The sequence below is a fragment of the Pseudophryne corroboree genome, chromosome 5 (assembly GCF_028390025.1).
Source record: "Pseudophryne corroboree isolate aPseCor3 chromosome 5, aPseCor3.hap2, whole genome shotgun sequence".
Classification (NCBI taxonomy): domain Eukaryota; kingdom Metazoa; phylum Chordata; class Amphibia; order Anura; family Myobatrachidae; genus Pseudophryne; species Pseudophryne corroboree.
The window spans coordinates 249,959,033-250,103,211 of NC_086448.1; the positions used below are offsets into that span (position 1 = coordinate 249,959,033).

A 144,179-nucleotide genomic window follows, 5' to 3' on the forward strand; every position below is an offset into this window, starting at 1 on the left:
GCAGTGAGGTGGCACTCCAGGAGATGCTGGAGCACCTCAATGGCCTTGACTCTCCAATTAGATTTACCATGGAATATAGTGGGGGTGAGATCAATTTTCTTGATGTAACCGTCTATGCCACAGAGACTGGGTATGGACACAGACTGTTCAGGAAGTCCACAGATCGCAATGCCTTATTACATTTTGGTAGCCATCACCCAGGCTCGCTTAAACAGAATATGCCGATTTCACAATTTTTGCGAGTGCTCCGAAATAACTCAGAACCCGATACAGCCAAGATACAAATGGAAGAGATGAAATTAAAATTTTCCTCTAGGGGTTATAGTCAACAGACTATTGACAATTGTATACAAAAAGCTTTAAAGATTTTCTCAACAGGAAATGTCAGGAAACAATGTAGGCCGCAAAATCCCTTTGTGGTCTCAACAACATTTGACACTGCGGGTCCTGTGGTTCGACGAGCAGTTAAAAATCTCTGGCCGGTGGTTAAAAGTGATCCAGTCCTGTGCAAGCATTTACCAGCTAAGCCTCTCATCAGCTTTAGAAGAGGACGAAATCTAAAGGATATTCTCATGCAACCAGATAGACCATTAAGATCAGAATCTGATTCTTGGCTATCAGTACAAAAGAAGGGGTGTTATCGATGCGTGAATTGCACGACTTGCAGGAGCATGACCTCCGGAGAATATTTCCACCATCCACACACAGGACAAAAAATTAAGATCAGCCAGCGAGTGAGTTGTACCTCTGACTTTATCATCTATACACTTACGTGTCCATGTTCCCTGATGTATGTGGGCAAAACGGTGCGTCCATTCCGTGAAAGGATGGCGAATCACCGCTTGTCCATCAGAACAGCACTAAGTGAGGGACATTCGGATAAGCCTGTTGCTAGGCACTCTTTTGAGGCGAAACATACTCTGGCTTCATTGAAATGTATGATTATAGATCGTATAGCTCCTTTAAAGAGAGGTGGGGATAGAGCAAAATTATTGCTCCAACGCGAGGCTTCATGGATCTTTCGACTGGACACTATACGCCCCAAGGGCCTGAATGAGGGCATCCAATATGGCATCTTTCTGGAATGAATTTTCATGGACATATGGAATAAATATCTGCTTTTTCTTTTTTCTTTTTCATTTTTATTTTTATTATATTTTTAATTTTTTTTGCTTTCTGTGGCTCCTTTAAGTGGACGGTCTGTGTCCATGCCCAGGTTTACACTCATTTCATTTTGAGTTATTAATTATACTCTAGAGATTAGATTTTGCTAGAATTTACTATAGTTCACGTGCTGCTGACTTTGTGTGACCTTTCCGAATAGACACATGTAAGGTTCACTATTTTGCCTCTATCAATATCTCACAATTTGGCTACACCATATTAACAAACATTTTTAAGATGCTGCTCTGGTTACAAATCCTTCTGATTTGTTGTCACGTCTCCATGGAGACTGGATTATTGTGAGCCGGTATTCTATGTGAGATTTGAGTGATGATATTGAGCACTTCCGGTCAGGTGTCCAGAACTTGCGTTCCAGATACCGGAAGTCAAGTGCGCAGTGAAACGCACGCCGCAAGTTTACCGCTGAGTACAGCGGGTAGTAGTGAATCATGTGTCTATCCGGTAACTATGGATTCTATCTTTTATGTATATGTTGTGTTTGTCTATGTAGTGTCTTTACATGTAGATTTTAGATGTTTGATGTTGGTGGATTACTTGATAAACCATAATTACATTAATTAGGGGGAGGGTCACTTTAGGGTTTATAAGGGGACCACTTATTGTGCTCTATGATCTTGACAAAGGTTCCACTGGGAACCGAAACGTCGATTACACCCCTCTATTGATGTCTTGCTGCTAATAAAAATCAGAATATTATGAAGACTGGTGAGTGCTCCTACTTTATTGGATATATATATATATATATATATAGTCAGTGAGGCTGGATTGTGCCGCTGTCAGTGAGGCGTGGATTGTGCGACTGTCAATGAGGTAGGGATTGAGCTTATGTGACTGATGGAGTGATGTGCCGCTGTCAGTGAGGTGGGGATTGTGCTGCTGTCAGTGAGGTGTGGATTGTGTCGCTGTCAGTGAGGCGGGGATTGTGCTGCTGTCAGTGAGGTAGTGCTGCACACTGATACTATACAAGGGTCCATTATATACATACTGACACTATACAGGGGTCCATTATATACACACTGACACTATACAAGGGTCCGTTATATACACACTGACACTATGCACGGTTCAATTTACACACTGACACTATACGGGGGACCACTATATAAATACTGACCCTATATAAGGATCCATACACACGCTGACACTATACAGGGGTCCATACAAACACTGATAGTATACAGGGGTCCTTTATATGCGATTGTGGGGAGGGGGTGCTAGGGAGGGACATCTAATGTAATAAAGCAGGACTGTTGGGCTGTAGAGAAAGACTCTATTACCGGTATTAGCAGCAGGGCTTATGCAGCACCAATCCTTCTGATTCTCCTCCCACTCTACCTCTACTGCTGTTATCCCAGGCTGATAGGGGATGTGCGCAGGGCAGTCGAGAGCCAGGATGGGCCCAGGTACTTTTCAAGGAGCGTGACCTAATCACAGGAGGTGTGGTCATGTACCCTTAGAAAAAAATACTGAAAAGAATAGTATTTTAAGCATGGCCACACTGCAGCCCAGTACACAGCGGCGCGTGATGGGCTGAGAAAATGAGCTGCATCTGCTGCTGCTAGGTAAGGGGGAGGTGGTCTGGGCCCCTCCATCACACGTGGCCCCGGGTAATTTGTACCCTCTCCCCCCTCTCTCGGCACCATTTGATGTGTGTGTAACCCTTTTCCAATCACGCACTATCTTCCCTGTCTCCCCTGCCGCCCAAGTCACCCACTATTTCCCTGTCACCCTCTCCCAGTCACCATCTATCTCCCCGTTACTCCTGCCTCCCCATTTACCCACTATTTCCCTGTCACCCTCTCCCAGTCACCCACTTTCTCCACAAAGAAGTGGGGTGGGGACGAGACAGAATATTTCCTAGGGCATCAAAATAGCTAGGGCCCGCTCTGAGGACATACACGGTTTGTGCAGTGAGCAGGGACATAGGGGGTAATTCAGTGTTGATCGCAGCAGCAAAATTGTTAGCAGTTGGGCAAAACCATGGCCCTCATTCTGAGTTGATCACTCGCTAGCTACTTTTAGCAGCCGTGCAAATGCATAGTCGCCGCCCACGGGGGAGTGTATTTTCGCTTTGCAAGTGTGCGAAAGCCTTTGCAGCCGAGCTCTGCAAACACATTTTGTGCAGTTTCTGAGTAGGTCTGGACTTACTCAGCCCCTGCGATCACTTCAGCCTGTTCGTGTCTGGAATTGACGTCAGACACCCGCCCTGCAAACACTTGGACACGCCTGCGTTTTGCCAGACACTCCCAGAAAATGGTCAGTTGATACCCATAAACGCCTTCTTCCTGTCAATCTCCTTGCGATCAGCTGTGCGAATGGACTCTTCGTTAAATCCATCGCTCAGCAAGGAACCACTTTGTACCCGTACAACGTGCCGTTTTTTTACCTGATCGCTGCACTGTGAAAATCGTCAGCGAGCGATCAACTCGGAATGACCCCCAATGTGCACTGCATGTGTGGCAGATATAACATTTGCAGAGAGAGTTAGATTTGGGTGGGTTATATTGTTTCTGTGCAGGGTAAATACTGGCTGCTTTATTTTCACACTGCAATTTAGATTGCAGATTCACACCCCACCCAAATCTAACTCTCTCTGCACATGTTATATCTGCCCCCCCTGCAGTGCACATAGGGGGTCATTCCGAGTTGAGCGCTAGCTGCATTTGCTCGCAGCGCAGCGATCAGGCTAAAAAATGGCAGTTCTGCGCATGCGTATGTGGCACAATGCACACGCACGACGTACGGGCACAACAAATGATGTTGTTTTGCACAGGGTCTAGCGATGCATATCAGTCGCCCTGGTTGCCATAGAGTGATTGACATGAAGTTAGCATTTCTGGGTGGCAACTGACTGTTTTAAGGGAGTGTTTGGGAAAACGCAGGCGTGCCAGAAAAAACGCAAGCGTAGCTGGGCGAACGCTAGGCGGGTGTGTCATCAAATCCGGAACTGAATAGGCTGAAGTGATCACAAGTGCTGAGTAGGTTTTGAGCTACTCTGAAACTACACAAACATTTTTTGCATGCGCTCTGCGATACATTCGTTCGCACTTCTGCTGTGCTAAAATACACTCCCAGTGGGCGGTGGCATAGCGTTTGCACGGCTGCTAAAAACTGCTAGCGAGCGATCAACTCGGAATGACCCCCCCATGGTTTTGCCCAACTGCTAACAAATTTGCAGCAGCGATCAGGTCTGAATTACGCCCATAAACAGAACTGTTTTTGCTTGGGCAAGTTGTATTTGACAATGTGGAAAAGCAAATAAAGAACACAATTACAGCACATTAATTACAAATAAACATAATTATTTTTAACCTTAAAAACAAACAGAAATACATTGAATTCTCAAAATAATCTGTGTATAGTACATGTCATTTATGCACATTTTTCACTGGAAAACGTGTCTGATTCACAGGAGGATGCAATAGGACGCACAATCAACTTATGCTGATTAAAATGAAATGTGGCATGCCTATTGTCACTGACCTGGTTTGGGAGTGTTGTGGACTCGGGGCTTCTTCCGATGACCGGGAAGGGGAACCGCTACTGGGTCGCAGTAGAGATGGCCGGATGTAGGTCTTCCTCATGCAGGATTAAGACGGCAAGCAGGAAGCACAGAGGAATTCTTGAAGGTCTCCTGAAAGACAAGACTTGTAGAAATACTGAAGGCTGAGGTACTGAGATATTGAAGGCACTGTGGTGTTGGAGACACTGTGGTGTTGGAGGCACTGAGGTGCTGGGAGTACAGGGAGTGCTGGGAGGCACTCGGAGGCACGAGGGTGCTTGGAGGCACGAGGTGCTTGGAGGCACGGAGGTGCTTGGAGGCACGGAGGTGCTTTGAGGCACGGAGGTGTTTGGAGGCACGAGGTGTTTGGAGGCACGAGGTGTTTGGAGGCACGGAGGTGCTTAGAGGCACGGAGGTGCTTGGAGGCACGAGGTGCTTGGAGGCAGGGAGGTGCTTGGAGGCAGGGAGGTGCTTGGAGGCACGAGGTAATTGGAGGCACGGAGGTGCTTGGAGGCACGGAGGTGCTTGGAGGCACGGAGGTGTTTGGAGGCACGAGGTGTTTGGAGGCACGAGGTGTTTGGAGGCACGGAGGTGCTTAGAGGCACGGAGGTGCTTGGAGGCACGAGGTGCTTGGAGGCAGGGAGGTGCTTGGAGGCAGGGAGGTGCTTGGAGGCACGAGGTAATTGGAGGCACAGAGGTGCTTGGAGGCACAGAGGTGTTTGGAGGCACCAAGGTGTTTGGAGGCACGAGGTGCTTGGAGGTACGGAGGTACTTGGAGGCACGGTGGTACTTGGAGGCACGGAGGTACTTGGAGGCACAGAGGTACTTGGAGGCACGGGGTGCTTGGAGGCACGGAGGTACTTGGAGGCACGGGGTGCTTGGAGGCACGGGGTGCTTGGAGGCACGGAGGTACTTGGAGGCACGGGGTGCTTGGAGGCACGGAGGTACTTGGAGGCACGGGGTGCTTGGAGGCACGGGGTGCTTGGAGGCATGGAGGTACTTGGAGGCACAGAGGTACTTGGAGGTACAGGATGCTTGGAGGCACAGGATGCTTGGAGGAACAGGAGATCACAGGGACGAGGGAGCTCTGGAATCACAGCTTCCGCAGGAGAAACGAAGATACTCAGGCACCGGATCTCTGCCTGGTGTCTGGTTTTAAATCCCCCGCCCTAGCCTGATTGGCGGAGCAGGCAGGTGACGTCAGACCTGCTCCGCCTCCTTGCCCTCGCTCATGATGGCGGCGTCCTTGCTTCCGGGAAGCCGCCGGAGGGACGCGCCGACCCGCCGCCGAAGACCGCCAGGAGAAGAGAGGTGCCGGGCAGACCAGGCCACCCGCAGGGACAAGCGCGGTCGCCGCTGCCCGAGGTGCGTGACACCTATATTCTGTGTGTAATTGTGACTGTATAAGCATACCAAATTAGGTTCCACTGTTTGGCCGGAAAACTCTGTACTGTAGCCAGGGCCGGTTCTTGCCCTTGTGGCGCCCCGGGCAAAATGATAGGGGCGTGGCTTCATATGGGGGCGTGGTCAGTTACGCCCCCATTTGTGCTCCCTGTAGCGCCGCTGAAAGAGAAAAAAAAATGTATACTTACTATCCCCGCTCCTGATTCCAGACCGCTGCTGACCTCCGCCGGCGCCGCTCCTCTCCACGGATCAGCATAGACACTAGAGGTCAATTATGACCCCTAGCGCCTGTGCCACAATGCTGTGCGGTGCGCGATGACGTCATCGCGCACCGCACAGCAAAGGTCCCCTCCACGAAGGGAAACTAGACGCGTAGCGTCTGGTTCCCTTCACAGCGGGGGGCACAGCGGCGGGGGTTACAGGAGCGGATCTTGCCATGGTGCGTCGCCCTCCAGATGGTGCCGGCGTCCTCCGGAAGGCGGCGCCCCGGGCAAAAGTCCTGCTTGCCCGTGGCAAGATCCGCTACTAACTGTAGCATACAGTGCATCCGGAAAGTATTCACAGCGATTCACTTTTTCCACATTTTGTTATGTTACAGCCTTATTCCAAACTGGAATAAATAAATTTTTTCCCTCAAAATTCTGCACACAATACCCCATAATAACAACATGAAAAAAGTTTTTTTGAGATTTTTGCAAATTTATTAAAAATAAAAAACGAAGAAATCACATGTACATAAGTATTCACAGCCTTTGCTCAATACTTTGTTGATGCACCTTTGGCAGCAATTACAGCCTCAAGTCTTTTTGAATATGATGCCACAAGCTTGGCACACCTATCTTTGGGCAGTTTTGCCAATTCCTCTTTGCAGCACCTCTCAAGCTCTATCAGGTTGGATGGGAAGCGTCGGTGCACAGCCATTTTAAGATCTCAGCAGAGATGTTCAATCGGATTCAAGTCTGGGCTCTGGCTGGGCCACTCAAGGACATTCACAGAGTTGTCCTGAAGCCACTCCTTTGATACCTTGACACTGTGCTTAGGGTTGATAATGTTGAAATATCCTTAGGAAAGAAAGCTATACCTTAAACACACCTTAAATACACTTTACCATGGAGCCGCTGCGCCCGCTGTACTTAACACACACTCTGCGCACTTTGTACACTATTAGCGTACAAAGTCCCGTACTGCGTACGGACTTCGCGTACAAACGCCGCGCTGACGGTACAAAGTACTCACAGCGCGTACACACCCAGAGATACACCACAAATCCTGAACAGTTATGCAATGCAATGAAAATACGCTTTAAACCTTAGCAGGGCAATGAAGACACAACACCAATTGTGATTTTTCCGCTGGGTTCCGACACCACAGTGGATTATTGCTGACAGGGGGTTACAATACAATATAACAGAGTAAATGGCTACATTCAATGGTACATACGTGAGTGGACAAGCTTGCGCAACCCGGCCGGTCCTCGGTCATCTGATAGATAACTTTGTGAGTCTTGTGTCTGACCAGGCCTGCAACAGGCTCTCTTTATACAATTCTGCCAAAAGCAATACAATGGATACTGTAATCTCTTTGTCCATTAGATACAGGGATGCACATTTACAGTACAGGAGAGGTCATAGGTCGGTTTGAATAGGTAGGCGATGTCTTTCCCAACTGCTCTTGTGGGTGGTCTCCTCTGGATTCCCGCCGCATACATAATGTACAGTAAATACAGTTTATATCTATATTCTGCTCTTGCACATACCTATCTGCAGGAACATGCATCTTTCTCAAACCAACACTGGAATGTTACCCTTAAAATACCCTTCAGCTGGATACCAAGCACCACCTTATGACCTTGTTCTGTCCCCTCTTATTCTGTAAAGGTGAATCCCTTTGTTCTGAAACCATTCAAACTGTTGTTACTTTCTGATGTGGTGCAGGGATACTATGTGTACATTGTGTACTATTTGGATTAAATATGTAATGTGTTTTGATAGCTTTCCATGCATTCACAAACTCTACCGTAAATACCCATACCACGCGCTAATGCGCATGAACGTGGGAGCGACCATACGCAAATTGCGGATATGTGCACGCACAGCAGGGCAAGTACGCGAACGGAGGCCATCTGTTTGTGGTTTGTACTTGGTGTGTGTGTTGTAATATTTTTCGACTTTGACAGGGTCGTTGTCCTGCCAGAGCCCAGACTTGAATCCGATTGAACATCTCTGGAGAGATCTTAAAATGGCTGTGCACCGAAGCTTCCCATCCAACCTGTGAATACTTATTTACATGTGATTTCTTAGTTTCTCTAGCATCCATAAGGGATATTGGGGACAGATTAGTATGATGGGGTATAGACAGGTCCAAAGGAGCCAGTGCACTTTAAATTTCTACAACTGGGTATGCTTGCTCCTCCCCTCTATGCCTCCTCCTACAGGTCAGTTTAGAAAAAAGTGCCCTCAGGAGAAGATGCACACTCTGCAAGCTCCAGAGTTTTTCTTCAATTTCTTTTAAAATTTTATATCTTTCGGTATGCTGTTTGGAGCATAACAGCTGAGTAGTTATTAGTAGAGATGAGCGGGTTCGGTTCGTCGAGATCCGAACCCCACTGAACTTCACGTGTTTTACACAGGTCCGAGGCAGCCTCAGATCTTCCCGCCTTGCTCGGTTAACCCAAACGAGGCCGAACTTCATCATCCCGCTGTCGGATTCTCGCGAGATTTGTATTCCATATAAAGAACCGTGCGTCGCCGCCATTTTCACTCGTGCATTGTAGATTGAGCAGAGAGGATGTGGCTACGTTCTCTGCCTAAAAAGCTCAATATCTGTGCTCAGTGTGCTGCATTGTGGTGACCACCAGTATATTATAGTAGTACAGTACAGTAGGCCATTGCTGTTTCTTGTTGCTCTGTGTCACTTCTAGTATCCTGATCAGTGCTCAATATCTGCTGCATTGTTGTGACCAGTATATAGTAGTACAGTGCAGCATTGTGGTGACCACCAGTATATAGTATTATAGTACAGTAGGCCATTGCTGTATCTTGCAGCTCTGTGTCACTTCTAGTATCCATATCTGTGCTGCATTGTTGTGACCAGTATATAGTAGTACAGTGCAGCATTGTGGTGACCACCAGTATATAGTAGTACAGTACAGTACAACATTGCTGTATCTTGCACCTCTGTGTCACTTCTAGTATCCTGATCAGTGCTCAATATCGGCTGCATTGTTGTGAGCAGTATATAGTAGTACAGTGCAGCATTGTAGTGACCACCAGTATATAGTAGTACAGTACAGTACAGTAGGCCATTGCTGTATCTTGCAGCTCTGTGTCACTTCTATTATCCATATCTGTGCTGCATTGTTGTGACCAGTATATAGTAGTACAGTGCAGCATTGTGGGGACCACCAGTATATAATAGTACAGTACAGTAGGCCATTGCTGTATCTTGCAGCTCCGTGTCAGACTCAGTTCTAGTATCCTGATCAGTGCTTAATATCTGCTGCATTGTTGTGACCAGTATATAGTAGTACAGTGCAGCATTGTGGTGACCACCAGTATATAGTAGTACAGTACAGTAGGCCATTGCTGTTTCTTTCTGCTCTGTGTCACTTCTAGTATCCTGATCAGTACTCAATATCTGCTGCATTGTTGTGACCAGTATATAGTAGTACAGTGCAGCATTGTGGTGACCACCAGTATATAGTAGTACAGTACAGTAGGCCATTGCTGTATCTTGCAGCTCTGTGTCACTTCTAGTATCCATGTCTGTGCTGCATTGTGACCAGTATATAGTAATGCAGTGCAGCATTGTGGTGACCACCAGTATATAGTAGTACAGTACAGTAGGCCATCACTGTTTCTTGCTGCTCCGTGTCACTTCTAGTATGCTGATCAGTGCTCAATATCTGCTGCATTGTTGTGGCCAGTATATAGTAGTACAGTGCAGCATTGTGGTGACCACCAGTATATAGTAGTACAGTACAGTAGGCCATTTCTGTTTCTTGCTGCTCTGTGTCACTTCTAGTATCCTGATCAGTGCTCAATATCTGCTGCATTGTTGTGCCCAATATATAGTAGTACAGTGCTGCATTGTGGTGACCACCAGTATATAGTAGTACAGTACAGTAGGCCATTGCTGTATCTTGCAGCTCTGTGTCACTTCTAGTATCCATATATGTGCTGCATTGTTGTGAGCAGTATATAGTAGTACAGTGCAGCATTGTGGTGTCCACCAGTATATAGTAGTACAGTACAGTAGGCCATTGCTGTTTCTTGCTGCTCTGTGTCACTTCTAGTATCCTGATAAGTGCTCAATATCTGCTGCATTGTTGTGACCAGTATATAGTAGTACAGTGCAGCATTGTGGTGACCACCAGTATATAGTAGTACAGTAGGCCATTGCTATTGATATATTACTGGCATATAATTCCACACATTAAAAAATGGAGAACAAAAATGTGGAGGGTAAAATAGGGAAAGATCAAGATCCACTTCCACCTAGTGCTGAAGCTGCTGCCACTAGTCATGGCAGAGATGATTCAAAGCCATCAACATCGTCTGCCAAGGCCGATGCCCTATGTCATAGTAGAGAGCATGTAAAATCCAAAAAACAAAAGTTCAGTAAAATTACCAAAATATCTAAATTAAAAGCATCTGAGGAGAAGCGTAAACTTGCTCATATGCCATTTACAACACGGAGTGGCAAGGAATGGCTGAGGCCATGGCCTATGTTCATGGCTAGTGGTTCAGCTTCACATGAGGATGGAAGCACTCATCCTCCCGCTAGAAAAATGAAAAGAGTTAAGCTGGCAAAAGCACAGCAAAGAACTGTGCGTTCTTCTAAATCACAAATCCCCAAGGAGAGTCCAATTGTGTCGGTTGCGATGCCTGACCTTCCCAACACTGGACGGGAAGAGGTGGCTCCTTCCACCATTTGCATGCCCCCTGCAAGTGCTGGAAGGAGCACCCACAGTCCAGTTCCTGATATTCAAATTGAAGATGTCACTGTTGAAGTACACCAGGATGAGGATATGGGTGTTGCTGGTGCTGAGGAGGAAATTGACAAGGAGGAATCTGATGGAGAGGTGGTTTGTTTAAGTCAGGCACCCGGGGAGACACCTGTTGTCCGTGGGATGAATAAGGCCATTGACATGCCTGGTTAAAATACCCAAAAAATCACCTCTTCGGTGTGGAATTATTTCAGCAGAAATGCGGACAACTGGTGTCAAGCCGTGTGTTGCCTTTGTCAAGCTGTAATAAGTAGGGGTAAGGACGTTAACTACCTAGAAACATCCTCCCTTATACGTCACCTGGAGCGCATTCATCAGAAGTCATTGACAAGTTAAAAAACTTTGGGTGACAGCGGAAGCAGTCCACTGACAACTAAATCCCTTCTTCCTCTTGTACCCAAGCTCCTGCAAACCACACCACCAACTACCTCAGTGTCAATTTCCTCCTTAGACAGGAAAGCCAATAGTCCTGCAGGCCATGTCACTGGCAAGTCTGACTAGTCCTCTTCTGACTGGGATTCCTCCGATGGATCCTTGAGTGTAACGCCTACTGCTCCTGGCTCTGCTGTTGTTGCTGCTGGGAGTCGATCATCATCCCAGAGGGGAAGTCGGAAGACCACTTGTACTACTTCCAGTAAGCAATTGACTGTCCAACAGTCCTTTGCGAGGAAGATGAAATACCACAGCAGTCATCCTGTTGCAAAGCGGATAACTCAAGCCTTGGCAGCTGTGTTGGTGTTAGACGTGCTTCCGGTATCCGGCGTTAGTTCACAGGGACTTAGAATTTCTTGAGGTGGTGTGTCCCCGGTACCTAATGCCATCTAGGTTCCACTTCTCTAGGCAGGCGATACCGAGAATGTACACAGACGTCAGAAAAAGAGTCACCAGTGTCCTAAAAAATGCAGTTGTACCCAATGTCCACTTAACCACGGACATGTGGACAAGTGGAGCAGGGCAGACTCAGGACTATATGACTGTGACAACCCACTGGGTAGATGTATTGCCTCCCGCAGCAACAACAGCAGCAGCGGCACCAGTAGCAGCATCTCGCAAACGCCAACTCGTTCCTAGGCAGGCTACACTTTGTATCACCGCTTGGTATCACAGCTGACAACCTCTTACGGAAACTGAGGAACATCATTGAAGATTGGCTTACCCCAATTGGACTCTCCTGGGGATTTGTGACATTGGACAACGCCACCAATATTGTGTGTGAATTACATCAGGGCAAATTCCAGAACATCACATGTTTTGCACATACAATGAATTTGATGGTGCAGAATTAAAAAAAAAAACGACAGGGGCGTGCAAGAGATGCTGTCGGTGGCCTGAAGAATTGCGGGCCACTTTCGTAATTCAGCCACCGCGTGCCGAACACTGGAGCACCAGCAAACACTCCTGAACCTGCCCCGCCATCAGCTGAAGCAAGAGGTGGTAACGAGGTGGAATTCAACCCTCTATATGCTTCAGAGGATGGAGGAGCAGCAAAAGGCCATTCAAGCCTATACATCTGCCAACGATATAGGCAAAGGAGGGGGAATGCACCTGACTCAAGCGCAGTGGAGAATGATTTCAGCGTTGTGCAAGGTTCTGCAACCCTTTGAACTTGCCACACGTGAAGTCAGTTCAAACACTGCCAGCCTCATCAGGCTTTTGCAGAAGCAGCTGGAGAGATTGAAGGAGGAGCTAAAACAGAGCGATTCCGCTAGGCATGTGGGACTTGTGGATGAAGCCCTTAATTCGCTTAACCAGGATTCACGGGTGGTCAATCTGTTGAAATCAGAGCACTACATTTTGGTGCTCGATCCTAGGTTTAAAGCCTACGTTGTATCTCTCTTTCCGGCAGACACAAGTCTGCAGATGTTCAAAGACCTGCTGGTGAGACACTTGTCAAGTCAAGCGGAACGTGACCCGCCAACAGCTCCTCCTTCATTTTCGATGCCCGGAAAAAGATCAGATTTCCAAAACCACCCGCTGGCGGTGATGCAGGGCAGTCTGGAGCGAAAACTGACATCTGGTCCGGACTGAAGGACCTGCCAACGATTACTGATATGTCGTCTACTGTCACTGCATATGATTCTGTCACCATTGAAAGAATGGTGGAGGATTATATGAGTGACAGCATCCAAGTAGGCACGTCAGACAGTCCGTACGTATACTGGCAGGAAAAAGAGGCAATTTGGAGGCCCTTGCACAAACTGGCTTTATTTTACCTAAGTTGCCCCCCCCTCCAGTGTGTACTCCGAAAGAGTGTTTAGTGCAGCCGGTCACCTTGTCAGTAATCGGCGTACGAGGTTACTTCCACAGAATGTGGAGAAGATGATGTTCATCAAAATGAATTATAATCAATTCCTCCGTGGAGACATTTACCAGCAATTGCCTCCAGAAAGTACACAGGGACCTGTGATGGTGGATTCCAGTGGGGACGAATTAATACTCTGTGAGGAGGGGGATGTACACAGTGAAAGGGGTGAGGAATCGGAGGATGATGATGAGGTGGACATCTTGCCTCTGTAGAGCCAGTTTGTGCAAGGAGAGATTGATTGCTTCTTTTTTTGGTGGGGGCCCAAACCAACCAGTCATTTCAGCCACAGTCATGTGGCAGACCCTGTCGCTGAAATGATGGGTTTGTTAAAGTGTGCATGTCCTGTTTATACAACATTAGGGTGGGAGGGAGGGCCCAAGGACAATTCCATTTTGCCCCTCTTTTTTTATTTTTTTATCTTTGCATCATGTGATGTTTGTGGCCAATTTTTTTAAGTGCCATCCTGTCTGACACTGCAGTGCCACTCCTAGATGGGCCAGGTGTTTATGCCGCCCACTTGGGTCGCTTAGCTTAGTCATCCAGCGACCTCGGGGCAAATTTTAGGACTAAAAATAATATTGTAAGGTGTGAGGTGTTCAGAATAGACTGGAAATGAGTGGAAATTATGGTTATTGAGGTTAATAATACTAAAGGATCAAAATTACCCCCAAATTCTATGATTTAAGCTGTTTTTGAGGGGTTTTTGAAAAAAAACACCCGAATCCAAAACACACCCGAATCTGACAAAAAATTTTAAGGGAGTTTTTGCCAAAACGCGTCCGAATCCAAAACACGGCTGCGGAACCAAATCCAGAACCAAAACACAAAACCCGAAAAATTTCCGGTGCACATCTCTAGTTATTAGTATTTACTTGAAAGGAAACCCCGTCTTATATCCGTCAGAGGATCATCCACTTACTGCTGGATGCTCGGGGGTGCTACCAGAGACAAATAATGTTATAAAGAAAGAAGGAGAGAAAGAATGTCTCTTTGTTGGCGCACAACAAAGAGACATTCTTTCTCTCCTTCTTTCGGTATGCTTTTTGGGCAACAGCATACCTGCACTGTGGGAGTAAGTGGGGGATGGTCACCGGCCTCTTGAGGTGCACAGCTGCTTCCCCCCCTGAGGGGCTGTTTGTTCAGCGGGGCATGGCGCCTTGGCTGTCACAGCCGCAGCATGCCGCACACCCCTAACGCTGCCTGAAGGTGATCATTGGTGGTGAGTACTCGCCGGCGACCCCACTAGGGGGGTCCTCCGGTTCACTGTGTGGCTGAAGCATGGGTGAGGCGTATGGGTTCCGCTGTAGCCCTGCGTGAGACTGGCTAAAATACATTGTACCAAACATTTATGTGTGGCTACAAACATAGGGTGAAATGGCCAGTATAAATATAAAACAGTAGCTCCGGCGCCATGGTGGGAGGTGGAACTACATGAGAGCGGGCTCAGCTGCATTTTGGCGCCTTCCTCTGCATAGCAGCAGCAGCAGCCTCAAGAGCTCCTCCATAACAGTCCCTGGATCACTGGTACCGGGTGTAGAGGGGGAGAGCCGCTATAGTGTGCACAAGTAACATCCCTCTGAGGGATTTTTCACAATACAGTCTCACTGTTGTTTACATATATAAAACGCTGAAAGCCTAACTGGGGCTGTACAGTGTTGGGTGCGCTGGTATTCTCTCTCCTGTGTCTCCTCTCACATGCAATAGGGCAGGCTTGTATTGTATTTCAGGCTGTGTTGTATGTGTACTGAACCTGTTTTGCTTATTCAATATGGTAAAACAGAAGTTATGCAGTGTTTGTAATGCTAGATTCTCCCCTAGTTCATCTGGCTCAATGTTATGTGAGCAGTGTAGTCAGTCATCTCAGAATGCTGATAACAATGTGGGGGAGAGTCCAGAGCACTCCTGTTTGGGGGCTATTAAAACTATGATGTCTGATATGTCATCTGAGCTCACCACAAATGCAAATAAAACTCAGGAACTACAACAAACAGTGGCAAGTCTAACTGCTAAACATCCCCCCTGTCTGCTACAGGTGCACAAAAACGTGTCTACCTGCACTCCTATCAGATACTGATGATGATATACAGGATGATGGCGATGATGTGGACCCCATAAAGGATTCCACCCCTACCCAATGTATTGAACCCCTCATATTGGCTATTCGGGATGTGTTAAAGCTCCCCCTGGAGGATGCTAATACTCAGCAATTTTTCCTCCCACAAGACAAACTGACAGTCACATTTCTTGGAATTGGATGATTTATTTAAAATAGCCTGGAAAATACAGATAAAAAATATCAGGTGTCCAAATGGTTTCTGCATACATTCCCCTTTGCCCCTGAAGGCAGAAAATTCTGGGAGGAATCTCCAGCGGTAGACATCTCAGTCTCTCACCTTTCTAAAAAGGCGGTACTTCCTGCTCCAGGCTCCTTTATGGTAAACAACTCGGCAGATAGGAAAATTGAGGCCACTCTAAAATCTATCTACACTGCTGTAGGTGTAGCTATAAGACCAGTCATTGCTGGTTGCTGGATGACACATGCAATTCATTCCTGGGCTTCTCAAATTCAGGAAGGTCTTTCGGGTGATATGGCCTTAGTTACTACTGTAACTTTTCTAAAACACATTCAGGACATGGCAAGAGTCCTCTGTGACTCACCTTAAAGAGATTGGCAATATTAATGCGCAGAGCCATATGGTTGTGTCAGTGGATTGCTGATGCTGACTCCAAACGTAATGTGGAATCTCTTCCCTTTATTATTATTATTATTATCCTTTATTTATATGGCGCCACAAGGGTTCCGCAGCTCCCAATTACAGAGTACATAAATAATCAAACAGGAAAACAGCAACTTACAATTGATGACAGTATAGGACAAGTACAGGGTAAATAAACATAGTTACATCAGCAGATGACACTGGAATAAGTATAAGGTGGCAGAAGATTGCTGGATGTGGTACAGTGTAAGATTATTAAAGTAAGACAAAGGATAAGCACATGAGGGAAGAGGGCCCTGCTCGTGAGAGCTTACAATCTAAAGATGAATGGCTTTACAGGTGAATGGCTCTTTGGAGGTGAATTGGACGCATGGATCTCCAAAGCTGCTGCTGGGAAATCCACATTTCTCCCCTCGGAAGCTCCACCTGCTAGACATGTCTACCCGGGACCATCTACTCAGTCCTTTCGGTCCTCTACATTTTGATCAAGGGCCAGGGGGGCCTCCAACGCAGCTAGAGGCACCAGAGGTAAGCCTAAGAAACCAGCCATTGCCGGGTCTCAGGATCAGAGCACCAGTTCTGCTTCTGTAAAGACTTCAGCATGACTGTGCCCACCCACCCCGAGGGGATCTCATGGTGGTAGCTCGGTTACGTCACTACAGACACATCTGGGATGGTTCCTGCCAAGATGCTTGGGTTAGGGACCTTATCTCTCAGGGTTACAAGCTGTAGTTCGACAGTGCTCCTCCCCAATGATTTTTCAAATCAAGCGTACCAGCTTTGGAAAATTTGTGAGGTACGCTGCTACTGGTCATCAACAAGTTGGTCCAGTCCCAGGTCATTGTTCCAGTACCCCTACAACAATGTACCCCTACAACAATGAGGACAAGGTTACTGCTCCTGTCTGTTCGTAGTACTAAAACCAGACGGGTCTGTGAGACCCATTCTGAATCTGAAGTCCTTGAATCGATTCCTTACCTGAAGGTTTTCAAATTCAAGAAGGAATCTTTGAGAGCAGTGATCGCAGGACTGGAACAACAAGAATTCCTAGTGTCCCTGGATATCAAGGATGCTTACCTCCATATCCCAATTTGGCCTCCTCATCAGGCCTATCTGCGATTCACCCTACTGAACGATCACTACCAGTTTCAGGCGTTACCCTTCATCTTGTCTACAGCTCCGGGTGTGTTCATGATGGAAATGACGGAAATGGTGTTTCAGCTCAGGGTCCAGGAGGTCAACTTAATTCCATACCTCGGCAGTAGCCTACATCAATTGACAAGGAGGGACAAAAAGCAGGGCCTTCATGCAAGAAGTTCAAGACTACTCCTACAGACTACAGGCCTATGCGTCGGCAGCCTTACCTGTTCCACAGTCTCTGAAGGCCCACTCTACCAGATCAGTGGGCTCTTCCTGGGTGACTGGGTGATTCTCGGCCCTACAGCTATGCCGAGCTGCTATCTGGTCGGGGAAGAACACCTTTGTGAAGCTCTACAAGTTTGATACCCTGGCCAAAGAGGATACCCAGTTTGGGCAGGCGGTGCTGCAGATGTCTTTGCACATTCCCACCCATTCTGGAAGCTTTGGGGCATCCCCATCGTACTAATCTGTCCCCAATATCCCTTATGGATGCTAGAGAAAATAGGATTTTAAATACGTACCGGTAAATCCTTTTGTCGTAGTCTATAAGGGATATTGGGTGTCCACCTCTGTGCGGTGACTTTCTGCAGGTTCTCTGTTCTGTGTTTCCTGTTCAGCTGTTGCTGTGCGTTTCTGGCTAGGTTATATGTTGGTGTGCTGGTGTGTAAATCTCACCACACTTCTTCTTGTTGTGTTCCTTCTCTCAAGTATGTCATTCTCTTTCGGGCACTGTTTTACCTATAACTGACCTGTAGGAGGAGGCATAGAGGGGAGGAGCTAGCACACCCAGTTGAAGAAATTTAAAGAGCACTGGCTCCTTTGGACCCGTCTATACCCCGTTGTATTAATCTATCCCCAAAATCCCTTATAGACTACGAGAAAAGGATTCACCGGTAGGTATTTAAAATCCTTTTTTTTTATTTTTAATAAATTTGCAAAAATCTCAAAAAAAAAAAACTTTTCACGTTGTCATTATGGGGTATTGTGTGTAGAATTTTGAGGGAAAAAATTAATTTATTCCATTTTGGAATAAGGCTGTAACTTAACAAAATGTAGAAAAAGTGAAGCGCTGTTAATACTTTCCGGATGCACTGTATATACGTTATCTCATTGAGAAATAGTAATGAAAGACACTACAATGCTTCTAATTTCACATTTCCAATGTTCGCACAAATTCTTCCCCTCTTACACACACCTGCTCTAAGCTGATGCCTAACCAGTCATTTACACTTTCATCCCAATAACCGGCTACAGCACACCAAGATAACATTATATACCTGAAGTCTGTATGTACTCTCTGAATGTAACATAGTAACATAGTAACATAGTATCTGAGGTTGAAAAAAGACAATTGTCCATCGAGTTCAAACTATTTGTGGTCTCCTATGCATGATGATTTGACTAAAATTTCTGACTGATGCTGCTGTCAGCCGTTGCAAAATACATTTCAACAAAAGACTTACAGTACTCATTAATTTAAAGAGCAGTTGTTTTTTTATTTTTTTTAATGCTCTGGGTTGGAAGGGGGGGGGGGGGGGGGTTAGGTAGTAAATCCCCCCCCATGGGTGTGACCTGTATGTGCTGGTGTGGGTAGAACTGCTTCCTTAGATGTTATTATCCATGCGAGTCAGTGGGGGGTATGTGGTGAATTTGGTGTCTGAGGTCCATGGTGAGGTCAGCTGTGATCACGCGGTAATCCTCTGTTGGGTTACTAGGAGATCGAATAAGTGGGGCAGACTGGAGGAAGTGTAGGTACTTACCCTGGGTGTAGCTGTGGGGAGTTACCTGTTTTTCTAGGTTGCTCCCCACAGCTACACCTAGGGTAAGTACCTACACTTCCTCCAGTCTGCCGGCCTCTCCTAGAGGATTACCGCGTGATCACAGCTGACCTCACCATGGACCTCAGTGTAACTGCAACCCCCCACTGACTTGGATTAGGCAGCATTTGATGTTGTCACCCACACCAGCGCGGTCACACCCACACTAATCTCCCTGGCGGTGGTGTTTCATCTTGTTCCTGTAAAGAGAAGAAAAACCTTGTAAGTGACAAAGGTACAGGGATTCATGTACACAACGCAAACAGTGTAGACAGCCATAGATATGAACATTATGAGGGAAAGAGAATGGGAAAACGCTGTGGTTACCATAGCTGAGAAAAGGCGGGAGGGAGTATGTATGAGGATGAGGTTGGAGATATAGGGAGCTGAGCAGTGCAGTTGGAGGGGGCCTTGTATGTGAGGGTGAGAGATGGAGGAGTATTCTGTAAGTGAAGGAGAGCCAGCGTTAGGCAGGGGAGGCAGATGTGGATCGGCGAGACAAGTCTTGCTGCAGCGTTAAGTATGGATTGAAGGGAAGCAAGATATGAGTGAGGGAGGCCTGTAAGGAGATGGTTGCAGTAGTTGAGATGGGAAAGGATGAGTGAGTGGACAATAGTTTTATTGGCAGCTTTGAAAGTCACTTACTTATTTGATTGTCTTTTCTGTTTTGGGGGGTTACGAGATCTCTGTGGTACAGGGAAGAAAATACAATACATTTTAGGAGGATTATAGAGAGTAATCACCAATACAAGCTAGTTACTACTACCCCTTTTCCATCTCTTAAGCACGGGTCGCAGCCGGGAGCCTGACACGGGTGCTACTCGGCTGCAACCCGTGCTCAGCCCCCTTTCCCACTGCGCTCACCAACCCGGCATATTGCCGGGTTGGTGCCGCTGCTGGCGACGTGGCAGGGTGCAGTGCTGGGAGATCACATGATCTCCCAGCGCTGCCCTTCCATAGACTATGAACGGGAGCCATGTCGCATCGACACGGATTCCGTTTACACTGCACAGCTTACCGAGTTGAACTCGTGTTCAACCCGTAAGCTACCCGGGTAGTATTCCCAGATTACTTGATCCGGGTTGACCCTTTTCCACTAGCACAAAACATGGGTAAATGCGCGCCCCCGTGCATTTACCTGTGTTTTTTGCGCTAGTGGAAAAGGGGTACAAATGTTACAGGTTTATTCAATATCGTTCAGAAGATAACAAGATGGCCATAAAGGTTGCAGATAGCCATAAGCAAACTAGGGTAAGCAGAGGTGGGGGTGTCAGTGGTGGCTGATGTAACGGGAATCCAAACACTATTGTCATTATATATATACACTAGTATATTAGACACAGGGGCCGCTAAAGATGGGTACACACCTACGCGACCCTTGGCTGATCGAGTAAAACGCTCCCAATCAGGCAAGCTCTGTGTGTACTCAGCTGTGACCCCTATGACCTCCTGTGAGGCGGCGGTTGGGGGGTAGTAGCTCCTCTTTGGGGTTTGGGAGGTCGCATGTGCAGCACATAAGATGTGACCTCCTGGTCCTAGCTGTTGCAGGAGCGCTATAAGCCATTTATTGTCTAACACTCCTACATCCATACAGAGTACACACCTATACAATCAACGGCTGTTCACCTGATATCAGGAGAACAGGGCGACGATTGTATAGGTGTGTACTCAGCTTTATTCCCAGCTGCAGATTACCTCGGCCCCACATAGAGAATTTTGATAGACAATTAGAACCACTTGGCCCATCTAGCCTGCCCTAAATACATGTATATGCACACACTAGGGTTAATATTGATGGGAGCCAATTTACCAGATTGTGGGAGGAAACGGGAGTACCCGGAGGAAACTCACACAAGCACGGGAAGAATATACAAACTCAGGGCCATGGTGGGTACTGACCCACGACTTCAGTGCTGTGAGGCAGTAATGCTAACCACAGCGCCATACGTACTGCCCAACTGCTGTATGCCAGAGCCATATGGCTCAGTCTCCCTCACATTCCCTAGACTGACATATAGATGTTTTATTCACTCACCCTTATTGTCTCTAACACATCCACAAAGGACAAGATATTTCTTTCAATGGCTGTAAAGAAAATGTAAAACAACAGTCAGTGTCTTGGATTCTGCAGCTGCTCATTGATGGGCAATGTGACTTGTACAATATTTCTAATAGCCGCTGAATTCAACTTAAAATGGGTGGGCACAATTTTTTTTGCTAACTAATTAGATGCGCACATTTACCCACGTTTACTCTTCATAGGATTTAAGGTGCCCTTCTCTTCATAGCCCCTGAGCAAGTTTGTAAAGTTTGGGAAATCCCTATTTTAAGATAAAAATATCAGGTCTTGGTTCAGGACCCCTGGGGCACTCCCAGTCATGAATGATTAGGCACTTAGAAGTTTTAATTAGCTTAATTTGGCCAATCATGTTGTCATTTTTGGGAAGATATTCTGCAAGAATAATGGGATAACCGATGCTGGACAGGTATATGGGTGTTGTATTGAAAGGACCAGTGTTTTTAGGCTAGCAGGTGGGAGTTACAGGGGTTTTCAACACATTTTAGAAATTGGCAAAAATGATACAAAAAATCTATGTACCATGGAATTATGAGTTAAGTGTGAGCTCCACAGACGAGCTAAGTGACATTTCCCTGCAATATGTGCATCAATTCATTGCGCGGTAAACAAAATATTACAGCCTGCTAATTGAATCTGCCCCTTAGTGGGAAACAGTGTTTAGCATATAACAGCTATGTGGAGTTCTCTGTAACTGTAATATAAGTGCTGGCATCAGTATAAGACCCACAATGCCTGAGCGCAAGTGCCTTATACAAGGCTATGACTGACCCATCTTCCAATGCAGATACTCTCCCACTGCTACACTGATCATGGCTGTACAACTTATGGCCGATCTCCCAATGCAGATACTCTCCCACCGCTACACTGATCATGGCTGTACAACTTATGGCCGATCTCCCAATGCAGATACTCTCCCACTGCTACACTGATCATGGCTGCACAACTTATGGCCGATCTCCCAATGCAGATACTCTCCCACTGCTACACTGATCATGGCTGCACAACTTATGGCCGATCTCCCAATGCAGATACTCTCTTACTGCTACACTGATCATGGCTGCACAACTTATGGCTGGTGTGGGGCTCCAGGGCTGTAACTGACCCATCTCCCAATGCAGATACTCTCCCACTGCTACACTGATCATGGCTGCACAACTTATGGCTGATCTCCCAATGCAGATACTCTCCCACTGCTACACTGATCATGGCTGCACAACTTATGGCCGGTGTGGGGCTCCATGGCTGTAACTGACCGATCTCCCAATGCAGATACTCTCCCACTGCTACACTGATCATGGCTGCACAACTTATGGCCAGTGTGGGGCTCCACGGCTGAACACATTACTTATTACTCCCAAGTGCATGATTAGGAATTGACATGACTATGTGAAGTGATTAGTGTTACATGTACCTGCAGCTGCCGGGTGCATACAAGCGTAGTTTAATACACATCAGCACCAAGACGGGGCATTTGATTAGGTGCAGAGCTTTTGGGAGCAACCACCATACACTATGAGACAGGGGCGTCACTAGATATGTGTAGGCCCCATAGCAACTGTTTATAAGATCTCTTATATACCACCAAATGATACATAATCTATACAGCACAGGAACTATAACAGGGAAGATAGGTCACCTCAGGTGTGAGCTGCACCCCCATAGCCTATGGTAGTTCTGCCCTTGTTGATAAACAGTAATGAGCGCTTAGTAAAGTTATGTGGCACCTGTAAAAAAGTTTTTTTATTAGCATATGTTTACAGCTCTTTTTAGGAGCTTTGTTGCGGTATGGCACAGTCCATGAGAGATCTAACTATCCCTACCTCACTCCCAGTCCACGGGATTCCTCAGCTTGATGGTAAAAGTCGCTGTCCGTGGCTTAGATGTTCTTCTCCTCCACCGCTGCGTCCAGCGGAGAGGCGGAGTGTGGCGGGGTTTAGCGGGTGACGTCACTCGGCGGCGTCCGATCTCTCCGGCGGCAGAATGTCCTTGTAATACCGCTATCCACCAACGCGTTTCGTGCTGTACCTAGCACTTCTTCAACCTTGAAGAAGTGCTAGGTACAGCACGAAACGCGTTGGTGGATAGCGGTATTACAAGGACATTCTGCCGCCGGAGAGATCGGACGCCGCCGAGTGACGTCACCCGCTAAACCCCGCCACACTCCGCCTCTCCGCTGGACGCAGCGGTGGAGGAGAAGAACATCTAAGCCACGGACAGCGACTTTTACCATCAGGCTGAGGAATCCCGTGGACTGGGAGTGAGGTAGGGATAGTTAGATCTCTCATGGACTGTGCCATACCGCAACAAAGCTCCTAAAAAGAGCTGTAAACATATGCTAATAAAAAAACTTTTTTACAGGTGCCACATAACTTTTCTAAGCGCTCATTACTGTTTATCAATTTCCATTATTTTATTTGAGCAGCTTTAGTAACACAAAGCGCATGAAACATTATATTTACAGTTCTGCCCTTGTATTCAGTATCCTGACTGCATAATTCCCCAAAGGTGTATTACTATTAATTGTAATCAACAAGAGAATTCACATCATTTCACAGCTTTATCTACTTTACTTACTGGTGAGTCCTTCATCCGCGCGCATCGCGCATCCTAAAACAAAATCGATGATCGATGACATTCTTAGAGCTGTTGAGTGCAAATATAAAAAAATGAGTAATCTGTATAATATATATACATACTAATAAATCTGATGGAGAAATGTAACACAGTAACAAGGACAGGCGATGTGCGATTATTATCTAGGTGGTAATTTGAGAACCTGTATGGAATTGTCTAATGTGCTTACTTTCTATTATGGGCCTGATTCTGAGGTGACAGACAAGCTAGGTACACACTATACAATTATTGGGCCGATTTACCAATAATCAGGTTCTCAGGCAAATATTTTTTATAGTGTGTATGAAAGAGCGTTTCAGCATTTTGCCGATAATTCTGGAAAACCTCTCCCACGTACACATGAGCGATCGATTTTGCAATCTGTTGCCCCAAACCAAAAATCTTGGCCACAATCTCCTGATATCGAGCAGTATGTGTGTAATCTCAATAATCTGCCCATATTTCCTATGTTTTCCTGTCACTATGTCATCCTCCTTGCGGGCAGACATATGCAAATGCGGTGTGATATGGTAACTTTAAAAAGAAATCTGTTAGTGTGTAGCTCAGATATTAGTGCCTACAATGTCCCCAAAAATTGGTCGATTGATGGCCAACATAAAAAAAATCTGTCAGTGAGTACCCAGCTTTAAGCAAAGATCCAGTAACTGCACGTGGACAGACTATGCTGCCATGTAAGTGGGCAAGTACACTAGATTTTTTTTTGCCTGCAGGATAAATACTGGCTGCTTTTGCATGTAGCCCACAAATGCTGGACAGCTTTATTACACTGTAATTTAGATTTGAGTTTGGACACGCCTCTCTCACATCTAACGCTTATTTTACTTCTCCCTTCCACCTGCAGTGCAGCATCGTATGTCAGCCTCAGGCCTGCTACAGTATTATTCTGATAATTATTATACTGTTATTCATTTCTGCATAGATGTACTATAAATATAAAGCCAAGGAAATGTCACTGACAAGATAGGTCAGAGATAGCTCAGAGAGGCAGCCCGAGAGCAGTTGTAAGCAGGATGAATTACGACATCACAGTGGTCAGGCCATGGCATGTAAAGGATGTAAATGTGTTTCTATGACATCGCTCTCTAATACTTTCTCCATGATTTGTGCGTTAAATGACACTGGTTCAAAAAATAAACTATAATACAAGGGTAAAGCCGCCTTAATAGTGACCAAAAGACCGCTGAAGAGCCGCTATTACACCCGCGTTACCGAAATGTTATACTTTGTGACAGTTTTTATTTTCATTTTAAAATTTATATAAAATATTATCTGCTAGCAAATGTGTGTTTTAACCCTGGAAGCCCAACATCGATTAAAATATATTTAACATCGATCTAAAATCGAACAAAACCAAACAAAATCGACTTTTATTAAATTTACTCCCTTGTGACATTTCTGTAGAACATCGTGGGACACTTAAGATTTGGGGTGATGTTTAATAAACTCTTATCTGACATCTGCCCCACCTGCAGTGCAGCATCACATGTCAGATACTTTGTTGATGCTATTTATTATTGAATACAGGTTTATTCTGATAATTATTATACTGCTATTAGTTTCTGCATAGTTGTACTATAAATCTAAAGCCAAGGAAATCTCACTTACCAAGTAAGATATTGTCGCTCGACAGATCAGGGAGGCAATGACCTGTTGTAGCATGGGAGCAGTAGTAAGTACTATATGATGTATTATGACATCACAATTCACTAGTCACAGTGGCCAAGCCATGGCATGTAAAGGGTGTAACTGTGCTTCCATCACATCGCTCTCTAATATGTTTCTCCATGATTTGTGCATTAAATGATATTGGTTCAAAAAATAAACTACAATACGAGGGTAACACCTCCCTAATAGTGACCAAGAGCCCGCCGAAGAGCCGCTAATACACTCGCGTTACCGAAATGTTATAATTTGTAACGTTTTATTTTATTTTACATATAAACCAAACCTCCTGACATTTCTATAGGACAACGGAGGACACTTAAGATTTGGGGGGATGTTTAATTGACATAATTATCTCATAAATGCTGGAAAATGTGGTATTTATATTTCCTAGAGATGGAGATAAGTTTGTTTAACACAAACAGATAAATATCTCTTCTCAATGTTGGCTGCAGCACAATCCAAAATTCACATAGGGGGGAAACACCAACTGCCAGTGAGCCCGGACAGCGATGTGTGGCAGCAGTTCAGGTGGCAGTTGGGGCGGATCTTCTATTTGAATTTTGGACGGTGCTGCAGCCGCCACTGAGAATAAATATTTGCACTCTGTTCAAGAAGTTTATTTTCATGATAAAAGTGCGGAAACGAGTGTTTGCTATGCAGCAAAAGGGTTAACAGAGAACATAATGCAATTATCTCATCCATTCATTCACATCTCGCTGAATATCGCACAGTAGGGGTCATTCTATTGATCTCTATTGTGGTTTAATGTTCTACGCTATTCAGCCCAAAATTTCATGTTATTTTATGTCATTTCAGAATGACGCTATGTAAAGAAACTCCATAAATCTGATCAAAAATGCAGGGACAGAGGGAATTTTTCCATCAGTCCCTGCAGCATCTTGTAAGACCAGCTCCAGCCTCCCAAAAGCTTCTTTTGATTAAAATGTGTATTTAGGCTTTATATTAGTCTGTATACATTTATATGTATGTGGTTTATATATAAAATGTAAAACTGAGCCTGCACAGAACAAAAAAGATAAGGTTTTCTTTTTAGATTTCCAAAAACAAAGCCTTTTAGAACTTTGCAGTAACAGCGTGTTGCGGCAACCACTGTTCCTTTGAAGTTTACGGCTGAATAGCTGTAAGAATTTTTTTTTTACTGTGTCGATAATATTATTATTATCCTTTTTTTATTTATATGGCGCCACAAGGGTTCTGCAGCATATTGCCTGATAATGATGGGACAATATTGAGATTTTTCCTGAATAGAGCCCTTATCTCTATTGTTTAAAACAAACTTATTCAATCCCCATTTTCCAGCTTTTATGAGATAATTATGTTTATAAAACATCCCCCTTAGAGAGAGATTTATCAAAGCCTGGAGAGAGATACATTGGAGAGAGATAAAGTACCAACCAACCAGCTCCCAACTGTCAGGTTACGGCCTGTGTTTGAATCAGGCCCTTTGTGCGTAAATTATCCCAGTTGAAAACGGCGTACATAATTCCTTGCCATTGGCAGTTGAATGGATGGCGATAAAGTGGAAAATTTATCAAAGCTTGGAGAGAGATAAATTACCAGCCAATCAGCCTCATGCTGTGTTTGAAAAATGATAGGAGCTGATTGGTTGATACATTATCTTTCTCCATTTTATATCTCTCCAAGCTTTGATAAATCTCCCCTATAGATTTACAAACATACTAACTCTCGATGTTGTTGTTTGTACAGGGTAGTGCAGACTGCAGCCTGAAAGGACTCACATCCCACATACAGTCCCTCCAAACCTCCAGCCCTGGACCTATCTGCTAATTCCGTCCAGGGGGTATATTTACTAAGGTCCCGATTTTGACCGAGATGCCGTTTATTCTTCAAAGTGTCATTTCGGTAATTTACTAAGCAAAAATCTCGGCAGTGATGAGGGCATTCGTAATATTTTGGAAGTCCTAGGAAAAAATCACGAATCAATACACCATCGGTCAAATACGCCTGCAATTTGGTAGAAATCGGTAATTTACTAAAAAGTGCAAATCACAAACACTGCCGACAATGGGGGTCATTCTGAGTTGTTCGCTCGCAAGCTGCTTTTAGCAGCTTTGCACACGCTAAGCCGCCGCCTACTGGGAGTGAATCTTAGCTTATCAAAATTGCGAACGAAAGATTTGCAATATTGCGAAAAGACTTCTCTGTGCAGTTTCTGAGTAGCTCGAGACTTACTCTGCCAGTGCGATCAGTTCAGTGTTTGTCGTTCCTGGTTTGACGTCACAAACACACCCAGCGTTCGCCCAGACACTCCTCCGTTTCTCCAGCCACTCCCGCGTTTTTCCCAGAAACGGTAGCGTTTTTTCACACACTCCCATAAAACGGCCAGTTTCCGCCCAGAAACACCCACTACCGCCCAGAAACACCCACGGCCACTTTCCGCCCAGAAACACACACTCCCATAAAACGGCCAGTTTCCGCCCAGAAACACCCACTTCATGAGATCCGTGCATGTTTATCAGTGGGAAGGGGATGGGAAAGTGTTTATTTTTTGAAAAAAAATTGCGTGGGGTCCCCCCTCCTAAGCAAAACCAGCCTCGGGCTCTTTGAGCCGGTCCTGGTTGCAAAAATATGGGGGGGGAAATGATAGAGGTTCCCCCATATTTAAACAACCAGCACAGGGCTCTGCCCCTGGTCCTGGTTCCAAAAATACGGGGGACAAAAAGCGTAGGGGTCCCCCGTATTTCTGAAACCAGCACCAGGCTCCACTAGCCAGATACATAATGCCACAGCCGGGGGACACTTTTATATAGCTCCCGGCGGCCCTGGCATTACATAACCAACTAGTCACCCCTGGCCGGGGTACCCTGGAGGAGTGGGGACCCCTTCAATCAAGGGGTCCCCCCCCTCCAGCCACCCAAGGACCAGGGGTGAAGCCCGAGGCTGTCCCCCCCATCCAAGGGCTGCGGATGGGAGGCTGATAGCCGTTGTGTAGAAAAATGAATATTGTTTTTAGTAGCAGTACTACAAGTCCCACCAAGCCTCCCCCGCAAGCTGGTACTTGGAGAACCACAAGTACCAGCATGCGGAGGAAAACCGGGCCCGCTGGTACCTGTAGTACTACTACTAAAAAAATACCCCAATAAAAACATAAGACACACACCTTGAAAGTATAACTTTAATGCATACATACACACCTCCATATACACATACTTACCTATGTTCACACGAGGGTCGGTCCTCTTCTCCATGTAGAATCCATGGTGTACCTGTGGAAAAAATTATACTCACAAAATCCAGTGTAGAAGGCTCTTCTTCTTGTAATCCATTTGTAATCCAGGTACTTGTCAAAATAAAAAAACGGATACCCGACCTCGCACTGAAAGGGGCCCCATGTTTTCACATGGGACCCCTTTCCCCGAATGCCAGGAACCCCCTCTGACTTAAGTCTAAGAGGGTTCCATCAGCCAATCAGGGAGCGCCACATTGTGGCACCCTCCTGATTGGCTGTGTGCTCCTGTACTGTATGACAGGTGGCACACGGCAGTGTTACAATGTAGCGACTATGCGCTCCATTGTAACCAATGGTGGGAACTTTGTGCTCAGCGGTGAGGTTACTTTCGGTCAACCGCTGACCACAAAGTTCCCACCATTGGTTACAATGGAGCGCATAGGTGCTACATTGTAACACTGCCATGTGCCGCCTGTCATACAGTACAGGAGCACACAGCCAATCAGGAGGGTGCCACAATGTGGCGCTCCCTGATTGGCTGATGGAACCCTCTTAGACTTAAGTTAGAGGGGGTTCCTGGCATTCGGGGAAAGGGGTCCCATGTGAAAACATGGGGCCCCTTTCAGTGCGAGGTCGGGTGTTCGTTTTTTTATTTTGACAAGTACCTGGATTACAAATGGATTACAAGAAGAGCCTTCTACACTGGATTTTGTGAGTATAATTTTTTCCACAGGTACACCATGGATTCTACATGGAGAAGAGGACCGACCCTCGTGTGAACAAAGGTAAGTATGTGTATATGGAGGTGTGTATGTATGCATTAAAGTTATACTTTCAAGGTGTGTGTCTTATGTTTTTATTGGGGTATTTTTTTAGTAGTAGTAATAAAGGTACCAGCGGGCCCGGTTTTCCTCCGCATGCTGGTACTTGTGGTTCTCCAAGTACCAGCTTGCGGGGGAGGCTTGGTGGGACTTGTAGTACTGCTACTAAAAACAATATTCATTTTTTTACACAACGGCTATCAGCCTCCCATCCGCAGCCCTTGGATAGGGGGGACAGCCTCGGGCTTCACCCCTGGTCCTTGGGTGGCTGGAGGGGGGGACCCCTTGATTGAAGGGGTCCCCACTCCTCCAGGGTACCCCGGCCAGGGGTGACTAGTTGGTTATGTAATGCCAGGGCCGCCGGGAGCTATATAAAAGTGTCCCCCGGCTGTGGCATTATGTATCTGGCTAGTGGAGCCCGGTGCTGGTTTCAGAAATACGGGGGACCCCTACGCTTTTTGTCCCCCGTATTTTTGGAACCAGGACCAGGCGCAGAGCCCGGTGCTGGTTATTTAAATATGGGGGAACATCTATCATTTTTCCCCCCATATTTTTGCAACCAGGATCGGCTCAAAGAGCCCGAGGCTGGTTTGGCTTAGGAGGGGGGACCCCACGCAATTTTTTTTTTAATTTTAACCATGTTTTTTTTTTTTTACAAGGTGCACAATGAAGCCCAGCACGGATCTCTCAGATCCGGCCGAGATTCATTGTATTAAAGTCGGCAGTTTTTTACAAGTCACTCACGTAAAACACTGCCTAAAAAAACGAATGACATCGACATCGGTAAAACCGAAAATGCAGAATACGGCAGCTTAGTAAATTAGTCGTACTAAATTCAAAAAGTTGCATATTTACACTTTCGATGTCATTCGTGATTGAACTTTGACCTCAAACGGGAAAATACGATTTTTAGTAAATATACCCCAAAGTCTTACAACCGCTCCCTGGGAGATTTTCAGGTTTACTCCACCTCAACCTATCAGGTAACCCCCTGCACCGCTGGGAGAGAAATAATGTATCAACCAATCAGCCAATCAGCTTCAGTCTTCTTTCTTCTTTTTGCTATAAGGCTTAGCTATAGGTCCAGAGGTAATAGAGTGTGAGATTGGCAAGGTGCCAACGCCAACCAGTTTTTGCATTGTAAAGAAAATGCAGATTTAAATCTTCTGCTAAATGGGTGAAATCTGGGCCCTTAGTCAGTCTCACACTCTGGTCCATATGGGCCGTAGTGTTTGTAAGGAAAGGGACTGCTATGAGGCAGAGACAAGATTAAGGGGGCACTATAATATGGTTCATCGCTCTGTGGCTGTGTCGGCCTGATTTGCCGACTGATCTATTGATTGGTAATGTGTATGCATATATGCTATGTTGGCCAGAAAACCAGTTTGAAAACATATGCCTACTTGTGATGTCATATTCAATGGCTGCTGCGGCTGACCTATCAAGCTGTAAGTGGGTCGGCCATATGCCGCATACACACGGTGCGATATGCCGCATACACACAGTGCCATATGCCGCATACACATGGTGCCATATGCCGCATACACACGATGCCATATGCCGCATACACATGGTGCGATTTAAACTACGGTAGTAATCATCTGTATAGAGCTTGTGATGCTGACGCGTGCTTCCTCGGAATCGACATCGCAAGTACAAATAGACTGTGCAGGCAGGTCAGTTTTGATTAAAAAGTGTACAATCTAGTGAACTGTATAGTGAAAATTGACCATAGCAAAAATTGCACAGAGCCAAAATCTCACCGTGCATATAGACAGTATTGGTGTATTTTGGATCTATGGTGATCAAGGAAAATCACATAGTGTGAATCTGCCACTAGAATGGGTATGCCCCTATACACACAGCCAGATGTACTGATATACCTACATGATATACTGGCATCAGCTGCGGTACAGGGCGGACCTGATATGTCTTAATTACGTCATTTATGATTTGGCCACGCAGTATATGCAGTAGGCAGCTGCATTTAACACTGGTTTGGTGTGATTCTAATAACATCCAGACCAAGCAACAGGGGGGACAAAGGGGACACCTGTACAGGGTCCCAAGGTTCAGGGGGGCCCCAGGAATAAGGGACACAAAAAATGGGGCCACAGAGCCAACTTGGCTGGTGTTTGAGCCTTAGTGACAAGCCAGGAGGACGTTTGTTTTCAACAGATTAGGCTGCATCTGGCCGTCCTCACGGCCCGTTTCGGATTTCTCCTTTGTCAAGGGTCAGCCACCAAGGGCAAGGTAAGGCATATAGGGACTGGGGAGACAGGGCTTAGGGACAGAGGTGAGTGGTAGGGGCAGATGAGGGGGATGGTAGGGACAGATAAAGACAGGGGTAGAGATACATATATTTTTACAGTGTACTATAGTATTACATATAATTAATACTCCTTACCCACTGATAATATTGGGAGGCCAGGGGTTATAACTAGGGATGGCCATCGACTATCGATGATTCATAATCATCGATGGTTTATGGCTGATGCTGAATACTTTTGCCATTAATGGGAGAGAGCCAGATAGTTTCCCCCATTGATGGATTAGCATAAACAAATGTTTCTTTTTTATTTTGCAAGGTGCCAAGACAAAAAGCATAGCTCCGCCCCATCTCCTGCAAAGCTCCACCCCCAGGCTGTGATTTTTCCGTGGGCCCATGACTGAAAGAACAGGGATGAGCATCAGTGGGTGAAACCATCAATTGTCTCCCATGGTATAGTTGGCTACCACCGATGGCAACTCGCAGTTTCTCCATTGATGGTGAGCGCACAGATGGCCATCCCTACAGCCTGCCCTCTGCTGCTGCTGCTTAGCCCTGCCTGTCACTGGGGGAAGTGTCACTGCAGCAACATTACATGCAGCCTCCTGACCTGCTGCTGCTGCTGGGCTGTAATCTTTCTCCCTCCCAGTCTCTGCCCGGTGACAGCTGCCACAGAGACATCCCCGGACGGGGGGACGCACAGCAGTGACATGCGGTGAGGTGAGGCAGAGCCTTTCCTGTCATACGTATAAGCCAGAGTTTTGAATATAGAAATTATAAACTGCTGTACCTGTGTATAATGCCCACATGTATATACTGCTGTACCTGTGTATAATGCCCACATGTATATACTGCTGCACCTGTGTTTAATGACCACATGTAATACTGCTGTACCTGTGTATAATGCCCACATGTATATACTGATGCACCTGTGTATAATGACCACTTGTATATACTGCTGCACCTGTGTATAATGCCCACATGTATATACTGCTGCACCTGTGTCTAATGCCCACATGTATACACTGCTGCACCCGTGTATAATGCCCACATGTATATACTGCTGCACCTGTATATAATGCCCACATATATATACTGCTGCACCTGTGTATAATGCCCACATGTATATACAGCTGCACCTGTGTATAATGCCCACATGTATATACTACTGCACCTGTGTATAATGCCCACATGTATATACTGCTATACCTGTGTATAATGCACACATGTATATACAGCTGCACCTGTGTATAACGCCCATATGTATATACTACTGCACCTGTGTCTAATGCCCACATGTATATACTGCTGCACCTGTGTATAATGCCAACATGTATATACTGCTGCACCCGTGTATAATGCCCACATGTATATACTGCTGCACCCGTGTATAATGCCCACATGTATATACTGCTGTACCCGTGTATAATGCCCACATGTATATACTGCCGCACCTGTGTATATTGACCACATGTATATACTGCTGCACCTGTGTATAATGCCCACATGTATATACTGCTGCACCTGTATCTAATGCCCACATGTATATACTGCTGCATCCGTGTATAATGTCGACATGTATATACTGCTGCACCTGTGTATAATGCCCACATGTATATACTGCTGCACCCGTGTATAATGCCCACATGTATATACTGCTGCACCTGTGTATAATGCCCACATGTATATACTGATGCACCTGTGTATAATGACCACTTGTATATACTGATGCACCTGTGTATAATGCCCACATGTATATACTGCTGCACCTGTGTCTAATGCCCACATGTATACACTGCTGCACCCGTGTATAATGCCCACATGTATATAAAGCTGCACCTGTATATAATGCCCACATATATATACTGCTGCACCTGTGTATAATGCCCGCATGTATATACAGCTGCACCTGTGTATAATGCCCACATGTATATACTACTGCACCTGTGTATAATGCCCACATATATATACTGCTATACCTGTGTATAATGCACACATGTATATACAGCTGCACCTGTGTATAACGCCCATATGTATATACTACTGCACCTGTGTCTAATGCCCACATGTATATACTGCTGCACCTGTGTATAATGCCAACATGTATATACTGCTGCACCCGTGTATAATGCCCACATGTATATACTGCTGCACCCGTGTATAATGCCCACATGTATATACTGCTGTACCCGTGTATAATGCCCACATGTATATACTGCCGCACCTGTGTATATTGACCACATGTATATACTGCTGCACCTGTGTATAATGCCCACATGTATATACTGCTGCACCTGTATCTAATGCCCACATGTATATACTGCTGCATCCGTGTATAATGTCGACATGTATATACTGCTGCACCTGTGTATAATGCCCACATGTATATACTGCTGCACCCGTGTATAATGCCCACATGTATATACTGCTGCACCTGTGTATAATGCCCACATGTATATACTGATGCACCTGTGTATAATGACCACTTGTATATACTGATGCACCTGTGTATAATGCCCACATGTATATACTGCTGCACCTGTGTCTAATGCCCACATGTATACACTGCTGCACCCGTGTATAATGCCCACATGTATATAAAGCTGCACCTGTATATAATGCCCACATATATATACTGCTGCACCTGTGTATAATGCCCGCATGTATATACAGCTGCACCTGTGTATAATGCCCACATGTATATACTACTGCACCTGTGTATAATGCCCACATATATATACTGCTATACCTGTGTATAATGCACACATGTATATACAGCTGCACCTGTGTATAACGCCCATATGTATATACTACTGCACCTGTGTCTAATGCCCACATGTATATACTGCTGCACCTGTGTATAATGCCAACATGTATATACTGCTGCACCCGTGTATAATGCCCACATGTATATACTACTGCACCCGTGTATAATGCCCACATGTATATACTGCCGCACCTGTGTATATTGACCACATGTATATACTGCTGCACCTGTGTATAATGCCCACATGTATATACTGCTGCACCTGTATCTAATGCCCACATGTATATACTGCTGCATCCGTGTATAATGTCGACATGTATATACTGCTGCACCCGTGTATAATGCCCACATGTATATACTGCTGCACCCGTGTATAATGCCCACATGTATATACTGCTGCACCCATGTATAATGCCCACATGTATATACTGCAGCACCTGTGTATAATAATAATAATAATTAATAATAATTTTATTTATATAGCGCTCTTTCTCCAATAGGGCTCAAGGCGCTTAACAGATACATAGCATAATATAGTACAGAAAATAATGAAGTACAGAACAGCTTTTCATAAAATACAGAAGCATGTAGATACTAAAGGGACATTATGGGAATGTTTGAATAAACAGGAAAGTCTTGAGTCTACTTTTGAAGGACTCTATAGTTGGGGCCTCTCGCACAGTGCGGGGAACAGAGGTGGAACTACCGGCAGGGCAAACAGTGCGTTGCACTGGGGCCCGCCTCTGTCCAGGGGCCCAAGCATGTAATGAGTCAGACTCATTACATGCCGCTGTGCGCTGCGGGCAACCGCTGCCCGCAGCGCACAGCCGCCCACAGAGGAGAAGAGCAGCGGCACGGACGGGGGAAGGAGGAGGACGGAGGTGAAGGAGGGAGCCGCAGCAGCGCTTTGTTACTGGTGGAGGCGCTGCTGCTGCTGCCCCTCTGATTCACTATAGGCTGTCTTCCGAGAACAGCCTATAGTGAAGCAGGGAGGCAGCAGCAGCAGCGCCTCCACCAATAACACAGCGCTGCTGCGGCTCCCTCCTCCACCTCGTCTACTGCCCGGGAATCGTCAAGTTGCACGAGGAGCCTGAGCCAGCGGAGAGGGTAAGTATTAGAGATGTGCACTTGAAATTTTTCGGGTTTTGTGTTTTGGTTTTGGGTTCGGTTCCGCGGCCGTGTTTTGGGTTCGACCGCGTTTTGGCAAAACCTCACCGAATTTTTTTTGTCGGATTCGGGTGTGTTTTGGATTCGGGTGTTTTTTTCAAAAAACACTAAAAAACAGCTTAAATCATAGAATTTGGGGGTCATTTTGATCCCAAAGTATTATTAACCTCAAAAACCATAATTTCCACTCACTTTCAGTCTATTCTGAATACCTCACACCTCACAATATTATTTTTAGTCCTAAAATTTGCACCGAGGTCGCTGGATGACTAAGCTAAGCGACCCTAGTGGCCGACACAAACACCTGGCCCATCTAGGAGTGGCACTGCAGTGTCACGCAGGATGGCCCTTCCAAAAAACCCTCCCCAAACAGCACATGACGCAAAGAAAAAAAGAGGCGCAATGAGGTAGCTGTGTGAGTAAGATAAGCGACCCTAGTGGCCGACACAAACACCTGGCCCATCTAGGAGTGGCACTGCAGTGTCACGCAGGATGGCCCTTCCAAAAAACCCTCCCCAAACAGCACATGACGCAAAGAAAAAAAGAGGCGCAATGAGGTAGCTGTGTGAGTAAGATAAGCGACCCTAGTGGCCGACACAAACACCGGGCCCATCTAGGAGTGGCACTGCAGTGTCACGCAGGCTGTCCCTTCCAAAAAACTCTCCCCAAACAGCACATGACGCAAAGAAAAAAAGAGGCGCAATGAGGTAGCTGTGTGAGTAAGATAAGCGACCCTAGTGGCCGACACAAACACCGGGCCCATCTAGGAGTGGCACTGCAGTGTCACGCAGGATGTCCCTTCCAAAAAACCCTCCCCAAACAGCACATGACGCAAAGAAAAAAAGAGGCGCAATGAGGTAGCTGTGTGAGTAAGATAAGCGACCCTAGTGGCCGACACAAACACCGGGCCCATCTAGGAGTGGCACTGCAGTGTCACGCAGGATGTCCCTTCCAAAAAACCCTCCCCAAACAGCACATGACGCAAAGAAAAAAAGAGGCGCAATGAGGTAGCTGTGTGAGTAAGATAAGCGACCCTAGTGGCCGACACAAACACCGGGCCCATCTAGGAGTGGCACTGCAGTGTCACGCAGGATGGCCCTTCCAAAAAATACTTCCCAAACAGCACATGACGCAAAGAAAAATTAAAGAAAAAAGAGGTGCAAGATGGAATTGTCCTTGGGCCCTCCCACCCACCCTTATGTTGTATAAACAGGACATGCACACTTTAACCAACCCATCATTTCAGGGTCTGCCACACGACTGTGACTGAAATGACGGGTTGGTTTGGACCCCCACCAAAAAAGAAGCAATTAATCTCTCCTTGCACAAACTGGCTCTACAGAGGCAAGATGTCCACCTCATCATCATCCTCCGATATATCACCGTGTACATCCCCCTCCTCACAGATTATCAATTCGTCCCCACTGGAATCCACCATCTCAGCTCCCTGTGTACTTTGTGGAGGCAATTGCTGCTGGTCAATGTCTCCACGGAGGAATTGATTATAATTCATTTTAATGAACATCATCTTCTCCACATTTTCTGGATGTAACCTCGTACGCCGATTGCTGACAAGGTGAGCGGCGGCACTAAACACTCTTTCGGAGTACACACTTGTGGGAGGGCAACTTAGGTAGAATAAAGCCAGTTTGTGCAAGGGCCTCCAAATTGCCTCTTTTTCCTGCCAGTATAAGTACGGACTGTGTGACGTGCCTACTTGGATGCGGTCACTCATATAATCCTCCACCATTCTTTCAATGGTGAGAGAATCATATGCAGTGACAGTAGACGACATGTCCGTAATCGTTGTCAGGTCCTTCAGTCCGGACCAGATGTCAGCATCAGCAGTCGCTCCAGACTGCCCTGCATCACCGCCAGCGGGTGGGCTCGGAATTCTGAGCCTTTTCCTCGCACCCCCAGTTGCGGGAGAATGTGAAGGAGGAGATGTTGACAGGTCGCGTTCCGCTTGACTTGACAATTTTCTCACCAGCAGGTCTTTGAACCCCAGCAGACTTGTGTCTGCCGGAAAGAGAGATCCAAGGTAGGCTTTAAATCTAGGATCGAGCATGGTGGCCAAAATGTAGTGCTCTGATTTCAACAGATTGACCACCCGTGAATCCTTGTTAAGCGAATTAAGGGCTCCATCCACAAGTCCCACATGCCTAGCGGAATCGCTCTGTGTTAGCTCCTCCTTCAATGTCTCCAGCTTCTTCTGCAAAAGCCTGATGAGGGGAATGACCTGACTCAGGCTGGCAGTGTCTGAACTGACTTCACGTGTGGCAAGTTCAAAGGGCATCAGAACCTTGCACAATGTTGAAATCATTCTCCACTGCGCTTGAGACAGGTGCATTCCACCTCCTATATCGTGCTGAATTGTATAGGCTTGAATGGCCTTTTGCTGCTCCTCCAACCTCTGAAGCATATAGAGGGTTGAATTCCACCTCGTTACCACTTCTTGCTTCAGATGATGGCAGGGCAGGTTCAGTTGTTTTTGGTGGTGCTCCAGTCTTCTGTACGTGGTGCCTGTACGCCGAAAGTGTCCCGCAATTCTTCTGGCCACCGACAGCATCTCTTGCACACCCCTGTCGTTTTTTTAAAAATTCTGCACCACCAAATTCAAGGTATGTGCAAAACATGGGACGTGCTGGAATTTGCCCATATTTAATGCACACACAATATTGCTGGCGTTGTCCGATGCCACAAATCCACAGGAGAGTCCAATTGGGGTAAGCCATTCCGCGATGATCTTCCTCAGTTGCCGTAAGAGGTTTTCAGCTGTGTGCGTATTCTGGAAAGCGGTGATACAAAGCGTAGCCTGCCTAGGAAAGAGTTGGCGTTTGCGAGATGCTGCTACTGGTGCCGCCGCTGCTGTTCTTGCGGCGGGAGTCCATACATCTACCCAGTGGGCTGTCACAGTCATATAGTCCTGACCCTGCCCTGCTCCACTTGTCCACATGTCCGTGGTTAAGTGGACATTGGGTACAACTGCATTTTTTAGGACACTGGTGAGTCTTTTTCTGACGTCCGTGTACATTCTCGGTATCGCCTGCCTAGAGAAGTGGAACCTAGATGGTATTTGGTAACGGGGGCACACTACCTCAAGAAATTGTTTAGTTCCCTGTGAACTAACGGCGGATACCGGACGCACGTCTAACACCAACATAGTTGTCAAGGCCTCAGTTATCCGCTTTGCAGCAGGATGACTGCTGTGATATTTCATCTTCCTCGCAAAGGACTGTTGGACAGTCAATTGCTTACTGGAAGTAGTACAAGTGGGCTTACGACTTCCCCTCTGGGATGACGATCGACTCCCAGCAGCAACAACAGCAGCGCCAGCAGCAGTAGGCATTACACTCAAGGATGCATCGGAGGAATCCCAGGCAGGAGAGGACTCGTCAGAATTGCCAGTGACATGGCCTGCAGGACTATTGGCATTCCTGGGTAAGGAGGAAATTGACACTGAGGGAGTTGGTGGGGTGGTTTGCGTGAGCTTGGTTACAAGAGGAAGGGATTTACTGGTCAGTGGACTGCTTCCGCTGTCACCCAAAGTTTTTGAACTTGTCACTGACTTATTATGAATGCGCTGCAGGTGACGTATAAGGGAGGATGTTCTGAGGTGGTTAACGTCCTTACCCCTACTTATTACAGCTTGACAAAGGCAACACACGGCTTGACACCTGTTGTCCGCATTTCTGTTGAAATACTTCCACACCGAAGAGCTGATTTTTTTGGTATTTTCACCAGGCATGTCAATGGCCATATTCCTCCCACGGACAACAGGTGTCTCCCCGGGTGCCTGACTTAAACAAACCACCTCACCATCAGAATCCTCCTGGTCAATTTCCTCCCCAGCGCCAGCAACACCCATATCCTCCTCATCCTGGTGTACTTCAACACTGACATCTTCAATCTGACTATCAGGAACTGGACTGCGGGTGCTCCTTCCAGCACTTGCAGGGGGCGTGCAAATGGTGGAAGGCGCATGCTCTTCACGTCCAGTGTTGGGAAGGTCAGGCATCGCAACCGACACAATTGGACTCTCCTTGTGGATTTGGGATTTCGAAGAACGCACAGTTCTTTGCGGTGCTTTTGCCAGCTTGAGTCTTTTCATTTTTCTAGCGAGAGGCTGAGTGCTTCCATCCTCATGTGAAGCTGAACCACTAGCCATGAACATAGGCCAGGGCCTCAGCCGTTCCTTGCCACTCCGTGTGGTAAATGGCATATTGGCAAGTTTACGCTTCTCCTCCGACAATTTTATTTTAGGTTTTGGAGTCCTTTTTTTACTGATATTTGGTGTTTTGGATTTTACATGCTCTGTACTATGACATTGGGCATCGGCCTTGGCAGACGACGTTGCTGGCATTTCATCGTCTCGGCCATGACTAGTGGCAGCAGCTTCAGCACGAGGTGGAAGTGGATCTTGATCTTTCCCTAATTTTGGAACCTCAACATTTTTGTTCTCCATATTTTAATAGGCACAACTAAAAGGCACCTCAGGTAAACAATGGAGATGGATGGATACTAGTATAATTATGGATGGACTGCCGAGTGCCGACACAGAGGTAGCTACAGCCGTGGACTACCGTACTGTGTCTGCTGCTAATATAGACTGGATGATAATGAGATGAAATCAATATATATGTATATATAATATCACTAGTACTGCAGCCGGACAGGTATATATATTTATTATGTAATGACTGATGACGGACCTGCTGGACACTGTCAGCTCAGCAGCACCGCAGACTGCTACAGTAAGCTACTATAGTAGTATGTATAAAGAAGAAAAAAAAAAAAAAAACCACGGGTAGGTGGTATACAATTATGGATGGACTGCCGAGTGCCGACACAGAGGTAGCTACAGCCGTGGACTACCGTACTGTGTCTGCTGATAATATAGACTGGATGATAATGAGATGAAATCAATATATATGTATATATAATATCACTAGTACTGCAGCCGGACAGGTATATATTATATATTTATTATGTAATGACTGATGACGGACCTGCTGAACACTGTCAGCTCAGCAGCACCGCAGACTGCTACAGTAAGCTACTATAGTAGTATGTATAAAGAAGAAAGAAAAAAAAAAACCACGGGTAGGTGGTATACAATTATGGATGGACTGCCGAGTGCCGACACAGAGGTAGCTACAGCCGTGGACTACCGTACTGTGTCTGCTGATAATATAGACTGGATGATAATGAGATGAAATCAATATATATGTATATATAATATCACTAGTACTGCAGCCGGACAGGTATATATTATATATTTATTATGTAATGACTGATGACGGACCTGCTGGACACTGTCAGCTCAGCAGCACCGCAGACTGCTACAGTAAGCTACTATAGTAGTATGTATAAAGAAGAAAGAAAAAAAAAACAACCACGGGTAGGTGGTATACAATTATGGATGGACTGCCGAGTGCCGACACAGAGGTAGCTACAGCCGTGGACTAACGTACTGTGTCTGCTGATAATATAGACTGGATGATTGATAATGAGATGAAATCAATATATATATGTATGTATATATAATATCACTAGTACTGCAGCCGGACAGGTAGATAATATATTTATTAGGTAATGATGACTGATGACGGACCTGCTGGACACTGTCAGCTCAGCAGCACCGCAGACTGCTACAGTAAGCTACTATAGTAGTATGTATAAAGAAGAAAGAAAAAAACAACAACCACGGGTAGGTGGTATACAATTATGGATGGACTGCCGAGTGCCGACACAGAGGTAGCTACAGCCGTGGACTAACGTACTGTGTCTGCTGATAATATAGACTGGATGATAATGAGATGAAATCAATATATATGTATATATAATATCACTAGTACTGCAGCCGGACAGGTATATATTATATATTTATTATGTAATGACTGATGACGGACCTGCTGGACACTGTCAGCTCAGCAGCACCGCAGACTGCTACAGTAAGCTACTATAGTAGTATGTATAAAGAAGAAAGAAAAAAAACAACAACCACGGGTAGGTGGTATACAATTATGGATGGACTGCCGAGTGCCGACACAGAGGTAGCTACAGCCGTGGACTAACGTACTGTGTCTGCTGATAATATAGACTGGATGATAATGAGATGAAATCAATATATATGTATATATAATATCACTAGTACTGCAGCCGGACAGGTATATATATTTATTATGTAATGACTGATGACAGACCTGCTGGACACTGTCCGCTCAGCAGCACCGCAGACTGCTACAGTAAGCTACTATAGTAGTATGTATAAAGAAGAAAGAAAAAAAAAACACGGGTAGGTGCTAGGTGGTATACAATATTATATATATATTATATACAATTATATATATATATATATATATATATATATATTAAACTCATAAACTGGTGGTGATTATTAAACTGGTGGTCAGGTCACTGGTCACACTATCAGCAACTTGCAAGTAGTACTCCTGAGTCCTAAGCAGACAATCACAATATATATTATACTGGTGGTCAGTGTGGTCACAAACAATGGCAGTGTGGCTGGCACTCTGGCAGCAAAAGTGTGCACTGTACGTTATATGTACTCCTGAGTCCTGAGTCCTGCTCTCAGACTCTAACTGCTCCCCACTGTCAGTGTCTCCCCCACAAGTCAGATAATACAGTCACACTATCTCTATCACTTCAGCAAGTACTAGTAGTAGTAGTACTCCTCCTAATGCTCCCCAAAATTACTACTGTGTCTCTCTCTGTCTCACTCTCTTCTCGAATCTCTATAAACGTAGAGGACGCCAGCCACGTCCTCTCCCTATGAATCTCAATGCACGTGTGAAAATGGCGGCGACGCGCGGCTCCTTATATAGAATCCGAGTCTCGCGATAGAATCCGAGCCTCGCGAGAATCCGACAGCGTGATGATGACGTTCGGGCGCGCTCGGGTTAACCGAGCAAGGCGGGAAGATCCGAGTCGCTCGGACCCGTGTAAAAAAAACTGAAGTTCGGGCGGGTTCGGATTCCGAGGAACCGAACCCGCTCATCTCTAGTAAGTATGATTCTACTTTCTTTCTTTCTCTTTATTTCTTTCTTTCTGTCTCTTTCTTTCTTTCTTTCTTTCTTTCTTTCTTTCTTTCTTTCTTTCTTTCTTTCTTTCTTTCTTTCTTTCTTTCTTTCTTTCTTTCTGTCTCTTTCTTTATTTGTTGGGACTGCCTGCCGCTATGTGTAAAAATGGGGGACTGCCTACCGCAATGTGTAAAAAGGGTGGACTGCCTGCCGCTATGTGTAAAAATGGGGGACTGCCTGCCGCAATGTGTAAAAAGGGGGGACTGCCTGCCGCTATGTGTAAAAAGGGAGAATCTGCCTGCCGTAATGTGTAAAAATGGGGAATCTGCCTGCCGCAATGTGTAAAAACGGGGGACTGCCTGCCGCAACGTGTAAAAAGGGGGAATCTGCCTGCCGTAATGTGTAACAAGGGCACGCTGTCTGCCGTAATGTGTAACAAGGGCACGCTGTCTGCCGTAATGTGTAACAAGGGCACGCTGTCTGCCGTAATGTGTAACAAGGGCACGCTGTCTGCCGCTATGTGTAAAAAGTGTACGTTGTCTGCCGTTATGTGTAAAAAGTGTACGCTGTCTGCCGTAATGTGTAAAAGGGGACGCTGTCTTCCGTAATGTGTAAAAAGGGGGACGCTGTCTGCCGTTATGTGTAAAAAGTGTACGCTGTCTGCCGCTATGTTTAACAAGGGCACGCTGTCTGCTGTTATGTGTAAAAAGTGTACGCTGTCTGCCGTAATGTGTAAAAAGTGCACGCTGTCTGCCGCTATGTGTAACAAGGGCACGCTGTCTGCCGTTATGTGTAAAAAGGGGACGCTGTCTGCCGTAATGTATAAAAAGGGGGACGCTGTCTGCCGTAATGTGAAAAAAGGGGACGCTGTCTGCCGTAATGTGTAAAAAGAGGAATCTGTTCGCTGTAAGGTGTAAAAGGGTCTCTACCTGGTGTAGTGGTGCTACTGTGCGGCGTAATTTGAAGAATGAAGACTACTGTGCACCGTTTTAGAAATTGGTATTATTTTGTGGCCACACCCCTTCCCCGCGAAGCCACGCCACTATGTATTTTTGCGCGCGCCTACGGCGCGCACTGCCCCTGTTTTGCATGCAGGGGTGGGGCTCCGATGCCGTTTCTTGCACACAGTGCTAAAATGTCTAGTTACGGCACTGTTGCTAGGTATCCATTTCTCTGGCCCTGAGCAGGTCCCCCTCACCAGATCCTCTCAAGGGGTGAGGGGGTGGACTTGGATGGGATGGGGGGGGGGGGCCAAAGCATTTTGTCGCACCTGGGCCCATCACTTGCTAGTTCCGCCACTGGCGGGGAAGTGAGTTCCATAGAGTCAGAGCCGCATGACTAAAAGCTCGACCCCCAGATGAATTACGGGAGATTCTAGGTACTGCTAAAAGTCCTTCATCTACAGATCGCAGTAATCGAGTGGGGTAGTATGAGATCAGTAGTTGCTTAGGGTACCTTGGGCCCTGGTCATGTAGTGCTTTGAAACTCAGTAAGCCAATCTTGAAGATGATTCGCCATTTTACAGGCAGCCAGTGAAGGGAGTAGAATACAGGTGTTATGTGGCTAGAACGGGGCTGGTTGGTTAACAGCCTGGCAGCTGTGTTTTGCACCAGCTGTAAGCGGTGCAATTCTTTTGCTGGGAGACCAAGGTAGAGGGCATTACAGTAGTCTAATCGAGATGATACAAATGCATGGATGACTTTTGTCAGATCATCTGAGGGAATTAAGTGCTTGATTTTGGCTATGTTCCTCAGGTGAAAGAATGAGGATTTTATTGTAGCTGATATCTGATGTTTAAGTGTCAAGCCACCATCCAGGACAACGCCAAAATTCCGCACATGATCAGTGGTTTGTAATTCTGAATCCCTGAGTGTAAGTCTAATTGGTTGGATATGCTGCAGTCTTGTCCTTTGATGTTGCGGTCCTATCATAAGGACCTTTGTTTTATCCAGGTTCAGTCGCAGCCAACTATCACTCATCCACCCCTGGAGTTCAGCTAGACAGCCATTTAGGGTTGCTATTAGGTTATCAGTGCCCGGAGCAAAGGACAAGTACAGTTGTGTATCATCTGCATAGCAGTGGTATACTAGCCCATGGCGCCTGATTATTTCACCCAGCGGGAGCATGTATACTGCAAAAAGAATGGGGGATAGTATAGAACCTTGTGGGACACCACATGGCAATGGCACTGGTGGTGATGAGTATAATCCAGACGATATTCTCTGTGACCTGCCTGTGAGAAATGATTTGAATCAGCTTAGGACTGTGTCATCCAGTCCACAAAAATGTATCAGTCGCTCAATCAGAAGCCCATGGTCCACGGTATCAAATGCTGCAGAGAGATCCAGAAGGATTAATATTGAACAGTCATGTTACATCGGCCCCACCTGCAGGGTAACATGGTTTTGCCAAGTTGCAAGCTTCCTTGCATTAATTGCTTCGCTCCCAACTCACAATCAGTCCCACCTACAGGCTGGTAAGTGTATTGCACCTCATCATTCCATCATACTCTTTACATACTAACGGTATCTGGCCCTTTGTGATGGGCCTCTTAATGCATTTCATTTATTGGGCTGATATACTGCACTATGCTGAGGCACTAGCCCAGTCTCCTGTCTGTGTTGTCTTCTTATCTCTGGGGATCATAACTTTCTGTTTCTTCCTTCTGCAGGGAGAGGCGTTTGAGCTCATATGGCGATGAGCGCAGACCTGTCCCTCTGTAAGTAACGTATCTTCCGGTGAAGCCCCCTCCTAGTTTGTCAGTGTGCAGCTCTTGGTCATGTTGGGTCCACAAACACAACACAGATGTCTACATATGTCTGTGGTGAGAAGCACTTTGTCCTGCGTTGTTAGCACAGCTTGGCCTCCCGCCGGCAGAGTCATAGGTCACTGACCGCCGGTCATCTTTCAGAAACCTATTGCATATTTTAATTTTCTACATAAAAGCAAGACCTTCCTGTGTAAGCCACCGGGACACACATTATCTATAGGAGTTCCCCTCCACAGGCAGATGGAACCTGGGACAAAACGCCTTAGGGAGGCAACATGCAGCAAAGTTTTTCTGTCAGCCACTAGGGGACACTGGCACAACTTCAAGACCGTGATGTGATAATGGTGGCTTACAGGTAGCTGGCACTTTAATAAAATCTAAGAAGTGAAACAGGCTCCTCCCCCTCTATCCCCCATCATCCCTTAGTTTTTGAATTTGTGCCGAGGTAGCCGGTCACAGGTGACTGAGCTCCAGCTCAGTCTATATTTACTTTCATTTATTTAATTTATTTAGCTTTTTTATTCATAGGACTTAGGGGGTCATTCCGAGTTGATCGTAGCTGTGCTAAATTTAGCACAGCAACAATCATGAACTCAGACATGCGGGGAGAAGCCCAGCACAGGGCTAGTTCGCCCCGCATGTCAGTGCCGCCTACCCCCTGCAGAAGTGCAAAGGCATCGCACAGCCAAACGCCGCCGTTTCGCCCCCTCATGCCCATTGACCGCCTCTGTCTGTCAATCAGGCCATGCGCCGGCGCATGCGCATTTCTGACCCGATCGCACCGCTGCGAAAAACTGCAGCGTGCGATCGGGTCAGAATGATCCCCTTAGTTCCCTCAGCCTCAGGAACCCTTCGCCACTTATATGAGAGAAGTGGGGTCCAGGTTACACACTAGCAGCGTCAAGCTGCACAAGGATTGTGTTTTTGGTTTCCCGTTAATGTTTTATTACTGCAGCTGGTCTAGGATTTAATATTTTGTTTTCCTAGAGGTTTATATCAGTATCTTTAATGTGATTTACTATAAACTCAGATGTTATCTGAGATGTATAGGTGCTTTGCAGCGGCAGCTCCTACAGGAAGCCAGCTTGCTGCTTATCGCAGCCCGGTCTGGCAGTCCCAAAGAGAGGAAACACCTCCCAATGGGACTGCCTGTAGCGTCTGTGACTGACTGGTAAAACTTCAAATAGGGTTCACATACTTTGTCCACCCTGCACTGTGAATGTTTACATGGTGTGTTCAATAAAAACATATAATTGTTTGTGTGGTATTAATTTCAGCAGACTGTGTTTGTCTATTGTTGTGACTTAGATGAAGATTCAGAAAACATTTTATGACCAATTTATGCACAAATCCAGGAAATTCCAAAGGGTTCACATACTTTTTCTTGCAACTGTATTTGTGTGGTTCATTATAATTAGAGATGAGCGGGTTCGGTTCTCAGAGAATTGAACCCTACCGAACTTCACGTCCCGAGCTCGGATCCGAGCACGGCTCGGGTTTTCCCCGCCTGACTCGGAAACCAGAACGAGGCAAAACGTCAACATCCTGCTGTCGGATTCTCACGGGGTTTGGATACCATATAAGAAGCCGCGTGTCACCACCATTTTCACTCCAGTCCTGGAGAGTGTAGTGAGAGGACGTGTCTCCGTCCTCAGTGACTGTGCGGGCGGGAAAGTGGGGTGCTGCTGCTCAGTCCAGTGACCAGTCACAGTGGTGGTCCCCTCTGCTGCCATATGACCAGTGCTGCTGTATAAGTCCCTTGCAGACCAGTCGTAGTGTCCTGTGCATCAGTCAGTCCAGTGACCAGTCACAGTAGTGGTACCTCTGCTGCCATATGTCTAGTGCTGCTGTTTAATAAGTCCCTTGCAGTGTCGCTGTGTTGTCCTGCATCAGACCAGTGGTAGTGTCCTGTGCATCAGTCAGTCCAGTGACCATTCACAGTGGTGGTGTCATCTGCTGCCAACTGTCCAGTGCTGCTGTATAATAAGTCCCTTACAGTGTTGCTGTGTTGTCCTGTATCAGACCAGTGGTAGTGTCCTGTGCATCAGTCAGTCCAGTGACCAGTCACAGTGGTGGTGTCCTCTGCTGCCATATGTCCAGTGCTGCTGTATAATAAGTCCCTGACAGTGTCGCTGTGTTGTCCTGTATTAGACCAGTGGTAGTGTCCTGTGCTGTATATTATTTACTCCAAATAAAGGTGCTATTAACATTTAATCCAGAATTTTTACAGGGTTTGCCCTGTGTGGTGTAGGGGTATGCTTGCCTGTGCTGCAAATTATTATAATAGCTCCAAATAAAAGAGTTATTATTAGCCAAGTTAATTTTGCAGGCTTTGCCGTGTTTGCGTGGTTTAGGGGTACGATCTCTTGTGCCACCAATTTTGTGGGTGTATTACATCTGGGCAAATTACAGCACGTCCCATGTTGTTTGTGCCGCACACTTGTGTCACTTAGTTTAGTCATACAGCTCATTGCACCTCTTTTTCTTCTTTGCATGATGTGCTGTTTGGGGCCTGGTTTTTTTAAGTGCCATCCTGTCTGCAACTGCAGTGCCACTCCTGGATGGGCCAGGTGTTTGTGCCGCACACTTGTGTCGCTTAGCTTAGTCATACAGCTACCTCATTGCACCTCTTTTTCTTCTTTGCATGATGTGCGGTTTGGGGCCTAGTTTGTTTAAGTGCCATCCTGTCTGCAACTGCAGTGCCACTCCTAGATGGGCCAGATGTTTGTGCCGCACACTTGTGTCGCATAGCTTAGTCACTTAGACACTTGTGTCGCATACAGCTACCTCTGTGCAACCTTTTTGCCTAAAAACAATATTGTGAGGTGTTCAGAATAGACTTGAAATGAGTGGAAATTAATGTTATTGAGGTTAATAATACTGTAGGGTCAAAATTTCCCCCAAATTCTGTGATTTCAGCAGTTTTTATGTTTTTTTCAAATATCATCCAGATCCAAAACCAAAAAAATGAAAGGGTGGTTTTGGCAAAACCAATCCAGATCCAAAACACGAGGATGGAACCAGAACCAAAAAACAAAACATGAAAAGTGCCCGCCACACATCTCTAATTATAATGTTGATCCTGCTCATTATAACATTGATAAATTGCTGTCAGGTAATCCCTGCTTAATTTATTTATTACCACATATATATATATATATATAGATATATATATATCGCACACATATGCCTCTGTAGTAGCGCACAGATATGCCTCGGCGCTTTACAGAGAATCTATGGTTATTCACATCAGTCACTGTCTCAGTGGAGCTTACAGTCTATGGGAGTAATTCAGTTGTACACTAATCCAATTACAATTTTCTAGGCTACGCAAATGCTAATGTTAGCAAATGAAGCTGCCACCCAGAAATGAAATAGCCACCCACCAGAGCGAACTCAACTTATTTTCATTTTGAGTACACATACGCAGCCTATATGCAAGAACGTTCAATATCAACTGCTCAAGTAGGTCTGTGGCAACGCAGACTGGAGGTGGCAATAGTCACGCAGGCGCAATGTTTTTATTTGCAGGCGCTCGCAGCTGACATCACATACATGCCCCATAAACGGCATGACACGCCTACGTTTTTACAACCACTCCCCACTAACACTGTGTTATCTCCCCCAAGCAGTCTCTTCCTGTCAATCACTTTACGACTGAATCATCACTGTCAACGCAATTGCAAAGGCGCCTATTCGCATGCGCAGTGCGATCGCAGCGCGTACGCAGTCCGAAAACATTGTCATAAAGTGCAACTCTGAATTAGGCCCTATATTCCCCGCCACATACACACACACACACACACACACACACATACACACACACACACACACACACACACACACACACACACACACACACACACACACTATGTTCATAGTGCAGGGAGAGCATTGGGGGAGGGGGAGGGGGGGCAGCCAAGCATCTGTGAGTGTTGGGCACGCACCCAAATTTGTCAAATGGGGCGTGTCATGAGACCAAGGCCCATCCTGGGTCACCATGCCTCCTTTTCAGGCGTGCTCAGAAGTGCCCAGTTTTCTGGACGTCACCCTGCTCGCTGTTCACCGTAGAGTGAGCACTTGAAAGCCCACACAAGCATAGAGAGAGCATACAAACCCCACACAGCTAAGTAAGTGAACTTGGGGCCTAATTTGGAGATGTACACAAACCCAATGGTTGTGGTTGTGCACAGGATCTGTACTGTGCATGTGGAGATCTGTGTCGGAGGTCTCAGTGCCCTCTAATCTGCAGCATGATGTATATGCTGGGAAGGGGAGGCGACGACTAGCATTTCCGTAAACGGGGAGTGTCGGCCCAGTTTTCTGGGAGTGCTGAAGACAGTGGCTGCGTCCTTGGACACAGTTCCACTGTCTTCAGCAGCATGAATTCACGATCATCCTAAGTAACCCTCAGGTTACTCAGATGACTGTTGTTTGCACAGATCGTCCAGCGCTTTGTCCTCGGATTTAGCAGCGGATCAGAGAAACCGACAAGACGCCTCCTGCACAGTCTCAGTGAGACATTAATTGTATAATATGAATTCAGTGAGACATTCACGTTCTTGTATTCTACAATGTAGAAATGTTAATTTGATGGTATATTGTAACAGTGCTTTGCGGGATATGTCTGATATGTAGTTACATTACAGCAGACAATCAGTCCGTGTCTATTTAATTAAAAAGGTAACAGGTAATTGTGTATATAATAACAGTGTGCACCAAGTAATACTACCACACTCCTGAGTGAGCTGATTGTTACACAACCCACACATTGTGGGAGTCTCACACTTATCCTATAGATGTTCTCACAGACTTCCCATTCATACTTCTGTCCACTAGGTGGGGTATAACATTGCAGTGTGGGCTTGTGCAGATATACCAGAACAGTGGCCCTCATTCCGAGTTGATCGCTCGCTAGCTGCTTTTAGCAGCATTGCAAACGCTAAGCCGCCGCCCTCTGGGAGTGTATCTAAGCTTAGCAGAAGTGCGAGCGAAAGGTTAGCATAACAGTGCTAAAAAAATTCAAGCAGTTTCAGAGTGGCTGCAGACCTACTCCTTCCTTGCGATTGCTTCAGTCTATTTAGTTCCTGCTTTGACATCACAAACACGCCCTGCGTTCTGCCAGCCACTTCCCCGTTTCCCCAGGCACGCCTGCGTTTTTTTAGCACACTCCCTGAAAACGGCCAGTTACCACCCAGAAACACCCACTTCCTGTCAATCACTCACCGATCAACAGAGCGACGGAAAAGAGTCGCTCGACCTTGTGTAAAACTGCATAGTTTTTTGTGAAAGTACGTCGCGCGTGTGCACTGCGGCCCATACGCATGCGCAGAAATGCCGATTTTTAGCCTGATCGCTACGCTGCGAACAACTGCAGCTAGCGATCAACTCGGAATGACCACCAGTGTGCTGTGACAGGCCTGTCTGGCCATCATGTAGCAGTTGTATGTGGTGCCTATAAGTAACTGCCTGACCCATATGCTGATCGTACAGATTAATCGTTTTGTTAGTCTGCACTTGTAGGGCCTGATTGGATGCTGCAGTGTCTGTGTGTGTCGTCTGCTTCTGTGACTTGTGTGAGGACTGAGGCACACACTTCAGACGCTGGAATACCGCTTGGTGCGTCTTTATATGCCACCATCGGTAGCATCATGGAAAGTTACACCAGCCCTATGCTAGGTGCAGATTGTGCGTCAGGGTATGGCCTCCAATGTCGGCGATTTTGAGTTTGCAATCACTGAGTTAGCAACATCCCCATAAGATGTACAATCTCTGTGCTTCTGCTTTGCCGTCTCCCAGTCACTGCCAGGAACAACCATTACATTTTCCTGTCATGTCTGAGACCGTGCAGCTCAATCACAACTGCAACTCTTTGCACACGAACTCTGGACACATGCGCAGAGCGACTAGGACACGTGCGCTGTTCAATAAAATTGTTTGGCTGCGTGCGTCATCCACATTGCAGCTGATTCAGAATCAGGCCCATACTGTTATATTTCTGTGTGTATCATTCTGTATACTAACCAGTTGTTTTTTGTCTAGAAAGATTTATAGAAATTCTTTGTTTTTCTCTGTTATTGTTGCAGTTCCTATACACCAGGCATGTCCAAACTGCGGCTCTCCAGCTGTTGTAAAACTACATATCCCAGCATGCACTGACACAGTTTTGCTGTCAGAGAATGCTAAAGCTGTGTCAGGGCATGCTGGGATGTGTAGTTTCTCAACAGCTGGAGGGCCGCAGTTTGGACATGCCTGCTATACACATTGCTGCGGAAGGAGGTATACAAGTTTTATGTGGGTCAGTGGTCTGGATTGGAGCTTTATTTCACTACTTATTAATATCCAGGTCAGGTCACTGTAGCCCTCACAGATCAGTATGGAATAGTGCCTGTTCTATGTGGCACTATGTGCTCTGTATATGCAGACCAGGCCCGGCGCTACCCGCTCAGCGAAGGGATGCAGTGCAGGGAGGCGCTGGGACGGAGAGGCGCTCCTCCTGCTCTGCATCCCTTCCCTGCTGCGCCATCCTGTCTCCACTGCTGCTGCTGCCAGCTGCTGTGCCTGTCACTGTATGACAGGTAGCAGCGCTGGCAGCATGAAAAGCCTCCCCCCCTGCCCCCAATCACCTGTGACAGCGGCTGTGGTGTAGGATCAGAGGAGGGGGCGGAGCTACATGAGACAGAAGGGGCGGAGCTACATGGGACAGAAGGGACGGAGCTAAACGGACCAGGCTGCTGTAGAGAGAGGGACAGCCAGACTTAGGTAAGTGGAGGGTGAGAGAGAAATGTGTGTGTGTGTATATGGTGGAGGTGTATGTGTGTATATATGTGTGAATTGTGTGTGTGAGGTATGTCTGTGTGCGCACGCATTATGGACGCTACTACGGGGGGGCATTACGTATAAGTACACTACTACAACTGGGGGGGCATTACGTATAACGACGCTACTACTGGGGGGGCCTTACATATAAGTACGCTACTACAACTGGGGGGGATTACGTATAAGGGCGCTACTACTGGGGGAGGGGGCATTACTTATAAGGACGCTACTACTGGGGGGGCCATTACATGTAAGTACGCTGCTACTGCTGGGGGGGCATTACATATAAGGATGCTACTACTGCTGGGGGGGCATTACGTATAAAGAAGCTACTACTATTGGTGGGCATTACGTATAAGCACGCTACTACTGCTGGGGGGATTATGTATAAGGACGCTACTACTGCTGGGGGGGCATTACGTATAAAGAAGCTACTACTACTGGTGGTCATTACGTATAAGCACGCTACTAGTACTGGGGGGGCATTACGTATAAGGACACTACTATACTAGGGGGGAATTACTTATAAGGACGTTTCTGCTACTGGGGGTGCACTACGTATTAGGATGCTGCTGCTACTACTACTGGGGGCATTACGTATAAGGACGCTACTACTACTGGGGGGGCATTACGTATAAGGACGCTACTATTACTGGGGGAGCATTACGTATAAGGAAGCTACTACTACTGGGGGCATTACGTATAAGGACGCTACTATACTAGGTGGGAATTACTTATAAGGAGGCGTCTACTACTGTGGGTGCACTACGTATTAGGACACTGCTGCTACTACTACTGGGGGGGCATTACGTATAAGGACGCTTCTACTACTGTGGGTGCATCATGTATAAGGATGCTACTACTATGGGTGGGACATTACGTATAAGATGAATAAGATTGTGCTACTGTGTGGCGTAATTTAAAATGGGGGTACTATTGTGTGGCCATGCCCCTTACTTGTGAGACGACATCCCTTTTCCCGGCGTGCACCAAAGGCGCGCGCTGACCCTTTGTTGAATATGGGAGGGCGCAAATGTAGTGCAGGGTAGCGCCGAACACCCTAGCACCGGCCCTGTTTGTACTGTTCCACCTTCCAAGTAAAAGGGTCAAATCTTGTTGTGGGGACAAAATTAAGTCCCTTAGACAAGACTTGCAATTCAATGGGGTCGAGCTGGCGGTCTGAGAGATTAAAGATCATCTCCTTTTGGAGTAAGTTGTTTTCCTTCCTCGCCGTCCTCTGGCATTGCCCACCCCGCCTCGTGATCTTCCGTTTGGATCGGCAATTTGTGCCCGTGTGCGTACTCCTAAAGGGGGAAGGCTCATGTTGGAATATTGGCCCTCATTCCGAGTTGATCGGTCGCAAGGCGAATTTAGCAGAGTTACACACGCTAAGCCGCCGCCTACTGGGAGTGAATCTTAGCTTCTTAAAATTGCGACCGATGTATTCGCAATATTGCGATTACTAACTACTTAGCAGTTTCAGAGTAGCTTCAGACTTACTCTGCCTGTGCGATCAGTTCAGTGCTTGTCGTTCCTGTTTGACGTCACAAACACACCCAGCGTTCGCCCAGGCACTCCCACCGTTTCTCCGGCCACTCCTGCGTTTTTTCCGGAAACGGTAGCGTTTTCAGCCACACGCCCCTGAAACGCCGTGTTTCCGCCCAGTAACACCCATTTCCTGTCAATCACATTACGATCGCCGGAGCGATGAAAAAGCCGTGAGTAAAATTACTTTCTACATAGCAAAGTTACTTGGCGCAGTCGCAGTGCGAACATTGCGCATGCGTACTAAGCGGATTTTCATTGCGATGCGATGAAAAATACCGAGCGAACAACTCGGAATGAGGGCCATTGTGTATCAGTTTCACTTGCAGAAGCTGTGCCCTCTGTGGAAGTGTCGATGTCCAGCTGATGTACATTAAATCGGTTATAATACCGTCTTCTAGGAGGTCGGTTGGTTGTAGGTGTGCCAGAGACCCATGGGTACACTTGTCGTTTGGCATAATCGTTATTAACGGTAAACAAATTATTTCTATTGTATGCAATGAGATCTTTTTGGTATTTATCAAGTTGATTAGATAGTTTTTCATACCAATTTGTAGAAGTGTCAGACTGTAAAGACACTTTATGAGAGTTCTCAAAGGTCTCAATTTGGCTGCGGATGGTCTCAAGCTCCCGGGTGACCTCTTCAATAACCAGTAAAATTAGGTCGTATGAGCATTTGTTTAAAATGGACACCCATTTTTTACAAAATGCTACATTGAACCTCCCAATTGTGGGTATGTTTTTTATACGGAATCCCCGGGGTATTTTTCCTTGTCGGTGGTAATCTGATAAGGTGACGCCGTGATAATAAAAATCTTTCTCGCGTCTTTTAAGTTTGAACAATTCATGGAATAAGTTGATGTTGTCAGGTACTCCTTGAATCGGATGTTTGTAGCATCAATGTTGGAATAACTGAAGTTTCTCCTGGTGTTAAATCCACTGCAATGCATAGCTCTTCAATGTCGGTATCAGTATGTGTCGACATGATGGATTTTAAATGATTCTCAATATAGAAAAAAATAGGAACAAAGAATTGAGACAGACATTTACATCAAAAGCACTGATAGAAATAATCTTTTGCAGGCTTCCAGTCATCATCCTATATCGCTCCGTAAAGGTCTCCCTTATTCACAAATGCTTCGTTTAAAACGCATCATCAGCGACGAAGCTAATTTAGAGACAGCGGGGTATTTTTACTAAGGTCCCGATTTTGACCGAGATGCCGTTTTTTCATCAAAGTGTCATCTCGGTAATTTACTAAGCAATAATCACGGCAGTGATGAGGGCATTCGTAATTTTTTGGAAGGCCAAGAAAAAAATTACGAATGAATACACCATCGGTCAAAACGCGGCTGTTTAAGTATGAATCTCGGTAATTTACTAAGAAGTGCAAAGCAAAAAACAAACAAACACTGCCGTGAAAAATTACAACTCGTAAAAAAGTGCTAAAAAAAAACAGACCTGCTTTTTTAATCCGTGATTGTATAGGCATGCAGGGATCCATGAGATCCGTGCATGTATATCAGTGGGAAGGGGTGGGAAAGTGGTTATTTTCTTTAAAAAAATTGCGTGGGGTCCCCCCTCCTAAGCATAACCAGCCTCGGGCTCTTTGAGCCGATCCTGGTTGCAGAAATATGGGGAAAAAATTGACAGGGGTTCCCCCATATTTAAGCAACCAGCATCGGGCTCTGCGCCTGGTCCTGGTTCCAAAAATACGGGGGACAAAAAGAGTAGGGGTCCCCCGTATTTTTAAAACCAGCACCGGGCTCCACTAGCTGGACAGATAATGCCACAGCCGGGGGTCACTTTTATATAGTGCCCTGCGGCCGTGGTATCAAATATCCAACTAGTCACCCCTGGCCGGGGTACCCTGGGGGAGTGGGGACCCCTTCAATCAAGGGGTCCCCCCCCAGCCACCCAAGGGCCAGGGGTGAAGCCCGAGGCTGTCCCCCCCCATCCAATTGGCTGCGGATGGGGGGCTGATAGCCTTTTGTGAAAATGAAAAGATATTGTTTTTAGTAGCAGTACTAAAAGGCCCAGCAAGCCTCCCCCGCATGCTGGTACTTGGAGAACCACAAGTACCAGCATGCGGCGGAAAAACGGGCCCGCTGGTACCTGTAGTACTACTACTAAAAAAATACCCAAAAAAAGACAATACACACACACCTTGAAAGTAAAGTTTTATTACATGCATCCACACAAACATACATACATACTTACCTTATGTTCACACGAGGGTCGGTCCTCTTCTCCAGTAGAATCCATGGGGTAACTGTTGAATAAATTCTACTCACCAGATCCAGGGTCCCAGGCTCCTCGTAGCATCCATTTGTAATCCACGTACTTGAATAAAATAAAAAAACGGAGAGCCGAGCCACGCACTGAAAGGGGACCCATGTTTGCACATGGGCCCCCTTTCCCCAAATGCCAGAAACCCACTCTGACTGATGTCTAAGTGGGTTTCTTCAGCCAATCAGGGAGCGCTACGTTGTAGCACCCTCCTGATCGGCTGTGTGCTCCTGTACTGTCTGACAGGCGGCACACGGCAGTGTTACAATGTAGCGCCTATGCGCTCCATTGTAACCAATGGTGGGAACTTTGTAGTCAGCGGTGAGGTCACTTTCGGTCAACCGCTGACCACAAAGTTCCCACCATTGGTTACAATGGAGCGCATAGGCGCTACATTGTAACACTGCCGTGTGCCGCCTGTCAGACAGTACAGGAGCACACAGCCGATCAGGAGGGTGCTACAACGTAGCACTCCCTGATTGGCTGAAGAAACCCACTTAGACATCAGTCAGAGTGGGTTTCTGGCATTCGGGGAAAGGGGGCCCATGTGCAAACATGGGTCCCCTTTCAGTGCGTGGCTCGGCTCTCCGTTTTTTTATTTTATTCAAGTACGTGGATTACAAATGGATGCTACGAGGAGCCTGGGACCCTGGATCTGGTGAGTAGAATTTATTCAACAGGTACCCCATGGATTCTACTGGAGAAGAGGACCGACCCTCGTGTGAACATAAGGTAAGTATGTATGTATGTTTGTGTGGATGCATGTAATAAAACTTTACTTTCAAGGTGTGTGTGTATTGTCTTTTTTTGGGTATTTTTTTAGTAGTAGTACTACAGGTACCAGCGGGCCCGTTTTTCCGCCGCATGCTGGTACTTGTGGTTCTCCAAGTACCAGCATGCGGGGGAGGCTTGCTGGGCCTTGTAGTACTGCTACTAAAAACAATATCTTTTCATTTTCACAAAAGGCTATCAGCCCCCCATCCGCAGCCAATTGGATGGGGGGGACAGCCTCGGGCTTCACCCCTGGCCCTTGGGTGGCTGGGGGGGGACCCCTTGATTGAAGGGGTCCCCACTCCCCCAGGGTACCCTGGCCAGGGGTGACTAGTTGGATATTTGATGCCACGGCCGCAGGGCACTATATAAAAGTGACCCCCGGCTGTGGCATTATCTGTCCAGCTAGTGGAGCCCGGTGCTGGTTTTAAAAATACGGGGGACCCCTACTCTTTTTGTCCCCCGTATTTTTGGAACCAGGACCAGGCGCAGAGCCCGATGCTGGTTGCTTAAATATGGGGGAACCCCTGTCAATTTTCCCCCCATATTTCTGCAACCAGGATCGGCTCAAAGAGCCCGAGGCTGGTTATGCTTAAGAGGGGGGACCCCACGCAATTTTTTTAAAGAAAATAACCACTTTCCCACCCCTTCCCACTGATATACATGCACGGATCTCATGGATCCCTGCATGCCTATACAATCACGGATTAAAAAAGCAGGTCTGTTTTTTTTAGCACTTTTTTACGAGTTGTAATTTTTCACGGCAGTGTTTGTTTGTTTTTTGCTTTGCACTTCTTAGTAAATTACCGAGATTCATACTTAAACAGCCGCATTTTGACCGATGGTGTATTCATTCGTAATTTTTTTCTTGGACTTCCAAAAAATTACGAATGCCCTCATCACTGCCGTGATTATTGCTTAGTAAATTACCGAGATGACACTTTGATGAAAAAACGGCATCTCGGTCAAAATCGGGACCTTAGTAAATATACCCCATGGTTGTAAAAACTATGATTGAAGGCACCAAAAAAATACAAACCACCACGTTCCTCAAATCTTCTTGTCCAGGGTGTTTCAAATGTTTATGCTGCACTACGTGCAGCCATATGTTAACAGGGGACACTTTCTGCCATCCATTTACGGGAAAGAAATTCAAGATCTGACACCGTGTGACATGTACCACACGGTTTGTCGTTTATCTTCTCAGTTGTCCTTGTGGGCTTCATTATGTCGGCAAGACAGATTGCATGTTCAAAGAGCGTATGGCTGGACACCGTACATCCATCCGAGCCGCTTTGACTACAGGTCGGAGCGATCAACCTATAGCAAGACACTTTTTACAAGCTAAACATTCCATAGCAGTCTTGCGGCATCGCATAATTGACCACATTCCACCACTCAAAAGAGGGGGAGATCGTGGTGTCAAAGTCAGAAAAATATCTCTATGCACACTGCCATATTTGCACCTCACACTGGTCCGCGCTGCGCATGCGTGCGCTCTCCCGTGAAGGCGCATACCCGCAGTTGCGTGCACCCGCTGGTGCACGGTATGCGTATTTACGGTAAAGTTTGTGTAGTCGTAGCGTGCGACTCAATCGTTACATATTTTCAGTAATAATGTATTTTGTAGATCATGGTCCCTTTGATAGATTCTGAAAGTTTGGTTAATATAGAATGTTTATGAACAGAGGAATCCCTCTTTGTTTGATACGAAGGGTCAGATAGGAGTAATACAGTGGTGTTTAGTATCCATCGGAAGAATATTTAATTAGAAATATTCCGGTGTTGGTTTGAAGCAGATCAATCGCTCGTGCGAATAGTTATGGACATAAGAAGTTTATGAACATTTACTTTATTTGCACTTTATTACCCATGCGGCGGGAAACCCAGTTTCCCTCCCACCTGAGCAGTTGGAAATAGTCACAGCCCACCTGTATGAATCAACCTATGACCTTTTTGTTATAATGCGAAGCCGAATTCCTGTGTCCAATGAACAATGAGATTGTAGGGACCATTGAATTGTATTGTGTGTGGGGCATAAATAGCAGGCCGACCATATCCAACTTCACTCTCTCATCAACGGTTCTCATTGCTGATAACCGGGAGCTGGATATCGAGGCGCTTGCGATCGTTTCCCCTTGTGCGTAAGTTTTCTCCGTAATCATATTGTCTTACTGTGAGCCATTTCTCTCTCTCCCTCTCTTCTCTTTCTCTCGTATTTTCCCTTGATTAGACTTGAATTGTATTGTATTGTATTTCCTGTGTAGTTATCTGGTTAGTTGGTTTATGTTATATTGTAGTGTATGCTTTGTACTGTGATTCCTTTTGCAAGTATAATAGTCATAATACACATAATAGGTTTCGGACCCTAAGCCCAGGTATCTGTGTATCCTTTATAGTGTTAAGTATTCCCTGAGCATCGGTGACGCTCAAGCAGCTTTGTAGTTAATCAGGTTACACAAGGTTGCACTTACACTTTGTCTCTACATTAAGGTTTGCTGTGTATTTCATTGCCAAAGGTATAGATATAAAGGTTTAACGTTGTGAGCGTCTGCATCGCTGGTGATCTCCTCGTGGTCCCGAGCGCCGCTACGCTATAGCGAATCATTACGATAAGTCAACAGCCAATAGTCTGCCTGCCTGCGATCACTTGGCCGTGAGTGAACGTGACGCCTGAGTGTCTCGATCACGGCTAAGCGATCGATACGCAACTTGCGTACCCTTACGGTACTTCTTACGTAGATAGCGTACAGTGTTCTTAGACCTCATAAAGGGTTATATACACGATAAATATTTAGCTTTATCAATTGGGGGCCGTCCAGTCCTTCACATATCTGCACTAGGTAGAATCAGCAGACATTATCCATCAGCAAAGGGCGGGAGGTTGTATCCCTCGTAGTGCTGACGGGATAAGCGTCTGCTTCGCTTAGGTAAAGAGTGCTGAAGGAATCCGGGAACCGGAGGTAAGAACAAAACGCTAGTGTCTTTTAAAACTGTTTATTTTTCTGTCTTGCGTACACACGCACGCACACATATATATATCTGCATTTCTTTTTCATTTGTGTATTTTCGTATATCACCTTCCTGTTTGCTTTTTATAATTGATAAACGTGCTGAGAGAGATTTGCCGCTATTTCAATAGTTTGAGTAAAAGTAATATAGTTAAAATATAGACAAACACACAGCTTTGCCTGAAAGAAGGCGAAGTCAGTGTGGTGCGCGGTAGATGATCAAGGATCATCTACATTGATAAAAGTATAAATTGTGTTACGGTGGATCTTTGCTTTGCATACATGTGTCTCTAACAAAGACTTGCGTACACAATCCAAAGACCGACGCACGCTGCGTATATTACGCAACGGAGCGTCTGTGTACGCCCACGTAACTCAAACCACAAGTTGATTTTAACGCGATAAATAGCGCAACGCGATAAGTAGCGCAACGCGGTAAATAACGCAAGGCGATAAATAGCACAAATTGATTTCAGCTTTCCAAAACTTAGTTTAAATACCTTACTTTACTGTAACACCTCTGGGGAGAGCTATCAGACTACGGGAAATGATTTTTCTGATCAGAAAACTATAAGAATGATAGTGGGTTGAAAACGGTATGAGTGTATTGAATCCCGCTTTGTGGACTTTGTGATCTGTGTGATAAAACGGTATTGAACCCCGCTTTGTGGACTTTGTGAAGCTGTGTGATCTATGAGCACGGTCTGAAGTGAAAACGTGCAACAGAGTGTGATAAAGTTTTCGTTGTATTACGCTCTGGCTGTTTTGGAGCACAGTAGGGAGACTCCAATGATCCTACCATTTATGGGCAACAAGTGTCTATAAGTGGTACGATTGGACCGCACGGTTGTATGTGTGACCAATAATGCAATGTGATATGAGGTCGTATATCCATGCGTAAATCTTGCCCTCATACGTGTTGTAGGGAGCACATGCAAGCGTGATTTGTGTAAAAGAAAAAGGAAGGGAATTTTCTCAGGAAAATCTCTAAAAAATAGGGCCTGCAACGGCTACACGTGTCTGCTAGAAGGCGGAACGGAGATACCCGGAGCAGAAGAAGTTCAGTGGAAGAGCTTTAAGGATTTCCAACGAAGTTCTGTGTTTGGTGCATTTTAGGAAGTTTTTCTGTGTTAAAAAGGTCCACAATGGCAGCCAAGTGCACAACACAGAGACGGTCGGAGGTCAGGATTCAGACTCCAGAGGCTTGCAGACCCCGAGGGTCTGCTCGGTTAGTAATGTGGGGGAAATATGGTCCCCACACTGAGACCTTTTGTGATGAATGGACACGAATGACTGCGGGGGATAAGGTACCATTTCCCGGGATAGGTAGTTTTAACTCAGAGATGTTGCATAATTTAAGGCGAAGGATATGTCTCATTAAATCAGCAAAGAGACGAATCAAGCATTATGATTGTTTACAGATATGGCAACAGGAGAGTGAAATGCAGAGAAATGTAACTTACTCACCTAACTTTCATCTTGAGAGGAGAGACATGACAATGGAGGGGATTGTGGTTGCGGAGAAAAGCACAAGGGTGAACAATAAAAACGCTCTTAGCAACTGTAGTATAGATGATAAGAATAAGTGTAATAAATGTAACAAAGATAATTGTAATACTGTTGAATGTACAACTATTAACCCATGCAAGTCGCACCCCATGTTAAACTTTCCTCAGGAACACCAACAAGAAAGTGAGCCCAGAACGATGTCGGCACCATTTCCAGAAGCCATCACACAAGACATCCAGGTGGATGCGACCCAATCGGTAAAGACTGTAAACAAACCCCCTAATGGAGGGTCAGGTGAGGTCGTGTCCACAGGTACGTATGGTATTATACATCACGCACAAACAAATGTACCTCATATTGTAGAATTAACTCAGAATGACGTTACTGGACTTAATCCTGTTAGGGTAATCGCAGTACCAAATGGGAAAACTGACATTTCAGGATTCACTCCTGTCAGGAACATCGCCATGTACTGCCCTTTTCCCGAACAGAATTAAGAACAATTCTGTCTGAATTTCCTGATCCCAGGAAAGACTTAGTTGCTTGTCAAAGATACATTAGAGTGCTAGGACACACTGCAGAGCCAAATAACAAAGATTGGAGGACAGTTTTGAGGGCATGTTTACCCCCCGATGTTGATTCATTGAAATTTATCGCTGATTGTAAGCTAGATGAGGAAGTGCCACTAACAAACGAGTATAACCAAGATAATGTAAAAAGAATCAATCTACAGTTGAAAGAATATTTTCCTACAGTAGTAAAGTGGAATAAAATCTTTACAATAAAACAAAAAGAAGTTGAATCCGCAGAAGAGTATTTTCACCGGGCTCTGCAGGATATGGCTAGGTACACTGGTATAGATGACATTGAAACTAATGTACACCACAGAGAGGTAGCTGTGTCCGTATTAATGAACAACTTAAAAGACACACTAAAAATTAGGGTACAAACCTCAATACCTCATTGGAGAGGTATCTCGGTTGCGGCATTAAGAGAGTCCGCTATCGAGCATGACCGAAATATCCAAAGAACCAGGGAAGCGCAGGGAGAGCGGTTGATGACACTGAACATCCAAGCACTAGAGGATGCTTCAAGTCGACCAGAACCCCAGGCCCCTAGCACATGGAGAAAGCCAAGGATTTGTTACCATTGTAGAAAAGAAGGGCATTATGCCAGCAACTGTAATAACCCACATAAAGTCAGACCCCCTAGACCAAGAAATGAGCAAAATTATAACACACACAATTATAATCAGGGATCACATAGGCAGGGAAGGTGATCATTAAGACTGACGGTAAGCCTGAGGTAACGGTTAATAAATTGGGAGGTCATTCACTGAAGACACAGGAATGACCAGGTGAAACGTTGTAAATGTATTTGTGAAGAAAAATGTTTTTCTCTCTCTCTCTATCCCCATCTCTGACGATTATCGGTAAGAATTCACACTTTGCATATCCACTTGGTCCTTGCAGAAGCCTACCAAACCCCAGCAGGACCTATCCGCCACAATGTATTTCTGGCCAGATACAAACAGTGGAGTAATGCAGGTGCTGGTGGGGAGGGACTGTTCAAGGAGACCATTAGACACGTAGATATGACAGCTTGATAATGCTACCAATGTTTTCTTAATGTTGACAATGTTTAAAAATGCTTTGTTTCTCTTCTCTTATTGATGGTTATTGTCGAGTTATGTAATGTATATATGCACATGAATTGTTCTCTATCTCTTTTGTTTTTTTATTTTCTCTCTCTTCTCACTCATGTTTTCATGGTTTAAAGATGGTATGTCACCCCTCAGTTGGACCAATGGTAATGCCAGATTTTTGCTCCTTACAGAAAGATCGCTGATGGGGAAGGAATATTGCATCACCAGAATGTTCGTTTGGAAGACTGAGAGACAGCACCTTTGAGAGGACAGCAGAACAAGAAGAACAACAAGACGAGAGAACTTATTATCGTAACAAGTTCTCTCCCCCTCAAACTGTTTTCTTATACCCCCTTTACAAAATTCTTCTTTTCTCCTCCTGTAAGATGGACTTGCCCCAAGAGACTGTGATATGGATTTTCCCGTTAACCATGATGTTGACCAGAGCAGTCTGTTTCGGTGAGAGTACCAGTGAGGTCGAGAAAGGATCCAGAAAGGTCCTGATGACTGAGACGGAGGTGTAAATTTCCAATAGCAACCCAATCACCAAGCAAAGGCGAGTACCGGAAACGATCTAGCAGCCATGTTATTTGTAAACATTTTTCTTTTAAGGATTATTAGCTGAAGAAAACTGTATCTGTAGGCTCTGTAACAACGTAGTTGAAGATGGGTGCATTAAGAAATGCCAATCCAGTTTTAATATCCATACGGACCGGCATCCATTGAGTGACTATCACTCCTTAGTGGGTAGTGTGTAAAATAAAACAGATTGTTGGGTATGCTCTCAAGTACCTCAAGTTCATAGCAAATCAGGGCTAGTACCATTTCCTTTAACGGTAGGGGAGGTACTTGAGCTAAAGGGTGGGAGACCGGTGGACAGGAGGTTTAATATCTCCAGCCCTCCTAGTTTGAAGCTCCACCAATACCACGTGGATAGGTCCCTATTATGTTTTAACATCTCCAATCCCAGAAAGCCGGGAAATTGGGAAGTATCATGGAGTAACCACACCATGACCTTTTCACATAGAGCAGATAGAATGCCTACAGATACAGAGCTTGTACGCCACATAGCCAGTAGAGGAAAATCTTTTCGGTATAGGTACACCTTAGGAAATAGGATTACGAGAGTTGGAGAAGTATCACCAGGATACTGTGCACATATCGTACAACCTGATACGTGTACTAAGCAGATGGAAGAATTAGGGTCAGGAGATTTCACATGGAAGGTGTGTAATATGGTTATGTCCTACTCCGTCCCATATGTTCTCCCCGATGATGCATATTTCATATGCGGGAGAAAGGCGTACAAGTGGCTTGCCCCAAACTCTGAAGGATTGTGTTATATTGGAAAAGTATTGCCTGAAGTAATGACTGTAACACATGACAAAATGAAAGACATACACCGTGGTGCCCAAGCTCCTTATACTCACACTCATTACGAGCACCTCGTTAAAAGACAACTGTCAGAAAGGTTAGAGCATCCGGCCTCTGATCTGATCCATGAATCCACCGGGATTCAGGTTCTGGTGGCGTTAGATTTCACTCGCACCGCTCGAGGAGTGATGAATTATAGATACATTTCCGCACTCGCCAATTTGTTAGATAATATCACTGAAATGTATGATGACACGTTTAGATACACTGGAAGAGAACTTCAAGCTTATAAAAAAGAACTGGTACAGCATAGAATGGTTCTTAATTACCTCACAGCAGTGACAGGCGGATATTGTGTTACATTGGCAACACAGTACGGCGTGAAGTGTTGCACGTATATCACGAATAGCACCGAGGATCCGGTAGAGGTCATAGACCAAAAGATGGACGATATTCTCCAATTAAAGTGGGAATTTCGCCGAAAACACAATCTCACTCTTGCTGCTGTAGGTAATGAGCTGACTGGTTGGGTGTCATGGTTGAACCCGCGAAATTGGTTCTCCGGTTTGGGAGACTGGGCTCAAGGAGTCATAATGGATGTTGGGAAGTTTCTACTATGTATCTTAGGTGTTGTTATATCGATTGGATTGATATTTAGATGCGGGCAGGCTTTAATGAGGTGCAAACAAAGTACCAGAGTGATGAGTTTGAGGAGTGAGGAAACTGTAATTAACCTGGATTTGATTTACGACCCAACGATAGAAACAATGATGTGATGAAAATGCGATTTCTACGGTCCGTTTCTTTCACCTGTTTTTCTGGTTTTTCTCCAAGATAACAAGACCCCCTTGGACGAGGAAGTTGATGAGACGCTATACAGACAACGGATAGACCAAAGAAGAAGTTTTGACCACTTGAGATATGGACACTTGATGAACTTTGCCATGGATCCCCAGTTTCCCTAGAATTCTTAAAATTACGCTAGCCCAACATTTTTTTGTAAATCTAATGGCATTGACAAAGCTTATTGCTCACGCCTAATGAGCAAAACAGCGCAAAGAAGACGACTTTCAACTGATACCGAACAAAACTTCAACCGACAGATGTACATTAACCTGACATAGAATACCACCGCATTTACCGTAATTATGTCTTTTCTTCATTTCTACAACCCTCAGGTAATGACACACATAGTATAGGGAATACAGGCACAGATATCAGCAATCACATTTTCCCCCATTCATGTATCATCAACTAAAATGTGCTCCCCATTTTGTTCAAAATCCGAAAAGAGCTCGGTAAAGTTTGACAGCCCATCCACAGACCTGTACCACGGGATAAGAAGGAATTCAAATGTATACTTCGCAATACCTCGAAGCTTGATTTACAACACGTACGGCACGATGATACATGACCCCCCAAACATGGACTCATACACACATGCTTCTGCTATCTCACTAGGTCATACCCTCTTCACACCTTCTCCTCTCTCCTCCCTTACCCAACCATAGAAATGAATTAACCCCTGACATATATTTTTCTCCTTTTGAAATGTTTTAGAAGGTGGCAGTTATTATTGACTGCCAAAGGGTAGACTGTCAAAGTCAGAAAAATATCTCTGTGCACACTGCCATATTTGCACCTCACACTGGTCCGCGCTGCGCATGCGTGCGCTCTCCCGTGAAGGCGCATACCCGCAGTTGCGTGCTCCCGCTGGTGCACGGTATGCGTATTTATGGTAAAGTTTGTGTAGTCGTAGCGTGCGACTCAATCGTTACATATTTTCAGTAATAATGTATTTTGTAGATCATGGTCCCTTTGATAGATTCTGAAAGTTTGGTTAATATAGAATGTTTATGAACAGAGGAATCCCTCTTTGTTTGATACGAAGGGTCAGATAGGAGTAATACAGTGGTGTTTAGTATCCATCGGAAGAATATTTAATTAGAAATATTCCGGTGTTGGTTTGAAGCAGATCAATCGCTCGTGCGAATAGTTATGGACATAAGAAGTTTATGAACATTTACTTTATTTGCACTTTATTACCCATGCGGCGGGAAACCCAGTTTCCCTCCCACCTGACCAGTTGGAAATAGTCACAGCCCACCTGTATGAATCAACCTATGACCTTTTTGTTATAATGCGAAGCCGAATTCCTGTGTCCAATGAACAATGAGATTGTAGGGACCATTGAATTGTATTGTGTGTGGGGCATAAATAGCAGGCCGACCATATCCAACTTCACTCTCTCATCAACGGTTCTCATTGCTGATAACCGGGAGCTGGATATCGAGGCGCTTGCGATCGTTTCCTCTTGTGCGTAAGTTTTCTCCGTAATCATATTGTCTTACTGTGAGCCATTTCTCTCTCTCCCTCTCTTCTCTTTCTCTCGTATTTTCCCTTGATTAGACTTGAATTGTATTGTATTGTATTTCCTGTGTAGTTATCTGGTTAGTTGGTTTATGTTATATTGTAGTGTATGCTTTGTACTGTGATTCCTTTTGCAAGTATAATAGTCATAATACACATAATAGGTTTCGGACCCTAAGCCCAGGTATCTGTGTATCCTTTATAGTGTTAAGTATTCCCTGAGCATCGGTGACGCTCAAGCAGCTTTGTAGTTAATCAGGTTACACAAGGTTGCACTTACACTTTGTCTCTACATTAAGGTTTGCTGTGTATTTCATTGCCAAAGGTATAGATATAAAGGTTTAACGTTGTGAGCGTCTGCATCGCTGGTGATCTCCTCGTGGTCCCGAGCGCCGCTACGCTATAGCGAATCATTACGATAAGTCAACAGCCAATAGTCTGCCTGCCTGCGATCACTTGGCCGTGAGTGAACGTGACGCCTGAGCGTCTCGATCACGGCTAAGCGATCGATACGCAACTTGCGTACCCTTACGGTACTTCTTACGTAGATAGCGTACAGTGTTCTTAGACCTCATAAAGGGTTATATACACGATAAATATTTAGCTTTATCAGTGGCCAGCTTTTGTTGAAAGCAGAGGCTAGATGGATATTTCTGCTGGACACCTTGTCCCCCCGTGGGTTAAATGAACATGCATGTCTGTCAGCTTTCATTTAACTGATGCACTGCATAACAACCACTATATAGGTTTGCAACATTGTATATGCTCAATAGTATTGAGTCAATACTGATGTTACATATTAGTTTACTTGTGTATGTTTTGTACTAATCATTCTTTCACAGGCTGACTCTATTTTCATAGTTTTTGCTGCAACGTGATTTTTATTATTATTACATGTCTAACAATATGGGCTTTATCGGTATGTGTTACATCCAGCAGCGATACTCAGACAAATGGTGTAATCAACACCCAGAAGCACAGAACATTTAGTTCTCTGTCTTTTATTATTCAATATGTGGATTTCAATTACTACATTGTCTGCTGTACGACTGCTGTATAGACCAATAAGTTGAATGATTTATTTTTATCACTGTTTGGAGGTGTTCCGGTCCGGGTGCTCCATGACGCCGAAGCCGGCGCCTCAGCATGACGTCATTCAACGAGCGAGACGCGACGGCCCGTTGGCGCCATGGACCATCAGACGGAGGTATTTAGGTGAGTAGCACTGTTAAGTTTGTTTATCCTGACGAAAATGTTTATCTAACATTGAAACGTTGATACTGCATCCCAGACTTGTGTCTGTCGTTTTTTTTATGCCGTGAGTGCCGCCTGTTTGCTGGATGTATTATTGGACACAGCGTATGCTGTTACCATTGGAAGGCACCGGCTATACAGATTACTTCATCTCCAACTGAGGACTTAGTGAGTGCCGTGCAACAAAGCATTGATATATATATATATATATATATACATACATATACAGTATATGTATATAGAAATCACAGGGGCTCTGCACTCGCTAAATTATCTAACAATAATAAACTTTAGTTATGCTAGCTGGTCTAAAGCTCACAGCAACTTAGCTTTTATAGGTGAGATAAACCTATATAAGCAAAGTTGCTGTGAGCTTTAGACCAGCTAGCATACCTAAAGTTTAACACTAATGTGATAGTTATTTTTATAAGAATTATTTTGAGCAATAGAGTAGAACCTGCAGTATAGTGGGGTCCCTTGCCGGGGGCTGCAGTCTTAAATGCATTGATTAATACATGAACTAAAACTCCACTGTTTATTATTGTTAGTTAATTTAATGAGTGTAGAGTCCCTGTGATTTCTATTTAAACAATGTGGTCACAAACCGTGTTGCACCCCAAATCTAGGAATAGGTGAGTGCCATGGATTAGTGCCTTTTATACAGTATATATTTCAGATACTGTGATTCTTAAGCTAGGTACACACTGAGACAATGTGTACGGGATGATATGACAGCTGATGAGCTGACATATTGTTACCGCAGTACACATCAGAACGATCTAATGAAGGATGGAATGATTACTGTGCCATCCTTCATTATCATACACTATTTTGCTTGCATTATCACCTGGTTGGCTGTTCAGCTGACTAGACAAGGGGCGATCGGGCACCAGTCAAATTGATAGTGATGAGCACCGGAAATTTTTCGGGTTTTGTGTTTTGGTTTTGGGTTCGGTTCCGCGGCCGTGTTTTGGGTTCGAACGCGTTTTGGCAAAACCTCACCGAATTTTTTTTGTCGGATTCGGGTGTGTTTTGGATTCGGGTGTTTTTTTCAAAAAACCCTAAAAAACAGCTTAAATCATAGAATTTGGGGGTCATTTTGATCCCAAAGTATTATTCACCTCAATAACCATAATTTCCACTCATTTTCAGTCTATTCTGAACACCTCACACCTCACAATATTATTTTTAGTCCTAAAATTTGCACCGAGGTCGCTGGATGGCTAAGCTAAGCGACCCAAGTGGCCGACACAAACACCTGGCCCATCTAGGAGTGGCACTGCAGTGTCACGCAGGATGGCCCTTCCAAAAAACACTCCCCAAACAGCACATGACGCAAAGAAAAAAAGAGGCGCAAAGAGGTAGCTGTGTGAGTAAGCTAAGCGACCCTAGTGGCCGACACAAACACCTGGCCCATCTAGGAGTGTCACTGCAGTGTCACGCAGGATGGCCCTTCCAAAAAACACTCCCCAAACAGCACATGACGCAAAGAAAAAAAGAGGCGCAATGAGGTAGCTGTGTGAGTAAGATAAGCGACCCTAGTGGCCGACACAAACACCTGGCCCATCTATGAGTGGCACTGCAGTGTCACGCAGGATGGCCCTTCCAAAAAACACTCCCCAAACAGCACATGACGCAAAGAAAAAAAGAGGCGCAATGAGGTAGATGTGTGAGTAAGCTAAGCGACCCTAGTGGCCGACACAAACACCTGGCCCATCTAGGAGTGGCACTGCAGTGTCACGCAGGATGGCCCTTCCAAAAAACACCCCCCAAACAGCACATGACGCAAAGAAAAATGAAAGAAAAAAGAGGTGCAAGATGGAATTGTCCTTGGGCCCTCCCACCCACCCTTATGTTGTATAAACAGGACATGCACACTTTAACCAACCCATCATTTCAGTGACAGGGTCTGCCACACGACTGTGACTGAAATGACGGGTTGGTTTGGACCCCCACCGAAAAAGAAGCAATTAATCTCTCCTTGCACAAACTGGCTCTACAGAGGCAAGATGTCCACCTCATCATCATCCTCCGATATATCACCGTGTACATCCCGCTCCTCACAGATTATCAATTCGTCCCCACTGGAATCCACCATCTCAGCTCCCTGTGTACTTTGTGGAGGCAATTGCTGCTGGTCAATGTCTCCACGGAGGAATTGATTATAATTCATTTTAATGAACATCATCTTCTCCACATTTTCTGGATGTAACCTCGTACGCCGATTGCTGACAAGGTGAGCGGCGGCACTAAACACTCTTTCGGAGTACACACTTGTGGGAGGGCAACTTAGGTAGAATAAAGCCAGTTTGTGCAAGGGCCTCCAAATTGCCTCTTTTTCCTGCCAGTATAAGTACGGACTGTCTGACGTGCCTACTTGGATGCGGTCACTCATATAATCCTCCACCATTCTTTCAATAGGGAGAGAATCATATGCAGTGACAGTAGACGACATGTCCGTAATCGTTGGCAGGTCCTTCAGTCCGGACCAGATGTCAGCATCAGCAGTCGCTCCAGACTGCCCTGCATCACCGCCAGCGGGTGGGCTCGGAATTCTGAGCCTTTTCCTCGCACCCCCAGTTGCGGGAGAATGTGAAGGAGGAGATGTTGACAGGTCGCGTTCCGCTTGACTTGACAATTTTGTCACCAGCAGTTCTTTGAACCCCAGCAGACTTGTGTCTGCCGGAAAGAGAGATCCAAGGTAGGTTTTAAATCTAGGATCGAGCACGGTGGCCAAAATGTAGTGCTCTGATTTCAACAGATTGACCACCCGTGAATCCTTGTTAAGCGAATTAAGGGCTCCATCCACAAGTCCCACATGCCTAGCGGAATCGCTCTGTGTTAGCTCCTCCTTCAATTTCTCCAGCTTCTTCTGCAAAAGCCTGATGAGGGGAATGACCTGACTCAGGCTGGCAGTGTCTGAACTGACTTCACGTGTGGCAAGTTCAAAAGGTTGCAGAACCTTGCACAACGTTGAAATCATTCTCCACTGCGCTTGAGACAGGTGCATTCCACCTCCTATATCGTGCTCAGTTGTATAGGCTTGAATGGCCTTTTGCTGCTCCTCCAACCTCTGAAGCATATAGAGGGTTGAATTCCACCTCGTTACCACTTCTTGCTTCAGATGATGGCAGGGCAGGTTCTGGCGTTTTTGGTGGTGCTCCAGTCTTCTGTACGTGGTGCCTGTACGCCGAAAGTGTCCCGCAATTCTTCTGGCCACCGACAGCATCTCTTGCACGCCCCTCTCGTTTTTTAAATAATTCTGCACCACCAAATTCAAGGTATGTGCAAAACATGGGACGTGCTGGAATTTGCCCAGATTTAATGCACACACAATATTGCTGGCGTTGTCCGATGCCACAAATCCACAGGAGAGTCCAATTGGGGTAAGCCATTCTGCGATGATCTTCCTCAGTTGCCGTAAGAGGTTTTTAGCTGTGTGCGTATTCTGGAAAGCGGTGATACAAAGCGTAGCCTGCCTAGGAAAGAGTTGGCGTTTGCGAGATGCTGCTACTGGTGCCGCCGCTGCTGTTCTTGCGGCGGGAGTCCATACATCTACCCAGTGGGCTGTCACAGTCATATAGTCCTGAGTCTGCCCTGCTCCACTTGTCCACATGTCCATGGTTAAGTGGACATTGGGTACAACTGCATTTTTTAGGACACTGGTGAGTCTTTTTCTGAGGTCTGTGTACATTTTCGGTATCGCCTGCCTAGAGAAATGGAACCTAGATGGTATTTGGTACCGGGGACACAGTACCTCCAACAAGTCTCTAGTTGCCTCTGCAGTAATGATGGATACCGGAACCACGTTTCTCACCGCCAAGGCCTTAGTTATCCGCTTTGCAGCAGGATGACTGCTGTGATATTTCATCTTCCTCGCAAATGACTGTTGGACAGTCAATTGCTTGGTGGAAGTAGTAAAAGTGGTCTTACGAGTACGACTTCCCCTCTGGGATGACCATCGACTCCCAGCAGCAACAACAGCAGCGCCAGCAGCAGTAGGCGTTACACGCAATGATGCATCGGAGGAATCCCAGGCAGGAGAGGACTCGTCAGAATTGCCAGTGACATGGCCTGCAGGACTATTGGCATTCCTGGGGAAGGAGGAAATTGACACTGAGGGAGTTGGTGGGGTGGTTTGCGTGAGCTTGGTTACAAGAGGAAGGGATTTACTGGTCAGTGGACTGCTTCCGCTGTCGCCCAAAGTTTTTGAACTTGTCACTGACTTATGATGAATGCGCTGTAGGTGACGTATAAGGGAGGATGTTCCGAGGTGGTTAACGTCCTTACCCCTACTTATTACAGCTTGACAAAGGCAACACACGGCTTGACAAATGTTGTCCGCATTTCTGTTGAAATACTTCCACACCGAAGAGCTGATTTTTTTGGTATTTTCACCAGGCATGTCAATGGCCATATTCCTCCCACGGACAACAGGTGTCTCCCCGGGTGCCTGACTTAAACAAACCACCTCACCATCAGAATCCTCCTGGTCAATTTCCTCCCCAGCGCCAGCAACACCCATATCCTCCTCATCCTGGTGTACTTCAACACTGACATCTTCAATCTGACTATCAGGAACTGGACTGCGGGTGCTCCTTCCAGCACTTGCAGGGGGCGTGCAAATGGTGGAAGGCGCATGCTCTTCACGTCCAGTGTTGGGAAGGTCAGGCATCGCAAACGACACAATTGGACTCTCCTTGTGGATTTGTGATTTCGAAGAACGCACAGTTCTTTGCTGTGCTTTTGCCAGCTTGAGTCTTTTCATTTTTCTAGCGAGAGGCTGAGTGCTTCCATCCTCATGTGAAGCTGAACCACTAGCCATGAACATAGGCCAGGGCCTCAGCCATTCCTTGCCACTCCGTGTGGTAAATGGCATATTGGCAAGTTTACGCTTCTCCTCCGACAATTTTATTTTAGATTTTTGAGTCCTTTTTTTACTGATATTTGGTGTTTTGGATTTTACATGCTCTGTACTATGACATTGGGCATCGGCCTTGGCAGACGACGTTGCTGGCATTTCATCGTCTCGGCCATGACTAGTGGCAGCAGCTTCAGCACGAGGTGGAAGTCGATCTTGATCTTTCCCTATTTTTGGAACCTCAACATTTTTGTTCTCCATATTTTAATAGGCACAACTAAAAGGCACCTCAGGTAAACAATGGAGATGGATGGATACTAGTATACTTATGGATTGACGAGCGACTGCCGACACAGAGGTAGCTACAGCCGTGGACTACCGTACTGCGTCTGCTGCTAATATAGACTGGATGATAATGAGATATAAAATATATATATATATCACTACTGCAGCCGGACAGGTATATATTATATAATGACGGACCTGCTGGACACTGTCAGCTCAGCACTGCAGACTCCTAAAGTAAGCTACTAGTAGTATCAAGAAGATAGAAAAAAAAAAAAACACCACAGGTAGGTGGTATACAATTATGGATGGACTAGCGACTGCCGACACAGAGGTAGCTACAGCCGTGGACTACCGTACTGCGTCTGCTGCTAATATAGACTGGATGATAATGAGATATAAAATATATATATATATCACTACTGCAGCCGGACAGGTATATATTATATAATGACGGACCTGCTGGACACTGTCAGCTCAGCACTGCAGACTCCTAAAGTAAGCTACTAGTATCAAGAAGATAGAAAAAAAAAAAAACACCACGGGTAGGTGGTATACAATTATGGATGGACGAGCGACTGCCGACACAGAGGTAGCTACAGCCGTGGACTACCGTACTGCGTCTGCTCCTAATATAGACTGGATGATAATGATATAAAATATATATATATATATATATCACTACTGCAGCCGGACAGGTATATATTATATAATGACGGACCTGCTGGACACTGTCAGCTCAGCACTGCAGACTCCTAAAGTAAGCTACTAGTAGTATCAAGAAGATAGAAAAAAAAAAACACCACAGGTAGGTGGTATACAATTATGGATGGACTAGCGACTGCCGACACAGAGGTAGCTACAACCGTGGACTACCGTACTGCGTCTGCTGCTAATATAGACTGGATGATAATGAGATATAAAATATATATATATATCACTACTGCAGCCGGACAGGTATATATTATATAATGACGGACCTGCTGGACACTGTCAGCTCAGCACTGCAGACTCCTAAAGTAAGCTACTAGTAGTATCAAGAAGATAGAAAAAAAAAACACCACAGGTAGGTGGTATACAATTATGGATGGACTAGCGACTGCCGACACAGAGGTAGCTACAGCCGTGGACTACCGTACTGCGTCTGCTGCTAATATAGACTGGATGATAATGAGATATAAAATATATATATATATCACTACTGCAGCCGGACAGGTATATATTATATAATGACGGACCTGCTGGACACTGTCAGCTCAGCACTGCAGACTCCTAAAGTAAGCTACTAGTAGTATCAAGAAGATAGAAAAAAAAAAAAAACACCACAGGTAGGTGGTATACAATTATGGATGGACTAGCGACTGCCGACACAGAGGTAGCTACAGCTGTGGACTACCGTACTGCGTCTGCTGCTAATATAGACTGGATGATAATGAGATATAAAATATATATATATATCACTACTGCAGCCGGACAGGTATATATTATATAATGACGGACCTGCTGGACACTGTCAGCTCAGCACTGCAGACTCCTAAAGTAAGCTACTAGTAACAAGAAGATAGAAAAAAAAAAAACACCATGGGTAGGTGGTATACAATTATGGATGGACGAGCGACTGCCGACACAGAGGTAGCTACAGCCGTGGACTACCGTACTGCGTCTGCTGCTAATATAGACTGGATGATAATGATATAAAAAATATATATATATATCACTACTGCAGCCGGACAGGTATATATTATATAATGACGGACCTGCTGGACACTGTCAGCTCAGCACTGCAGACTCCTAAAGTAAGCTACTAGTAGTATCAAGAAGATAGAAAAAAAAAACACCACAGGTAGGTGGTATACAATTATGGATGACTAGCGACTGCCGACACAGAGGTAGCTACAGCCGTGGACTACCGTACTGCGTCTGCTGCTAATATAGACTGGATGATAATGATATAAAAAAAATATATATATATACCACTACTGCAGCCAGACAGGTATATATTATATAATGACGGACCTGCTGGACACTGTCAGCTAAGCACTGCAGACTCCAAAAGTAAGCTACTAGTAGTATCAAGAAGATAGAAAAAAAAACACACCACAGGTAGGTGGTATACAATTATGGATGGACGAGCGACTGCCGACACTGAGGTAGCTACAGCCGTGGACTACCGTACTGCGTCTGCTGCTAATATAGACTGGATGATAATGAGATATAAAATATATATATATATATCACTACTGCAGCCGGACAGGTATATATTATATAATGACGGACCTGCTGGACACTGTCAGCTCAGCACTGCAGACTCCTAAAGTAAGCTACTAGTAGTATCAAGAAGATAGAAAAAAAAAAAAACACCACAGGTAGGTGGTATACAATTATGGATGGACTAGCGACTGCCGACACAGAGGTAGCTACAGCCGTGGACTACCGTACTGCGTCTGCTGCTAATATAGACTGGATGATAATGAGATATAAAATATATATATATATCTCTACTGCAGCCGGACAGGTATATATTATATAATGACGGACCTGCTGGACACTGTCAGCTCAGCACTGCAGACTCCTAAAGTAAGCTACTAGTAGTATCAAGAAGATAGAAAAAAAAAACACCACAGGTAGGTGGTATACAATTATGGATGGACTAGCGACTGCCGACACAGAGGTAGCTACAGCCGTGGACTACCGTACTGCGTCTGCTGCTAATATAGACTGGATGATAATGAGATATAAAATATATATATATATCACTACTGCAGCCGGACAGGTATATATTATATAATGACGGACCTGCTGGACACTGTCAGCTCAGCACTGCAGACTCCTAAAGTAAGCTACTAGTAGTATCAAGAAGATAGAAAGAAAAAAAAACACCACGGGTAGGTGGTATACAATTATGGAGGGACGAGCGACTGCCGACACAGAGGTAGCTACAGCCGTGGACTACCGTACTGCGTCTGCTGCAGTGCTAATATAGACTGGATGATAATGATATAAAAAATATATATATATCACTACTGCAGCCGGACAGGTATATATTATATAATGACGGACCTGCTGGACACTGTCAGCAGAATGCGTTTATAGAATAAAAACACCACACGACGAGTGTTTAACTTTTTCAGGCAGACAATCACAATATACTGGTGGTCAGTGGTCACTGGTCAGTCACACTGGCACTGGCAGTGGCACTCTGGCAGCAAAAGTGTGCACTGTTAAAATATGTACTCCTGCTATAACTGCTCCCCAGTCTCCCCCACAATTAAGCTGTGTGAGCAGTGAGCACTCAGCACAGTCAGATATACAGTATTACATAGATGATGCAGCACACTGAGGGCACACTGAGGCTGAGCACAGATATGGTATGTGACTGTGTCACACTGTGTATCGTTTTTTTTTCAGGCAGAGAACGGATTAATTAAACTGGTGGTCACTGGTCACACTATCAGCAAGTAGTACTCCGTCCTAATATGCTCCCCAAAATTAGTAAATCAAGTGTCTCTACTCTCTACTACTCTCTAGTCTACTCTAAACGGAGAGGACGCCAGCCACGTCCTCTCCCTATCAATCTCAATGCACGTGTGAAAATGGCGGCGACGCGCGGCTCCTTATATAGAATCTGAGTCTCGCGATAGAATACGAACCTCGCGAGAATCCGACAGCGGGATGATGACGTTCGGGCGCGCTCGGGTTAGCCGAGCAAGGCGGGAAGATCCGAGTCTGCCTCGGACCCGTGTAAAAAGCGTGAAGTTCGGGGGGGTTCGGTTTCCGAGAAACCGAACCCGCTCATCACTACAAATTTATACAGTATAGATACGAGAAAACCAAAATCGGACACATAGACACTCCAAAATTGGAAAGAAAAGAAAAAAAACACCTGTTTTTTTACTTAAATGGATGATATTGTCCTAGTTGGTGGTGCGCCCAGAGCCAGAGAGTACATGTACTGAAAGAGGGAGAGAGAGAGAAGGCTCTTGTGTGGGTGCACTCTTTAGAAAAAAAAGGAAAATTCCTATGACATATGAAGAGAAATACTTAAAACATAATTTTTAATGTTGACATTTAAAACAAAGTTACCCATGTAACTGATCCATATAAAATAAGGATATTGTAATTAATATTTAAAATGTTCTGGTCTGTTTATTCACAATGTGTGATTGGAATGGTTGTAGACATTTGATCGTCTTACCCCCATTTCCTCTGACCAGTACAGAATATCTGTATTGATGGGACCGAGGAGTGGTCATAAGAGATTCATTGATAAGTACATCCCAATAGGGCTACTTAAATTCAAGAGTTAATGGTCACCTGCATTCATAAGGACCTGACTTTCTGACGTAAGCCACAGTGATCGGTCGTAAGCCTCAAAATGTGAAGGAATATCGTAGAAATGAGAATTAGTGGTGACACTGCTGTTGGCGTCACAGCTCACATAGTAAGGGAAATATTCCCTGCTCTACAACACCAGGTATTCGCGGGAAGTCTCCTCTCCCGGTACTAACTCGGCCCAACGCTGTTTGGCTTCCAAGATCGGACGAGATCGGGCATTGGCAGCGTGGTATGGTTGTAGAGAATTTATATGACAGTACACCAATGAGAGTGCACCTATATACGTAATAGGATAAAGAGAAAAAGTGTGGAGACAGTTTACAAAGTCGAAAAGGGATGAATAAGTAAAGTAAATATACGTGGATCTACTTTCTACGTTAAGCACGGCTCATCAAATCCCACAACTGTGGTATTGTGCTCCGTGGGTCGCAGATGAGAGTCCACGTAAAGATAGTAAGACATAGGCAAAAGATACAAGATCTATGAGTTTGGTTAAATTGTCTGACAAAAGACAGTACAAAACACCGATAAGAAATTAGGTTTAGAAATCAGATAAATAATACGTTAATTGTCTGTGTCTCCTGAGAGATTAGCCAAGGGTAGTAGGCGCTGGTATTAGCGCATAGGGAAAAAAGGAAAAGAAAGAATTGCTTCCCAATATTTGAATTAATAGCATGTTACTCAGACTAGGCAGGCAATACAAACATGGTATTTCAGCATCAATTTGAAAAATCTCATTGATAATCATAATTAGAGATGTGCACTTGAAATTTTTCAGGATTTGTGTTTTGGTTTTGGGTTCGGTTCCGCGGCCGTGTTTTGGGTTCGACCGTGTTTTGGCAAAACCTCACCGAATTTTTTTTGTCGGATTCGGGTGTGTTTTGGATTCGGGTGTTTTTTTCAAAAAACCCTAAAAAACAGCTTAAATCATAGAATTTGGGGGTCATTTTGATCCCAAAGTATTATTAACCTCAAAAACCATAATTTCCACTCATTTTCAGTCTATTCTGAATACCTCACACCTCACAATATTATTTTTAGTCCTAAAATTTGCACCGAGGTCGCTGGATGACTAAGCTAAGCGACCCTAGTGGCCGACACAAACACCTGGCCCATCTAGGAGTGGCACTGCAGTGTCACGCAGGATGGCCCTTCCAAAAAACACTCCCCAAACAGCACATGACGCAAAGAAAAAAAGAGGCGCAATGAGGTAGCTGTGTGAGTAAGCTAAGCGACCCTAGTGGCCGACACAAACACCTGGCCCATCTAGGAGTGGCACTGCAGTGTCAAGCAGGATGGCCCTTCCAAAAAACACTCCCCAAACAGCACATGACGCAAAGAAAAAAAGAGGCGCAATGAGGTAGCTGTGTGAGTAAGCTAAGCGACCCTAGTGGCCGACACAAACACCTGGCCCATCTAGGAGTGGCACTGCAGTGTCACGCAGGATGGCCCTTCCAAAAAACACTCCCCAAACAGCACATGACGCAAAGAAGAAAAAAAGAGGCGCAATGAGGTAGCTGTGTGAGTAAGATAAGCGACCCTAGTGGCCAACACAAACACCTGGCCCATCTAGGAGTGGCACTGCAGTGTCACGCAGGATGGCCCTTCCAAAAAACACTCCCCAAACAGCACATGACGCAAAGAAGAAAAAAAGAGGCGCAATGAGGTAGCTGTGTGAGTAAGATAAGCGACCCTAGTGGCCGACACAAACACCTGGCCCATCTAGGAGTGGCACTGCAGTGTCACGCAGGATGGCCCTTCCAAAAAACACTCCCCAAACAGCACATGACGCAAAGAAAAATGAAAGAAAAAAGAGGTGCAAGATGGAATTGTCCTTGGGCCCTCCCACCCACCCTTATGTTGTATAAACAGGACATGCACACTTTAACCAACCCATCATTTCAGTGACAGGGTCTGCCACACGACTGTGACTGAAATGACGGGTTGGTTTGGACCCCCACCGAAAAAGAAGCAATTAATCTCTCCTTGCACAAACTGGCTCTACAGAGGCAAGATGTCCACCTCATCATCATCCTCCGATATATCACCGTGTACATCCCGCTCCTCACAGATTATCAATTCGTCCCCACTGGAATCCACCATCTCAGCTCCCTGTGTACTTTGTGGAGGCAATTGCTGCTGGTCAATGTCTCCACGGAGGAATTGATTATAATTCATTTTAATGAACATCATCTTCTCCACATTTTCTGGAAGTAACCTCGTACGCCGATTGCTGACAAGGTGAGCGGCGGCACTAAACACTCTTTCGGAGTAAACACTTGTGGGAGGGCAACTTAGGTAGAATAAAGCCAGTTTGTGCAAGGGCCTCCAAATTGCCTCTTTTTCCTGCCAGTATAAGTACGGACTGTCTGACGTGCCTACTTGGATGCGGTCACTCATATAATCCTCCACCATTCTTTCAATGGTGAGAGAATCATATGCAGTGACAGTAGACGACATGTCCGTAATCGTTGTCAGGTCCTTCAGTCCGGACCAGATGTCAGCATCAGCAGTCGCTCCAGACTGCCCTGCATCACCGCCAGCGGGTGGGCTCGGAATTCTGAGCCTTTTCCTCGCACCCCCAGTTGCGGGAGAATGTGAAGGAGGAGATGTTGACAGGTCGCGTTCCGCTTGACTTGACAATTTTGTCACCAGCAGGTCTTTGAACCCCAGCAGACTTGTGTCTGCCGGAAAGAGAGATCCAAGGTAGGTTTTAAATCTAGGATCGAGCACGGTGGCCAAAATGTAGTGCTCTGATTTCAACAGATTGACCACCCGTGAATCCTTGTTAAGCGAATTAAGGGCTCCATCCACAAGTCCCACATGCCTAGCGGAATCGCTCCCTTTTAGCTCCTCCTTCAATGCCTCCAGCTTCTTCTGCAAAAGCCTGATGAGGGGAATGACCTGACTCAGGCTGGCAGTGTCTGAACTGACTTCACGTGTGGCAAGTTCAAAAGGTTGCAGAACCTTGCACAACGTTGAAATCATTCTCCACTGCGCTTGAGACAGGTACATTCCACCTCCTATATCGTGCTCAATTGTATAGGCTTGAATGGCCTTTTGCTGCTCCTCCAACCTCTGAAGCATATAGAGGGTTGAATTCCACCTCGTTACCACTTCTTGCTTCAGATGATGGCAGGGCAGGTTCAGGAGTTTTTGGTGGTGCTCCAGTCTTCTGTACGTGGTGCCTGTACGCCGAAAGTGTCCCGCAATTCTTCTGGCCACCGACAGCATCTCTTGCACGCCCCTGTCGTTTTTAAAAAAATTCTGCACCACCAAATTCAAGGTATGTGCAAAACATGGGACGTGCTGGAATTTGCCCATATTTAATGCACACACAATATTGCTGGCGTTGTCCGATGCCACAAATCCACAGGAGAGTCCAATTGGGGTAAGCCATTCCGCGATGATCTTCCTCAGTTGCCGTAAGAGGTTTTCAGCTGTGTGCGTATTCTGGAAAGCGGTGATACAAAGCGTAGCCTGCCTAGGAAAGAGTTGGCGTTTGCGAGATGCTGCTACTGGTGCCGCCGCTGCTGTTCTTGTGGCGGGAGTCCATACATCTACCCAGTGGGCTGTCACAGTCATATAGTCCTGACCCTGCCCTGCTCCACTTGTCCACATGTCCGTGGTTAAGTGGACATTGGGTACAACTGCATTTTTTAGGACACTGGTGAGTCTTTTTCTGACGTCCGTGTACATTCTCGGTATCGCCTGCCTAGAGAAGTGGAACCTAGATGGTATTTGGTAACGGGGGCACACTACCTCTAGAAATTGTCTAGTTCCCTGTGAACTAACGGCGGATACCGGACGCACGTCTAACACCAACATAGTTGTCAAGGCCTCAGTTATCCGCTTTGCAACAGGATGACTGCTGTGATATTTCATCTTCCTCGCAAAGGACTGTTGGACAGTCAATTGCTTGGTGGAAGTAGTAAAAGTGGGCTTACGACTTCCCCTCTGGGATGACCATCGACTCCCAGCAGCAACAACAGCAGCGCCAGCAGCAGTAGGCGTTACACGCAAGGATGCATCAGAGGAATCCCAGGCAGGAGAGGACTCGTCAGAATTGCCAGTGACATGGCCTGCAGGACTATTGGCATTCCTGGGGAAGGAGGAAATTGACACTGAGGGAGTTGGTGGGGTGGTTTGCGTGAGCTTGGTTACAAGAGGAAGGGATTTACTGGTCAGTGGACTGCTTCCGCTGTCGCCCAAAGTTTTTGAACTTGTCACTGACTTATTATGAATGCGCTGCAGGTGACGTATAAGGGAGGATGTTCCGAGGTGGTTAACGTCCTTACCCCTACTTATTACAGCTTGACAAAGGCAACACACGGCTTGACAAATGTTGTCCGCATTTCTGGTGAAATACTTCCACACCGAAGAGCTGATTTTTTTGGTATTTTCACCAGGCATGTCAACGGCCCTATTCCTCCCACGGACAACAGGTGTCTCCCCGGGTGCCTGACTTAAACAAACCACCTCACCATCAGAATCCTCCTTGTCAATTTCCTCCCCAGCGCCAGCAACACCCATATCCTCCTCATCCTGGTGTTCTTCAACACTGACATCTTCAATCTGACTATCAGGAACTGGACTGCGGGTGCTCCTTCCAGCACTTGCAGGGGGCGTGCAAATGGTGGAAGGCGCATGCTCTTCACGTCCAGTGTTGGGAAGGTCAGGCATCGCAACCGACACAATTGGACTCTCCTTGTGGATTTGGGATTTCGAAGAACGCACAGTTCTTTGCGGTGCTTTTGCCAGCTTGAGTCTTTTCAGTTTTCTAGCGAGAGGCTGAGTGCTTCCATCCTCATGTGAAGCTGAACCACTAGCCATGAACATAGGCCAGGGCCTCAGCCGTTCCTTGCCACTCCGTGTGGTAAATGGCATATTGGCAAGTTTACGCTTCTCCTCCGACAATTTTATTTTAGATTTTTGAGTCCTTTTTTTACTGATATTTGGTGTTTTGGATTACATGCTCTGTACTATGACATTGGGCATCGGCCTTGGCAGACGACGTTGCTGGCATTTCATCGTCTCGGCCATGACTAGTGGCAGCAGCTTCAGCACGAGGTGGAAGTGGATCTTGATCTTTCCCTAATTTTGGAACCTCAACATTTTTGTTCTCCATATTTTAATAGGCACAACTAAAAGACACAGAGGTAGCTACAGCCGTGGACTACCGTACTGTGTCTGCTGCTAATATAGACTGGATGATAATGAGATGAAATCAATATATATTATATCACACTAGTACTGCAGCCGGACAGGTAGATATATTTATTATGTAATGACTGATGACGGACCTGCTGGACACTGTCAGCTCAGCAGCACCGCAGACTGCTACAGTAAGCTACTATAGTAGTATGTATAAAGAATAAAGAAAAAGAAAAAAACCACGGGTAGGTGGTATACAATTATGGATGGACGAGCGACTGCCGACACAGAGGTAGCTACAGCCGTGGACTACCGTACTGTGTCTGCTGCTAATATAGACTGGATGATAATGAGATGAAATCAATATATATTATATCACACTAGTACTGCAGCCGGACAGGTAGATATATTTATTATGTAATGACTGATGACGGACCTGCTGGACACTGTCAGCTCAGCAGCACCGCAGACTGCTACAGTAAGCTACTATAGTAGTATGTATAAAGAAGAAAGAAAAAAAAAAAACCACGGGTAGGTGGTAGGTATACAATTATGGATGGACGAGCGACTGCCGACACAGAGGTAGCTACAGCCGTGGACTACCGTACTGTGTCTGCTGCTAATATAGACTGGATGATAATGAGATGAAATCAATATATATTATATCACACTAGTACTGCAGCCGGACAGGTAGATATATTTATTATGTAATGACTGATGACGGACCTGCTGGACACTGTCAGCTCAGCAGCACCGCAGACTGCTACAGTAAGCTACTATAGTAGTATGTATAAAGAAGAAAGAAAAAAAAAAACCACGGGTAGGTGGTATACAATTATGGATGGACGAGCGACTGCCGACACAGAGGTAGCTACAGCCGTGGACTACCGTACTGTGTCTGCTGCTAATATAGACTGGATGATAATGAGATGAAATCAATATATATATATATAATATCACTAGTACTGCAGCCGGACAGGTATATATATTTATTATGTAATGACTGATGACGGACCTGCTGGACACTGTCAGCTCAGCAGCACCGCAGACTGCTACAGTAAGCTACTATAGTAGTATGTATAAAGAAGAAAGAAAAAAAAAACACGGGTAGGTGGTATACAATTATGGATGGACGAGCGACTGCCGACACAGAGGTAGCTACAGCCGTGGACTACCGTACTGTGTCTGCTGCTAATATAGACTGGATGATAATGAGATGAAATCAATATATATATATATATAATATCACTAGTACTGCAGCCGGACAGGTATATATATTTATTATGTAATGACTGATGACGGACCTGCTGGACACTGTCAGCTCAGCAGCACCGCAGACTGCTACAGTAAGCTACTATAGTAGTATGTATAAAGAAGAAAGGAAAAAAAAAAAACCACGGGTAGGTGGTATACAATTATGGATGGACGAGCGACTGCCGACACAGAGGTAGCTACAGCCGTGGACTACCGTACTGTGTCTGCTGCTAATATAGACTGGATGATAATGAGATGAAATCAATATATATATATATATATAATATCACTAGTACTGCAGCCGGACAGGTATATATATTTATTATGTAATGACTGATGACGGACCTGCTGGACACTGTCAGCTCAGCAGCACCGCAGACTGCTACAGTAAGCTACTATAGTAGTATGTATAAAGAAGAAAGAAAAAAAAAAAACACGGGTAGGTGGTATACAATTATGGATGGACGAGCGACTGCCGACACAGAGGTAGCTACAGCCGTGGACTACCGTACTGTGTCTGCTGCTAATATAGACTGGATGATAATGAGATGAAATCAATATATATATATATATAATATCACTAGTACTGCAGCCGGACAGGTATATATATTTATTATGTAATGACTGATGACGGACCTGCTGGACACTGTCAGCTCAGCAGCACCGCAGACTGCTACAGTAAGCTACTATAGTAGTATGTATAAAGAAGAAAGAAAAAAAAAAAAACCACGGGTAGGTGGTATACAATTATGGATGGACGAGCGACTGCCGACACAGAGGTAGCTACAGCCGTGGACTACCGTACTGTGTCTGCTGCTAATATAGACTGGATGATAATGAGATGAAATCAATATATATATATATATAATATCACTAGTACTGCAGCCGGACAGGTATATATATTTATTATGTAATGACTGATGACGGACCTGCTGGACACTGTCAGCTCAGCAGCACCGCAGACTGCTACAGTAAGCTACTATAGTAGTATGTATAAAGAAGAAAGAAAAAAAAAAAACACGGGTAGGTGGTATACAATTATGGATGGACGAGCGACTGCCGACACAGAGGTAGCTACAGCCGTGGACTACCGTACTGTGTCTGCTGCTAATATAGACTGGATGATAATGAGATGAAATCAATATATATATATATATAATATCACTAGTACTGCAGCCGGACAGGTATATATATTTATTATGTAATGACTGATGACGAACCTGCTGGACACTGTCAGCTCAGCAGCACCGCAGACTGCTACAGTAAGCTACTATAGTAGTATGTATAAAGAAGAAAGAAAAAAAAAAAACCACGGGTAGGTGGTATACAATATTATATATATATTATATACAATTATATATATATATATATATATATATATTAAACTCACTGGTGGTGATTATTAAACTGGTGGTCAGGTCACTGGTCACACTATCAGCAACTTGCAAGTAGTACTCCTAAGCAGACAATCACAATATATATTATACTGGTGGTCAGTGTGGTCACAATGGCAGTGTGGCACTCTGGCAGCAAAAGTGTGCACTGTACGTTATATGTACTCCTGAGTCCTGCTCTCAGACTCTAACTGCTCCCCACTGTCAGTATCTCCCCCACAAGTCAGATAATACAGTCACACTATCTATCACTTCAGCAAGTAACTACTAGTACTCCTCCTAATGCTCCCCAAAATTACTACTGTGTCTCTCTCTACTGTCTCACTCTCTTCTCTATAAACGGAGAGGACGCCAGCCACGTCCTCTCCCTATGAATCTCAATGCACGTGTGAAAATGGCGGCGACGCGCGGCTCCTTATATAGAATCCGAGTCTCGCGATAGAATCCGAGCCTCGCGAGAATCCGACAGCGGGATGATGACGTTCGGGCGCGCTCGGGTTAACCGAGCAAGGCGGGAAGATCTGAGTCGCTCGGACCCGTGTAAAAAAACCTGAAGTTCGGGCGGGTTCGGATTCCGAGGAACCGAACCCGCTCATCTCTAATCATAATACATCCTGAACTGAGTGTGGGAAATCATCTAGATTTGGAAAATCAAGTATAGTAAATACCACAGATTAGGCCAGAAAAATAATGGTATTGTCAGTACCAAAGAGAGCCACTGAGGATCACAGTGAATGAAAGAAATCCTATTTCAATGTACTGGCCTCTGCTGGTAAAAACTCAGGCAAATGGTGTAAGATGTCTAGCTGATATGAAAAAAATATTGTTGTATATGTGTGTGTGCAGCTGCTGTTAGGAAATAGAGCTTGTAGCAGCAATGTGTCTATATACTACACAGATTTACTAGGATATATGGTGACATACAGCATATTATTAAACATACATATACTGTTGCTGTCTGTGTATATTGTACACAAGACAGCAGAGGGCTTACGATCACCAGGATTGAAAAGATCAGAATGGGCAGGTCAGGGCATCGTCAGGTACCAGTGCAGGAGCCAAGGGTTCACTCCATATGCGGTCACCCCCGTGGAAGACGCGTTTCGCCCTGGCGGGCTTGTTCACTTCCGGGTTTGGAGGGGTGAGTGGGGAACGGGGTTTTAAAGCAGCTCATATGTCAATACTGACCAATTACCTGTTGATTCGGGAGCGGTGGGCCGGAGCTAACAGCTGCCGCTACGGAGTGCCGGTCAGCTGTGAGTGTGACGGAGCATGACGAGGGAGGCGGGAGTTGTGAGGTCTGCGGCGCCATGTTGTAGACTGGCCATTCACACACGTATGGTGGGAATGGTCAGGTGGCCCCGAAGAGCCGCGAGATTGCGGGCGCCATCTTGGTGGAGGGCAAAGTATATATTAGAAGAACAGAGAGGCCCTAGGCGCCATCTTGGTAGATGGCAGATGTATGCTACAAGAAAAAGGAAAAAGGGGGACGGTAATAAATACAAACAAAATTGGGGGAACAGTATAATAGGGAAGAGATCCAGGTGGAGAATATGGTGATGATATAGGATTAACGTTGATCAGAGAATTAATCAAATTGGCGTTTGAAAATATCATTTGTAAAAAGATCTATTTGGTAAATAAAGGTGAAAATGGTCATGTCAGTGGTGATAAATGTGAAACACCAATGAGTGTGAATTGAGCCTACAGTAATAGATGTGGTCCCGGGATCAGTGTCTGGATATGAGTGCGGGTAAGGGATAAGGTGAGGTAGAGGGAGGGAAGGTTTGGGTATACAGGTGGCCATGTTGGGTGTTATTGGGGGGGGACAGTGTGAGGGTGACATCCTGTGGGTAAGGGGTGGGAGGGGAAGGAGACATTGACACCCACTGGAGGGTGAGAGGTGCGGGGTATGTAATGGATGGGAAGGGGTGAAAGGATTGAAAAAGATGGGAAAGGAGAAGGGATGTGCGTTGGGATTAAGTGAAAAAAGTGCAAATTGTCCAGTGTAAGGGTACATATGAGTGTTATACTAATGAAGGGATATACAGGATATAAAAAAACGGTTGGACAAATGAGAAAGTGAGAATTAAGATTATTGGGAGAAAGAAAACGTAGGAGGCAAAAATGTTAATAAGAACAGTATAAATCTGTTGGGGGCTGTGTAGATCGGGTGGGAAGATGAGCTGGACAGGGAGGGTAGACAGGGAGGGGAAGAAAAAGGAGAGAGAGGGGGGGGAAGATAGGGGGGGTTTAGGAAGGAAAAGGGAAAGAAGAATAAAAATTGTTTGAAATTAAAAGGTTAAGGAATAGGAGTTGATTGCATTTCTATAAGGATTGTTCAAAGGAAAACAGCATAATTGATGTTTTCATTCAGGCCGAAGGGCCTGAGGCTGTTAAGACGAAAAATCCATTCGCTCTCTTTCTTGTAGAGTTCCTTAGTAATGTCCCCACCTCGTATGCCCAAGTGGACACGATCTAGGCCAAAGGCTTTGAATTCGTTGATGGATCCCTTGTGGTAAAAGTGGAAATGCCTAGCAACGGAGGTGAGTTGTTTCATACGGGCAAGGTCTTTTAAAGCGTTACGGATGTTGCCCAGATGTTCCAGGACTCTCTCTTTGAGTTTTCGTGTAGTCATGCCAACATATTTAAGATTACATCCGCAGGTTATTGTTATGCACACCAGTGCCTGCAGGAATGTACTGGTGTCAGAACTGTTATGCACTCCAGTGCCTGCAGGAATGTACTGGTGTTTGAACTGTTATGCACACCAGTGCCTGCAGGAATGTACTGGTGTCTGAACGGATAGGTATGCAAAGCAAATGAACTCACAGATAGACACAGAAGGTGATAGGGTAACAAAATATACACAAAGTGAACAGAGAAGCCCAGAGGCTAAGGAACTGGGTGTCTCTCTAGTATTAGTAATGCTCAGATGGGAAAAGCAAGATGTTGTGTTTTAATACGTAGAGAACCCGAAATGCTGTTGCTAAGGGCAACAGCAAAACCCTAAAGGGTTACCAACGGGTGTGGCAGTAAACTCCTTGGTCAGAGATGGAATGATAGACACAAGGAGAGTCTCCACAATCCTAATTCTCACTTGCAGTGCACAGGTTCAGCTTACTGCCACTAAACTGACACCTGACACCTTGCACAGTGAGACAGGATTTAGGCAGGCAAGTCTAAGAATACAGCCGCAAACTTGCTAAGTTCACAGAGTAGTAAAAGAACCCCAGCAAGCTAAACGACTGACTCCAGTCTTACTGCTAGGTCTGGATTGGCAGAGTGTAGTACCAAATCCCCAGGCCTATTTGCAGTAAGCAACAACAAATACAAAGCTACACAGTACTGGCTAACTTTCAGGAACTGACTAACCAACAAAGATTCAGCAGCATCTGCTTAACCTGAGAAGAGGCCTTATAAAGCAGGTGCTGTCCACGCCCCACTCAGACCTCACAGACTGTGGGCACAAAAACCAGCACCGGATCCCCTGCCGTGCACAGAGCCTGTAACCACTGCACAGCAAAAGACCCGAACCGGAGTATCAGCTGCGCTCAGGTTACTCCGCTAGCACTTGTCTCCCGGTTGCCATGACGACGTGGCAGCACAGGGCAGGAGACCCTAACAGTACCCCCCCTCTGACGAGGGGTCAAAGAACCCCTACCACCGGGTTTATCGGGGAACTGCGAGAAGAAAGAGCGTATCAGTCTGGGGGCATGAAGATCACAACTGCGCACCCACGACCGCTCCTCCGGGCCATACCCCTTCCAGTGCACCAAAAATGACAGCCGACCCCGAACCATCTTGGAGTCAAGAATCCTTTCAACAACAAACTCCCTCTGGCCACGTATCAGAAGAGGGGAAGGTCTTCCACTGGAAGAAGGATTACTAATCGCCCGTTTTAAAAGGGAACAATGAAATGTTTTATTGATACCCAAAGAACGGGGCAGATCTAACTGAAATGCCACCGGATTGATAACCCTGGTGATCTTATAAGGGCCGATGAACCGGGGGCCTAACTTATGAGATGGCTGTCTCAACTTCAAATTCTTGGTAGACAACCAGACGAAGTCTCCTAATTTGAAGCTGCAGGGTCTTTTCCGCTTATCAATAACCCTTTTGGTCACTAATGACACAGACACAAGGGCTTTCTTCACTTTCCGCCAAATACCTCTAAGGACCGAAACCACAGAGGAACCACCAGGCGTGGAGTCCAGGGGGTCAAAAGAATTGGCCTTAGGATGATGCCCATACACACAAAGGAAGGGAGAGATCCCTGTAGCAGAGTGAGCAGCGTTGTTATAGGCAAACTCCGCCATGGACAGATGAGCAACCCAGTCAGTCTGACACTTGGAGACATAACACCTGAGGAACTGCTCCAAGGACTGGTTCACCCTTTCAGTCTGCCCATTAGACTGCGGATGGTAGCCTGACGACAAGCTGACAGAAATCTGGAGATCGGAACAAAATGCCCTCCAGAATTTGGCCACAAACTGGGATCCGCGGTCAGAGACCACATCAAGTGGCAACCTGTGGAGACGCACAACATGCAGCATAAATAATTCAGACAGGCGTCTGGCCGATGGCAGCCCAACCAGTGGAACGAAGTGCGCCATCTTCGAAAACCTGTCAACGACAACCCAGATGGCTGTCATCCCCGAGGATTTGGGCAAGTCCACCACAAAATCCATTGAAATGTGGGTCCATGGCTTAGATGGGATAGAGAGTGAATGTAATGGGCCAACAGGAACCCCTCTAGGAGTCTTATTTCGGGCACAGATGTCACATGCCCGAACCCACTGATCCACATCCTTAGCCACCGAGGGCCACCACACCGCCCTAGATAGCAACTCCCGAGTTCTGGCAATACCCGGGTGACCTGCCGACTTCTTGGCATGGAATTCCAGGAACACTCGCTGTCTTAACCTAGGAGGCACAAACAAAAGACCTACCGGAAGGTCTGGAGGAGCCTGCTCCTGTGCTCTAAGGACTAATGATAAGAGGTCCTGGGTAATGCCCACTTTAATACATGATGGGGACACAATGGGTAACGGCTCCTCTGTGGTCTCCTGGATTCGAGCAAAACTCCGCGAGAGCGCATCAGCCTTGATGTTTTTTGACCCAGGGCGATATGTTATCAAAAAATTAAAGCGAGCAAAAAACAAAGCCCATCGTGCCTGCCTGGCATTGAGACGCTTCGCTGACTCTAAATATGCCAGATTCTTATGGTCGGTGAGAATTGAGACCACAAACTTAGCCCCCTCAAGCCAGTGTCTCCACTCCTCGAGTGCATCCTTAATAGCCAACAATTCCCGGTTACCCACGTCATAATTCATCTCGGCAGGCGAAAATTTACGGGAAAAGTAAGCACAGGGATGAAGGCGATTATCAGACACTCCCATCTGAGAAAGCACTGCCCCAATACCCATCTCAGAGGCATCCACCTCCACCACAAAAGGACGCTCTGGATCTGGGTGTCGCAGCACCTTGGCCGATACAAATGCCCTTTTGAGACGGGCAAAAGCCGCTTTAGCCTCACAAGACCAGTGAGCAACATCCGCCCCTTTCTTAGTGAGTGCCACCAAAGGCGCCACTATAGACGAAAATCCAGCGATAAATCGTCTATAAAAATTCGCAAAGCCCAGGAAACGCTGAAGCGCCTTCAAACTAGTGGGCTGCACCCAATCCAGAACTGCCTGTACCTTGGAACCCTCCATTTGGAAACCTTCTGGGGAGATAATATATCCTAGAAATGCGATTTGCTGAACTTCAAATTCGCACTTCTCCAGCTTCGCCCCAAGCCGGTGGTCTCTGAGTTTCTGGAGGACTAAGCGTACATGCTTCCGATGTTCCTCCAGGGAATGGGAGAAGATTAGGATGTCATCTAAGTATACAACTAAGAATCTATCCAAATATTCCCTGAGCACATAATTCATGAAATCCTGGAAGACTGCCGGGGCATTACAGAGCCCAAAAGGCATCACCAAATATTCATAATGCCCTGAGTGGGTATTAAAGGCAGTCTTCCATTCATCCCCCTCTCTTATTCGGATTAGATTGTACGCACCGCGTAGGTCAATCTTAGAAAAAATGGTGGCAGTACGAAGCTGGTCAAACAAGACCGAAATGAGAGGCAGTGGGTATGAGTTTTTAATCGTGATACGGTTCAATTCCCTGAAGTCGATGCAGGGTCGCAACGAACCGTCCTTTTTACCCACGAAGAAGAACCCCGACCCAACTGGAGACTGTGAAGGTCTGATAAATCCCTTAGCCAAGTTCTCCTGAATGTACTCTGCCATAGCCTGAGTCTCAGGACGTGACAGGGAGTACAACCTGCTCTTGGGAAGCTTAGCATTTGGCAACAAATTAATGGCACAGTCATAGGGGCGATGGGGAGGTAGTACCTCTGCAACTTTTTTGGAGAACACGTTCGCAAAATCTGCATAACACCCTGGCAATCCTGGCAAACTTAGCTGCGAGAGCCTGACTGGAAGGCTCAAGCAACTCCTGAAACAATCAGTACCCCAACTAAGAATCTCCCCAGAGACCCAGTCAAATTGAGGATTGTGGGCCCTTAACCAGGGTAACCCCAACACCAATGGGGCAAAAGTACAGACAGTCACATAAAAGGACAATTTTTCAGAGTGTGTGGCTCCAATAAACAAAGAAATCTGGCTAGTGCAAGAGGTAATTTTACCTTGGGATAATGGTTCCCCGTTTAACCCACAAATCTTAATTTCCGATGCCAAGGGTACTAAGGGAACAGAGTGTTTCAGGGCGAATTGGCGGTCCATAAAAACCCCGTCGGCCCCACTGTCCACAAAGGCCTCAGTCTTGACAGTTTGACCGAGGATCTTCAAGGTCACCGGAATGATAAAAGTCTTCTTGGGAAATTCTGACTTCTGGCCTGACAGGATATTTCCCATCACCCTCAGGCCCTGAAGTTTTCCGGCTTTTCTGGGCATGATACTACCACATGACCTTTATTCCCACAGTACAAACACAACCCCTGCTGTCTCCTCCGCGTCTTCTCACGCGAGGAGAGGCGGGTAGCCCCAATCTGCATAGGCTCCTTGGAAAATTCCTCAGAGTCTGAGGTTCCCTTGGGAAAGAAGGAAACCTCAGTCTCCCTTTCAAGCCTACGCTCTCTCAGCCATCTATCCACCCGGATGGATAACTGCATGAGCTGATCCAAGCTATCAGGCAAGGGATATTGTACCAGTTGGTCCTTTATCTGGTTAGAAAGACCTCTTCGGTACTGGTGTCTCAGGGCTGGGTCATTCCACTGGGTATCATGGGCCAACCTCCGAAACTCCGTACAGTAAACCTCAACTGGCCTTCGCCCTTGCTTAAGGATCGAAATCTGAGCCTCGGCTGAGGCCGTCTTGTCAGGGTCATCATACAACATGCCCAGTGCCGTAAAAAAAGCATCAACACTTTTAAGCGACGGACAGTCAGGCTGCAACCCATATGCCCAGACCTGTGGGTCTCCTTGTAGCAAGGAAATCACTATGCCCACCCGCTGAATCTCCGACCCAGAAGACTGAGGCCTAAGCCGGAAGTATAGCTTGCAGCTCTCCTTGAAACAAAAGAACTGCGAGCGATCTCCAGAAAAACGATCCGGGAGATTTACTTTCGGCTCCTTAACCCCTGAAGGTGCTGCTGCTGCGGGAGCTCCGCCAGCGGCCTGGGAGGTGTGCATTTTAATGGACAAATCATTAAATTGTCGAGTCAGGACCTGCACCTGATCGACCACCTGTTGCAACGTATTTTGAGGGGTATGCTCCATATTCCCACAAAATTTCAACAGGAGTATTAGGCTGCTGAATATGTTGTGCACACCAGTGCCTGCAGGAATGTACTGGTGTCAGAACTGTTATGCACTCCAGTGCCTGCAGGAATGTACTGGTGTTTGAACTGTTATGCACACCAGTGCCTGCAGGAATGTACTGGTGTCTGAACGGATAGGTATGCAAAGCAAATGAACTCACAGACAGACACAGAAGGTGATAGGGTAACAAAATACACACAAAGTGAACAGAGAAGCCCAGAGGCTAAGGAACTGGGTGTCTCCCTAGTATTAGTAATGCTCAGATGGGAAAAGCAAGATGTTGTGTTTTAATACGTAGAGAACCCGAAATGCTGTTGCTAAGGGCAACAGCAAAACCCTAAAGGGTTACCAACGGGTGTGGCAGTAAACTCCTTGGTCAGAGATGGAATGATAGACACAAGGAGAGTCTCCACAATCCTAATTCTCACTTGCAGTGCACAGGTTCAGCTTACTGCCACTAAACTGACACCTGACACCTTGCACAGTGAGACAGGATTTAGGCAGGCAAGTCTTAGAATACAGCCGCAAACTTGCTAAGTTCACAGAGTAGTAAAAGAACCCCAGCAAGCTAAACGACTGACTCCAGTCTTACTGCTAGGTCTGGATTGGCAGAGTGTAGTACCAAATCCCCAGGCCTATTTGCAGTAAGCAACAACAAATACAAAGCTACACAGTACTGGCTAACTTTCAGGAACTGACTAACCAACAAAGATTCAGCAGCATCTGCTTAACCTGAGAAGAGGCCTTATAAAGCAGGTGCTGTCCACGCCCCACTCAGACCTCACAGACTGTGGGCACAAAAACCAGCACCGGATCCCCTGCCGTGCACAGAGCCTGTAACCACTGCACAGCAAAAGACCCGAACCGGAGTATCAGCTGCGCTCAGGTTACTCCGCTAGCACTTGTCTCCTGGTTGCCATGACGACGTGGCAGCACAGGGCAGGAGACCCTAACAGTTATGCAGTAGATAAACCGCTTGAGTATCACAATTGAAGAAATGTTGTAGCCTTACTGTATGGCCATACCTGTCCGTGACAGTATTGGTTTTTGATATTTGTGGGCATGATTTACATCTGCCACAGGGAAAAGAACCTGTGACGGTGGGTTTCTTGAGTGTGGATGTTACGAGGTGGCTCCGAACTAGCTGATCTTTAATGTTCTTGGATCTGCGCCAGCTCATCTGTAAAGGAGATTTCAGCAAGGGGCCAAGATCAGGGTCCAACTGTAGTATGGAAAGATGTTTTGTTATGGCGTTCTTGAGCATTCTCCATTCAGGGCAGAAAGTTCCTATAAATCTGATAACATTGTCCTGTTCCAGGACCTCTTTCTTCTGCCTGAAGATCAGGCTTTCTCTCTTTACCATTGAAGTACCGACTCAGAGACCAAAATGCAGACCTAAATCCTCCTTTTTCCCAGAGATTAAGGTTTTCTTGAATAGAGTGTCAAAAGAGTTTGATGACATCTATGTACAAACCAAAAGAGGCCTTCACCAATTTCCCAACAACCTCAAATTTAAGGAGAGAAAAGCCCTCCAGGAATTAAGAACATGGCATGACATCATTATAAAACCTTCAGACAAAGGTGGCAACATCGTCCTTTGGCCCCAAGAAATGTATATCACTGAGGCTCATAGACAGCTACATAATCCCGCATGTTACAAAAAACTTCTCAGCAATCCCACCACCAGATTCCTGAATGCCTACAATAATCTAATACAGGAAGCTGCAGCCCAAGGCACAATCACAAAGCAGGAACTACAATACCTTACAGCCCAAAATCCGAAGACACCCACACTCTATCTCTTGCCTAAAATACATAAAAATGCCCTCAATCCACCAGGGAGCCCTATTATGTCTGGCAACGGCGGACTTCTGGAACAACCTAGTAGGTTCTTGGACCTGCACCTCCGTGAATTTGTTCTCTCCTTACCATCTTATCTACAAGATACTTCCGATCTACTACGCAAGATCCATGATATACACTTTGAAACCAACTTTCTCCTGGTGACCCTAGATGTAGAAGCACTCTACACTAGTATTAATCATCATCAAGGTCTCTCAGCTGTCAAATACTATCTGGATCAAGGGGGTGAGCAAGATTTTACAAATTCCTTCAAAGATTGCTTGATTTTGTCCTCTCCAAGAATTATTTTGTCTTTCAGGACCAATTTTTCTTGCAAATAAGGGGTACAGCAATGGGCGCAGCCTGCGCACAACGTACGCAAACTTGTTTTTGGATGGTGGGAGCATGTTTTTGTCTTTAACACCGCTAATGAGAAATACACCGCTCACGTGATATTATGGCTAAGATATATTGATGACATATTCATCATTTGGAATGGAGAGAGGGATCTCCTGATGGATTTCATAAAACTTCTCAACACCAATGATCTGAATATCACATTGACATACACCATCAGTGCTGAGACAGGCCCGTTCCTGGACCTGAACATTTACAAATCCACAACAGGCTTCCTAGAAACCGAGTTATATCGAAAAGAGACTGCAGCGAACAGTCTTCTTTTCCAGACCAGCTCACACTTCCCTCCCACGGTTGAAAACATCCCCAAAGGGGAGTACCTCAGGCTGAGGTGTAATTGCTCAGAGGATCATACCTTTAAAATCAAGAGCAGAGAACTTACTAATCGCCTCCTAACCAGGGGTTATAGTAGACGCTCACTCAAACGGGCATACTCAGCCACAGCAATGGTAAAGAGAGAAAGCCTGATCTTCAGGCAGAAGAAAGAGGTCCCGGAACACGACAATGTTATCAGATTTATTGGAACTTTCTGCCCTGAATGGAGAATGCTCAAGAACGCCATAACAAAACATCTTTCCATACTACAGTTGGACCCTGATCTTGGCCCCTTGCTGAAATCTCCCTTACAGATGAGCTGGCGCAGATCCAAGAACATTAAAGATTAGCTAGTTCGGAGCCACCTCGTAACATCTACACTCAAGAAACCCACCTTCACAGGTTCTTTTCCCTGTGGCAGATGTAAATCATGCCCACAAATATCAATAACCAATACTGTCACGGACAGGTATGGCCATACAGTAAGGCTACAACATTTCTTCAATTGTGATACTCAAGCGGTTATCTACTGCATAACCTGTGGATGTAATCTTAAATATGTTGGCATGACTACACAAAAACTCAAAGAGAGAGTCCTGGAACATCTGGGCAACATCCGTAACGCTGTAAAAGACCTTGCCCGTATGAAACAACTCACCTCCGTTGCTAGGCATTTCCACTTTTACCACAAGGGATCCATCAAGGAATTCAAAGCCTTTGGCCTAGATCGTGTCCACTTGGGCATACGAGGTGGGGACATTACTAAGGAACTCTACAAGAAAGAGAGCGAATGGATTTTTCGTCTTAACAGCCTCAGGCCCTTCGGCCTGAATGAAAACATCAATTATGCTGTTTTCCTTTGAACAATCCTTATAGAAATGCAATCAGCTCCTATTCCTTAACCTTTTAATTTCAAACAATTTTTATTCTTCTTTCCCTTTTCCTTCCTAAACCCCCCCTATCTTTCCCCCCTTCTCTCTCCTTTTTCTTCCCCTCCCTGTCTAACCTCCCTGTCCAGCTCATCTTCCCACCCGATCCACACAGCCCCCAACAGATTTATACTGTTCTTATTAACATTTTTGCCTCTCACGTTTTCTTTCTCCCAATAATCTCAATTCTCACTTTCTCATTTGTCCAACCGTTTTTTCATATCCTGTATATCCCTTCATTAGTATAACACTCATATATACCCTTACACTGGACAATTTGCACTTTTTTCACTTAATCCCAACGCACATCCCTTCTCCTTTCCCATCTTTTTCAATCCTTTCACCCCTTCCCATCAATTACATACCCCGCACCTCTCACCCTCCAGTGGGTGTCAATGTCTCCTTCCCCTCCTACCCCTTACCCACAGGATGTCACCCTCACACTGTCCCCCCCCCCAATAACACCCAACACGGCCATCTGTATACCCTAACCATCCCTCCCTCTACCTCACCTTATCCCTTACCAACACTCATATCCAGACACTGATCCCGGGACCACATCTATTACTGTAGGCTCAATTCACACTCATTGGTGTTTCACATTTATCACCACTGACATGACCATTTTCACCTTTATTTACCAAATAGATCTTTTTACAAATGATATTTTCAGACGCCAATTTGATTAATTCTCTGATCAACGTTAATCCTATATCATCACCATATTCTCCACCTGGATCTCTTCCCTATTATACTGTTCCCCCAATTTTGTTTGTATTTATTACCGTCCCCCTTTTTTCTTTTTCTTGTAGCATACATCTGCCATCTACCAAGATGGCGCCTAGGGCCTCTCTGTTCTTCTAATATATTCTTTGCCCTCCACCAAGATGGCGCCAGCAATCTCGCGGCTCTTCGGGGCCACCTGACCATTCCCACCATACGTGTGTGAATGGCCAGTCTACAACATGGCGCCGTAGGCCTCACAACTCCCACCTCCCGCATCATGCTCCATCACACTCACAGCTGACCGGCACTCCGTAGCGGCAGCTGTTAGCTCCGGCCCACCGCTCCCGAATCAACAGGTAATTGGTCAGTATTGACATATGAGCTGCTTTAAAACCCCGTTCCCCACTCACCCCTCCAAACCCGGAAGTGAACAAGCCCGCCAGGGCGAAACGCGTCTTCCACGGGGGTGACCGCATATGGAGTGAACCCTTGGCTCCTGCACTGGTACCTGACGATGCCCTGACCTGCCCATTCTGATCTTTTCAATCCTGGTGATCGTAAGCCCTCTGCTGTCTTGTGTACAATATACACAGACAGCAACAGTATATGTGTGTTTAATAATATGCTGTATGTCACCATATATCCTAGTAAATCTGTGTAGCATTGCTGCTACAAGCTCTATTTCCTAACAGCAGCTGCACACACATATACAACAATATTTTTTTCATATCCGCTAGACATCTTACACCATTTGCCTGAGTTTTTACCAGCAGAGGCCAGTACATTGAAATAGGATTTCTTTCATTCACTGTGATCCTCAGTGGCTCTCTTTGGTACTGACAATACCATTATTTTTCTGGCCTAATCTGTGGTATTTACTATACTTGATTTTCCAAATCTAGATGATTTCCCACACTCAGTTCAGGATGTATTATGATTATCAATGAGATTTTTCAAATTGATGCTGAAATACCATGTTTGTATTGCCTGCCTAGTCTGAGTAACATGCTATTAATTCAAATATTGGGAAGCAATTCTTTCTTTTCCTTTTTTCCCTATGCGCTAATACCAGCGACTACTACCCATGGCTAATCTCTCAGGAGACACAGACAATTAACGTATTATTTATCTGGTTTCTAAACCTAATTTCTTATCGGTGTTTTGTACTGTCTTTTGTCAGACAATTTAACCAAACTCATAGATCTTGTATCTTTTGCCTATGTCTTACTATCTTTCCGTGGACTCTCATCTGCGACCCACGGAGCACAATACCACAGTTGTGGGATTTGATGAGCCGTGCTTAACGTAGAAAGTAGATCCACATATATTTACTTTACTTATTCATCCCTTTTCGACTTTGTAAACTGTCTCCACACTTTTTCTCTTTATCCTATTTCGTATATAGGTGCACTCTCATTGGTGTACTGTCATATAAATTCTCTACAACCATACCACGCTGCCAATGCCCGATCTCATCCGATCTTGGAAGCCAAACAGCGTTGGGCCGAGTTAGTACCGGGAGAGGAGACTTCCCGCGAATACCTGGTGTTGTAGAGCAGGGAATATTTCCCTTACTATGTGAGCTGTGACGCCAACAGCAGTATCACCACTAATTCTCATTTCTACGATATTCCTTCACATTTTGAGGCTTACGACCGATCACTGTGGCTTACGTCAGAAAGTCAGGTCCTTATGAATGCAGGTGACCATTAACTCTTGAATTTAAGTAGCCCTATTGGGATGTACTTATCAATGAATCTCTTATGACCACTCCTCGGTCCCATCAATACAGATATTCTGTACTGGTCAGAGGAAATGGGGGTAAGACGATCAAATGTCTACAACCATTCCAATCACACATTGTGAATAAACAGACCAGAACATTTTAAATATTAATTACAATATCCTTATTTTATATGGATCAGTTACATGGGTAACTTTGTTTTAAATGTCAACATTAAAAATTATGTTTTAAGTATTTCTCTTCATATGTCATAGGAATTTTCCTTTTTTTTCTAAAGAGTGCACCCACACAAGAGCCTTCTCTCTCTCCCTCTTTCTGGCTGTTCAGCTGGGCAGACTGGGAGACGTTGCTAGCGACCACGGGACCCCACATATCAGGCATACACACTGAGTGATATGTCATTCCGATTTGGCTTGAAGTGACATATCTGGCTGTTATCATCTCAGTGTGTACCCAGCTTAAAACTGGGTACAAACCTAAAGATTTATCTATCCAATCTGTCTGGCGAGAACAAAACTGGTAAGTATGCGAGCAAATGACAATCAACCATTTGCTCCCAAATGCTGGAAAATGGACAAAAATGATTTTTCGGATAAATTTGTTAAATCAAAAGGATTTAACCAATATGTCTGAATGACCATTGTCTGATTTCCAGCGTTTTGGAGAATATGGTTGATTGTAATTTGCTTCCATACTGTATATTACCATATTTTTGTTCCCAACAGATTGGACAGATGAATCTTTAGGTACCCAGGGTTAGGTTTATATAGGTCACTCACACACTTACTAATTTTTACAAAATGTTGAAGACATTGTTTTAACCTTTGGCTTTCAATACAAAAAAATAGCATCTCTAAAATTGAAAACTGCTATTACTTCATCATTGCTTCCGATTAACGTTACCAATTTACTGTAGCAACAGTGTTGCTTGCAAAAGCCATGAAATATTTCAGGAGGCAGAAAGCATTCTTTTATTTGCAGTAAGGTTGTATTTTTTTATAACTATACTCTGGCACATCATTTAAAGATGTACATTTGACCTGCGTTATATTACATAGAAATATACTAAGACAATAGTGATCGGTGAGCAACACAGCTACACAAGGTGCTAACAAGTTTTTCCTGGAAATATAGAGTATATGTTTTCTAAAGTATGTATAAAGAAACTAAAACATTTTTTTCACTCACTGTTGTCGCAGACTTTGGGACAATATTTGCTGTGACAGATCTGAACACTTCTGAACACAGTTCTTGTGCTGCTTTGTTTAAAATAATTGCCTGTGACCTCTGTCTGAACAATAGTCCTCGGTGTACATGTTGTCTGTTGTTAAATATCCTTTTCATCACTTGTTTCATTCTGTGGATGCTTGCTGTGATAGCAGTGTTTATCCCACTGTCAAATATGGTTATACTTCAGGAAGGTCATGAAAAGCCATATTGAATACTATAGTTCCTGGCTTGCTGTTATGTACTCAGTTACAATTGTACTAAATGTAATCCCAGGAACATTAAACTGCAATAACTTGCTCACTAAAGAGAATTTGTGTAATCATTATGGCAGTTTACAAACATTTCGACATGTCCTTGAATCCAGCAAAACCATTACTACAAACATTTCCAAATTAAAATGAAAATGATGCTAATTTGATTATCACATGGTTGCCTGAGTTTCTCTGCAATTTCTTATTTATGTACTAATAAATAAAACAAAAAAGTGTATAATTTTATTTTAATACTTAAATGCCTTGTATGGGTAAAAATAAGAGAATAAGATGCACTTAGTTGAATATTTGGCTTAGTGATAGAGAAATGTGTTTACCATAATAAGGTCAAGTCTATCACAAATGTCTTTAAGCAAATGGAAACTCAATGAAAAATTATATGGTTTTCCAAACATTAAGGATGCTGCTAACAGGGGAGCTGACATGAGTAGTTTCTGAGCACATTCTCTCTCTCTCTCTCTCTCTCTCTCTCTCTCTCTCTATATATATATATATATATATGTATATAAAACAGAGAATGTTACAGTACATTGTTATTGTTACATGATATGGTATTATTGTGAAATTATTATTATAAGTGTAGCCCTAGTCCTGGCCTGTCATATACCTCAGCATATCTGCAGTGGAGACTAGAATGCTTTCATACATACAACTGGAAGGCCAGTAAATGAGTGGATATTGCATAAAGAGGAACCTGGCCTCATGAAGGTGCAGTGACTCAAGAGACTGTAACCATGGAATACAAGTTGTAAGCAAAAACACAATACAGTAGTACAAAATAGCATAACACTAACAATATTGTATAAAATTTAATAATGGCATGATAGAAGAATCAGTAATAGCTTTAATGACAATCGTATGAGATACGTAACAAGTAATAATGATATCCAAGGTTCATCGTATCACTGCGTTTCTGTTTATAGCACCATGTTAAATGTCTCATAGAATGTAACCCATTCAACTTGGGAATAGACTTAGTACAGACAGTATTCACATTTATATTTACAGGTACATTTACACCAAAAGGCCTACACACTAAACTGGGTAATGTCATGTAAGTAGCACCATAAAATGAAAACATTTTGACCAGAGGATTAAAACTCTTGGTATGAACCTGCGCAGTGAGTTAGAAATAGATGAGCTAGCAGCATATACAGCTGATTACTATTATAACTATTGCAAAACAAAGACAATGACTTATACTGAGTCCCTTTAGAATGAGATTTGGCACAGACCTGATTCGAAGATACTCCAATCTCTAACTGCTGTCTGTAATTTGGCCAAGGTCAGCTCTCACTTTATCTGTGAGATGTGTCTGACACAGAGTTCATAAAAATACAACCACCTGGTTTGTCTACAGAAATGATTATACTCTCCAGCATCTTTACCTCTTACTATTCATTCTCAGGTTCTGCACCACTTACGGTTCATTCAGGAGCTACTTATTGCAAATAGGAAGCATTAAGCACATCCTTCAACTATAGTTAATTCATAGTAATTAATACCCAAATAAATACCTGAAGTACTATGTAGTATGGATTAGCTGAATCCACATACAAAATGGATCCGATTAGACTCACAGAAAGTAATCTTACTAAATGAAAATTAATATGAGAAAGATACAATTAGTAAGAATAACATACAGAGATAGTCTTGGGTAAATAATTTACTTAAAAACAAAACAGAAAAAAATGAACACTCTAACTTACATTAATCTGTTTTCAGAGAGTGTCAAGAAAATGGAGCAATTTCCAATGTCAGATTGGCTGTCAAGGGTTAGTCAATGTTCTACATAGTATTTTATGCCTATTAATGAAGAATTGTATATGTCTCTCTCTGTCTCTCGGTCTCTTGCTATTCACTCTCAAAGATGATTTGGTGAGTAGTCCAAATCACTATAAGAACTATTAATATGAAGATGAAAGTAGTAGTCCAAACAACTGTGATGGACATAAATAGGCGGGAATGTGAGTGGAGAGGTCATCCTGATTATGTTAGGTAGTTTCATGACCAACCCTCTAACTTGGACAGGCAGCAAAATTGGTGCTTAACACAATGATAGGTCTGATGCAGTGTGTAATAACACTTGACATGATAGTGACCAATTCTGAAGGTACAGTATGATAGGCTCTTAAATTATAGATAAAAGGTCTGGGTTGGTCCCCAATGCCTCTCCGTGATAGGACACAAGGTACAACTAGTAGCAAATGCTGGTACCTGGAACATTTGTACCAACCTGTAAAATCTGAAGCAACCCAAGCTAACTCTGGAAACTTGAAAAGGATCTGGACTCAATGAGCCTCTGGTTTGGATCTACACTCTGGATCTGATTCAGAGGTACCAGAAAACTGTACACAATGCTGATGCTCACATTGTGCGATTATTTGCTACTGTGCATGAATGTAAAAGCCAGAAAACCCAGTCAGCGCATGTGTTATCCCATGTGTATGCACAAAGGAACCATTGCAGTTGGTGAAGACATTGGCAGAAAGGCAGCAAAAAAAGTGATGGCCATTCTTGGGTGGTTACTTGGAGGTAGCTTGAAGCGAATGCCAAAAAATATATCTATTGGGCATGCTATGGGAGTGTTGCAGGCATGCAATTGAAAGCATATGCATTCTCAGAGGTAGAGCTGCTTCCACAGAGTCTATGTTTAGACAGTAACACTGCACCTGCCATAAGGAAGGTGCAAGTTTTGATAGTGCAAGAGATGGTGCTTCAATGATGGAGTGTCTAGAACCACCAGCAGTGTTAATGCGTGCAGTGGTGCAAAAAGTGTTTGTCTCAGACACAGACATGTATAGTACATTATGGAAATGCTGAAAGTAGCATCTGCAAGTGCAGATAAAGCAGCACCACCTCTTTATCAGGCTTTCTGTCTGGAACTCTGGATTGGAACTCGAACTGCTGCACTTTTGGCAGCTTGCCCTCTGTGTCTGGCAGCTTACTCTCAGATTACCTAAACAGAATGAGAAGAAAATGGTACTCCTTAACCACTTAACTGATGATTTTTTGCCGGCAAAACCGGTCAGAAATTGTCGTTTTTTTAATGTAATATAGTTTAAAAAGCATTTTTAAAGCTATATTTAATTGTATTTTTTTAAAAATATGCTTAAGGAGTGTCTTGCACCACCCCGCATCCAATTAGCCCCCATAATAAAATCCCTTGCCATTCCCTTTATTTTGTTTGCTCCCCCTCCTCTTGTGGCCAGTGTATTTTTTTTATTATTTTAGCCCCCTCCCCTCAGCGTCATATTACTATTTCGCCCCACACCACCTCCATAGGCATTACTCCCCCCCCCAATATGCAGAGGCAGAGCGAAGCGGAGCGTGTTACCAGCAGCTACTGCTCTCTGCAGCCACCATGTTCATTCAGCCGAGCACTGCTGACTTCTCGGCGGCTGCTGCTCTCAGTAGCCGCCGGGTGGGAGGGGGTGATGCCAGTTGAAACAGTGATCCGGACACACTAGGGAAGGAGCCATAGCTCCATAGGGGCCAGGAGGTCCCTCTTACATTGGCAGCTATGGGAAGAATCTCTTCCCACAGCAGCCCAACGAGCGTTTCTGACTGGTCTCATCAGATGCGACCATGTCAGGGAAAACCCAGCCTGGTGTGGTCGCATCTGATGAGACCATGCCAGTTAAGTGGTTAATATGGCAAACTTCCAAAAATAAGATAAAAATTAACTTTAATAAACGAGTCATAAAAAAGTGGACTAGCACTCTAACATTATTAAAACTAGAGATGTGCGGTGGGCACTTTTAGTGTTTTGTCTTTTGGTTTTGAATCTGGATCCTCGCTCGTGTTTTGGATCTGGATTTGTTTTGCCAAAACCACCCTTTCGGGTTTTGGTTTTGGATCTGGATGCTTTTTTAAATAAACACAAAAACAGCTAAAATCACAGAATTTGGGGGTCATTTTGATCCTACAGTATAATTAACCTCAATAACATTCATTTCCACCAATTCTGAACACCTCACAATATTATTTTTAGGCCAAAAGGTTGCACTGTTGTCACTGTATGACTAAGCTAAGCGACACAAGTGCGCGGCACAAATACCTGGCCCATCTAGGAGTGGCACTGCAGTGTCAGACAGGATGGCAGTTTTGAAAACTAGGCCCCAAAGAGCACATAATACAAAGAAAACAAAGAGGTGCACCGAGGTCGCTGTGTGACTAAGCTAAGCGACACAAATGTGCGGCACAAACACCTGGCCCATCTTAGGAGTGGCACTGCAGTGGCAGACAGGATGGTACTTTTAAAAAGTAGGCCCTAAACAGCACATCATGCAAAGAAAAAATTTAGAGGTGCAAGATGGAATTGTCCTTGGGCTCTCCCATACCACCCTTATGTTGTATAAACAGGACATGTACACTTTAACAAACCAATAATTTCAGCAACAGGGTCTGCCACACGACTGTGGCTGAAATGATTGGTTTGTTTTGGCCCCCACAAAAAAGAATCAATTAATCCTCCCACCAAAAAAGAAGCAATTCATCTCTCCTTGCACAAACTGGCTCTACAGAGGCAAGATGTCATCCTCATCCTCCTATTCCTCACCCCTTTCAGTATGTACCTCCTCCTCCTCACAGAGTATTAATTTGTCCCCACTCGAATCCACCACCACAGGTCCCTGTGTACTTTCTGGAGGCAATTGCTGGTAAATGTCTTCCTGGAGGAATTTATCATTCATTTTGATGAACATCATCTTCGCCACATTTTGTGGAAGTATCCTCCTATGCCGATCACTGACAAGGTTACCAGCTGCAATAAACACTCTTTCGGAGTACACACTGGAGGGGGGGCAACTTAGGTAAAATAAAGCCAGTTTGTGCAAGGGCCTCCAAATTGCCTCTTTATCCTGCCAGTGTGAGGGTGGCGGTGCAGTGTAGTGCCTGCTGCCGTGCAGGTATAGATTCACTACTTACCAGGCGCCGCCCCATCTCCTTCAGGTCGCAGAACCTTCAACGGACCAGGAAACTGCCCTTGGACCCGGGCACGGTAATCCCCTTCCAGGAGCCGACGACGGACAAGCTAGGAAGAAAAGTGAACCAATTAACTCTTCTTTCACCGGAAAAGAGGATACCCAAGGGGTGGCGGTGGCCTTCACTGGTTGGGTAAAGGGTCATCACAGGCACAAAGCCTCAGCCACCCAATTTTCACCTACCTGCGCTCTCACGCTGAGGTGTACCCTAGACCTCGCACGGCCGTGCAAGGTCCACTGAACCGGTGCTCAGGGGATAGAGGGACAGACGGACACAGATGATGCTCACCATTGCCAATCTTGTACTGCGATCTTCCTCTTCTTCACTTACATGTCCCTGTAAGGAGACAAGAACCACACTACCGTGCAGGGCCTAACTCTATCCTAGTGTAACACCACTACCCTAACTACAACAGCAGAGCCCTCAAACTAACTCTGTATGTGTGGTGCAACAAAACTAAACACAAGCTATAAGCAAACTTGGCCCTGCACAGAAACAACAGTCCAATAACACAGTACAGTACAAATATCTACAACAGTGCTGTCCCTTTAAGTTTCTATCTGCTTTAGATTACCGGCAAATGGACGCCATACAGCCTACCCACCTCCCATACACTTACTTACCAGGGGCTCAGGCCCTGTGAGCCTGCCTGCATGTACACGTTGGAGTGGCCTGGACCTAGTGCCCAGTACCACCATTATTCACCTGGGGAGCACTCCTTTTACACTGGGCCTAGTGCCCCCTAACTATCCTCCCAGGCCTGAGGCCAGCAATTACCCACTGGCATAGTACCCGCCGAACATGTGGCCGGTTGGGTGACCTGGGCCTAATGCCCAGGGTCACCTTATATATCTGACGGGGGCCACACATTAACTAGGGCCTAATGCCCTCTAACGTGGGCACAGGACTAATGCCTGGTTAGGGCCACAAGCCTAGTGCCCAGCTAATGGGGGCCACGGGCCTGGACAGTCCGACTATATGTTCCCAGGCTGAGAGGGCCTGACTGTATGCCCACAGGCCGAGAGGGCCTGACTGTGCCTATGGGCCTAATGCCCGATCCATGATGGTCTAGGAAGGAAGATGTAGGTAGCAGGGGGCACCTTAAAATGGCCTACCTGACTCAGTGGTAGAGGCACCAGGGAGGAGCTTCATCAGCTCTTTTCTTCCCACCACTGCCTCTCCTGCCTGTGTCTCAGTCTTCTGCTGCTGGCCCGTCCTGGCCAGTGGCGCCGCCGCCGCTTCTCCACGTCCAGCTACCGCTAGACATCTTCTCTGGTGCCACCTGGGTCTTCAGACCTCTTCTGCGGCCTCAGGAACTCCCTCCGTGGGGTCCTCTTCTCTCTGGGCCTGCCTGACTCTTCTGCGCTCTTCCGTGCGGTCTCCTTCTCCTGCGTCCCGGCGGCGTCTTACGTCAGAAGCCGGGGGCAGGACCTAAGATGCGTCAAGTGCTAATTGGCTCGCCACGGCCACCCGTGATTGGCCGGTGCTCCGGCAATCACAGCTCGCAGCAGGCACCGGATTTGTCACCAAGTTTGATGCGCTGCTTCTACAGCACTGCTCATCGCTCCCGTAAGTCTGGTGCAGGGGAACACCAGGTCCCTGCACCGGACACCCACCACTGATGCTCACTGAGACAGGCACTGGAGACACACTGTTCCAGCACCGTCTGACATGTTGCCCCGCAGGGGACACAGTTCCCCTGCATGCTGCTGCTGGGATGTGCTTTGTGGTACAGCGCTTATCTTCACACTAGTATTCATACGGACTGTTTGACATGCCTACTTGGATGCTGTCACCGATATAATCCTCCACCATTCTTTCAATGGTAACAGCATCATATGCAGTGACAGTAGACATGTCAGTAATCGTTGGCAGGTCCTTTAGTCCGCCCCAGATGTCAGCACTTGCTCCTGACTGCCCTGCATCACCGCCAGTGGGTGGGCTAGTAAATTTTATCCTTTTCCTCGCAGCCCTAGTTGCAGGAGAAAATGAAGGAGGAGCTGTTGATGGGTCACGTTCTGCTTGAGTTGACAATTTTCTCACCAGCAGGTCTTTGAACCTCTGCAGACTTGTGTCTGCTGGAAAGAGAGATACAACGTAGGCTTTAAACCTAGGATCGAGTACGGTGGCCAAAATGTAGAGCTCTGACTTCAACAGGTTGACCACCCATGAATCCTGGCAAAGCAAATGAAGGGCTCCATCCACAAGTCTCACATACTTAGCGGAATCACTCCGTATTAGTTACTTCTTCAATTTCTCCAGCTGCTTCTGCAAAAAGCCAGATGAGGGGAATGACCTGACTCAAGCTGGCAGTGTCTGAACTAACTTCACGTGTGGCAAGTTCGAAGGGTTGGAGAACCTTGCACAAGATGGAAATCATTCTCTACTGCGCTTGAGTCAGGTGCATTCCCCATCCTTTGCCTATATCGTAGGTGGATGTATAGGCTTGAATGGCCTTTTGCTCCCCCTCCATCCTCTGAAGCATATAGAGTGTTGAATTCCACCTCGTTACAACCTATTGCTTCAGGTGATGGCAGGGCAGGTTCTGGAGTGTTTGCTGGTGCTCCGGTCTTCGGCACGCAGTGGATGAATGCTAAAAGTAGCACGGAATGTTTTGAACCAGCTCCTGCATGCCCCTGTCATTTTAAAAAAAAATTCTGCACCACCAAATTAATTGTTTGTGCAAAACATGGGACGTGCTGGAATTTGCCCAGATGTAATGCACAAACAATATTGGTGGCGTTGTCCAATATCACAAATCCCCTGGAGAGTCTAATTGGGGTAAGCCAGTGTGCTTTTTATTGAAACTGGTGATACACAGCGTAGCCTGCCTAGGAACGAGCTGGCATTTGTGAGATGCTGCTACTGGTGCCGCTGCTGTTATTGCTTCGGGAGGCAATGCATCTACCCAGTGGGCTGTCACAGTCATGTAGACCTTAGTTTGCCCTGCTCCACATGTCTGTGGTTAAGTGGACACTGGGTACAACCGCATTTTTTAGGACACTGAGGACACTTTTGTTAATGTCCCTGTACAGTCCGGGAATCGCTTTCCTAGTGAAGTGGAATCTAGATGGGATTTGGTACCGAAGACACACTACCTCCATCAATTTCTAAATCCCACTGCAATAATGGTGGGTACCGGATGTACATCTAACACCAACATAGCTATCAAGGCCTCAGTTATCTGCTTTGCAACAGGATGACTGCTGTCATATTTCATCTTCCTCGCAAAGGACTTTTGGACAGTCAATTGCTTAGTTGAAGTAGTACAAATGGTCTTTCGATTTTCCCTCTGGGATGATGATCGACTCCCAGCAACAACAACAGCAGCAGCAGCAGCAGCAACAGCAGTGGGCGTACCACTCAAGGATCCTCCAGAGGAATCCCGGTTAGGAGAGGACCTGTCAGTCATGCCAGTGACATGGCCTGCAGGACTACTAATGTTTCTGACTGAGGAGGAAATTGACATTGAAGGAGTTGGTGGTGTGGCTTGCAGGAGCTTGGGTACAAGAGGAAGAAGGGATTTAGGTGTCAGTGGACTGCTTACGTTCTTACCCAAAGTTTCTGAACTTGACAATGACTTCTGATGAATGCGCTGCAGGTGAAGTACAGTATAAGGGAGGATGTTCCTAGGTGGTTAATGTCCTTACCCCTACTTATTACAGATTGACAAAGGCAACAGTGATGTCTTCAATTTGAATATCAGAAACTGGACTGTGGGGGCTCCTTCCAGCACTTGCAGAGGGAGTGCAAATGGTGGATGGAGCCACCTCTTCCCGTCCAGTGTTGGGAAGGTCAAGCCTAGACAGGTCCGGCAACAGAAATCTTGTGGCACAGCCCATTAATATCTTTACGACCCCTCAAATTTTATGTATATAAGAAACTGTTAATAAATATATACAGTGGATCCGGAAACTATTCACAGTGCTTCACTTTTTCCACATTCTGTTATTTTACAGTCTTATTCCAAAATGGAATAAATTAATTTTTCCCTCAAAATTCTAAAAACAATACCCCATAATGACAATGTGAATTTTTTTTTTTAGATTTTTGAAAATTTATTAAAAATAAAAAAACTAAGAAATCGCATGTACATAAGTATTCAGAGCCTGTGCCATGAAGCTAAAAATTGAGCTCAGGTGCATCCTGTTTCCACTGATTTCTTGGAGTCCACCTGTGGTAAATGCAGTTAAAAAGACATGATTTGGAAAGGCACACACCTGTTTATATTAGGTCCCACACTTGACAGTGCATGTCTGAGCACAAACCAAGCATGAAGTCAAAGGAATTTTCTGTAGACCTCCGAGACAGGTTTGTCTCGAGGCACAAATCTGGGGAAGGGTACAGAAAAATATCTGCTGCTTTGAAGGTCCCAATGAGCACAGTGACCTACAACATCCATAAATGGAAGAAGTTTGGAACCACCAGGACTCTTCCTAGAGCTATCGGGGGAGAAGAGCCCTAGTCAGGGAGGTGACCAAGAACCTGATAGTCACTCTGTCAGAGCTACAGAATTCCTCTGTGGAGAGAGGAGAACCTTCCAGAAGGATAACCATCTCTGCAGCAATCCACCAATCAGGCCTGTAAGGTCCAGCCAGAAGCCACTTCTTAGTAAAAATCACATGGCAGCCCGCCTGGAGTTTGCCAAAATGCACCTGAAGGACTCTCAGACCATGAGAAACAAAATTCTCTGGTCTGTTGAGGCAAAGATTGAACTCTTTGGCGTGAATGCCAGACGTCATGTTTGGAGGAAACCAGGCACCGCTCATCACCAGGTCAATAGCATCCCTACAATGAAGCATGGTGGTGGCAGCATCATGTTGTGGGAATGTTTTTCAGCAACAGGAACTGGGAGACTAGTTAGGATAGAGGGACAGATGAATGCAGCAATAAAAAGAGACATCCTGGATGAAAACCTGCTCCAGAGCGATCTTGACCTCCAACTGGGGTGACGGTTCATCTTTTTAGTAGGACAATGACCCTAAGCACACAGCCAAGATATCAAATGAGTGGCTTCAGGACAACTCTGTGAATGTCCTTGAGTGGCCAAGCCAGAGCCCAGACTTGAATCCAATTGAACATCTCTGGAGAGAGCTGAAAATGGTTGTGCACCAACGCTTCCCATCTAACCTGATGGAGCTTGAGAGGTGCTGCAAAGAGGAATGGGCAAAACTGCCCAAAGATAGGTGTGCCAAGCTTGTAGCATCATATTCAAAAAGACTTGAGGATGTAATTGCTGCTAAAGGTGCATCAGCAAAGCATTGAGCAAAGGCTGTGAATACTTATGTACCTGTGATTTCTTAGTTTTTTATTTTTAATAAATTTGCAAAAAATATAAAAAAAAATGTTTTCATGTCGTCACTATTTATTTATGTATTAACAGTTTCTTATATAGTGCAGCAAATTCCATAGTGCATTACAATTGTAAACTATGGGGTATTTAGTGTGGAATTTTTTTTGAGGGGAAAAATTAATTTATTCCATTTTTGAATAAGGCTGTAACATAACAAAATGTGGAAAAAGTGAAGCGCTGTGAATACTTTCCGGATGCACTGTATATACTATATATTTATCATTTCTCCTTCCTCCCCCACACACACCCCACAGTCTTTCTCTCCCTAATGACTCCATGCTGCATTCCCAGCTTCCCCACACCATCCCAAATCCCCTCACCAATCCACTCTTACCCCGGAGATTCAGCTGCACTGCACTCCCCAGTATCCAGACCCGAACAACGCACAGCAGGTACCATGTGGCCCTTACACCCCACCAGGAGAGACACGGGAATCCTGGGCATCGGAGCTTCTGCCATGTCCTGTAACTGCCTGCAACAGAAATGAGCCTTCAAAAGCGCGTGTGTCATTCACACCACACAGTCACTGTGTGTGAGAGGCTGCTGTCACTCTGAGGCTGCGCCCACACTGCCTACAGCTTGCTGTCCTATTTGAAGAGGACAGCTCACATCTCTGACGGGCACCAAGTGGCTTATCCTTGGGGCCCCTCTAATCCTTGGGGCCTGGTAAAGGTGTCCCCTTTGACCCCCGCCTCTGTCGCCAGCCCTGGGCTACTCATTGCAACCGCGGACACACTTGGACTCTCCTTGGGGATTTGTGATATCTCTGAACGCACAGTTATTTTTTTCCTGTGCTTTACCAAGCTTAATTTTTTTTATTTTTCGAGAGGGAGGAGGGCTTCCATCCCCATGAGAGAAGCTGAGCCACCAGTCATGAACATAGGCAAAGGCCTTAGCCTTTCCTTGCCACTCGTGAATGGCATATTGCTAATTTTACGTTTCTCATCAGATTTCTTTTTTTTCTGATTATTAATTTTTGCTTCTTGGATTTTACACGCCCTCTATGACATTGGGCATCGGCCTTAGCAAACGACGTTGATGGAATTGCATCTTCAATGCCATGACTGGTGGCAGCAGCTCCAGCACTTGTACTAGGAAGTGGTTTCTGATCTTCCACTATTTTTTCCTCCAAATTGTTGTTTTCCATTTCACAGGACAGCACAGAGAACAGTGCCCCTTTATTTTCACAGCGCCCCTGTATTCTTAGAGCATACAGGAGCAGTGTGCTTTTAATTTTTAACTGCACACAAACTTTTATACCATACAGGGCCAGTGTAATGTTATTAAGACATCAGCACCCCTATTTTTCACAGCATACAGGAACAGTGTGCTTTTTTAACTGCACCCAAACTTTTATAGAAGACAGGGCCAGTGTAATGTTATTAAAACATCAGCACCCCCTATATTTCACAGCATACAGGAACAGTGTGCTTTTAATTTTTAACTGCACCCAAACTATTATAGCAGACAGGGCCAGTGTAATGTTATTAAGACATCAGCACCCCTATATTTCACAGTGCCCCTGCCACATGTGCAGGGCCGGTGCTAGGGTGTTCGGCGCCCCCCTGCAAACTATAAATTTGCGCCCTCCCACACTTTACAAAGGGACAGCGCACGTCGAAAAAGGGATGTGGTCTCGCAAGGAAGGGGCATCGCTACACAATTGTACCCCCATTTAAAACGCCCCGAGTAGTGGCGCTGCTTACAAATAACACCGCAGTTGTAGCACAGCTTACACATAACGCCACAGTAGTAGCGCCGCTTACACATAACAACCCCAGTAGTAGCACATCTTACACATAACGCCCCCAGTAGTAGCGCCACCTACACGTAATGCCCCAGTAATAGCGCAGCTTACACATAATGACCCCAGTAGTAGCGCCGCTCACACATAATAAACCCAGTAATAGCGCAGCTTACACATAACGCCCCCAGTAGTAGCGCCACTTACACGTAATGCCCCAGTAGTAGCGCAGCTTACACGTAACACCCCAGTAGTAGCGCAGCTTACATGTAACACCCCAGTAGTAGCGCAGCTTACATGTAATGCCCCAGTAGTAACGCCCCAGTAGTAGCACAGTTTACATGAAATGCCCCAGTAGTAACGCCCCAGTAGTAGTGCAGCTTACATGTAACGCCCCCACAGAAGTGCAGTTTATTCACACACACCCCCTCCCCATGCACACATACACATACATAAATACACATACATATATACGTACATATACACACACACACACACACACACACACACACACACATACAGACTTTCTCACTTACTCTCCCTGGCTGGTAGGATCTGGAGCAGCATGTCCTCCTCTGTGGCACTGCAGCCTGATGGTCCGTGTAGCCCCGCCCACTCTGCCATTTGGCTCCGCCCCTCCATCTGTGTAGCTCCGCCCCTTCATCCGATCTGTCACAGGAGGGGAGGGGGAGAGGAGGCTTTCAGCTGCTGGCGCCGCTGCCTGTCATGCAGTGACAGGCACAGCGTCCAGCAGCAGCAGGGGGCCCAGGTGCAGCAGCGGGGATGCAGAGCAGGTACAGCGCCTCTCCTGCCTGGCACCTACCTGCACTGCATCCCTTTGCTGAGTGGATAGCGCCGGGCCTGCACATGTGCAACACAGTGACAGCTAGGACAGCAACACACATGTACAGCTGCAGCACCAGGAAGTAACATAAGTGACAGCCAGGACAGCAGGGACAGTCAGGACAGCACTCCTAACACAGCACAGATAAACCACAGTGACTGCAGTAGCACCCCAACAGACCACACACTAACCCCACGCCATCACCCACAGAGAGACAGAGGTCTGTCTCCCTCACTCCCCAAGTCTGGGGTGAAAATGGCGGTGACGTGCGGCTTTTTATATGGGATCCAAAGCCCGCGAAAATCCAACAGCGGGATGATGACATTTTGCCTCGTTCTGGTTTCCGAATCTGACGGGAAGACCCGAGCCGGGGTTGGATCTGGGCTCAGGACGTGAAGTTCGGGGGGTTTCGGTTCTCAGGGAACTGAACCCGCTCATCCCTAATTAAAACATGCTAGAGCCAAAACAAGGTATCATATCTCTATGTGATAAAATTTTGTATCACTATGCAGGAATATTTACAGAAGGGCATTGCAAAAATATCCCTTACTAATTATAGTAAGATTTAAAAATAAATAAAAGAGCGTATACAGAAAAACAAGTTGGCGTAAAGAAATTACCCCTTTCTGATTGTGTAAAGTGAATGTGGGCAAAAATACATGTAAAAATAGAAGTGCAACACAATATAATACACAAACTGTAAAAGCAACACCGCAAACTCTTTAACTTTCTAAAATGTGTCAACTGTTGGTTATATGCAAATGATGCATCCCTCAGTAATGTCTTGGGAACACTGAAGATCTTAATACTGTATGTATGAGTTTAATATAGTAAAATAATAAAACCTGTGTGCTTGCTTACCAATAAAATTATCTGCTTTTTCCCATCATACTAAATGCATTGGACGGGAGATAAGAGTCCTTAAATCAGCGGTTCTTAAACTGTGTGCATAAGCACCCAGGGGTGCCACAAGTTGGTGGTCTAGGACCAAATCAAATTAATTATAGCCAAATTGATAGACAAAATCAGTGCTAGTTGCTGCCAATTCATAATACATGTGGACAATCAGAATCACATCTGTACACCACCACATATCTGAACCTAGGGATATGCTTCCCAACATGACCCATTGCAGAAGAGACAAAATGTTCTGTTCCTGGACTTCTCTCTTAATTTATGATTACCATCATCACTCAATGCAAGGTAGACTGGTAGCCCAAGTGAGCAGCTGATGAGAGGACAGTGTAGGAGTAGGAAAAGGAGTGTGGTATACAAGTTAGACATTTAAAAGATAGACAGTCATTAGGTTGACAGGATCAAAATCCGACAGGGTCAAAAGTCCAACAGTTAAAAAGATGACAAGGTCAAAAGACAAGGGCCAGTATTTACTAAAAATCCGAGTTTGGCCGATTTGTGTTTTTTTTTCTAAGTCCCAATCCGGGAATTCACTAAGCACAAATCTCGGCAGTGTTTGGACTATTCGTAATGGTTTGAATGACAACGTTCAGAAATACGAAAGAATAGACCATCGGTCAAACGCGGCTGTTATTTAATAGAATACGGGAATTCACTATCATTCGTATTTGGGTGTAAGTCTCTGAGGGCTCAAGTGCGGGTCTATTTTTTTCCAAATCGTTAAAAAAAGCAGCAAAAAAATAGACCTGCTTTTTCCAGTCGAGTTTGGATAACCATGCACGGATCACTGACATCTGTGCTTGGTTATCTATGGGAAAGGGTGTGTTTAGTGTAAAAACAGAAAAAAAAATTGCGTAGGGTCCCCCCTCCTAAGCATAACCAGCCTCGGGCTCTTTGAGCCGGTCCTGGTTGAAAAAATATTGAGAAAAATTTGACAGGGGTTCCCCCATATTTGATCAACCAGCACCGGGCTCTGCGCCTGGTCCTGGTGCAAAAAATACGGGGGACAAAAAGAGTAGGGGTCTCCCGTATTTTTTGTACCAGCACCGGGCTCCACTAGCTGGACAGATAATGCCACAGCCGGGGGTCACTTTTATACAGCGCCCTGCGGCCGTGGCATTAAATACCCAACTAGTCACCCCTGGCCGGGGTGCCCTGGAGGAGTGGGGACCCCTTCAATCAAGGGGTCCCCCCCCAGCCACCCAAGGGCCAGGGGTGAAGCCCGAGGCTGTCCCCCCCATCCAAGGGCTGCGGATGGGTGGCTGATAGTCTTGTTGAGAATGTAAGAATATTGTTTTTTGCAGAAGAACTACAAGTCCCAGCAAGCATCCCCCGCAAGCCGGTACTTGGAGAACCACAAGTACCAGCATGCAGGGGGGGAAACGGGCCCGCTGGTACCTGTAGTTCTACTGCAAAAAAAATACCCCCCAAAAAACAGGACACAGACACCGTGAAAGTACAACTTTATTACATTCATTCCGACACACACATACTTACCTATGTTGACACACCGACTCTGGCCACGTCTTCGTCTGTCGACGTCTCCAAGTCGAATCCGGGGTACCTGAAAATAAAATTATACTCACCTAAAGCCAGTGTGTCCTGTTCTTTTTTTGTAATCGGTGTGTCAACATAGGTAAGTATGTGTGTGTCGGAATGAATGTAATAAAGTTGTACTTTCACGGTGTCTGTGTCCTGTTTTTTGGGGGGTATTTTTTTTGCAGTAGAACTACAGGTACCAGCGGGCCCGTTTCCCCCCCTGCATGCTGGTACTTGTGGTTCTCCAAGTACCGGCTTGCGGGGGATGCTTGCTGGGACTTGTAGTTCTTCTGCAAAAAACAATATTCTTACATTCTCAACAAGACTATCAGCCACCCATCCGCAGCCCTTGGATGGGGGGGACAGCCTCGGGCTTCACCCCTGGCCCTTGGGTGGCTGGGGGGGGACCCCTTGATTGAAGGGGTCCCCACTCCTCCAGGGCACCCCGGCCAGGGGTGACTAGTTGGGTATTTAATGCCACGGCCGCAGGGCGCTGTATAAAAGTGACCCCCGGCTGTGGCATTATCTGTCCAGCTAGTGGAGCCCGGTGCTGGTACAAAAAATACGGGAGACCCCTACTCTTTTTGTCCCCCGTATTTTTTGCACCAGGACCAGGCGCAGAGCCCGGTGCTGGTTGATCAAATATGGGGGAACCCCTGTCAAATTTTTCTCAATATTTTTTCAACCAGGACCGGCTCAAAGAGCCCGAGGCTGGTTATGCTTAGGAGGGGGGACCCCACGCAATTTTTTTCAAATTTAAAAACAATTAAAACACATTTTTAAGGTACACAATGAAGCCCTGCACGGATCACACAGATCCGGCCGGGATTCCTTGTGTTTTGTCAGGTAGTGTTTTACTCATCACTCCCGTAAAACACTGCCTGACATTACGAATCATATCGACATCGGAAAAAACGAATGTGCAAAACTCGGCAGCTTAGTGAATGATCGTATCAGGATTCAAAAAGTTGCAGTAAAATGCACCCGATACCATTCGAGTTCAAACACCCTTAAAACGGCAAAAACATGAATATTAGTAAATAAACCCCAAAGAGTCAAAAAAGGGTTGACATGGAAAAAAAGGTCGACCCAAATTTTGAGCATGTCATTTTGTGTTTTTAAACATTTTTTTTCCAAAATTGTTGAAATTTGTCCCCCCACAGGTTTGCTTCGCTCGCCACGCTTCTGGCTCAGTGGCTCACTGTATTTTGCTCACCACAATGTTACTAAAGCTAATAGTTTATGACATGGATAGTAAATGAAAAAAATAAGTTGTAAAAGCATGAAAACCCTAAAAAATATGTGTTGACCGTTTGACCCTGTCGACCTTTTGACCCTTTCAGACTTTTGACTTTCGACATTTTGACCCTGTCAGACTTTTAAATGTCGACCATTTGGTAACGACCTAATGACTGTCTTTCTTTTAAATGTCTATCAACCACCTCCCATAATTAATATATTAGCTCTCATGTTCTGTACATTTTAATTGACATTGTCAACCCACCTTTTTCCCTTGTTCTGGCAGATTCCTCTCTGTCTTACATCTTTATAAAGTGTTCCCTCTCCTCAAAAAGCTACAATTTATGCCTTATGCTTAGATAAGAAATAAACATAAATATATAGAATGTATTACCCTGTCAAATAATTCCAATGAGTAAGTTATACTTGCCTACTTTTAAAAAACATTTCAGGGAGATTGTGAAAGTAACACCTATCAGCGTGAACATGTACTGCTACATCTGAGAAGCGTGTCATGAAAATTGCTTACATCCATATGTAAATGAGCCCCAAAGTTAGTATACTGTATACACATATACTGCATGTGGCCATGAAAAACTTTATTTAAAATGCATGTAGCCATAAGGATCATTGTGCCTTATAACCAATACAGGGATTTTTTTTTTTTACTTGAAGCCCGAGGTGCGTGGCTTCATCACCCAGTGGTCTGTCCAAAAACCGTGCTGAGGGCATAGGACTTGGACCCTCTCCAAAAGGAGAAGGGCCCCATTACTCCCCCAACCCTTAGAGCCAGAAGGCCTACTGAGGGAAAAAGGGTCTTCAGGTCCCCCCTTGTCGAAGGGCAGGGGAACCCCTTGAGTCCCTAACCCTGAGAGCCAAAAGGCCCCTTAGGGGGCAAGGGTCTTCAGACTTCACTCCGCCTCGCGGCTCGGGGTTGTCCCTTTCTCCCCAGGGTTGGCTGAAGCTTCCCCCGGGGAACGAAAAACCTTCAGCCCTCCTCAAAAGGAGAGGGCCTCAGCTATATGGGGAGAAGGTGGCCCATAAGGGTCTCACCTAAAACCCCGTCAAAACGTGAACACACACACGAAAAACATAAAAAGGTGTGGTGAAGTGCAAAAAAATGCAAACACACGTGAAAAATAAATAAATAAATAAATAAATAAGTCCCAGCCAAACGGCCGGGTGGGGGTATAAAAAATTATCCCTGCCCTAGCCAAAAGGCCAGGGCAAAGGAAAAAGTGCAGCAGACAGAAGTAGTGAAGTGAAAGTGCATGGTGCCATACTAGTGCAAAGGTGTCCTTCTCACCAGTGCATGTTCAGGCACCCCTGGCATCCTGAGACCAGGGGCACATAGCACCTCGGGCTTCATGCTGCTCCCGAACTCCTGGCCAGACCAAGTTTCATACCTACTCCACATGGTGGGTCTTGATTCCACACCAGGGGTCTCTCACTCCCCCAGTGTAAGAACAGACACAACACCATGAGAACCAGCGAGCAGGTACTACACTTGATCTTAGCCAAAAGACAGAGAGGCGAAATGGCACTGATGATCCCATTTAAATGGATATATTTCTGATTTATTGTTCCCCCCAAGAATGTAACAGCTACATAATGGGGATAGGGTACAATCAGGGAGATTGCTGGACTATTCAGGAAGTCAGGGAGATTGCTGCTATTTCATGGAGTCTCCTGCAGAATGAGGGAGGGTAAGCAACTATGGAGTAAGTTGATGTTCTTGTGCAAGCAATATAACCCTACTTTTCTATATTTTGAGGTTATTTTCTGAGCCAACTTTTGTATTAACTAAATGTTGATTTAAAATAGAGATGAGCGGGTTCGGTTCCTCGGAAACCGAACCCCCCCGAACTTCACCCATTTTACACGGGTCCGAGGCATACTCGGATTCTCCCGTATGGCTCGGTTAACCCGAGCGCGCCCGAACGTCATCATCCCGCTGTCGGATTCTCGCGAGATTCGGATTCTATATAAGGAGCCGCGCGTCGCCGCCATTTTTCACTCGTGCTTTGGAAATGATAGTGAGAGGACGTGGCTGGCGTCCTCTCACTTTGTTTCATGGGGCTTTATTCTGGGGACCAGCAGTATTATAGGAGGAGTACAGTGCAGAGTTTTGCTGACCAGTGACCACCAGTATTATACGTTGTCTGCCTGAAAAACGCTCCATATCTGTGCTCAGTGTGCTGCATATATCTGTGCTCACACTGCTTTATTGTGGGGACTTGGGACCAGCAGTATTATATAGGAGGAGTACAGTGCAGAGTTTTGCTGACCAGTGACCACCAGTATACGTTGTCTGCCTGAAAAACGCTCCATATCTGTGCTCAGTGTGCTGCATATATCTGTGCTCACACTGCTTTATTGTGGGGACTGGGGACCAGCAGTATTATATAGGAGGAGTACAGTGCAGAGTTTTGCTGACCAGTGACCACCAGTATTATATGTTCTCTGCCTGAAAAACGCTCCATATCTGTGCTCAGTGTGCTGCATATATCTGTGCTCACACTGCTTTATTGTGGGGACTGGGGACCAGCAGTATTATATAGGAGGAGTACAGTTCAGAGTTTTGCTGACCAGTGACCACCAGTATTATACGTTCTCTGCCTGAAAAACGCTCCATATCTGTGCTGCATTGTAGTATATAGTAGGAGTACAGTGCATAATTTTGCTGACCACCAGTATATAATATATAGGAGTACGGTACAGAAGGCCACTGCTCTACCTACCTCTGTGTCATCAACTATACTATCCATCCATACCTGTGGTGCATTTCAGTTTTGCACAGTTTGCTGACCACCAGTATATAATATATAGCAGTACGGTACAGTAGGCCACTGCTCTACCGACCTCTGTGTCGTCAAGTATACTATCCATCCATACCTGTGGTGCATTTCAGTTTTGCACAGTTTGCTGACCACCAGTATATAATATATAGCAGTACGATACAGTAGGCCACTGCTCTACCTACCTCTGTGTTGTCAAGTATACTATCCATCCATACCTGTGGTGCATTTAAGTTTTGCACAGTTTGCTGACCACCAGTATATAATATATAGCAGTACGGTACAGTAGGCCACTGCTCTACCTACCTCTGTGTCATCAAGTATACTATCCATCCATACCTGTGGTGCATTTCAGTTGTGCGCAGTATATATAGTAGTAGGCCATTGCTATTGATACTGGCATATAATTCCACACATTAAAAAATGGAGAACAAAAATGTGGAGGGTAAAATAGGGAAAGATCAAGATCCACTTCCACCTCGTGCTGAAGCTGCTGCCACTAGTCATGTCCGAGACGATGAAATGCCATCAACGTCGTCTGCCAAGGCCGATGCCCAATGTCATAGTAGAGAGCATGTAAAATCCAAAAAACAAAAGTTCAGTAAAATGACCCAAAAATCTAAATTAAAAGCGTCTGAGGAGAAGCGTAAACTTGCCAATGTGCCATTTACGACACGGAGTGGTAAGGGACGACTGAGGCCCTGGCCTATGTTCATGGCTAGTGGTTCAGCTTCACATGAGGATGGAAGCACTCATTCTCTCGCTAGAAAACTGCAGTGCCACTCCTAGATGGGCTAGGTGTTTGTGTCGGCCACTTGGGTCGCTTAGCTTAGTCACACAGCTACCTCATTGCGCCTCTTTTTTTCTTTGCTTCATGTGCTGATTGGGGACTATTTTTTTGAAGTGCCATCCTGCCTGACACTGCAGTGCCACTCCTAGATGGGCCAGGTGTTTGTGTCGGCCACTTGTGTCGCTTAGCATAGCCATCCAGCGACCTTGGTGCACCTCAGGTATTTGTGTCGGCCACTTGGGTCGCTTAGCTAAGTCACACAGCTACCTCATTGCGCCTCTTTTTTTCTTTGCATCATGTGCTGTTTGGGGACTATTTTTTTGAAGTGCCATCCTGTCTGACACTGCAGTGCCACTCCTAGATGGGCCAGGTGTTTGTGTCGGCCACTTGGGTCGCTTAGCTTAGTCACACAGCTACCTCATTGCGCCTCTTTTTTCTTTGCATCATGTGGTGTTTGGGGACTATTTTTTTGAAGTGCCATCCTGTCTGACACTGCAGTGCCACTCCTAGATGGGCCAGGTGTTTTTGTCGGCCACTTGGGTCGCTTAGCTTAGTCATCCAGCAACCTCGGTGCAAATTTTAGGACTAAAAATAATATTGTGAGGTGTTCAGAATAGACTGAAAATGAGTGGAAATTATGGTTATTGAGGTTAATAATACTATGGGATCAAAATGACCCCCAAATTCTATGATTTAAGCTGTTTTTGAGTTTTTTTTGTAAAAAAAAACCCAAATCCAAAACACACCCGAATCCGACAAAAAATTTTCAGGGAGGTTTTGCCAAAACGCGTCCGAATCCAAAACACGGCTGCGGAACCGAATCCAAAACCAAAACACAAAACCCGAAAAATTTCCGGTGCACATCACTAATTTAAAATGAGTGAGACCATTCCACACTTACTGTAAATTAGAGATGAGCGCCTGAAATTTTTCGGGTTTTGTGTTTTGGTTTTGGGTTCGGTTCCGCGGCCGTGTTTTGGGTTCGACCGCGTTTTGGCAAAACCTCACCGAATTTTTTTTGTCGGATTCGGGTGTGTTTTGGATTCGGGTGTTTTTTTAAAAAAACCCTAAAAAACAGCTTAAATCATAGAATTTGGGGGTCATTTTGATCCCATATTATTATTAACCTCAAAAACCATAATTTCCACTCATTTTCAGTCTATTCTGAATACCTCACACCTCACAATATTATTTTTAGTCCTAAAATTTGCACCAAGGTCGCTGGATGACTAAGCTAAGCGACACTAGTGGCCGACACAAACACCTGGCCCATCTAGGAGTGGCACTGCAGTGTCACGCAGGATGTCCCTTCCAAAAAACCCTCCCCAATCAGCACATGACGCAAAGAAAAAAAGAGGCGCAATGAGGTAGCTGACTGTGTGAGTAAGATAAGCGACCCTAGTGGCCGACACAAACACCGGGCCCATTTAGGAGTGGCACTGCAGTGTCACGCAGGATGTCCCTTCCAAAAAACCCTCCCCAATCAGCACATGACGCAAAGAAAAAAAGAGGCGCAATGAGGTAGCTGACTGTGTGAGTAAGATTAGCGACCCTAGTGGCCGACACAAACACCGGGCCCATTTAGGAGTGGCACTGCAGTGTCACGCAGGATGTCCCTTCCAAAAAACCCTCCCCAATCAGCACATGACGCAAAGAAAAAAAGAGGCGCAATGAGGTAGCTGACTGTGTGAGTAAGATTAGCGACCCTAGTGGCCGACACAAACACCGGGCCCATTTAGGAGTGGCACTGCAGTGTCACGCAGGATGTCCCTTCCAAAAAACCCTCCCCAATCAGCACATGACGCAAAGAAAAAAAGAGGCGCAATGAGGTAGCTGACTGTGTGAGTAAGATTAGCGACCCTAGTGGCCGACACAAACACCGGGCCCATTTAGGAGTGGCACTGCAGTGTCACGCAGGATGTCCCTTCCAAAAAACCCTCCCCAATCAGCACATGACGCAAAGAAAAAAAGAGGCGCAATGAGGTAGCTGACTGTGTGAGTAAGATTAGCGACCCTAGTGGCCGACACAAACACCGGGCCCATTTAGGAGTGGCACTGCAGTGTCACGCAGGATGTCCCTTCCAAAAAACCCTCCCCAATCAGCACATGACGCAAAGAAAAAAAGAGGCGCAATGAGGTAGCTGACTGTGTGAGTAAGATTAGCGACCCTAGTGGCCGACACAAACACCGGGCCCATTTAGGAGTGGCACTGCAGTGTCACGCAGGATGTCCCTTCCAAAAAACCCTCCCCAATCAGCACATGACGCAAAGAAAAAAAGAGGCGCAATGAGGTAGCTGACTGTGTGAGTAAGATTAGCGACCCTAGTGGCCGACACAAACACCGGGCCCATTTAGGAGTGGCACTGCAGTGTCACGCAGGATGTCCCTTCCAAAAAACCCTCCCCAATCAGCACATGACGCAAAGAAAAAAAGAGGCGCAATGAGGTAGCTGACTGTGTGAGTAAGATTAGCGACCCTAGTGGCCGACACAAACACCGGGCCCATTTAGGAGTGGCACTGCAGTGTCACGCAGGATGTCCCTTCCAAAAAACCCTCCCCAATCAGCACATGACGCAAAGAAAAAAAGAGGCGCAATGAGGTAGCTGACTGTGTGAGTAAGATTAGCGACCCTAGTGGCCGACACAAACACCGGGCCCATTTAGGAGTGGCACTGCAGTGTCACGCAGGATGTCCCTTCCAAAAAACCCTCCCCAATCAGCACATGACGCAAAGAAAAAAAGAGGCGCAATGAGGTAGCTGACTGTGTGAGTAAGATTAGCGACCCTAGTGGCCGACACAAACACCGGGCCCATTTAGGAGTGGCACTGCAGTGTCACGCAGGATGTCCCTTCCAAAAAACCCTCCCCAATCAGCACATGACGCAAAGAAAAAAAGAGGCGCAATGAGGTAGCTGACTGTGTGAGTAAGATTAGCGACCCTAGTGGCCGACACAAACACCGGGCCCATTTAGGAGTGGCACTGCAGTGTCACGCAGGATGTCCCTTCCAAAAAACCCTCCCCAATCAGCACATGACGCAAAGAAAAATAAAAGAAAAAAGAGGTGCAAGATGGAATTGTCCTTGGGCCCTCCCACCCACCCTTATGTTGTATAAACAGGACATGCACACTTTAACCAACCCATCATTTCAGTGACAGGGTCTGCCACACGACTGTGACTGATATGACGGGTTGGTTTGGACCCCCCCCAAAAAAGAAGCAATTAATCTCTCCTTGCACAAACTGGCTCTACAGAGGCAAGATGTCCACCTCATCATCACCCTCCGATATATCACCGTGTACATCCCCCTCCTCACAGATTATCAATTCGTCCCCACTGGAATCCACCATCTCAGCTCCCTGTGTACTTTGTGGAGGCAATTGCTGCTGGTCAATGTCTCCGCGGAGGAATTGATTATAATTCATTTTAATGAACATCATCTTCTCCACATTTTCTGGATGTAACCTCGTACGCCGATTGCTGACAAGGTGAGCGGCGGCACTAAACACTCTTTCGGAGTACACACTTGTGGGAGGGCAACTTAGGTAGAATAAAGCCAGTTTGTGCAATGGCCTCCAAATTGCCTCTTTTTCCTGCCAGTATAAGTATGGACTGTGTGACGTGCCTACTTGGATGCGGTCACTCATATAATCCTCCACCATTCTTTCAATGGTGAGAGAATCATATGCAGTGACAGTAGACGACATGTCCGTAATCGTTGTCAGGTCCTTCAGTCCGGACCAGATGTCAGCATCAGCAGTCGCTCCAGACTGCCCTGCATCACCGCCAGCGGGTGGGCTCGGAATTCTGAGCCTTTTCCTCGCACCCCCAGTTGCGGGAGAATGTGAAGGAGGAGATGTTGACAGGTCGCGTTCCGCTTGACTTGACAATTTTCTCACCAGCAGGTCTTTCAACCCCAGCAGACTTGTGTCTGCCGGAAAGAGAGATCCAAGGTAGGCTTTAAATCTAGGATCGAGCACGGTGGCCAAAATGTAGTGCTCTGATTTCAACAGATTGACCACCCGTGAATCCTTGTTAAGCGAATTAAGGGCTCCATCCACAAGTCCCACATGCCTAGCGGAATCGCTCCGTGTTAGCTCGTCCTTCAATGTCTCCAGCTTCTTCTGCAAAAGCCTGATGAGGGGAATGACCTGACTCAGGCTGGCAGTGTCTGAACTGACTTCACGTGTGGCAAGTTCAAAGGGCATCAGAACCTTGCACAACGTTGAAATCATTCTCCACTGCGCTTGAGGCAGGTGCATTCCACCTCCTATATCGTGCTCAATTGTATAGGCTTGAATGGCCTTTTGCTGCTCCTCCAACCTCTGAAGCATATAGAGGGTTGAATTCCACCTCGTTACCACTTCTTGCTTCAGATGATGGCAGGGCAGGTTCAGTAGTTTTTGGTGGTGCTCCAGTCTTCTGTACGTGGTGCCTGTACGCCGAAAGTGTCCCGCAATTCTTCTGGCTACCGACAGCATCTCTTGCACGCCCCTGTCGTTTTTTAAATAATTCTGCACCACCAAATTCAAGGTATGTGCAAAACATGGGACGTGCTGGAATTTGCCCAGATTTAATGCACACACAATATTGCTGGCGTTGTCCGATGCCACAAATCCACAGGAGAGTCCAATTGGGGTAAGCCATTCCGCGATGATCTTCCTCAGTTGCCGTAAGAGGTTTTCAGCTGTGTGCGTATTCTGGAAACCGGTGATACAAAGCGTAGCCTGCCTAGGAAAGAGTTGGCGTTTGCGAGATGCTGCTACTGGTGCCGCCGCTGCTGTTCTTGCGGCGGGAGTCCATACATCTACCCAGTGGGCTGTCACAGTCATATAGTCCTGACCCTGCCCTGCTCCACTTGTCCACATGTCCGTGGTTAAGTGGACATTGGGTACAGCTGCATTTTTTAGGACACTGGTGACTCTTTTTCTGAGGTCTGTGTAAATTTTCGGTATCGCCTGCCTAGAGAAATGGAACCTAGATGGTATTTGGTACCGGGGACACAGTACCTCCAACAAGTCTCTAGTTGGCTCTGCAGTAATGATGGATACCGGAACCACGGTTCTCACCACCCAGGATGCCAAGGCCTCAGTTATCCGCTTTGCAGTAGGATGACTGCTGTGATATTTCATCTTCCTCGCAAAGGACTGTTGGACAGTCAATTGCTTGGTGGAAGTAGTAAAAGTGGTCTTACGACTTCCCCTCTGGGATGACCATCGACTCCCAGCAGCAACAACAGCAGCGCCAGCAGCAGTAGGCGTTACACGCAAGGATGCATCGGAGGAATCCCAGGCAGGAGAGGAATCGTCAGAATTGCCAGTGACATGGCCTGCAGGACTATTGGCATTCCTGGGGAAGGAGGAAATTGACACTGAGGGAGTTGGTGGGGTGGTTTGCGTGAGCTTGGTTACAAGAGGAAGGGATTTACTGGTCAGTGGACTGCTTCCGCTGTCACCCAAAGTTTTTGAACTTGTCACTGTCTTATTATGAATGCGCTGCAGGTGACGTATAAGGGAGGATGTTCCGAGGTGGTTAACGTCCTTACCCCTACTTATTACAGCTTGACAAAGGGAACACACGGCTTGACACCTGTTGTCCGCATTTCTGTTGAAATACCTCCACACCGAAGAGCTGATTTTTTTGGTATTTTCACCTGGCATGTCAACGGCCATATTCCTCCCACCGACAACAGGTGTCTCCCCGGGTGCCTGACTTAAACAAACCACCTCACCATCAGAATCCTCCTGGTCAATTTCCTCCCCAGCGCCAGCAACACCCATATCCTCCTCATCCTGGTGTACTTCAACACTGACATCTTCAATCTGACTATCAGGAACTGGACTGCGGGTGCTCCTTCCAGCACTTGCAGGGGGCGTTCAAATGGTGGAAGGCGCATGCTCTTCACGTCCAGTGTTGGGAAGGTCAGGCATCGCAACCGACACAATTGGACTCTCCTTGTGGATTTGGGATTTCGAAGAATGCACAGTTCTTTGCTGTGCTTTTGCCAGCTTGAGTCTTTTCATTTTTCTAGCGAGAGGCTGAGTGCTTCCATCCTCATGTGAAGCTGAACCACTAGCCATGAACATAGGCCAGGGCCTCAGCCGTTCCTTGCCACTCCGTGTGGTAAATGGCATATTGGCAAGTTTACGCTTCTCCTCCGACAATTTTATTTTAGGTTTTGGAGTCCTTTTTTTACTGATATTTGGTGTTTTGGATTTGACATGCTCTGTACTATGACATTGGGCATCGGCCTTGGCAGACGACGTTGCTGGCATTTCATCGTCTCGGCCATGACTAGTGGCAGCAGCTTCAGCACGAGGTGGAAGTGGATCTTGATCTTTCCCTAATTTTGGAACCTCAACATTTTTGTTCTCCATATTTTAATAGGCACAACTAAAAGGCACCTCAGGTAAACAATGGAGATGGATGGATACTAGTATACAATTATGGACGGACTGCCGAGTGCCGACACAGAGGTAGCCACAGCCGTGAACTACCGTACTGTACTGTGTCTGCTGCTAATATAGACTGGTTGATAAAGAGATGTCGTAGTATGTATGTATGAAGAAGAAAGAAAAAAAAACCACGGTTAGGTGGTATACAATTATGGACGGACTGCCGAGTGCCGACACAGAGGTAGCCACAGCCGTGAACTACCGTACTGTACTGTGTCTGCTGCTAATATAGACTGGTTGATAAAGAGATGTCGTAGTATGTATGTATAAAGAAGAAAGAAAAAAAAACCACGGTTAGGTGGTATACAATTATGGACGGACTGCCGAGTGCCGACACAGAGGTAGCCACAGCCGTGAACTACCGTACTGTACTGTGTCTGCTGCTAATATAGACTGGTTGATAAAGAGATGTCGTAGTATGTATGTATGAAGAAGAAAGAAAAAAAAACCACGGTTAGGTGGTATACAATTATGGACGGACTGCCGAGTGCCGACACAGAGGTAGCCACAGCCGTGAACTACCGTACTGTACTGTGTCTGCTGCTAATATAGACTGGTTGATAAAGAGATGTCGTAGTATGTATGTATAAAGAAGAAAGAAAAAAAAACCACGGTTAGGTGGTATACAATTATGGACGGACTGCCGAGTGCCGACACAGAGGTAGCCACAGCCGTGAACTACCGTACTGTACTGTGTCTGCTGCTAATATAGACTGGTTGATAAAGAGATGTCGTAGTATGTATGTATGAAGAAGAAAGAAAAAAAAACCACGGTTAGGTGGTATACAATTATGGACGGACTGCCGAGTGCCGACACAGAGGTAGCCACAGCCGTGAACTACCGTACTGTACTGTGTCTGCTGCTAATATAGACTGGTTGATAAAGAGATGTCGTAGTATGTATGTATGAAGAAGAAAGAAAAAAAAACCACGGGTAGGTGGTATACAATTATGGACGGACTGCCGAATGCAGACACAGAGGTAGCCACAGCCGTGAACTACCGTACTGTACTGTGTCTGCTGCTAATATAGACTGGTTGATAAAGAGATGTCGTAGTATGTATGTATAAAGAAGAAAGAAAAAAAAACCACGGTTAGGTGGTATACAATTATGGACGGACTGCCGAGTGCCGACACAGAGGTAGCCACAGCCGTGAACTACCGTACTGTACTGTGTCTGCTGCTAATATAGACTGGTTGATAAAGAGATGTCGTAGTATGTATGTATGAAGAAGAAAGAAAAAAAAAACACGGGTAGGTGGTATACAATTATGGACGGACTGCCGAGTGCCGACACAGAGGTAGCCACAGCCGTGAACTACCGTACTGTACTGTGTCTGCTGCTAATATAGACTGGTTGATAAAGAGATGTCGTAGTATGTATGTATAAAGAAGAAAGAAAATAAAACCACGGTTAGGTGGTATACAATTATGGACGGACTGCCGAGTGCCGACACAGAGGTAGCCACAGCCGTGAACTACCGTACTGTACTGTGTCTGCTGCTAATATAGACTGGTTGATAAAGAGATGTCGTAGTATGTATGTATGAAGAAGAAAGAAAAAAAACCCACGGTTAGGTGGTATACAATTATGGACGGACTGCCGAGTGCCGACACAGAGGTAGCCACAGCCGTGAACTACCGTACTGTACTGTTTCTGCTGCTAATATAGACTGGTTGATAAAGAGATGTCGTAGTATGTATGTATAAAGAAGAAAGAAAAAAAAACCACGGTTAGGTGGTATACAATTATGGACGGACTGCCGAGTGCCGACACAGAGGTAGCCACAGCCGTGAACTACCGTACTGTACTGTGTCTGCTGCTAATATAGACTGGTTGATAAAGAGATGTAGTAGTATGTATGTATAAAGAAGAAAGAAAAAAAAACCACGGGTAGGTGGTATACAATTATGGATGGACTGCCGAGTGCCGACACAGAGGTAGCTACAGCCGTGAACTACCGTACTGTGTCTGCTGCGACTGGATGATAAATAATGATATAAAAAATATATATATATCACTACTGCAGCCGGATAGGTATATATATTATATAATGACGGACCTGCTGGACACTGTCTGTCAGCAGAATGAGTTTTTTATAGAATAAAAAAAAAAACACCACACAAGTGAAGTCACACGACGAGTGTTTAACTTTTTCAGGCAATCACAATATAGTATACTACTAACTATACTGGTGGTCAGTGTGGTCAGGTCACTGGTCAGTCACACTGGCAGTGGCACTCCTGCAGCAAAAGTGTGCACTGTTTAATTTTAATATAATATGTACTCCTGGCTCCTGCTATAACCTATAACTGGCACTGCAGTGCTCCCCAGTCTCCCCCACAATTATAAGCTGTGTGAGCTGAGCACAGTCAGATATATAATATATACATAGATGATGCAGCACACTGGGCTGAGCAGTGCACACAGATATGGTATGTGACTGTCTTGTACTCCTGGCTCCTGCTATAACCTATAACTGGCACTGCAGTGCTCCCCAGTCTCCCCCACAATTATAAGCTGTGTGAGCTGAGCAGTGCACAGTCAGATATATAATATATACATAGATGATGCAGGCATGCAGCACACTGGGCTGAGCAGTGCACACAGATATGGTATGTGACTGAGTCACTGTGTGTACCGTTTTTTTCAGGCAGAGAACGGATATATTAAATAAAACAACTGCACTGCTGGTGGTCACTGTGGTCAGTCACTAAACTCTGCACTCTCTTCTACAGTATCAGCCTCAGGTCAATCTCTCTCTCTCTCTCCTAATCTAAATGGAGAGGACGCCAGCCACGTCCTCTCCCTATCAATCTCAATGCACGTGTGAAAATGGCGGCGACGCGCGGCTCCTTATATAGAATCCGAGTCTCGCGAGAATCCGACAGCGTCATGATGACGTTCGGGCGCGCTCGGGTTAACCGAGCAAGGCGGGAGGATCCGAGTCTGCTCGGACCCGTGAAAAAAACCATGACGTTCGGGCGGGTTCGGATTCAGAGAAACCGAACCCGCTCATCTCTACTGTAAATACGTTAATTTTGGATTTAATCACTGTAGTAGGCTGAGGTCTGTTTTCCACACATTGGGCCTAATTCAAAGTTGATCACAAAAGCAAAATCTTCCTCTAATGGGCAAAACCATGTGCACTGCAGGGGGGACAGATATAACACGTGCAGAGAGATTAGATTTGGCTGGGGTGTGTTCAACTGAAATCTAAATTGCATTGTAAAAATAAAGCAGCCAGTATACAGTATACCCTGCACAGAAACAATATAACCCACCCAAATCTAACTCTCTCTGCACATGTTACAGATGGAGCCACACTAGTCGTTGCTCTGTCTGTGTCTGGGCGCGCCCACCCAGGCGCGCCTATCATTAGACAGGAGAATGTCTCCGTCCAGGGCGCACGCGCGTCCGTGACAGAGATGCTGGCGGAGATGCGCCACATTCTAGTGAATGGGAGAGTGTCTCTGTGCACTCTGTCCACACATAATGCAGGAACATTATCCACACGTAATGGCATACACATACATCTCCCCAAATGTATCATCAGGCAAATGTGCTTCCCCATTTATTATGAGGGCAGCTAGAAATGCCATTTTGTAAAAAGCTCGGTATGTTTGTTTGAACATCTACAGACCCTTAATACTGGATGAGAAGGACTAAATGAATATTTCGCAGACTTAGAAGTTTTTTGTAGAACTAGGACTTATTATGGCACAATGATACATTCCCCTCAAACACACACCCATACATATACGCTTTACCTATCCCACTGGGTCGTACAATAATAGATATTTTCCCATCTACAATTCTTCTTCTTCTTCTTCTTCTTCTTCCTCGGTACTTACTCAAATGTTGTGTATACTGCACATATTATGAAATATGAATTATGAATTATCTTTACTGTATTATCTGTGTTACATATCTATTATTGTCTTCTCTCTTTTGTGGGTTGCTGTATTGTTGCCACAGGTTTATGCACATCATTTAGGGCTTAATTCAAGTTGGATTGTTTATTTACAAAAAGTTTAAAACCGTGCGTATATTCTCCCATGGTAAAATCATACGCCTGTAATCAAAACTTGGTCGTAGTTAACACGCAGCTGAGCGGAGATTCATCTGCAAGCAGCGAGTGTTTTCACAATAAGACACTCGGTGCCTGCAGGGAGAGCTAAAGTATGCTTTGGTGAGTGGTAAGGTATACTTTGGCGAGTGCTAAAATATGCTTTGGTGAGTGCTGAGGTATGCTTTGGTGAGTGCTAAAGTATGCTTTGGTGAGTGGTAGGTATACTTTGGCGAGTGCTAAAATATGCTTTGGTGAGTGCTGAGGTATGCTTTGGTGAGTGCTAAAGTATGCTTTGGCGAGAGCTAAAGTACACGCCGGTGAGTGCTAAAATACACTGTGTGGTCATGCCATATTGGGAGCGCCTTTGCGACTCAAGCCTCTGACACATGGTTTAAATTGAGTAATTACAGATATAAGTTGCTTTAAGTAAAAGTACGCAAGTGGTTGTACTGAGTAATAGAGTTATGTAAGTGTATAATTGTGTAAATTCTCAGGGAAATCGGAACCCGGGCGCGAAAATAAGTATATAAGTGGGAAGTGTATAGGGTGCAATATAACAATCCAACCTGAAAGGGGCCATTACTAGTGTACATCTTGCTAGGGTAAAGTAAGACCTCTGGGACATTACCAGTTTTGGGAAGTGATCCTTTTCTTTACAGAAAAATATTGTGAATTTGTGTGGGTTGAAAGTAAATTGTGTGTGGAGTGAAGCCAGAAAAGGGTATACTGAGGTGACGCCAGGGTAGAGAGACCCAGTGGCATACGAGCTTTATACCATATGTTAAATTGATTTGTGTATAGCCTATGGATGAGGTCATTTCGTAGAAGGTACGATTAGCGACAATACGAAGCACTGATAGGCAGGGTTAGTAGAGGTGTACCTTCACCAAACGTCTCCATAGCCATAAGACATACAGATAACAAGTACCTGTGTGTTTTATAACCGGACCGCGCGTCTGTGCATCAATCCGCATTGTGTCAGGTCAAAAGAACCAGACAATTCGTGCAAATTACTCCGCTGGTGTGAGACACTGTCATTCGCATCGCGTATTAAAGGCAAACATGATTTGTGTAAAGAAAGCAGGTCAAAAGAATCAGACCAGTCATACAAACGGCTCCACTGGTGTGAGATACTGTGAGGAAATCTATTGTCTTCTCACAACAGAGAGTACAGGCCGCATAACTTCTTCTAAGTTATAGCTTCTACTAAGGGGGAGATAAGGAGTGAAAGAAACAGGTCAAAAGAATCAGACCAGTCGTGCAAACGGCTCCGCTGGTGTGAGACACTATAACGCACTATCTATCTCCAGCGTCCTAGTAACAAGTGGCTGACATAGGCGACTCCGCTGGTTACGCTAACTTCTTACTTGTTTGTTAGTTGTTCCTCAGTTGGAGGGAGTGTGTGAGGGCAGCTCAGGAATCCCTCACCAGCATTTCTCAGGGAAACCTTTAAGGATTGCAGAAAGCCGCAATGGGAGCTAAAGGTTCACGTGGAATGGCCGTTATTGCAACTCAGGGTCAGGTTTGCGGGAGATATCAGGCCAAAAAGGTCAGAGATATCTATAATGATGCAGAAATATGATAGGTAGACACTGGCTTTCGTGAATAAATGAATGAATGAATACGTATGAATGAGAATGGTAAAAACATAATTTCCTATTATTGGTAGTTTTGACCCAGAGGTATTGCATACTGTAAGAAATAGAATATGTCTTATAAAATCCCATAAACTGAGGATAAGACATAATGACTGTTTGAATTTGTGGCAGCATGAAGGTGATGCTCAGAGAGGAATGGGGTATGCAGCAAATGCAAGTATAACACCAATAAGGGCAATTGCACCACCACCACCATATGTGGATGGGGAAAAGGTAACAGCCAATACAAAAAGTGATAAGACTAACCCTTGCAATTTATATCCTGTCTTAAGTAAGTTCCAAGGTAACGGAGCAGGAGAGGTGGACAAAGCTGTACTGATCTAGGCTATTTCACATGCCATTAGTATTAGACTGCAGGAGGGGCAGACCCAACAAGGAAAAAGGAGGGGCTGCTCCTCAGGAGAGAACAGTGAACATGGTGAGTATGAGGCCATTCATAGCACTGAAACAGTACTTCCTGTAATCGAATCGGTAAGTAATGCAGTGACAGGAATGTACCCCATACGTACTCTGGCAGTCCCAAATGGGAAAGCAGACAGACAAGGTGTAATTCCCGTTAATAATATCGCCATGCATTGCCCATAGACCAGAGCTGAGTTAAGGTCCATTATGACAGTTTCCAGACCCTAAAAAGGATTTACTTGGGGGTCAGAATTTCATCTTGGGCAATGCTCATGAACCCACAAATAAAGACTGGCTGGTAGTATTGAGGTTCTTTTTGCCTCCTTACATTGATAGCTTGAAATTTATCAAAGATTGTCAATTGGAGGAAGATAAGACCTTATCGGAGGCCAACAACCAATTAAATGTGACCCATATAACTACCCAATTAGTAATATACTTTCCAGTAGTAGTGGACTGGAGCAAAACAATTTCCATAAAACAAAAGGACAATGAAACGCCCACGGATAATTTTGCTAGAAGTTTGCTAGCAATGTCTAAAATACACAGGAATTACTGATATCAAAGACGATGCGCACCATAGGGAGATGGCTGTCTCAGTGCTTATAGATGGCCTAAAGGAAAGTTTAAAAGTAAGATTGCAAACATCCTTACCAAACTGGCGTGGGATAACTGTAGATGCCCTTAGGGAATCTGCACTAGAACACGATAGGAACATAGGTAAGCACAAAGAAAGACAAAATGAGAATCTAATGATGGCAAGTATCCAGGCATGAGAGAACACCACAACAAGACCAAAACAGATAAATATGCACTGAGAACCATGTAAAAGAGCTATCAGATGCAACACACGTGGGAGAGATGGGCACTATTCCAGAGACTGCCCAGGACATAGGAACACTAGACGTTATGACACACAGAAGGGATTATGATTCATATAGGGGTAACCAAGGTACACCTAATAGGGGAGCACATAGACATCCCCCCCAGAGGAGACTGGTGAGACTCAGAAGTGTCTCCAAGTATACCTGCACACATCATAGCAACTAACGCTATGAGGCACGACCAATGAAGTCAATAGGGAGAAGGTCACACCTGTATCCTACAACCAGTTAGGTTAACTAATGATCTTAGAAAAGAACCCCAAGTGACAGTTAACATAAATGGTACAGAGCAACCTTTCTTGTAGATACAGGGGCGGCCAGATCAGTATTGACTTCTCCACTTAGTTTAAAAAAAATGACTGGGAAAACTATTTAGTCAATGGGAGTAATTGGAACTGTCCACTACACAACAAACACTCTTTTCTCCTGGCTGCAGCAGTCCCTACTAACTTACTGGGAAGAGATTTGCTTTGTAAAATGGGATGTCTGATGTATTATACCCCTGAATGTGTATTTTTAGACACCCCAGGAAACTTCGCTCAGGAAGTTGGACACTCCCCAAAGACTAATGTTGCATTCTCCTGTTCTAGACTTGCATCCATCTCAGGTAGAGGAAATGATCTCACAAATACTGGGATCCCTTTGGACAGGACGCTGGATTAATGGCGAATGTAGCACCCGTAGTAATCCAATTAAAGATGGTAGGAAAACTCCAAGAATACCACAGCACCCCCTGAAGCTAGAAGTGGAATTAGGAGTGTATCCTGTAATTGAAAGGCCTCTCCAACAGGGAATTCTAATCAGAACTTCCAGCACAGCCAATTGTCCCATCTTTCCAGTAAAGAAAAGTGGGGGAAGGGGCCTCAGGCTAGTGCAGGATTTAAGAGGGAGGATTTAATCCAGCTGCCATCCTAATGCAAATTCCTCCTCATTCTACCCACTTTACTGTAACTGACCTCTGTTCTGCTTTCTTTTCTGTCCCACTTCACCCTGATAGCCAGTATCTGTTTGCCTTCTCCTATAGAGGTGTACAGTATACCTGGACCCACCTTCGGACGGGATCCGGTCTGAAGATCGACAGTATCTAGGTCGACAATGTTTAGGTCGACCACTATAGGTCGACAGTCACTAGGTTGACATGGATGGAAGGTCGACAGGGTTTCTAGGTCGACATGTGCTAGGTCAACAGGTCTAAAGGTCGACATGAGTTTTTCAATTTTTTTTTCTTTTTTTGAATTTTTTCATACTTAACGATCCACGTGGACTACGATTGGAACGGTAATCTGTGCCGTGTGAAGCGGTAGCGGAGCGAAGGCACCATGCCCGAAGCATGGCGAGCGAAGCGAGCCATGCGAGGGGACGTGGTGCACTAATTTGGGATCCCGGTCACTCTACGAAGAAAACGACACCCAAAAACAAACAAAAAACTCATGTCGACCTTTAGACCTGTCGACCTAGCACATGTCGACCTAGAAACCCTGTCGACCTTCCATCCATGTCGACCTAGTGACTGTCGACCTATAGTGGTCGACCTAAACATTGTCGACCTAGATACTGTCGATTTGATGAACCACACCCCCTTCAAACACCCAGAAATGAATCGAAATGCAAAATTTGTGTTCCCCACAGGAAAAGGCGGTCTGGAAGGCAAAGGGATATAGTCAAGAGTCATCCAGACTCTTGAGTGATGGATAAGGTAAGCCAGTGGCTCCCAAAGCATATCTCCCCAGCCCAGCTGAACCAGCACACGGTCTGACTCACCTAGGCAAGGAAGGAATGTGCAGACTAGTGAGAGCCTACTGGAGTGCACCAGGATTCTCTTCTCAGGTGAGCAGGAAAGCCATGTCATGTCTTACTTGACTGAGGAAGAACATTGGTAAGGCAGTACCAACAGAGCCATCCCATATCCCTCCTACAGACAGTCCTTTTCAGGTAATACAAATTGACTTTATACAGCTACCACCCTGTAGAAATTTGAAATATGTGTTAGTTTGTATTGATATGTTTTGCAATTGGGTAGAGGCATTCCCAGCTGCCTCTAACACCGCTGTCTTCACTGCCAAGAACATAGTGCAATAATTTGTATGTAAATATGGTATCCCTAGGATTATTGAAAGTGATAGGGGTACCCACTTCACGGGGGAGGTCTTTCAGGTCATGTGCAAACTCCTGGGAATTGATAGCCAGTGCAAAGGTGGAGAGAGTGAATAGTGCCATCAAGAACAAATAGAGCAAAGTGATGACTGAAACTGGACTACTGTGACCAGAGGCGCTGCCACTAGTGTATAGCATCAGGACCACTCCCAGGGCACCTCTTAATTTATCACCCTTTGAAATTCTTTTTGGAAGGCAACCTCATGTGATGATAGACCCTCAGGACGATTTGAAATGCAACAAATGAGGTCACAGTTCAATACCTCATAGAAATGAATAAGCACTTGAGAGAACAGCAAAATAATAAAACTATTGATTCCAGATATGCCAAGTTCAAACTGCCATGATATTGAACCAGGGGACTATGTGATGATTCAAAATTTTTCATGCTCAGGTTGTATGATAGACCATTTTTGTTGACCAGCACCACTTCATTGAAGGTAGCAGAGAGAGAGACTTGGGTCCATTTGTCGCATTGCAAGAAAGCCAATAACACGGAAGTAGCTCGGGAAAGAAGTGAAACCGAGGAGATATCACTAGAGAACCTATTCCGGGAGAACAGAGAGGTGATAACAGTGGACATCCCCCCCTCCCCGAGCGTATTAAGTGGTCACACAGGACTTTTGTTTGAGAGATGGAAGATCGTCGCAATCAATGTTTTTCTTTTCCTATTTTTTCTTTTTGCCTTTATTTTTCTCATGACTGTTTATTTTTGCAAAGGTTCGGAAAGAATTGAGTGGGGGCCAGGCTCTTCAGGAAATGGTGATGACTTGATAGAATCCCAGGCACAGTCTGATACTTTGCTCAAAGCAGGAGTGAGTAAGAGGTCTGGATAGTACGGAGTTCGGAGACAATGTGAGGGGTTATTTTCTGAGGAATACTGTATTTGTAAGTATTGTGACCCTATAATTGAAGATTAGTACATCCAAAGATGTCAGTCTAGCAATAAGGCAGAATTTGACAGACATCCCTTGAGTGATTACCTCTCACCAGTGGGTTAGGTCTTAAACCAAACAGAATGTTGGGTGTGCTCACAGGTACCTCAAGGACAAAATAATGTAGGCTTAGTCCCATACCTACTAAAGTTATCTGAGGTACTTGAATTGATGGGAGGGAGACCGGTGGATAAAAAATATAATTTAACTTAGTCCCCTAGCCTGACTCCAACAGTACCATGTAGATAAATCCCTGATATGTTTAGATTTCACCAGTTCCCAGAAATCAGGAAATTGGGAGATAATATGAAACAATCAGACAATGACCTACTCACATCGAGCTGATAGGGAGCCAGAAATAGTAAGAGGGATCATCAGTAGTGGAAAACACTACAGGTATAGATATACGAGAGGGTATAGCAATATAATGGTCGGTAAAGTGGTAGAAGACTATTGTATGAAAATCATAAAGCCAGAAACTTGTTATACACAAATGAAGGAAATGGGGACAAGGTTCTTTGTCAGAATTTTGTGTGACATGATAATGATTCACTATGTTCCCTATGTACTCTCAGATGACATCTATTTTATCTGTAGTAGAAAAGCGTACAAGTGGCTCTCTCCGAACTCCGAAGGGTTATGCTACCCTGAAAGAATACTGCCAGAGGTAATGACCCTTACGCATGACAACATGGTAAATATTTAGAAAAGTATTCCTTCTCCTTACACTCACACCCAATATGAACACATTCATAAGAGAAATTATGTAGATGGTGTAGAACCAATGGCGTCTAATTTGATCCAAGAATCCACGGGGATTCAGATTCTGATGGCATTAGCTATATCTCGAACGGCAAGAGGAATTGTAAATTATAAGTACATCCAAGTGTTGGCGAATTTGATTGATAACATAACTGAAATGTATGATGACACCTTCATATATACGGGCAGGGAGTTACAGGCATATAAGAAAGAACTGGTGCAGCGCCGCATGGTTCTGAATTATGTAACAGCTGTAACTGGCGGATATTGTGTAACATTGACAACACAATTTGGAGTCAAATTTTGCACATATATCACGAATAGTACTGAGGACCCAACTCAAATGGGAGTTTAGGAGGAGGCACAATCTTACTGTATCGGCCGTGGGCGAGAAGATTGTGGGATGGACCTCTTGGTTGAATCCGCTTAAATGGTTTTCTGGTTTAGGAGAATGGGCTCAGGAAATGATATCCAGCATAGGGAAGCTGCTCCTGTGTCTCTGTGGTGCCATTATTATTATCGGTATGGTGATTAAATGTGTTCGGGTGATAAACCAGAGAAAAAGTAGGCATGAGAGACCGGAAGATGTCAGCACAAATTTAATGAGCTTAAGGAGAAGCAGTACTGTGGAAGAAGACCTAGTCTATAACCCTGAAGTGGAAACGGTGATCAGATAAGGTATACCATGTAAATGCCAATACTTGTATGCACTGTTTTCTTCCCCCTCTCTGCGCCATTGATCATCGTCTCAACAACACCTGGATTTGGACTTCCTTAACATCCTTTATAGGTTGGATGCACTCCCACATCTTACCCATGGGCCTTGCAGGTGCAGGAACATTATCCACACATAATGCAGGAACATTATCCACACATAATGGCATACACATACATCTCCCCAAATGTGCTTCCCCATTTATTATGAGGGCAGATAGAAATGTCATTTTGTAAAAAACTCAGTATGTTTGTTGAACATCTACAGACCCTTAATACTAGATGAGAAGGACTAAATGAATACTTTGCATACTTAGAAGCTTTTTGTAGAACTAGGACTTATTATGGCATGATGATACATTCCCCTCAAACACACACCCATACATACACGCTGTACCTATCCCACTTGGTCGTACAATAATAGATATATTCCCATCTACAATTCTTCTCCTTCTTCTAAGGTAATTACTCAAATGTTGTGTTTACGTATTATGAAATATGAATTATGAAATTTATGTGATAGTTTTGGTTACTATCAAAGGATGGTCTGTCAAAGTCAAATTGCATATTTCGATATTTAGAATACACTATGGCATTTACTAATGGATGCGTCTACGACCCATGCGTCAAATACGCATGCTATAGGTAATACGGTAGGGCACGAATGACCGTAACGGCGAGTTACTGTGCACATTACGGTAGAAGATGCATTTGTTAATAAATATACTGTAACACATAGCAAATATTTCTTACTTACAGATAATATACACATAGGCACATCTACCCAACACACCGTTTATATATATTGTAACACGTTGTTCAGTGACAACTGCGCAATACAGGGACATATTATCTCCCCATGTCTGGTATCAAAATGATCATCAGTTCATTAGCTAATATCCGGTAGTAGCGAAAAGACTGTAGCATGTGGCATACGCAAGATATTAGCAAGTATCACATATGTGAACATAGGCCCTCATTCCGAGTTGATCGGTCGCAAGGCGAATTTAGCAGAGTTACACACGCTAAGCCGCCGCCTACTGGGAGTGAATCTTAGCTTCTTAAAATTGCGACCGATGTATTCGCAATATTGCGATTACTAACTACTTAGCAGTTTCAGAGTAGCTTCAGACTTACTCTGCCTGTGCGATCAGTTCAGTGCTTGTCGTTCCTGGTTGACGTCACAAACACACCCAGCGTTCGCCCAGGCACTCCCACCGTTTCTCCGGCCACTCCTGCGTTTTTTCCGGAAACGGTAGCGTTTTCAGCCACACGCCCCTGAAACGCCGTGTTTCCGCCCAGTAACACCCATTTCCTGTCAATCACATTACGATCGCCGGAGCGATGAAAAAGCCGTGAGTAAAATTACTTTCTACATAGCAAAGTTACTTGGCGCAGTCGCAGTGCGAACATTGCGCATGCGTACTAAGCGGATTTTCATTGCGATGCGATGAAAAATACCGAGCGAACAACTCGGAATGAGGGCCATAATATGAATAAGTAATTAGGTACACAGAAACTAGTTGTCTGGTGATACCCTGAGGACAGTAACAGTCGCATTCCTGAAGACAATACCTTTGAAGGGGACTAATGGACTATCAAGATTTGAAACTGTGTACTTTACTGACCAATTGTAGCAGTGCATCCCCCACTGCATGGTGGGGGTTGGAAATCCTGTATAAATATAGGACAGGCCACAGTAAGCATTAGATCTCCTATCTCAAATCATCGCGGTTATCTGCTGACGACTGTGGCCTGGATCCAGGGGCGCTTGCATACGTATTTGGTCTGTTACCTGTAAGTCCTTATTGGTGTATTATACTGTACTTGCATTTCTCTGTATATTTGTGTTTATTGTTTGATCAATTGTTACTGCATTCAGTATCTGTTTCCCCTTTTCTCTTTATTAAATGTTTGCGGGTTGGAGCTCAGTACACTTGTAACGTGTTTATTCAAGGTAAAGTGCTGCACTTCTCCTCATCAGAGTTGCGTCCAGTTACATTAATATTTGCACTGGTTTTTATTAGAGATGAGCGGGTTCAGATTCACTCGGTTCTTTATGCCAGAATTATCGCCATTTCTTATTTTCTGGATTTTTCTTATTGGCTAACCAAAACACGTGACGTTTGACAGCCAATAAGGAGATTCCGTTAATCCGAGTAAACCCGAACCCGCTCATCTCTAGTTTTTATATTGTCAACTTTTACAACTCCCGGAGGGGCTAGGTGGATGGTTCACCTAGTCACACCAGGAGTACACGCCTGCGATGGAGCCACCTCAGATGAGCGTGGCTCCATCTGTACATCTGCCTCACCCAGTGGTGTAAGTTCGCCCAGTCACCTCAGGCATGATAAATGTTGGTTCCCCACCCCCCTATATTTAAGTTAGTCATCACAATAAAATAGACATTAGCATAACTTTATAGCATGTCTACAGTGCACCCTCTCCTGATGGAGATTCTTCTGTGCAGCGGTATGACGATATATTCAAAAAACACACATGCACTTTTCACTTAAACACACACACATACACGTCTCTCACTTAAACATACACATGCCTCTTAACACACACATGCCTCTTTCACTTAAACACACACACATACCTCTCACTTAAGCACACACATGTGCCTCTTAACACACACATACCTCTTTCACTTACCCACATGCCTCTTTCACTTAAACACATACCTCTTTCACTTAACCACACACGCCTCTTTCGCTTACACACACGCCCACACCCACAGACACACACACCTCTTTCACTTACACACACCTCTTTCACCTACACATGCCTCTTTCACTTAAACATGCACATGCCCTTTTCACTTACACACACATTCTTTCGCTTACACACACACACACGCCTCTTTCACTTACACACACACGCCTCTTTCACTTAAACACACATCACTTTCACTTACACACATGCCTCTTTTGCTTACACACACACACCTCTTTCACTTACACACATCTCTTTCACCTACACACACCTCTTTCACCTACACACATGCCTCTTTCGCTTACACACAAACACACACACACACACACACACACACACACACACACACACACACACACACACATATCTTTCACTTAAACACATACATGCCTCACACACAAGTCTCTTTCATTTAAGCAAACAAATATGCCTCTTAACACACATATGCCTCTTTCACTTACACACACACACACACACACACACACACACACACACACACACACACACACACGTCTCTTTCACTTAAACACACAACTTTCCTTAAAAAAACAGACATACACACACACCTCACTTAAAAACATGCACACACATAAACACAGTGCTGCCAACATTTATTAAAGTCACCCCCAGCAGGGGCAAAAGCAGGATTTACTGAGGGGGGTTTCCGTATAAATATATACTGTGTGTAAATACATATATACACTGCAAAAGTGCAGCACTTTGAAACGTTGACTGATTAAACCGACCAGGTGGTTGTGTCTTTTTCTCTGACGTCCTAGTGGATGCTGGGGACTCCGTCAGGACCATGGGGAATAGCGGCTCCGCAGGAGACAGGGCACAAAATTTAAAAGTTTGACCACTAGGTGGTGTGTACTGGCTCCTCCCCCTATGACCCTCCTCCAAGCCTTAGTTAGGTTTTTGTGCCCGTCCGAGCAGGGTGCAATCTAGGTGGCTCTCATAAAGAGCTGCTTAGAGTAAAAGTTTTGATAGTTTTATTATTTTCAGTGAGTCCTGCTGGCAACAGGCTCACTGCAACGAGGGACCTAGGGGAGAAGAAGTGAACTCACCTGCGTGCAGGATGGATTTGCTTCTTAGGCTACTGGACACTAGCTCCAGAGGGACGATCACAGGTACAGCCTGGATGGGTCACCGGAGCCGCGCCGCCGACCCCCTTACAGATGCCGAAGTAAGAAGAGGTCCAGAAACCGGCGGCTGAAGGCTTTTCAGTCTTCATGAGGTAGCGCACAGCACTGCAGCTGTGCGCCATTGCGCTCAGGCACACTTCACACCGGCGGTCACTGAGGGTGCAGGGCGCTGGGGGGGGCGCCCTGGGCAGCAATGTTAATACCTTTCTGGCTAAAAAGAATACATCACATATAGTCCATGAGGCTATATGGATGTATTTCACCCCTGCCAGGTCTCAGAAAAACCGTGAGAAGAGCCCGCCGGAATAGGGGGCGGGGCCTATCTCCTCAGCACACAGCGCCATTTTCCTACACAGCTCCGCTGCTAGGAAGGCTCCCAGGCTCTCCCCTGCACTGCACTACAGAAACAGGGTAAAAAACAGAGAGGGGGGGCATTTTTTGGCGATATTATATATATTTAAGCAGCTATAAGGAAACAACACTTATATAAGGTTGTTCCTATATAATTATAGCGCTTTGGTGTGTGCTGGCAAACTCTCCCTCTGTCTCCCCAAAGGGCTAGTGGGGTCCTGTCTTCTATCAGAGCATTCCCTGTGTGTCTGCTGTGTGTCGGTACGTGTGTGTCGACATGTATGAGGACGATGTTGGTGTGGAGGCGGAGCAATTGCCGGTAATGGTGATGTCACCCCCTAGGGAGTCGACACCGGAATGGATGGCTTTGTTTATGGAATTACGTGATAATGTCAGCACGCTGCAAAAGTCGGTTGACGACATGAGACGACCGGCAAACCAGTTAGTACCTGTACAGGCGTCTCAAACACCGTCAGGGGCTGTAAAACGCCCTTTGCCTCAGTCGGTCGACACAGACCCAGACACGGACACCGAATCTAGTGTCGACGGTGAAGAAACGAACGTATTTTCCAGTAGGGCCACATGTTATATGATCACGGCAATGAAGGAGGCTTTGCATATCTCTGATACTGCAAGTACCACAAAAAGGGGTATTATGTGGGGTCTGAAAAAACTACCTGTAGTTTTTCCTGAATCAGAGGAATTGAATGACGTGTGTGATGAAGCGTGGGTTACCCCTGATAAAAAACTGCTAATTTCAAAGAAGTTATTGGCGTTATACCTTTTCCCGCCAGAGGTTAGGGCGCGCTGGGAAACACCCCCTAGGGTGGACAAGGCGCTCACACGTTTATCCAACAAGTGGCGTTACCGTCTCCTGATACGGCCGCCCTCAAGGATCCAGCTGATAGGAGGCTGGAAAATACTCTAAAAAGTATATACACACATACTGGTGTTATACTGCGACCAGCAATCGCCTCAGCCTGGATGTGCAGTGCTGGGGTGGTTTGGTCGGATTCCCTGACTGAAAATATTGATACCCTG

The 144,179-nt window shown here is 45.5% G+C and overlaps 1 long non-coding RNA gene and 2 pseudogenes across 2 annotated transcripts; 1 reads left to right on the plus strand and 2 right to left on the minus strand.

Annotated features, from left to right (window-relative positions):
- Positions 1-19,096: 19,096 nt before the first annotated feature.
- LOC134928966 (uncharacterized) lies at positions 19,097-100,568 on the minus strand. Of its 2 annotated transcripts, none has more exons than XR_010178169.1 (5): positions 100,368-100,568; positions 23,733-23,801; positions 21,114-21,163; positions 19,724-19,764; positions 19,097-19,278 (listed from the first exon to the last, which is right to left on the minus strand). It is a non-coding gene; the product is annotated as an uncharacterized LOC134928966 (long non-coding RNA). The 2 variants fall into 2 exon arrangements; XR_010178170.1 differs by lacking the exon at positions 100,368-100,568 and adding an exon at positions 25,398-25,457.
- On the minus strand, positions 77,698-77,816 carry LOC134930759 (5S ribosomal RNA; annotated as a pseudogene).
- LOC134930716 (5S ribosomal RNA) lies at positions 98,874-98,992 on the plus strand (annotated as a pseudogene).
- Positions 100,569-144,179: the final 43,611 nt, after the last annotated feature.